The 144,179-nt window shown below is 42.7% G+C and overlaps 2 protein-coding genes across 3 annotated transcripts in view; both read left to right on the forward strand.

Moving 5' to 3' along the window:
- NKX3-2 (NK3 homeobox 2) overlaps positions 1 to 392 on the forward strand; it is a 5,822-nt gene extending 5,430 nt beyond the window's left edge. Inside the window, exon 2 of the mRNA XM_033160906.1 lies at positions 1 to 392. This exon is cut by the window's left edge and continues 186 nt beyond it. Coding sequence (XP_033016797.1) covers positions 1 to 365 — 365 coding nt within the window. The 3' untranslated portion in view covers positions 366 to 392.
- A 31,134-nt stretch (positions 393 to 31,526) lies between these two features.
- Positions 31,527 to 90,083, forward strand: RAB28 (RAB28, member RAS oncogene family). Of its 2 annotated transcripts, XM_033159690.1 has the most exons (8): positions 31,527 to 31,799; positions 41,608 to 41,704; positions 48,149 to 48,237; positions 52,279 to 52,408; positions 78,558 to 78,661; positions 84,820 to 84,897; positions 87,985 to 88,085; positions 89,587 to 90,083. In XM_033159690.1, exons 1-7 carry the CDS (start codon positions 31,725 to 31,727, stop codon positions 88,078 to 88,080), a joined length of 669 nt encoding a protein of 222 aa, XP_033015581.1. In that variant the 5' UTR covers positions 31,527 to 31,724; the 3' UTR covers positions 88,081 to 88,085; positions 89,587 to 90,083. The 2 variants fall into 2 exon arrangements, with proteins under 2 accessions (XP_033015581.1, XP_033015582.1); XM_033159691.1 differs by lacking the exon at positions 87,985 to 88,085 and having other exon boundaries at positions 31,552 to 31,799.
- The last annotated feature ends 54,096 nt before the right edge of the window (positions 90,084 to 144,179 follow it).

The raw sequence follows: 144,179 nt of genomic DNA on the forward strand, positions 1-144,179 counted from the left end.
CCCACGCGCAAGTCTTCGAGCTGGAGCGACGCTTCAACCACCAGCGCTACCTGTCCGGGCCGGAGCGCGCCGACCTGGCCGCGTCGCTCAAACTCACCGAGACGCAGGTGAAGATCTGGTTCCAGAACCGGCGCTACAAGACCAAGCGGCGCCAGCTGGCCGCGGATCTGCTGTCCTCGGCGCCGGCCGCCAAGAAAGTGGCTGTCAAGGTGCTAGTCCGCGATGACCAGAGGCAGTATCACCCGGGCGAGGTCCTCCGGCCGCCGCCCCTCCTCTCCCTCCAGCCATCCTACTATTACCCCTATTATTGCCTCCCGGGCTGGGCTCTCTCCGCCTGCGCCGCGGCCGCCGGGGCCACGCAGTGACCCACGCAGGGACAGGGACTCCCTGCCCTCGATCGAGGCTGGATTAAGAGCCGTGGCTTCGGACTAAGGCAAATGGACTAGACCGGGAGGGCGGGTGGGCAGGCAGGGAGCGGGGAGCAGGGGCAGAGGAGAACTGCACCCTGACCAGCTGTCTCTGAACCCCAAAGAACATCATTATTTCATCTGCCCCTCCCCCATGTTTTTTGGTCTTCCAGCGAAACTCCAGTGGAGCCTTCCCGACGGGGTTGGATGAATGTGCGGCAGCCTCCGCTCCACCCTTCTCTTTCTTCGCGGCGGCAAAAGGGTGAGGTTTTGCCCAACACGCACCCCAGGACAGCGCAAATAAATCCAAACCTATTTTAAGCCTCGGCGCAACCCCGCCGGAAGTTCTCCGGCGCGAACTGGCCCACTTGGGCAACGGAGGAGCCGCCGCCTGTGAGTCCCCGCTGCCCATTCACTTCCATGCGCCTTGCGCTGGGTAACTTCCCGCTGGATCGCGCCCGGTTTCTTCGCGGCGGTGATGGAGAGTTGATATTTTAGCACTTTGCGGTTGTATTAAATTGTTGTTATTATGATAATTATTTTTATATTCAATGTGAATATTTTAGTCGGGCCTGCGGGGGTGGGGTGGGAACCCTCTAAAGGGAGTTTCAATACTATTCAGTGCCTTCTCGTGTCTCTTCGCTGTTTCAGTTTCCCAGCAAACCTCTCTGTTATTCTCTCTGGTGGACGCCTGCATAATTGTGAATGTTTGTTTGTTAATCCGTTCCCCTGTACCTATTCTTTTTTTTAATTTATAAAGTTCAATTTAACTCCTGACTATTGTCTCCTTTTTCTACGGCTGGCCTTGATTCTCAGGCCCAGTCGGACTTACCACCGAGTAAAATTAGTTAGAGGACCCTTTTCTGGGTGAATTCTGCTCGGTGTGATTCCTGCAAACGAAATGTAACTTGACTTTATAGGTGTTTAGCCCTGCTATGAATATAGTGGAACCTGGTTCCGAGTAAAAATGATAGGTTACGGCTTCACTTTCCTTGGCTCGGAAGCAAACGTGTTCAGTTTTGGGTCGCTAAGGCAATGACAATGTGACCTTTAACACGGATCTGCTTGAAAATTAACTTGTAGGTGCTCAACGAAGTTTGGTTCGGGTCCATTAGGTGTAGAATTCTACCTAATGGTAGCGCCAATCTTTTTATACACGAGGTCTGTATTTTTACGGCCCACCCTACTTCTGTGACGGGCGGCACTGTGTGTGTGTGTGTGTGTTTTACCTGTTTTTAATTCTAAAAATTAAATCGTTGTAACCCGCCCTGGCATCTGCTGGTAAAGGGCGGGCAATAAATTTAATAATAGTCTTAATCCATTCCTTGCAAACCTTTGGGTAAGAGCGCCTATGAAAAGAGGATGGGCTGCCCAAGGCTCTGTGCATCCTTGCTTTTGAAACCAGGTGCCGCCGTCAAGGTTCCTTGCATGTAGAGATAGTGAGATTTTATATAGCCTACAGTATAGCTTTAGATTCCTAAGCTGCTTCCTCTTCCTCCCACTGTACACACGCACGCGCACGCACACACACACACACAGAGTGGGCTGCGTTTCTCCTGAGGTTAACTACCTGTGAAAGGTTTCTTTTCGCATCTCGTCTCACAATGGCTAAAGGAGTCCAGAGAAAACGGGCAGACTCCGATCGAGGACGCTACGCACGTCTACACAAATTGCTGGGTGTCGGAAATGTGTCCCATCCACACCTGAGATCACCTGAGCAACTGGGGTCAAAGGGCGGCTATTTGAGTTTTGCCTATTAGCTTCGGGGAAGCGCCGACGTGTCCCACACGTCGGCCCAACAGGGGATAACTCTGAGGAATTCATTGCCATTTAAACAGCGAGGCAATTGTACCGGGTTTCTTTCTCTCTTGGTGGTGAAAGTCCTTTGACAAGCATCCAAGCAAGCGCCTTGATTGCAGGAGGTATAATGGATGCTGCTTCTCTTAGCACAAGGGGATGTATTAATAAGCGCGGTCCATAACAAGTACCATCCTCTGTGGGTGCGTGTGGGCGTAGGTGTGCCATTCCCTTCCCCCCTCTCACTCTGTGTGTGTGTGTGTAGGCCTACACACCCAACCATCCTTGAAGAGTCACTTGGTGGGAAGCTTCCAACTTTTGAAAGTTCCTGCCCCTGCCCCATCAATGCTGAGATTCTCTCCTCCATAATTAAGCACCAGGGGAATGCATTTGCGGGGAGAGCGCGGCCAGTTGGCGGAGAGCGATTGTTGTGCCCGCAGCTGAGCCGGTGATTGGAGGGTTTACTTGCGTGCGAAGACGCCCATGACAGAGCCCTGGATGTCTCTCGCCATCCCTAGGGCGTCAGAGACGGGAGCTCGACTCGGAGAGAAAGGATTCCCATTGCCATTTATCCCAAGAGGTTTCATATCCACCAGATCTCCGCAAGAGCGGACTTTACCCCTTACCTCCTGGTTCAAAATCCTTAGGGCTGCAAGCTTTAAGTGGGGGAATAACCAGCTAGTGGCGCAGTCCTATGCGTGTTTCCTCGGAAGAAAGTCCTATTGACTTTACGGTTCGGATCCTAATTCCTGCGAACACTGAATGCGGATAAATCCCCTTGATCTCGGTGTGGATTACTTGGCCCAACATACACGAGGGATTAGGCCAGAAAGCTGTATCTGATTTATCGAGGAGATAGGTTTAATCGCAGAAGGGAATTTCAATCCTTGCTGCTGCCAGTTAAGGGCAGGAATGTTGGTTTTTCAAGCTATTTTTCGCCCAAAGTACTAGTGACTTATTAAAGAATGGGACGGGAAAAGAAAATAATATTTCAACCAATTAGAGGCAATTTTGTTGATCATATCCTCAGTTATCTTGCAATTCCTTTAATATATCAAAAAGGTACCTACTTTGAGCTTTTGGTAAGATAACTACCATATTAATCAGTGAAATTAATCAGGGGACTATACATGATGCGATAGGCTTTGGAATGCATTGATCTGCTGCGGCCGGGGCGCGTGAGTGTCTGCGGAGAACCGCAACTCAGGACAGGACCATTTTACCAGGCTGTGTTCTTATCAGAATACACCGCGCAGAGGTTCCAGAAAAAGCATTTGGCAAGATCCGCCTTGTGTTGGCCACAGAGCTGAACCGCAAAACCGTGAGAAGGCGGCAGTCTAAATCCGCCTGGGGCTAACGGCCTTTTGCACTAAAAAGAGAAAACAATGTTTCCATCTTTATCTGCGCTCTTTCTCCAGTCGCGTTGGGGAGGCAAAACCGCGAGGCTCCTAGCAGCGTTCTTGAGATGCAAAATAAATCATTAAGTGTAGTGAAATCGGCGCAATGAAGTCCTGTTACGCCTTCGGCCCCTGTTAAGGCCGTGATCCTGATAACCGCTCAAGATCATTCAGCCGAGGGGAACTTTCTTCCACATAAGCACGGGTGGTCAGGGCTGGACAGGGTGGTGGCCGGGGAAGCCTCGCCAGTCCAGATCTGTTATCTACGGACTGCTGGGAGCCGCCGACCTCCTGGAGCGGAAAGAGTTGGCTCTGGAGCACAGGGAAGGGGGATCGGGGTTCATAGCCAAGTAAATGGGGTTCACTTCACTAACTACTGAGCGGCTCCATACACCCCGCCTCCTTTGAGTTTGCCTTTTTTCTTCTTTTCTTAATGCTGCGTTTTCTTTCTCGGACTTCCACCAGGCTGGAAGGAGAGTCCAGGCGGGGCCTTCTTGGTGAGAGGGAGCGTTTGTCTTGGGGCTGGGGGCTCCGAGGAAGTGGGAGGATTCTCTTCCTGCCTCTGGATTTGCTTTCAGGCTGAATTTTGCCACTCCCCATCGGGGAAATGTTCAGAGGGACAACCCTGAGGTTTGTGGGCAAAGGTAGGGGAGATTTGTGTTTTGACTCCCCCAGGGCCACAGCTTGACTTCTCTCAGACAAATGTTCCTGAGAGAGACATTCAAAGCTCTGGCGGAAGGAAGAGCAGGCTTTGTAGGCCGTTGGGAGACAAGGGGGGGGGGCACACGATTGCCCTTGAACACCGTCCCCCCCGCCCCGCAAAAAAGCAGCCGGTCCCTGCGCGCCTTTCATTTGTTCTGAGGTGTTGCACAGGTTAAGAAGGGTCTGCTGCCATGGGCACGATCCGGCCGCAAAGAAGCACATTTAAATCCTCTCGGCTTCTTGTCCACGAGGAAGGCTGAAGACAGGGTTTTTCTTATTGAAGCCCGTGTGTGTGTAAGAAACCCTGTATTGAAAGGGTCATGTTTACTCCGTCTTTCAGCTGCTAATAATAGTTAACTCCCATCACAGTCACTAGTGACATTTACAACTCGACCCAGGTCCCCATTAAACTGCATAGTTCATTAAAAGCCTTATTTATTTATTTATTTATTTATTTACTTATTTATTACCGAGTCAAATGAATTATTTTCAATACGAACATTCATTCCGATTTAAAAACAACCGCCGCCACCAAAGCGATACCTCCGAGTCATCTTTAAAATAAAAAAAAGCAAATTCTTACTTTTCTGTTAAAAAACAACAACACCAACTCATATGCTTTATAATACTCTGAACTCAGGAAACAGAAGCAGCAACAACATCCTGTGGCATATTTTGATTTATTCCTCGCCAAGTACGATTAGGTCTCACGGAGCCGTTTTCTTGCAAATGAAAGGAATGTCTCCAGGCTCCCTTAATGAGGACGAGGCTGGCACCTTCCTCCGAGATGGGTGGCATTGCCCCGTGGATTTGAATGGCGTCTGGGTTGCATCATAAGACTTTAGGGTTCGACCCATTCGTTTGAGGATATATTTGTGCTTGGGCGGGCTAACACTTATTTGACAACGCCATAAAGGGTTAGAAAATTATGGTAAGGAGAAAGAGAGAAGGAGAGCAGATACTACGTATTTATTTTCCCCTCTTGAAGATTAGATCGTGGCTCTAAACCCCACCAGATATAACAAAGAAAGAGGTCATTGTGTTGTTTATTTGTCATCACGTTTCTATCCCACCTTTCCTCCAAGGGGCTCAAGCTGGCTTGCGCGATTCTCTCCGCTTTCCGCTTTATCCTCACAACGACCCTGTGAGGTAGGTTAGGCTGAGGGACAGGGGCGGGATGAAAGCCCTAGTCTTCCAGCTCCTAGTCCAGCACACGAGTCCCTCAGATTATTCTCTTCAGAGGCTGGGTAAAGAACCAAGGAAACCCTCCTGCGTTGCCTGCGCGCTCGCTGCTTGGGACTTTCCAGTGGCATCGATCTGCCCAGCCGCTGTGGGAGGCCGAATGCTGGGCTTGGTGAACCCTTGGTCTCATCCAGCAGGGAGGGCCTTCTCACGTTCTTAGGGGGGGGGGTCTCACACACATGTTTTTCCTTCCAGCGAAGCGTGCAGGAATCGCAGGTTTCACCTGTCTCGAGAACGCCGAGGCCTCTCTGGTTGTTTTCGCAGAAGCAGATCGCTTTCAAGGCAGGAAAAGAGGGCGAAGAAAGGGAGCCCAAGGGGCCCGTCCGCCCATCCGACGGCGGCTGCCCCTTCCACCCTGGTAGGCAGGCGCTTGCAAGAGAGCGCCAAGAGAACGGCAGGCGGCCTCCAGGCCAGTTGATTATTGAGGAATTTCTGGCGCAGCATCAGGCTCGCATAAAAATTCGCATATTGTTACGCATATTACGCATATACGCATATAAACACATTGGCATATGATGGTTTATATAAGCATATTGCGATTATGAAACAAAAAACCTGAAGCTGATATTTATTGTTCAATTAAACAGAAGGAGCCGACCTCCCAACCATGCCCTTTGATTCGTAGTTATTTCACTGGGGCTTCCGGATGAACCACCTGCTTATGATGGAGGCCCCAAATATTAGTATTTTCCTGCATATCTCTGGCTTTTCCTGCTTCGTGTAAGCCACACACGGCAATGCACCTGCTAATGCCCTGAATGCACAGGGCTGGATAAGCGCATTCCCTCGGAATGGATCGGACTCCTCCCCAAATAACCAGCACGGTCCACCCTGCAGTTCTCCCGTCCCCATTCTAGGAAGTGTCAGCTGAGTAAGATACAATTAGGATTCTCATTCATTTCCATGATGCGATGGCAGGAAGATCCGAGGTGGGGTGTGTGAATAGAATCAGGGTAGGTGTTTTTTATTTGCCTGCAAGTACAGGTGGGTCAAGAACACAGTAACCCTTTCCTGACTTTATTACTTGGTTTCATCGCTTTGAAGATAAATTACTCCTGAAGCGAAGGAGTAGCGTCTACGGAGCTCCACCATCTAAATCAGGGATGTGGAGGCTGTGGGGGCTTTGGGGTGGGGAAGCACAGCAGTGTATGGAAGGCTGATCGGAATTTAAATTGATTGATGGTGGTTAGCAAGGGATTAAATGGGCCACCTGTACTTCCGGGTCGGGAAGAAACTGTGGCAGGTAGTAGCGTTCCTTTCCGCTACGGTGCAAAATATGTACAATGCGTGCAACATGTTTACTTGGAAGCCCGTTCCACTGTATGTTACCTGCTGGTGTCATAATAGATAGATAGATGGATAGATAGATACATAGAAAACGAGAGATGAAGATATAGATAGGATGTAAATGTATCACTCCTAAGTCTTTTCTCATGTGGAAAAGTAGCGGGTCAAGAAAACGATTCACCCCCCAACTTCTCCATCATTTGCATGTTCCAAAGTGCAGGTCCTGCAGTCTGAAGTGCAGGACCACCGCGAGCTCTTGACGCTAAGGACTGCATCATGAGCTCTCCCGAATGAGTAACATGAAAAAGACAAACAAACCCAGCTGCTCTGGAGTCCCAGCCTGTGCATATTTACTCCGAAGTAGGTGCTGAATTGGCTGACGGAGTTAACACACACAGCTTGGAAGCTGGCTTGAAATACTTGCTGAACACTCTTCCTCCCTAAAAGCGATCAAAAAGGGTTCTTATTCCAGCTAAATTAGAGATCTGAAGGACAGGGAGACAGCTGAGGACGCGTGGAGGTCCCTCACTCTGTTTGCTTTCTCCCCAACACTTGCTTCTAAGTTCCGCGAATGCATTCAATGGGGCTTACTTCCAGTTAAATGTACATGGATTGTTGCCCTTGGAAATGCTCTTCCTCCTCCATTGATTTAACTAAACAGGTAAAAAAAAACAACCTCGGTCTTGCTTATTCTCCACAATACTACTAAGCAGGGACAGCGACTGTTTTCTTTTTAAAATTCTATATATAACTTTTACTTTCAAATAGAGAAATACCTCACTTGAATCCAGCTCCTCATAGATAGCAGGAGGATGCAGCTTCCCTACCTATCTATCCTGAATTGGCGCGTGCATATATGTGTAAGAGTGTTTAGGATTGAGGGAACAATTCTAAATAGCTCATCATCTAATCTGAAATATGCTTCCTTGGAAGTGAATAGATCACTGAATAGGGATTTCTTCTTTCTGACTGCATGAGATTCCCAGCCTTCGCATATTTGCTTTGCACGCCGATTTTACAGGTCGTCTGAAATCGTAGGGACGAAGGAATGGGTGAAATCCCCCACCCGGTTTAACTCCGGCCCAGCCTCGACTCGAGCGGTGGCATTAGGCAAGCCGTTCCCCTCAGCCTGGATAGTTCCCCTGCCCAGCAATCGCCTTCCTGCTTTATAGAGAAGGATAGCTGCAGCAATGTGGCTGAAGAGTTGGACCATCTATCTGGCAATCTGCCTTTATGCCGCCGCGTGCCTTAAACGGTGTTTGCTAGAAACGTCAGCAGGTCCCCTCTGAGGAGCCACTGATTTCTGAGGCGGGGAAATTGCCTCTGGACTGTCCCCATGAGACACCAGCTGGGGAGCCCATATGATTAAACCAGATGTCAGGCAAGCAGAACCCTAATTTGTCCCTGACCTGCTAGTTTTCTAAGTGCAGGGGTTGTTTCGTGTGGAGAGCATTATGTGAATCTCCCGCCTCACAGGTTTACCCCTCCGTCGCAGCTAAGCTACCTTGCCTTGCAAGGTCTAATTTATGTCCCAAACCCAGGGTTCTTGTGGGGTTGAAGATTTTCTCCGGGCCCCTGAGAAAGAGGGAGATACAGGAACACACAAGCGATTGGCTCCACTTCCTTCTCTCCCTTTCCTTTCCCCGCTGAAATATATCCAAATATTTTGACTTTGGATTGTGGATGAGGCTGTCAGCCCCATTGACGTCAGCGGGAGGGACGCCGGACACTCCGCTGTAAACGCATTTGCAGCTGGGTCTCTGGCGCGCTTCTTCGGAGCAAATCCCACGGAGTTCCACGAGATGCACTCTTTCATAGGTTTGCTCATGGTGGCAGCCTCACTTGACAGACACCACGCACACACACACACACTCGCCGATTTCAGTGACGCTTCCAAACAAACATGCTTGGGCGTCCGAATTAATTGATTTCCAACAACTCAGAGGCTTTCTTATTTCAGAGTTTGTTTGCTTCTTAGAAGATCCCGATCCCGCCTTTCGAAGAAGCGACCTTCGAGGCTGCTCACAACAGATTGCTGTCGCGCGTAGGAGCAAGCCGGCAGCCCGGGGGCTCTGAGTCCTTCGGCCGCTGGACCGGGCGCGGCTGGTCGCCTTCTCCCCGTTGTTTGTTGTTGTTTTTTGCTTGTGAGGGGGGGGGCTTTGGCTCTTCTCCTTTAGCGAGGTCTATGAAAGATAAACAAGGGGAAATATGCTGGCGGCGGTGGTAGCAGAGTCTTGGGGGAGAGGCGAGGAGCCAAAACCAGGGGGTCGGGGATGGAAATTTCCTCTTAACCAGATTGTCCCTTCTCTCAGGTTGGTAACGCACTCAAAACTAAGAGCGCCCAGCGCTCGCGCTCGCTCTCGTGCCAGGCTTTGGTCGGGAGGTGGGGACTGGCTGTGCTGAGCGAAGGTGATGGATGGCGCTTCCCTTCTTCGTACAAGGCGCGCATTTATAACCCTCGAGAGCAATCCCCAGAGAAACTCTGAGCAAAGGCCCTCGACTCGAGACAATGGCGAGAATGGAGGACCCACCCAGCCCCTGTTGCTCTCTAACTGAGATCCCGGAGCTGCGAGCTCGCTCGCTATCCCGCTCCGGCACCGCCTGCTCCAAAGCAAAACAGTTGCTTGCAAGGCAGAGAGAGAGCTGCAAGAAAAGGCGTGCGCGCGTGACTGCGCGCGTGGGGCGGATGAGGGTTTTCGGGGGAGTTTTGGTCAGACACCTAAATGGAGATCTGAGGCTCGACGACGCTGGAGACAAGTGAGGGGCGCGCGCGACACGATCCCTGCAGACCCTCGGCCCGACCAAAAGAGAACCAGCCTGGACGAATTCCTTCTCCACACCCACCTACCCAACCAACCAACCAACAATGTTCACTTTTTAGGCTGCAATTCAGCTCAGTTAAGCGTTCAAAGAGAAGCGGGTTTTGATTCCAGTTGCACCGGGATCGCCCACGTTCTGGCGAGACCAAAGCCTTGAGGTTTACTTTTGAGTAGATGCATATGGGCTTGCCCGGTGAGCCAGTAGCGATAGGCTTACTTCCAAATGAAGGCGCTTAGGAATGCCACCTCACCGCTCCCTGCGAGCAGGAAGATAAGGCGCCACATCTAGCCTCTGTGTGTGCTCCTCGGGGCGTACGATCTAACCGAGCAGCCTGCTTTACGTTTCAGGAAAGTGAACTATTCAGATTTCAAAAGAATCTCAGTTCACTCATTTGAACTAAATCAGAAAAAACATTTGGAAAGTTCTGTGAGCGGCTATGCTTTGTGTGCTGAACATGAATTGGTAGCTTGATTGTATTTGCTGAATGTCTGGGTTTCAGACATTTTATTTTATTTTATCTTATCTGACATCTTATGCAAGGCCAAATGGCGGCAGGCAAAGAAACATTTGCTGCGTCCGAAGGATTCGTTCCCTAAGTGACTTAAACCCCAGAGTCATGAACTATATAGATTGTGTGTGTGTGTGTGTACATATATACACTATGCATGATGATACCGATGCAATATTACACCATCTCATTGATATCTACATCTACGGGTGAGATCTATAATCTGTCCCATACCGTTTGTCTCTGTCTTTTCATTCAAGAAATCTGACAGTCTGCAGCCACGCCTAGCCTCGGTCAGGTTACTCAAATACGGACCCCAAATATATTTCCTCAAGGGGTTTTTGCAGAAATTAGTTCCACTGTGTTCCGGGAGAGTTTGCTTAGGGCTGCATCTTCCCTTCCTAAAAGTTGCGCTTGCAGTCTGGTGGGACGCCTCCTTGAGGGTTGGGACCCAGCACTCTTGAAGTCCTTGTGGGGGGAAGGTAAAGGTGAAGGGACCCCTGACTATTAGGTCCAGACAGTAATGGACGACTCTGAGGTTGCAGCGCTCATCTTGCTTTATTGGCCGAGGGAGCCGGCGAACAGCTTCCGGGCCATGTGGCCACTGGCCAGCATGACTAAGCCGCTTCTGGTGAACCAGAGCAGCGCTCGGAAACACAGTTTACCTTCCTGTCGGAGCGGTACCTATTTATCTTCTTGCACTTCATGCTTTCCAACTGCTAGGTTGGCAGGAGCAGGGACCGAACAACGGGAGTTCACCCCGTCGTGGGGATTCTAACAGCCGACCTTCCCATCCGCAAGCCTTAGGCTCTGTGGTTTAACCCACACCGCCACCCGTGTGGGGGAACTCACAGCTAAATCCGCTGCAAGAGATTTGGAATGGACGAAAAGGGAAGAAAGATGAAATCACTTATCCGTTGGAAGGTCCAATTGGACCGACCTCCGTGGCAGATACAGTACCTTCCGTTCATAGACTTTGGCTTCTTTAAACTGGTTGTGAATCCGATTGTTTGTTCTCTGAAAGCCCGCGGGAGGCTCCGGGCCAATTTCTCCGGATTTCACGGTTTGTGTATCGGGTCTCTGAAGGGAGGCAGGCGAAGAAACATCGGACACTCTCCAGAGTGACTTCTTAGCCGCCAAACCTCCCAGTCCCCACCCGCATTCCGTTACAGCCAGCTTGATTTCAACGGGGTTTGCTGATGCTTAGGACGCCCCATTCGGGAACGGTCGCTGTCACACATATAGGAAGAAGTGTCAGGTGGCGGTGCAGTTGAAAACGAACAAATGACGCCCGAGAATCTGTATTAGGGCAAGACCTGTTACTAGGAGAACCAACATGTCACAAAAATCGTGGGCAAACTTTCGCGTCCGCTAGAACTCTTCACCACGGTCAGGGGTGGGTTCCAACTTCAATAAAATATTGGGGGGGGGGATCAGGTAAGCCCCTCCTCGCATTATGGATCACAACGGCAATGCTTTTGAATGACAATGCCTATGAACTTGTGGGGGTGGCCCCCTCAAATATTTCATTAGCGAGGGGTGAAGGGCCCCTAGGATTTGGCTGCTATGATCACGGCAGATGGTTAAAAACAGCAATCCCGCTACCAGCCATTCTCTGGATATTTCATTTTCATGTCAATTTTAGTTTGTATACCGCCTTTTTATATTACTATACACAAGGCGGTTTTCAAGCTGAAGAAACAACAAAGATCACACACACCTTATAACAATCTGATCCAACTGCGCTCTTGGACTCAGATTCTGCTTGCGGGTTTCCAACAGGGATTGACTTGGGTGGGCACGATACTGGAACAGGAGGGCCGTGGGCCTGATCCAGCCGGCTCTTCTTATGTCCTTATGCAGGAAGTGGGGGACGGGAAGCTATTGTTCACGCCTTCTGTGAATATTAAAGTCTCAGTATGGAGTGTGCGAGGAGGTAGCAGACGTCTACATGCGACCCTTCCAGGGCTTTCGGAGGTTTCTGGTTCCTGCACCCTGGCCTCCTGGAAAGGAGAAGGCACCTAATGTTTAACTTTGCCCTCCCCTCTCCATCCCGGCAAATACAACAGCCGGTTCTGCCGGGAAATACAACAGCCGATGGTCCCGGGAAGCTCTCCTGCGCAAGCTCTATTGAAATGAAGGAAAGCTCCAAGAGAACCATTTATTCCAATGGGGCATATGCAAGAGAATTTCATCCTCCCCCGCCCAAGAAAACCGGTGGCGAAGGAGGGGGAATGCTTGGATGGTCAGAAGTGAGATCTGTTTGCAAGCGCCCTCCCTGGCGACGACACCCCGTCGGCATTTCGCGTCAACGCAGCTTTTGAAAAGGGTGTCCTCCTCCCGTTTCCTCCAGAGAGCACGCCTGAAGCTTCCACCCTAAGCCCTGGATCCTAAGAACCTTGCTTCAGAATCCTGTTCATCCAGATGGCGCTTGGTTCCACACTTCTGAGATTACAGTTGAGCGCAGGGCACAAGTACATTCCATGCCCGTGGGAGAGATGGTTTGGTGTCAGACGAAACCGACATGAAAATAAGGACCCCAAACATGGGCATAGCCAGAATTTAGGGGGGGGGTGTCAGGCTTTATGGGGGGGCAGAACCTAGCTATCTGCGATGCAATTGGTCAGTGAGTGAAGTACTTTTCTTTATTGACTTTATTTAAAGCAACTGCCCCCACCCCAGGCTTGGCTACGCCAATGACCCCAAAACAACTCGAAAGTGGTTGTCTCGGGCGGGCCCCTGCGGACAAGCGGCTGCGCAGCGACGGCAGACAGCGAGCAGAGAAATGGGATGCGCCCAAGTCTGCGATGCTAACTCCATTTTCCTGGGAGTGGGGGAAGAAGCTTCATTGATTTTAATAGGACTTACATCTGAGTAGACATGGTTAGAATTGCGCTGTTACTCTACTTTATTACAAGAAAGCTTCCGTTTGTTTGTTTGTTTAGCGGGAAATATCTCTGCAAGACCTTTGGAAACGATTGGCAGGCGTGGGTTTGGATCTGAATATTAAGAAAGTATCTACAGGTAAAGGAGAAAGCACGCACACTGTGACATTTGAGTTGCTTTTCTCAGACACAAAGGGGCAGCGACGTCGAGTATTATTAGAATTGTTCTCTCATTGTTATTTCGTAGCATAAAAGTTAAATTACTGAGCTATAAACTATGAGGTGCCGCGTTGCCTTCCTGCCTGCGCCATCAACTGGCCTCAGGTGCGCTAGTCTCCCCTTTTCCTCCGCGTAGCAATATAAAATGTGGAAACAATAATGCTGGCCTACACCGCAGGGATGTAACGAAAATGAAATGCTTGGAACATTCCAAAGCGCTATCTAAAAAACTGGTGACCGATCTTAGAGTTAAGTCGGATTGGCTGCTTTTTGCTACAACTTCTAGATATTCACTTGGTCACGCTATAATCAGGATTACAGCCACAAACAGCGTTGCCAAAGAGTAAATTTCACCCAAACCAACGACACTCCTGAGCAAATCAGCGTTGGTTCCTGCGGCTGGCCTCCAGGGCTATCGTTGATCGAGATCGCTTTCCCCCCACCGCAGCTTTTATCCCCGATTTAAATCAAACCCGAGGGCCACGTCGAGCTTCTTTACGACAGAAAAGCCTGCCGTTCTTTTTGTTAAATTGATTCTCAAACGAGAGAGCTGATCCCTGCCTCTCGCTTCTCTTTCGCGAGAAGGATGGGGGCACTCGCCTACACACTTCATCTCCAAGGATGCCGATTTTTGGGGGTGGGGTGGGGTGGGGTGGGGGTGGGACAGAACCAGCCAAAACAAAACACGATTTTTAGTCGCGTTGGTTGCGCGTCTGTAACTTTCCCAGCCAACGTGGAGGTGTTTTGCTTCGTTTCCTTTTTACGCAAAGCCTTTGCGCTTTTACGCCAAAGTAAATCCCCACTCTGTTCAGTGGAGCTTACTTCCCGGTTAAGTGGGCGTTAACAGCCGAATCCTGCTCAGGTCTACCTGGAAGTCACTCCTGCTGTAGTCCACGGGGGGCTTATTCTCAAGTCAGCATGGATAGCTCCGCCTTAATTTCCCAAAGGAGCCGCCATTCCTCATTTGTAGCACCTGCTTGGAACCACCACCCATTTCAAAGGAAAGGCGTTCAGCCCGAACGCAACCCTGTTCGGCGGAAGTCAAACAGATCTGCTAGTGAAACGCGCAGGCAAGTGGACGTCGTTGCTACTGTCGCTGGAGATGGTTTAGGATCGCAGCTGGTGTCTTTAGCACCGGTTGTTGTCCTGAGGAGAACGGAGAACAGGCGCAGAACGGTTTCCTTTTCCATTTTTTCCACCTTTTAAACCGTTGCGTATGGTCGTCATAATCTTATGTCAAGTCGCTTGGTGAGATCTGCCTGGAAAGGCGGTTTATAAATCCCTACATGGAATCCTACACACCTCTCTTCGGAACCCACTGGGTACCAGGTCAATGAAACCGAGCTCGCCTCGCAATCCTAACCATGGCCCTATCTGCCCTAACAGGTTTATGACAGTATCATACTGGCTTTCCCAAAGAGTCCTGGGAACTGTAGTTTGCTAGGGGTGCCAAGGGTTTGTTTATTTATTATCTTATTTATTAACTTTATATACCACACTTCATCCACAGATCACAGGGCGGTTTACAACATAGAAATACAAAATAAAAACACAAAATACACAACAAAAACAAACAAACAAACAAACAAACAGAAGAACCAGTAACCCACCTCTCACAAACACATTTTAAAGACAATTGATTGTTTAATCAGACAAAGATTGATTATAGAGGAAAGTCCCTCAGAGAGTTACCAATCTCGAGGTTGTAACAGTCAATCCCTCTTCCCAGGGAATTCTGGGAACTGTAGTTCTGTGAGCAGAATAGGGATCTCCTAACAACTCTTATCACCTTGCCGACAAAGGTCCGTATAGTTAAAGCTATGGTTTCCCCAGTAGTAATGTATGGAAGTGAGAGCTGGACCATAAAGAAGACTGATCGCCGAAGAATTGATGCTTTTGAATTATGGTGCTGGAGGAGACTCTTGAGAGTCCCATGGACTGCAAAAAGATCAAACTTCTCCATCCTTAACGAATTCAGCCCTGAGTGCTCACTGAAAGGACAGATCCTGAAGCTGAGGCTCCAGTACTTTGGCCACCTTATGAGAAGAGAAGACTCCCTAGAAAAGACCCTGTTGTTGGGAAAGATTGAGGGCACAAGGAGAAAGGGACGACAGAGGATGAGATGGTTGGACAGTGTTCTCGAAGCGACTAGCATGAGTTTGGCCAAGCTGCGGGAGGCAGTGGAAGATAGGCGTGCCTGGCGTGCTCTGGTCCATGGGGTCACGAAGAGTCGGACAAGACACACAACTGAACAACAACAACAACTCTTATGACCCTTAATAAACTATAGCTCCCATGATTCTTTAAAGTGGGGACAAACACTGTTCAGAGTGGTATGAAATTGCTTTAGATGTATATTGAGGATGGGGCTTGTGTTTCCTTAGCAGCAGTTCTATTGACAGGGTTTACTCCCAGGTGAGTGAGGTTAGGACTGCAGCATCAGATGTGTCAATCCTAGTACTCTTTTTAATAAACAAAAATTAAGGATGGGGAACTCAGAGCCCTTTAGATGTCGATGGGCCCCAGCCATGGACGTAGCCGCAGGGGGGGCAGCAGCCCCCCATAAAGTAAGTAAATAAAAAATACTTAACTAACTGACCAATCGAGTCACAGGTAGCTAGGTTCTTCCCTCCCCCCCCCAACAAAAATCCTGACTACGCCCATGGCCACAGTCCGATCAGCGCTGCCAATAGTCAGGGGTGACGGACGGGAGTCTACAAACCAGCCACCGCTGGATTGAATTGTCGTCCCCAAATGCAAGAGATTCAATCCAACTTGATTTAAATCAAAAGGATTTTTAAAAGTGCTGCACTTGGGCTGGGATGTGCTTTGGGTTTGTAATCCCAGCTGTGAGGAACAAAATACCGGATATTAATTCCCCCGCCTGTGCCCCCACAAGAGGCCTTGCACACATTTCACTTAAACAAATGCCAACGCTTTAGTTAAATTATATGTAAGTAATCGAAGATGTTGAAGGAGAGCAAGCAAGCAAGCTCGCATATGAGCCACCAATCTCCCCGCCCCCTGGATCCCCAGAGATCTCATACAGTAAGCCCGAGAGAGCCAGAACAACGCCAGAGCCAGACTGGTGCAGCGTTAATTAATCAATGAATGCCTGATACTTCTTTATCTGCCCTTCGCCTCAAGGTCCAAGGCAAGGAACGCAAAAACTTTAAGACCACCCATGTAACAAAACTGGAAGGGAAGATCATCAAATGTCCCTTAACTCAGTCAACGCGGTCATGTGGTCGCACGACGCAGCAGCCTCAATCTGCAAGGCGCTTCATCCCTTCCCAGGTGCCTGCGCTAAGAGCTCCAATGAAAGAAGACTGACGCGGCTCAGAGGGGAGGGCCTTCCATAGAGCTGGTGTCACGACCAAGAAGGCCCTCCACGCGGGGGCGGAGGGGGGGGACACGCGCACATATCAAATTGAGTCTCCTCTGCAGACAATAATGTAAGCCGGCCTGAGGAAGGGGCTGCTTGGAGGAAGGGGTGGGATTAAAAGAAGAAGTAAATTAACAAAACACCGCATAACAGCTACTAGTTAAGGCTAGGTGATTAAGATGATGATAACTCCCTGCCCCAAATCTTTAGATAAATCTGCAAGAGAGCCTCTTTTCACACTAACTGTATGGGGATAACGGTAGTGGTTGTAGGCTACTTGTTGAAGGGTATTCTGCACATGCACAGGGGCTCAGAGCTCTGGAACATATGAGACGACGGTGATAATATTAATGCAATAGTTCTGAGTCACTCATGCCTCCCAACGTAAACAGAGAAACCTCCGTGTCGGAGGATGGCTGCTCCGGGTGAAAACTTGGTTTGCCCATGTCCAGAATCCGCAGCAATTAATACTGGTGGCAGTTCAGACGTTCAAGGGCTGAGCGCCTCTGAGCCTTCGCAGAATGCTCTCCTCTCAGCAGGTCCAGCGACGTGTCTTCCAGGGGGCTTCGGCCGCCTATATCTCGGTGGAAACTCTTGGGAATCTCTTTTCCAGGCCAGTTTCTTTCCTCTGTCTCTCCCCCCGCCCGGCAGAGCGTACGTCTTTTTTTTGACGTCTGATTTCGCACGTCAAGGCTAATTTGCGCCTCCAGCATCACCGACTCGGCTTGACATCCATAATGAGCACTAATCATTCCGATTATTTTCGCCGGCCGCCCAGACATGTTCCAGTTGTTGTGACAGATCGCGTTTCAGGCCCTTAATGACGGACAATTACCAGCTCTAATTCGACGCCGCCGCCGCCCGTTGACACCTAAAGCCATATGTGCGCGCTTGGCCAAGGAAAGGACGCGGGCCAAGCGATTCCTCCAGCGGCTGCAGCGCACGCGGATGGGGCTTAATCCTGGCCCGGGCTCGGCGAGGCCAGCGTGCTGTTGTTTTCACTCACGGTGCTTCTGAGCGTCTGCAGAGTATCTTCCTCCAGTAGTAAATGGTTGGTTGTTTTTTTTTTTTTTTAAGTCATCCACTTCGCTCACACCAGCCACATCCATCAGCAGCTGGGGAGGAGAGACCTCCAGGTGCGGAAGAATTTGCCGTGTGTCCCCCGCCCCGCCCCTGGTGATGGCGAAGACCAACAGATTGGCTTGCCAACGCGGTGCCCTCCAGGCTCCAGGTACAGTTGGATTCCAGTTCCCAGCAGTCCCATCCAGCCTAGGCAATGGTAGGAGCTGCTGGGAGCTGGAGTCCCGCAGCGTCTGTGGGGCGCCGCGTTGACTACCTCTGGCTTAGATAAATCCTAGGCCGGGGAGGGGCCTGAGGGAGGTCACCTGGAATGCTGGACCAAATGGGCCTGAGTCTCATTCAGCACCCTGTCGGCCCAGCGTGTGGGTGGAGGTGTGTCCCCCCTCTTTGCCCTACTGGAGTCGCCCCGTCCGTTGGGTGACACTTCCTGCTCTGGTTCAGCTGCTCCCTCCGGAGCGCTTGGTGCTGTTTTATTTGGCTCAGATCCGAGCGATAAAGGAAGGGCAGCGACCTTAAAACGGTTCCGGGGCAAAGGGTGGGAACTGCTGGTTCTTTGAAGCCAGGATTCGCTTAACTGTAGGCTATGCGTCGCTTTGCAGAAAAAACGCAAACCGAGGAAAAGTCCTCGCCCCGCAAACCATGCAATCAAAATGTAGACTTTGCAGAGAGCGGGAGAGACCACCCGCCTCAATCCACGCTTTTTAACTGGTTTAGGGATCTGATTTGCTCTCGGACGCGAACTAGGCTGTGAGATTGCCTTCGATGAATGGGACTTGAGTTCCCTTCGGCCCCTTCACCTTCCGGGGTCCTGTAGGTTGGGCAAGGCGAGGTCGGTGGGTGGAAGGAAATCCTTCGTTTAGGGAAGCTGCCAGGATTGTGGAGTTTCCGCCTAGTGACATCTCCTCCTCTTCTCGTTTTATCCTGCTTTTCCCAGAGGGCCCCTTGTAGAGTATGTACAGGTTGTGATCCACATTCCCCTTGCCCGTTGCAGTTTTTAATCCTTGACTCGATGAGTACGAGGGGAAGAAAATGCGTAGGGAAGGGGTGGCAGACTCTGGATCTATCCTAACAACCCACTTCTGTTGACTCCGAATCAGGCTCGCGAGAAGATTTGGAAATAATTTGGAGGTCCCTTTTGAGAGAAGAGGAGAAAGGGGAACCCCAGACAGGCTCCTTCGCTTTCCAGTTACAACTATAGCCTTGCTGACTGTTTCCATTGCAAAAATCAGAAATTCAGCTGACCAACCTTTTTACCCCTCAGTTACTCTAATAACCTTACCGATAAGGTTTCTCTGCCTTTATTCTGCATCTGTAATTGGCGTTGATATGCCCTTCAAAGCTGTGCAAGAAAGGCAAATAGCTAACGATCTGGAATAATATTAATCCTGAGCTGCAACGGCATGACAGAATTCATGACAGAATTAGTACGATTTTAAGATAAATAAAAAACAAAACCGGGAAGAGCTTTAAAACTTCAGAAGGGCCTGTGTTTTTCGGTTTGCTTTCAAGGCCTTCGAGGTCTTCAGATGGAAGAAGCAAGCCAGACCTCGCCTCGCCAATCCAGCAAATTTCCGGTCGGCAGCCTAGGTTGCAAAGGGCGATGAAACCGCTGGAGGAAAATGGCAACAGCATCCGCAGGGCGCCCTCAGAACTCCAAAAGATTGCGATCCGCGAACCGCATGCTCCGGAGCAGACCCGTTAGGTTCCCGAGTGTGGGTTGCGCTGTGCTAGGGAGCCAAAGAATGCATCCTTACTCCCCGGTAAAGGTGGGCAGTCAGCCGCCTTCTGTAATCAGATCCGATTACATTTCCACCACAAGAAACGATGTCTAAATGGAGAAAGATTATGCTGATCTCTTTAATCTGTTTCCACACGGGATTCCAACACAATACACAGGAGAGAGACTTCCTGGGCATGGCAAATAAATTGCTTCTTGCACAGCAAGGAAGCCGGACCAGTTATGGTGCCACCACCCAACATTTTCAGGGGCACTTGGGCATTGAACTGCTTGAGCGCGCAAGCCCTTCGCGATCCGAAATCCATTTACTTGCGGGTAAACTTCACCTAAATAAGCGGCATTTCCCCTTCAAGTATATGTAATGTATTTACGAGCCAGATTCTGCCTAACCGATTTACTCTGGTGCAATCCTCCGTGTCTTTGAAAGGTCAACCCACCGAACGTCATAGACTTTCAGGATGACAGTAGGACTAGGACCCTAAATGTCCATTGTAAAGGACACCTGCCCCACCGATCTAGAGACAAGGGGCAAATAAATCAGCCCATGAATCAACGCAAGGGGGTGAGCTCCCGTTGCTCTGTCTCAGCTTCTGCCATCCCAGCTGTTTGAAAGCATACCAGTGCAAGTAGATAAATAGGTACCGCTGCAGCAGGAAGGTAAATGGTTTCCGTGCGCTCTGGTTTCGGTCAAGGTGTTTTGCTGCGCCAGAAGCGGTTTAGTCAAGCTGGCCACATGACCCGGAAAGCTGTCTGTGGACAAACGCCGACTCCCTTGGGCTGAAAGCAAGATGAGCTCCGCAACCCCACAGTCAAGTTTGTCTGGACTTAATCGTCCAGGGGTTCTTTACATTTTACCTTTACCTTAAATCATCCCATGAAACAGGGCTGATTCACACGCTTACGCTCTTTTCTTGAAGCTTGCTACATCAAGTGATAACTTGCACGTATGAACGGACCTTCTTCGCTAGTCAGAAACCACATCTAGAGCTTCCGCACCAGCTCAAACGCAGCTTTTTCTCTGTGGACCTGGTTTACACGTTCAGATGTGAGTCCCATCAGAATTCAAAGCGGAAGCGGTATTCATCACCTTCACACGAAGATAAGTCTCCATACAGCTCAGATCCCAGACGCATCATTTGTCTCGTTGCTCTCTCTGTGGGTTTGCACTCATACAGAGAAATCCGAGTGCAAAGTCCCCGGTGCCTCCTTCCATATCAGGTAGTCCGATCTTTGCATGTTTAATCGGAAACAAATCCCATTGTCTTCAATAGACGTCACCGCTGCTAAGGCTGCGCTCAAATAGAATGGGGGGGGGGGGCTGCACATGTGATTATTATTGCAGGCTTGTGGATGGGACTTGGTACATATTTAAGAATAAAAATATGGGTTCCGGATGCAATAAGGGCCCATGAGTTTTTTGGGGGGTGGTGGTATTGGTGCGTGTTAGGTGTTCAAGGCATGATGAATATCGCCTACTTTCCATGTAAATTTTTACATCTGCATTTTTAATGGGTCAGTTATAACGCTTTAAAACTATCTCATTTAATATTGCTGAAATTGCTTTAACCCAATTATATGTACACTTGGATTTTTTATTTTATTTTAAAGACATCTGAAAATCTGTAAGGAACTGATCCAAATTGATTCTTAATGAAGCTGCAAACCCGCTGGCTAATCTGGCGATGGTGGGGCGACTCTAACCCGCGTCCCCCTCTCTTTCCTAGACCCACCCCCCGTGCAATAATATTCCATTTAAATACGTTAGGATACACAAGCAGTTTTACGACGGACGCGGTAGAAACTGGTGGTCTTTGTTCCTGACACAAATGTGAACATCCATTGCGAAACCTGGAGATCCCGTCCCGAACCTGTTTTTGCTTTTTTTTTTTTTTTTTTTTTTTGCAAAAGGAAAATTAGCATCTAGAAAGAAATAATTTAAGATGAGACACAATGGCAGTTTATCATGCCTGCCTGCTGTGCACTAAGGCTCCTGTCCAAAATAGCTTACCAGGAACTGAACTCAAGGCAATTTCCGTCGGAGAGAACAGAGGCAGACTTGGTTGTCACGCCCTCGGAGACAGATGCAGGAAACTCGCGTGTTTATTTTCACAATGGTATACCGCCTTTTCTTTTTCAAAAGAGAAGCCAAGGCGGGTCACAATAAGCAGCCAAATCAAGAATAGGAAGGCCAGTTTAATACATACCCCGTAGTGCCAATAGTGTTTCTTATGGAGTCTATAGTTTTGTTTTTTAAAGTGTCATGTGTAAAACATGGTGATATTTACATTGCAAGTGGTTAACTGCAGTCACCGTGCCATATCAATAGAAATAACCTCGGAATGTTTCCGTCTGGACTCCGCGTGTTTCCAAGGTGCGCGCTGGCGCGCACGTCCCTTCCACACAGCCGCTGCGCGCAGTCACTGCGGCCAGGTCCACAACGTTCACCGTGCGGCGATTACCAAGGAGGGAGGGAAGGAAGGAGTGTATTGGAGTCTGACAGTGGGACGATTGTTTTCTCGCCTGGAGTTTGCAAGTGCTTCAAACCATCCCCGAGGCAGACTGTGCATATTTGAAGGAGGGAAGAGGCGCAAGCTTCCATAGTGCGCTTAGAGCGGAAGGCAGCCGTCGGGGAAACTGAGTCCCAAGTTCAACAGAGCGCCTTTCGAAAAGGGCTGCTTTCCGCAACCCTGTCCTCGCTGCAAACCCAGGCCCTCTTATCTGGCTAGTACGGCTTGCAATATAAAAACACAAACATACATAGCATGGTAGCAATACCCTCCCCGCAATTGCACACTGTTGAAACGTGGCTAAGGCAGGCTTGGGCGGATAACCGGAGTGGGGACTCCCCAAGGCCCTCCTGTTGCCGCCTCCTCTTCCTTTCTTGTTTTCCATGCCTTGCTATTGGGGGGAGGAAGAGAGGGATCTGCCGTGGTGTTTCATAGACGCCCCGGCGAGCACCACCGACTGAAGCAGGAGCCAAACAATAGGAGGGGTGCGGAGGGGGGAGGGGCCTGCATTTCCAGCAGGGGGCGCCTCTCCCAAGCTCCTCCTTGGGAGTTGGTGCTCGGCACCAGAACTGAGCTAGCAGCCCTTCCACGCGCACAAACCCACGCTAGCTTGCAAACGCCGCGCACAATGTTTCCTTCAGTTCAGTTCAGCAGCAGCCCTAGGTTTCTTCCCCTCTCTCTTTTGGTGCCCGTGTGCGCGCCTGGGGCTGCTGCTCTCAACGGGGAGTCAGAAACGTTTGCTGACGCAGAGTGGGAGGTAGAGAGCTCTGAAATAAATCCGCTCACAGGGCGATCCTATGCATGTCTTCTGTTGCAATAACGGGACTGACTCCCGAGCAAGGGCGTTTAGATGGAGGTCTTTTCGGAAGAGAGGTGGTGGCCGGGGCGGGGAAATCGAAGTGGCATAAAATGGAGCAGAGCCCCAGCAAGGCCGGACCACCCGTGAGACCAGATGAGGCAATTGCCTCGGGCTGCAGGATCCACCGGGGCAGCAGATCCCAAGGCCAAGTTTCCCCCCCCCCCTCTTTGTTCCTACTGCAGATATTCTCTCACTCCTCCTTCCCTGGCAGGGAGGGGATCTCATTTTGGGGTCTGCCTCAGGTCCCCAGGAAGCAGCGGCCCGTTTTCTTTGCAGCAGTTTTCTTTTCGATCAGGAGGACCGATGGGGGGAGGAGCGGCGAAAGAGAAGTGCCTTGTTCCCCCCTGCCCCCCCCCTCAAACAGCGACCGGCCGTCTCCCGGTAGCCCGGAGTGTGCCAGCTCTGACCTGCTGACAAACGGGATTTATCGTTTGTTTCTCCTACTCCTTCGCTGTGTTTTCACATTCTTTCCCGTCACGTGAGGCGCATTCCTGGCTTTAGAGGTGCCCAGGGTCTCGTAGAGGCTGCGCCAGCGAGGAAAGGTTTTCCAGCAGAATGGCCCGGCTGGGGATGCGGCTGAAGCAGAGGCGCAGCGCGATCCTAAGTGCATTTTTATTTTGCAAAAGGCCAGCAGCGCCAAGACCTACTTTGCTCAAGGGTGCTAACTCTTTCCTAGTATGTTTGCTTGCTTGGGATTGCAAAAACGAACAAAAAAATAAATAAATAGAAAAAGGCATTGTCTGGAGAGAGAGGGTGTGTGTTTAGATGGCTGATCTAACAGAAGTTAAGGCTTGCTTCTCATAAGCAGAATTCTTATTGCAGAGACAAGTAATCTAAGTTACTGCATTTGCTACATATTTTAATATAGTTCTCAAACATAAGCTCTCCCATTTTACTTGGGTAAAAGTCCTGTTGAACACAGTGGGTCTTATTCGTTAGGAATCATGCTGCTATGGCCTCAGTGGTGTAGGGATGCTTATAGATGCTAGGAGAGGATATATTTATTAGATAATATTATTCCTTCTTCATGTGTTTGAGCTCATCAGAGTGCTTCCCTTTGCAGCTTAAAAGGGAAACTTATATAGGCTAGTTTTAGCCTTTTAGTTTTAAGTAACCCAGGATGCTTTGAGGCAGACTGGATTCTCCTGGTATTTCCCCCTTTTCTCCTCCTTAAAACAATAATCACACAGACAATCTTGTAAAAGGTAAAAATAACACTTACTCACTCAGAATACTTGTTGAAGAGTAACAGATACAGCAGCTTTGTTCAGCCAGGCTTAAAATGGTAATCCAGTTACAAAGGCATATCTTAGTCTATTTTAAGATGGTTCTCACATTGTGGGAATGAGGTGAAAGAGCAAAGAGGAAGAGGAAGTTACCTGGCAGGTAAGGAGATTTTGTGTGATTGTCTCTGAGTCCTCTCTAGGAAACTTACAGGACTCTGAGCTTCAGCTCCTGTCATGTGCCTGTCTAGCAAACATGCATTGTTGGTTTGACTGCCTTGTAAATAACCCACAAGTGGAAGCTGGTGTTATTAGGGGACAGTCCCCCCCCCCCCCAGCAGAAAAGATTTATTTTGGTGAAGTCTATGAAAGCATTCCACTCTGGATATCACAAGAGACACATGGAAATGATCACACCTGCTGTTTCTCTGGCATATGTATTTTTATGAATGGTGTCCATGAGTTATGCACTCATGATTTCAGCCATCCTTGAAATGGGCTCTTAGAAGAGAGAATAGGAGAAGATGAGCACATGCTTCCATTGAAATCAACAAGACCTAAAACCACTGAACTTGCTGGCTGGGCCCATCCCATGCCCTGTTGAACTGCTTGAGGCCAGTGCTGTAAAGAAAAACATTCTCAATAGATATGCGGAGTCAATTCATATAACCAGATAATTGGAAGAGACTGGTGGTCATCTAGTCGAGAGGTTTTCAACCTTTTAGAGTCCACGGTTCCCTTGATGAACTACTTTCTTTCTGCAGCACCCCTGTGGGTCTCAGGAACCCAGTGATGGCACCCCTTGCCTGCAGAGCTGGCAGCCTCTCACCCCTTTTTGAACACCCTCCCTTGTGGACTGTTCTCTCAGCCTCCTCTCCTTTGCTCTCTCCCAGGGAGTCCTCTGGGCAGCTGCTGCCGCCCACCTTGGTCTCTTAGCTGCCTCCCCTGCCCCAAAGAGAGGTGCCTCTTCATGCCTTATGAGGAACGGCTTAGGGAGCTGGGTATGTTTAGCCTGGAGAAGAGAAGGTTAAGGGGTGATATGATAGCCATGTTCAAATATATCAAAGGATGTCATATAGAGGAGGGAGAAAGGTTGTTTTCTGCTGCTCCAGAGAAGCGGACACGGGGCAATGGATTCAAACTACAAGAAAGAAGATTCCACCTAAACATTAGGAAGAACTTCCTGACAGTGAGAGCTGTTGGACTGTGGAATTTGCTGCCAAGGAGTGTGGTGGAGTCTCCTTCTTTGGAGGTCTTTAAGTGGAGGCTTGACAGCCATCTGTCAGGAATGATTTGATGGTGTTTCCTGCTTGGCAGGGGGTTGGACTGGATGGCCCTTGTGGTCTCTTCCAACTCGTATGATTCTATGATTCTATAAGAGGATGTCCCCAGTCTTAGTGACCCAATGGAGATTGGCCAAAGGTGAACATGAGGCCAGCACCTTACCTTGGGAGGCAGCAGTGGCAGCAGAAGGTGCTGCTGGGTCTGCATGGCAGAAAGGCTCTCCTTCAGCACTGGGCATTCAGCTTCCAGGCAGGCCTTGCACACAGCAAGCACAAGAAAGGCCAGTGTGGCGTCTGCCTGCCCGGCCTCCCATTTGTGGCAGCCATGAAATAGCACCCACAAACTTTCTCTGCTGCCAATGCTGCTTTGGCAGTGGCAGAAGACAGTGTTCACCCACAGACACATTTCAGTGGTGGACAGGCAGCAGCACTTTTGGATGAAATCTAAGCTCACCTCTTCCTTCCTTCCATCAACTTCTGAGAGATGAACATTTAACTCTTAACAGAGTCAGACGTTCAAATGTGAGGAGAGTTGAACTCCTTCACTCTGTATATGGCTCATATGTGAAAGCAATCTGTCTCAGAAAAGCAAAACTCATGTCTTCTGGCAGCCTGGATGGTCTGTTGCATACTGTCACACCAATATCACTTTTGTTTCTGTAGGCCAGGGGTCAGCTGTGGGCCGATCCACTGTCCCTCAGACCTTGTGGGGGGTCGGATTATATTTTGAAAAATATATATGAATGAATTCCTATGCCCCACAAATAACCCAGAGATGCATTTTAAATAAAAGCACACATTCTACTCATGTAAAAACACGCTGATTCCCGGACCATCAGCGGGCTGGATTTAGAAGGTGATTGGGCCGGATCCGGCCCCCGGGCCTTAGTTTGCCTACCTATGCTCTAGGCCAGTGTTTTTCAACCTTTTTTGGGCAAAGGCACACTTGTTTCATGAAAAAAATCACGAGGCACACCACCATTAGAAAATGTTAAAAAAAATTAACTCTGTGCCTATATTGACTATATATAAAGTAATTTTTCAATTTTTCCCACGGCACACCAGGCAACATCTCGCGGCACACTAGTGTGCCACGGAACAGTGGTTGAAAAACACTGCTCTAGGCTATCCTTACCTGGATCTTTTCAATATTCAGATTCGCAGATTTCCATGCACGTGTAACATGTTCTTGATGTGGAATGCCACTGCCCCTCTTTTTCTGTTGGATCTATTCCTTTTGAATAAGGTCTAACTTTCAGTTGCTATATTCCAGTCATGAGGCTTCTACCACCAATTCTCAATGTGTATAACATCATTCTCCAACATTATAATCTCAGGTTCTTCCTGTTTATTTCCCATACTCTTGAGTTTTACTATGTAGATATCAGACACCATTGGGGGGGGGGGTTGCACCTTCTGGTTTCCCTGCTAAATTGCTCTGTGGTTTACTGGTCCCTGCTGCTCTCTGTGTGACCTGTTTCCTTTCCACTGCTCTAGTTATCAGGATGGGATGTTGCTTAAGGGTTGTTGCTGGGGTCAAGACTTCGATTGGGAGATGCATTACCTGTACTTCTGCTCTTACCTGGATTATGTTAGTCTGTGAGCTGTAGAGGTTTGGCAAGGTCTAAGAAGAGAAGGGAGGGGAGATGGGAGGGTGTTGTTTGGGTGAGCTCTGTGGGGAGAAGGTGGCTTTGCCAAGGAGTACTTGTGGGAGGGGTGGATTTGGTGAGGAGTAAGGGGTGCGGCAGGGCACTCCACTCACCTCCTCCGCTGGTGAGAAAAATCAGTGGTGGTGGCTTCCAGTGAGCTCTTGCCAGTGTGGTGTAGTGGTTAAGAGTGGTATGCTCGTAATCTGGGGAACCGGGTTCGCGTCTCCACTCCTCCACATGCAGCTGCTGGGTGACCTTGGGCTAGTCACACTTCTCTGAAGTCTCTCAGCCCCACTCACCTCACAGAGTGTTTGTTGTGGGGGAGGAAGGGAAAGGGGAATGTGAGCCGCTTTGAGACTCCTTCGGGTAGTGAAAAGCGGGATATCAAATCCAAACTCTTCTTCTTCTTCTTCTTCTTGCTGAAATTCTGTGAGATATCATACGCTCTGCGATATCTCATGAGATCCCACTGGAATTTGCTGACAGCCACTACCTCTTCTCGGGTGCCACTGCACAACCCAGGTAAGGGGTGGGGAGGCAAAACAGGTGGCAAAACAGGATGTGCTGTCCCTAGGGAGTGGGAAGGGGTGGTTTTGGTGAAAAGTGGGGGGAGGGGGAGGCTTTGGTGAGGGGATCGGTGTATGAAGTGAACAGGGGCACAGTGCCCAGATCAGTATATTTTCTTAAAAATGTCATGGGGTTTGTTTAACAACAAAGATTAGTTGCAACTTGCAAGCACCCCTTTAAAAAAAGAAATAAAGTCACTTTTTACTCAATAAAAACCAGAAAGTATAAGCGTGTGTGACAAAGATTTTGAACCAATGTGGATTGTACATCTCCTGCCTTGAGATATTCTAATCTTCAGGTTTCTTAAACACTGGTCTTTTGAAATTGCACAATGCACCCTAATTAAAACCTCCCTAACTTCCTAAAAGAGTAGGAAAGTCACACACATTCTTGTATCTGTTGAATCTCTATGAAATCAATGGGATTTTAAAAGTGGCTAACTTTCTGCCCATTTCACCCCTTATTAAGAAGCCCTCTCGAACAGTCTTTCTCATATTTCCTATTGAAACCATTAAATATAACCAACATGAACCAGTCAAAATTAAGGCTATTTTTTCCTCACTTTTTTCCCCAGTGGAAGAGTTTTAAATGTGCCCAATTTTTCTATTGAAATAAATGGAACTTAAATGTGTTAATAATCTGAGCTAGATGATGTTCCACATTTTTATTATTTAAAGTCAAATACTTGGTTTAACATTTTGCTTCAAAATAAACTGCAGATTCCGAAGGATATTGGCCATCTTGTAATTTTTAGGTGTGCCTTAATACCATGCAGATTTATTCCCGCCTAGAGAATTCCTAAAGTTACAATCTTTGATCTTTGTTCTCAAGAAATTGGTACCCAAGGTGCATATAAAACAGGCATTAAAGTGGCTTTCTACCTTGTGTTTCTTCATTAGCCATCTAGCTTACCACCCACCACTGCTGTGGATTTAAGGGACTCCACATAATTGAGTCTGTAAATTAACAAACAACCAGACAGCTGCAGAAACTGAGCCCTAGGTGGGACATTGGCCCTAATGTTCTCATATTAGCACATTAAACAAGCAGAAGGGGAGTTCTTAATTATGCCTTGTTTTATGGGAGCATGATAAATTCATTTTCCTGGCCTCTCTGCAGCGTCAATGGATGTGTTTGTGCCAGCGTTGAATTAACAGAGATAACAAAAAAACGGCTCCCTGGATTGGAGGATTATTCCATGTATCTGAAAAAACATCAGACGCAGGGTAGTAATGAACCTGGAGCACACCTCCGTCTGCTGTTCAGCATTCTAAGCTAGCAGTTATTCAGCATTACAAACTGACAGCTTGTAAATGTAAATTTTATTAAATGCACAGCAATAAAAATTTGTAGGTTTCTGTCACTTTGAATAAAAGGCTTGAACCTTTTAAATTATAGCTTGTACAAGCACAGGGCCAGAACCAGGCAGCATTCTTAAACTGTGGCTTTTAAAAGCCTCATTATTTACACTCACTCATGTAATATCCTTTGCAAGATCCAGATATCCATGTCTCATATCACACACAGGGATGACAGACAGCCTTGCATTTCATACCTCTTAAAAAAATATGGTAGGCCATACATAAAACTTGGCTCTCTTGGCCCCAGAGGGCCAGATAATGAAACAAAAATTTAAAGCAATCATATAACTAGTCTATTTTAGGACTGTTCTCCCTTAAACCACACATACTGGATGCTCATACATCCCTTTAGTGTGAAAAGTGGGTACAAGATTTAGGACAGGGGTGAGGAACCCGTGGCCTTTGTTCAATTTCATGTGGGTGGGAAGAACCCAGAGGGAGAGACATAGGGCCAGGGGGTGGGAGTGAGGCAGGAGGAAGTGGAATTGATGGAGCAATGGAAGGAAGGGGTAAAGTGCTCAGCAATAGAATCTCGAATTACTTTGGAGCAGTGGTTCCCAATTGGCAAAGTACTGTGCGCGCACACCCTTTTTCAAAAGCCATGCCATGAAAAATGGAAAAAATTGATACCTCTGTGGTAGTTTTTGTTATGTCCCTGGACCACCAATTGGGAACCATTCATTTAGAGAGTTAGCACACAGCTTGAAAGCTTGCTGGGAATTAAATACTTGCTGTATGAACTTGTGTGTGGAACTTTCCCTCATAATCTGTGATGTTCTCTCTGCCTCGGTAACAGGGTCAGCTAAAGTTCTATCCCAAAATCAAAACTCAGGGATCACCCTAGTGTTAGAACTTGAAAAAATAGGAAAATGTAAAGGGATGATTCCTATGAAAGTCCGGCTTCAGCTGTTGGAGCTGAATTATTTGGAAAATCTGTCTTCAGATATTAAACTGAGATGTGACGGTGGAGACTTTCTGTTCTTTTGATCTGCCTACAGATATAATTTCCTTTCCACACAGTAAATGCAATGCTCATAAAGCTTGAAGTTTTCCTCTTGGGAGCCAGAATTCTTAGCAAGAACGCAATGTGTTCTAAACCCCATTATCTCAATTTACTAAAATAACTTGTGTCACGATGAAAAATCAAGGTCATGGTCACTCATGTACCTGTCTTCCCTCTTTCTCCAGGCTCCTTTGTGTCTTATGAAATGTCCTTTCAGAAGCATGTGCAAAACACAGCAGTATCATATTTATATAGAGTGAACAGATGCGAAAGAGAAAAATAGTGATGTATGTTAATGAGTAGTGAAATAATGTGTTTGAGATGAAAGTTAAGCATTAGGCTGCAACGCTTAAGCACCCTTACTATGGAGCAACACCCTACTGAACACAATGGGACCTCTAAGTGAACAAACTTATGGTTTTACTGCATGTTGCATTGAACTTGTAGCAGTTGAATAAAACTGCTTAGGTTTGTGCTCACGTGTATATAAGAACAGCTAATCAATATTAAGCAATACTGAGAAATTCTGTTTTCAAATTAGTTTTTATTAAAGGTTTGGTTGTGTAACAAACAAACAAACAAACAAACAAACAAAGTACAAAGTAGTGTCTCTACTTTCAGTTCAGAGTCTTTTTTGCAGTTTGTTTACACTCTTGTCATATGCATTCTGAGATGGGGGGAGGATAATATTTCTTTCTATTGCTTAGTGTTTGTGCAGAGTTTTTGTGTCAGCTTCACGTGTGTCAATCCTTTATTTATATATTTATTTTTGTTGGTATTACAAGTGACTGGAGACTGGTTGGTTGCCGTGTGGTTTGTATGTGTGAGGGGAAGGGGGTTGTTGAGCCCATCTAGTCCAGCATCCTGTTCTCAGAGTGGTCAGCCAGAAGCTCCTCAAGGGAAACCAGGGAGCAGAACTTGAGCACAACAGCACTTTCCCGCGGTTCCCAGCATTTGGAAGCATTGCTGCCTCCCAACTGTGGTGGCAGGGCACAGACATCATGGCTTCAATCACCATCTCCTCCATGGATTTGTCCAACCCTCTTTTGAAGTCGTCCAGGTTGGCAGCCATTACTGATTCCTGTGGGAGTAAGTTCCACAGGCTAACCATGTACTGCCTTAAGTGCTTTCTTTTGCCTTGTCCTGAATCTTCCACCTTCCCTTCTCCGTGTCATGAGAGAGGGAGAAAATCTTTTCTCTGCCCACTTTCTCCATGTCATGCATAATTTTATAAGCAGGAGGGTGTCAAACCATGGTTTTCATAAGCGGATGTGTGTGTGTGTCAAACCATGGTTTTCCAATTTTGGAAATTGCAGGCGAAGCAACGCGCATGCTCCCCTGCTATTGGCGGACGCTCCCGACGCCCCGCCCACTCCGTCAGGTAATCGGGCTCCGCCTTCCTCTTCCCTCACGCCCTCCTGTCACCTTTCACCCTCCGCGGGCCCTTAGTTACCACGCCGGCCTTGTTACGAAGCCCAAGCCGCCGCGGCTGTCCATTCCAGGGCTCCGGATCGAACCATTCCTTTAAGGGGGGGGAGGCTCTCCAGTCCGTGCTCTCAGGCGGTGGCGGCGGTTCGCGGTTCCCGCTTCTCTGCGTCCCGCGGCGCCGCTTAACTCCCATTCCTGCGTCTTCTCCCGCGCGGCGGCCTCTCCGCGGCCGTTTCCGTCGCCTGCTCCCCCCCCTTCTCCTGCCAGGTGGTCTCGTCCAGCGTCGGCGTTAACGGAAAGCGCTGAGGGGGCCGAAGATGGCGGCGGCGGGGGCAGTGGCGGCGGCTTCGCCTCTCAGCGACTGAAGGCGCTCTATCATGTCGGACTCGGAGGAGGATTGCCCTGAGCGGCAGCTCAAGTTCGTGGTGCTGGGCGACGGCACCTCCGGCAAGGTCAGTCAGCCCGCCCGCCGAGGGAGCGAGACTCACCGTCGCCCTTCATTGCCCCCAAAGCGCCCCTTCAGACCACCCGGGAGGCCGGACCGGGCTGGTGGTTTGTGGGTGCATTTGTGTGTGTGTGTCTGTGGTCTCGCGAGGGATCCTTGCCAGCAGCTCTCCGGGCGGCCCTTCGCCCTCGCCCTTTAATAACGCCGGCCTACCTCGCAGGGTGGTTGTATAGAGATGATAGGGACCAAACGCACGAGGAGCGCTTTAAAAATAGAGGGGGGGCCGTCATGAAAGCATCAAGAGGTGTTTTCTTATTTATTTAGTTACATCGTCTGTGTTTGGGGGGTGGGGAGCGATGCTACCGGTCCCACGCCCCATGTAATTAAGAAAGCAAATAGTTTATTTTGTTTTAGCAAACATCCAATATGCACATTAAAATGATGGTAATTATAACAATAATAGTGATTTGCATTTTTCTACTCCTTCACCTTTTTAAAAAATACACAATTTCCCATAACTCCCTTAAGTTTTGTAGCAGGGATCTGTAGAGCCTTAACAAGGAATTGGGATGTTCTGAAATATATGTACTTCTCTGCATCAGACAGCAAAAACAAACAAACAAACAGGTCTTTGCAAGGGATGTCCTTCTGCGCTCTTAACAGCGGGTGAATATAATTGTTTCTAAGATCATTATAGAAAAGGCATTCCAGGAGCACATGAGTTGTACCAAGTTGCAACCGCAGACTCAATATCTTTCTTAGGAATTCTTTTATGTCGGCCCATCTTGCCTGTGTAAAGAATAAAGTAAGTAAATAAATAAGAACACCCCCCCCCCAATAAGGATCCTCTCCATGATAGGGACAGATCTGGTACCTGCCAGGGCTCCTTAAAGCAGGAGGGAGCTCAAGTGACTAAAGAAGCGCCTCCTTGCAAAAAAAAAAAATTCCCTGTAAGCAGTGCTGAATTTACGTATAAACTAAACAAGCTATAGCTTAGGGCCCTACTCTCTTGGGCCCCCAAAAAATTTAAAGGAAGAAAAACTGGAAGTACATTTCCAAAATATAAGATAAAAAACAAATAAAATAAAACCTACATACAGCAACAGTGTATCACTATTAATTTACTTATTCTTAATTGTATTTCAGTTCAACAATTACTTTGATAAAATACATATTTTGTTATGTGCAAATGGCTTCAGATGCCTATTAGGTCCATAAATTACCATATAGCATATATTCAACACAAAAAGCAGCGACAAATTGTTGTTGACAAAGGACAGCTGGACATATAAAGGGCCCCATTACCTTCAGTAGCTTAGGGCCTCATCAAACCTAAATCTGGCCCTCCCCATGAGAATATTTGCTTTTGTTATTTGCAGCTCAGGGCTCCTATATTTGGAAGAAGAACGCCCCACTGAACTCAGTGGGTATTATTATTATTATTATTATTGTTATTGTTATTACTATTTAAAAATAGGGTCATTTCAAAAATAGGATTGGGCTGGCACATGATGATTATGGGTTTTAGATTTTTAGAAAAAAAAGACATCAAAACTTTCTAGGCTTTCTATTTTAATTATTGATTACATTTATAGACCACCTTTATCTTCCAAGGAACTGAAGGAGGGGTACATAGTTTTCTTCCATTTCATCCTCACAAGAACTCTTTGAGGGAGGTTAGGCTAAGACAGTGGTTCTCAATTCTTTTTCTTGGGGGCCACACATGCAGAAAAAATTGTTTGTGCCACACCAAATTGTTTATAGATGAGAAAAACATTGGAAAATGGAAGAAACAGCAACTAGCACTGCTTGTACACAACTACTTTATAATATTATCATGGGACATCCAGAAATTATAAAGCAATACAGCTACATAAGAACATGAATCATTTCCATAATAGAATTATAAACAAGCCTCTTACCTATGTACCTTAAGTATGTATACAAACTCAACGAGATGTATGAGCTTGCTTTTGCAAGGTAATCTCAGTTATAGGATGAGAAAGTTCTCAGTATCACTTGATGCTGCTCTCATTTTTTAAAAATATATCCATTCCCCCCCCCCGTATTGTACTGAACTGTACTGTACTACATGAAAATGTTTAAACACTGGTCTTGAAAGATCTACATTGGCTCCCAGTACGTTTCTGAGCACAATTCAAAGTGTTGGTGCTGACCTTTAAAGCCCTAAATGGCCTCGGTCCAGTAGACCTGAAGGAGCGTCTCCACCCCCATCGTTCTGCCCGGACACTGAGGTCCAGTGCCGAGGGCCTTCTGGCAGTTCCCTCACTACGAGAAGCCAAATTACAGGGAACCAGACAGAGGGCTTTCTCGGTAGTGGCACCCGCCCTGTGGAACGCCCTCCCACCAGATGTCAAAGAGAAAAACAACTACCATACTTTGAGAAGACATCTGAAGGCAGCCCTGTTTAAGAGAGGCTTTTAATGTTTAATAGATTATTGCATTTTAATGTTCTGTTGGAAGCCACCCAGAGTGGCTGGGGAAACCCAGCCAGATGGGCGGGGTATAAATAAATTATTATTATTTATTAAAATGTTTATTTGAATTTTCCCGCCACACTTGCCATCCTCTCCTGCCATACCCTTTGAAAACTGCTGGACTAAGAGATGGTGACTGACCCAAGGTTATCCAGTGAGCTTCATGGCTGAGTGGGGATTCAAACCATGGTCTCCCAGGTCATAGTCCTAACTATTATGCCACACTGGCTCTGCAAATAACTCTGGTATTTCAGGATTCTGAAACAGGTGAGGAGGCATCCCTGCCCCCCACAAGCTGAAGAGCACAATTTGGGTGGTGGTGGTATTGGAGCTGGTGTGTTGGCGTCTCCTGCTCCCCTTGAGTGTTTTCAATAAAGCTTTATTATAGTAAAGCTGGGAAGGGGCCACAAAGTCAAATGCATTTGTATAGCAGTCTTTTTAAAGCTGTTAAATTCACAAAAGGTCCCAAAATGGAGATTAATATCTTTTTAAAGTCCCTAACTTGATTAAAAGTAAAAATGAGCCTAGGTAGCCTTCCAAGGGCACTAGAATGCATTTTGAACTGGACTTGAGTGGGAAATCATGGTGAGTAGTGTAGGGTAAAGGGATCCCCCGTACTACGCAAGAGCACCCAGCAATGCAGTTCTCCACACCTACCGTCTTAAGTGGAATAGCCCAGGCACAGTTTTCCATTTCATTGAGAACTAGGTGTATTACTAATATTGCATCCATTTACTTTTCAGTAGCATTCATTTAAGATGAGGAGGAGGAATAAAGTTCTGTTCTAATAAAAATGATATATCCTAGCATAAGGAGTGTGCTCCGTGTCCAGTGATGAATGATGAGGGGAAAGGGTTTAGTTGCTCTTTGGATAAGAGAGCAGTGGAGTCATATATGCAAGTAGAGCATCGTCAGGTCTGGCCCACCCATGAGGCAAGGTGAGGCAACTGCCTTAGGCGGCAGGATCCACAGGGGCAGCAGATCTGGCCTACAGCAGTGGCTAGACTTGCTCCTTGGAAACTGGATCTGCGGCCTGGAGCTGTCATCCCACCCCCAAGTTTTGCCTCCACAGTAGCCTCTTGGTGAAGAGGAGGTGCTGCTGGTCTCCTCCCACCCCTTGGGGGGGAAATGTTGGGGTCTCCTGGGCTCTGCAGCCACCCAGCATGTTTCAGAGTGAGCCCCCTTTCCTCACCACAACAGCCTTTGATTCCCACTTGAGCCATCAGGTAAGGTTTATTTGATTCCACCACCCTGTTTCATCCTGTTGTAGATCTTCATGCACCCGTCCTTCCCTGTTGTGGTGGTGCGGGCATTTTGTGGTTTGCCTCAGGTTTCAAAATGTCTTGGGCCAGCCCTGAGCATAGTGGAGGAATCAGACTCAATAGCAGAATGTAAATTTGCTGATACTGTGTCAGATTTACAGAGAGCAACTTCAATCAATCAATCAATCAATCACCTTTCTAAAGTTAAAACCATATAAATATTACAGAATATAATTTTACAAAATACAAAATTACATACAGTATTACAAACATAGCAAAAATAGTCATTAACAATAAACACCAAAAAGTACACAACCGAATTGAACAATTTCCATATAAATAACAATAAGGTATAAATAAAGATGCAAGAAATTAATATCAATATGGCAACAACCATATCCCCTCCACAAAATCCCCTCAACAATACCTCAACCCAAGAATCTGTTCAGCAGCCACAGCTTTTGCATCTGGAGTCAGTCCAGGCCCTGCCCTCGCAGGCCAGGTGGAAAAAGGCCAGCAAGGCAGGGATCAGTCTTCCCAGACTCACAGCCAAGATAGTCTCTTGCTGTATGTACCTTGCCCTAGTGCTGTGCTGCAGTTTCAGCTTACTCCAGTTATAAGCTGCCAGCTTGCCCTCTCTAACTTGTATTACAAGCCTGATTTAAAATTGTTTCTGGCCTCTTCATGTAGCTCTGAAGTATGTACCCTCCAAACCATCATAAAAAAATCATAGAGTAATTATAAGGATCGTTAAGATTGTTTTCGAAAAGTTTCTGGCTGCTCTTTCACATTTACAGATAGCCAAAATAGTTCAAAATGTGTGGCTGTAGTGCTAGAAATAGCAGGCCCTACTTGTATCATGCTTTAGTGTTCAAGTGTCTACATTTAGAAGCATGTACATTCAGGTCCAGCTTCATGACATAGCATCCTCAGGCCATGGCCCTGTGTCTTACCCCGAGTCTCTGATTAGTGCTAGGCAGTTTGGTCTGGGCACCTTCCATTTTAACTTCCCCACAGTGCTTCTGGTGCAGCATTATTCTGGGACATTATGGGAAGTTAAATAGCAACTGGGATGAACTGATATAGGTGGGGTGTGTGCCAAGACTCGCTTTGCCAAGGACACACCTCTCCTTCTTGGTCTTTATAATTGAACTGTTGTTGTTAGTGCCCCTCCTACGGTATATAATCTGTTTTAGTTTATATGTATTGTATGGTATTTTGGGGTGGATTTGTTTTCATTATATTGTATTATTTTTCTAGATGTAACCTGCCCTGGGATCTTAATGTGAAGGGTGGGTAATAAATATGATGATGATGATTATCTATGATGTTGATGATAAGAATTGCTTTGCTGGATCAGACTATCCACCTAGTCCAGTATTTTGTTTCCAACAGTGACTGGCTGAATGCTTCTTGAATCTAAAGAATGTATTTATTTTACATATTTAGTACCTCTCCCTTCAGTTCTGAAGATCTCCCAGGGTAACTTATAGTAGATCAAAAAACCCCAAACAAAAGCTTAATGGTAAATCAGCAGTAGGGAAAATCTATCACAACATTAAAACCAAAGCTGCAAAGTTTACAAAACTGGAGCTACCTGCAGACACTAAAAAGGTCTTCACGCTTGATACTGAGATTTCAAAAGTTGCTTAGGCAAGCTTATATAGGGAGAGTGTTTCAAAGGTGGGGTGCCACAACTGAAAAGACTAATCCTGGCCACTCCCTGCCTCATCCCTTAGTTATATTGTACAGAATTAGAGCAACTGCCTGTTTATCGCTGCTGATGGTAGTTCTCCACAGGCAGAGGCCTTTCTGTTTTCTGATACCTCATATCCTTTAACTAAAAATGCTGGGAACTGGATCTGGGACCATACACATATGAAGCAATGAACTATATCAGTGTGGGAAACCTGTTGCTTTCCAGATATGTACAGCCTCATGATGAGTGGCCAGGAATGATAGGACTTGTAGTCTAACATCATCTAGAGGGCCACATTTACCCCAGCCTTCAACTCTAGTGGAGAAGAGTCATGCCCTCTGTCCAGAAACAGGAGCGCTCAGCTTGATATCAATGCAGCAGTAACAAGCAGAAGATACAGCAGGCTGGGGGTTCATTACTTGTTTTTGGCAGCATTGAAGTGCATTTCTTGGATTGTGTGGCACAGTTGCTTGTAGAGTTTTTACAGTTTCTGACCATGTCTGTTCCCATTGTATTAAGAATTACCATATAATGGTTTTGAGTGTCTTACATGACATGATACACTTGACTATAATATTGTTCGCTGTATGCTTAGAATTATACTCTCCTAAACCTTTATCCCTAACTTACTTTTGAAGGAAGCCTTTATTATTTTACATTTTTTTTAGCAATTTAGTGTGTAAATTACTTTACAGCTTCCCCCCCCCCCATCCTGATGATATCCCTATATGCAAAGTGACCATACCCTATCTTTTAAGAAATGTAGGTGGCATTAGTAACTCCCAAGGTGATAAGGGCTTTGAAATTGATTGTTTCAGATTCACACCCAACACTCTTTCTGCAATTCTTACAAGAATTAAAACAATAATAATAAAAAATCCTTCCAGTAGCACCTTAGAGACCAACTAAGTTTGTTCTTGGTATGAGCTTTCGTGTGCATGCACACTTCTTCAGATATATTTATTTTGTTTTGACTATGGCAGACCAACACAGCTACCTACCTGTAACTGGTACTTATAAGAGTTGTGATTCATGTGTATGTGTCAATGTGGCCTGGTTCAAATGTAACTGGACTTCTTACCAAACTTTGGTTTGAAGAAACTTGAGTGCTTCCCTTTCTTCTTGTGTGACCGGCTGCAATTTTTTTTTTTTAGACCAGAGTTTCCCTGATGTCTGAAATTGTAGTTTTAAGGACCTTCTACAATTTGGGATTGCAAACCACGGTGGTAGTGGAATGCTTAAGTGCGTGTCCACTCAAATCATGTCTAGCTGAGTGACTCTATTGTGTCTGAACTGGACCTCTTTCTCAATTCAGGCTAGGCTATGGTTAATGAAGGTTACTAAATTTGGTTTACATGCATGATAATCAGAATGCTTGTTCAAATCATGATTTCCAATTCTGATTTGCTGTAATGACAAACAATAGTTTGAAAAAAATGGCACTAAAGTGGCAAACTGGGGAAAGAAGCAGCTATGCTTGGCAGGGGGTTGGACTGGATGGCCCTTGTGGTCTCTTCCAACTCTATGATTCTATGCACCACCAGCAAATAGTGCACAAAGGAATAAGTTATTTTGCAGAAATGTTTTTGTGAGAAACTTTCTTTCTGTAAATTCTCCTTTTCGTCTGAAAAATTAGAGGGCAAAAATTCAGTGCAGCCTTAATTGAAAACATTTGACCAGTGAACCCACTCTAGCAGGAAGGGAAATGGAATATAGGGTGCTAGTAGATTTGTCAGCCAGACTAGGCTTGTGGAGACGAGAAGGAAGTGCTGCTGTGGAATGCAAAGAAAACCACAAGGAAAAGACTAAAGAAAAGTATTTACTGGAAGTTAAGTTTGGAGAGTATAAATACATGATATGGCAAAAGAGTGGTTAGTTAGAGGATGATTAATCACCCCCTTTAATAACAGCTAATGGAATGAACAGGCTGTAGGATTAAGACAGATGTACCTGAAGTTCACATGGAAGGAATTTTAACAGTTGTACAGTATGTTGCTCTCTCTCTTTCTTCTCTTCTTCTGAGACTTAGAATCCTCAGTTTCAGCAAATCAACTAGGAATGCTGAGGGCTACTTTGGGAATCTTAAACTGTAAAAGGTCCCCATGTTTGACAACTGCGCTGAAGACCCAATAACTTGGCTGTTTCTGCTGAATACAGATTACTAGCAGCACTTCACGCCAGAGCTCTTATAGCTCTTCGCTTTCTGGGTACTATTCTGGGTGTTTGACATATAAGCATTGTTTCTTAGTCACCTGAGCCTAGAATGGGGCCTTGTTGTTGTTGTTTAGTCGTTTAGTCGTGTCCGACTCTTCATGACCCCATGGACCAGAGCACGCCAGGCACTCCTGTCTTCCACTGCCTCCCACAGTTTGGTTATTATTTTGGCTCCTGAGGCCAAGAAGAGATTTATTTATTTGTTTATGAGTACTTCTTGAGGCTTTATTTGTAATACTTAGATTCCAGTGAAAGCAAATCACCAAAGATAGTAAATCAGATATAATGGATTCATTTTTAATTCCTCATTGTTTTGTTTTGTTTTAAACTTGGCTATGTTACATATTGGTCTCTCTCTCCCCACAACCACCTGAGCTGTTGGTGTAGGGCACTTTACATTTATCAATTGCAAAGTAATAAGGCACCCATCTCCTGATTTTTCTGCTCTAAATTATTTTGCATTAGGTGGCGATCATGAAAGTTGTCCTAGAAAACTTCGCTGAGTTGTTGAAAACTTCTTGCACTTATTGGCAGATGTAAACCCAATGAGTGTGTTCATTAATGCCTCTAGAAACCTTTTAGGGAATATTGAGTTTCACACAGTGATAAAGTCAATATTTACAGTATCTCATAAATCAAGGATGGAGGATACTGTATATAACCTTTCTGAATTGGAAAAAATAAATATCCTATACAATTTCTTATTAAAATACAGGAATATTTTAAGGTAGGAATCTATTTGCAAAATGAGGGTAGTTTTGGTGATTGCTTCCTTTTTTATTCTGTCTGACATTCTCATTTTTGTAGTTTTCTCTGATGTCATACAATTTATATACTTCCTGTAAAGTTTTAAAATGCAATTTTGAAATACTGAAGTATTTTAATGTTGTTTGGAAGACATTATTCAAATCAAAACGTCAAAATAAATTTATTGTGAATATCATTTTTAATTAATAAATATATAAACATTGAAATGAATTATGATACCACTGTAAGATAGGTTATTGTTCTCAGTCAGTATGCAGCTTACAGTCTAAAATCCTTTCCCTCCCCACTTTTTTTCTAGAAAATGTATTGGGCTTAAGTTAGCAGCAACACAGTTATCAGTAAGCATATCTTTTAGGAAATGGATTCTATTCCACTGAACTTGCATTGTTTTTCTGCTAGTAATATCAATTGGAGGCCCACATATTAATAGGAAAATTGCTTCTTGTTTTCAAGGCATATCCTCTAAACTCTTGCATTTATTCATAACTTGAATATCTCCATAGCCTCTCATACATTAACATCTGCAGAAGTAGATTAGTGCTCAGAAAGTGAGAGGCAAAGTAGTCCAGTGGATAGAATTTCAAACTTGCTTTTAGGAATTCTAGATACACATCCCAGTTCTTTCATGGACTCGTTCTGTGGTCTTAGTCAAGTTGCCTTCTCTTTGCCTTGGTTCTCTTCTTGGGCTTGAACTGTATACCTTTTGGCCATGTGACAAGCTGTTTTTGCAACTCCTATCAACATCAAAAGTCATCCATGTAGGGAAGGAAACACAGGTCCAAAGCCCCCTTGGGCACATGAACTATTTGTGTGGTCTTTGAATCCTGGACAGTGTTGTTGTGAAGACAAACAACTTTCTGGAGTGCTTTGCTTGTTACAGTGCTAAGTAACTGAGGCAGGATCTGGAGTGTGGCAGAGCATATGCTTTACTTTTAGAAGATCTCTGGTTCAACTCTGCATCTACAGGAAGGGCTGGGAACAATCCCTATTTGAAACCTTGGAGAGCTACTGCCAGTCGTTGTAGATAATACTGAGCTTGATGGAGAAATTGTGTGATTTGATATAAGGCAGCATCCTATGATGTAAAGATAAATTCTTGTGCTCTCTGCTAGAGCAGCCCAGACTTCGTGTGTGTAGAAAAGGATGTACACTTTTATTCTATTGTGCTCTTTCACTTTAGACATCAGTTTTGTGTTAGAAATTCTCTAATATAGTTTTAGAACTGGTATCCTATCTGTTAACAGGAACCCCCCCCCCAAAAAAAAACAGTTGGGAAGCTCTGATTTAAAACTTGCCTAGTTTTCATTTTATTATGTTTTACTTTAGTTGTGTCTTATGAGATATCAAGTGAACTTAATATGATTCTGTTTTTAGACATCCTTAGCCACACGTTTTGCTCAAGAAGCTTTTGGGAAGCAGTACAAACAAACCATAGGACTTGACTTCTTTTTGAAAAGAATAACACTCCCAGGTAAGAGGAGATTAACATGCATAATACGAAAAAGTGTGAACAACAGTAAAGTGTTGAGAAAAGGACTGTACTCTTAAGTACATAAAAAGTTCGGAAGTTCTAAAAGTATGAACCGGCTTCAGTTACTAATACAGGATACTTACCGATGAAGGATTGTCTTTTTATATTTACATCATGTTTTGTTGTGCGTGAAATATTAGATTCTGAAGAATGTGTTTGTATGAATATGATTTTTAGATAAAATGTCCACTACTTTTACTTAGGCTGAGGGGATACATATATACTGTAACTATGGAATTGCTAGGCTGTGATATGTGAATGCTGTCTTATGCAAGGCAGCATGAAATTGCTGGCATTTAATAGACCACTAAAATTCATGGTCCCCAGGCACTCATAAAAATACAGTTTGAGCATTCAAGATGTTTCACTTCGTGATGCAAAGAAACTATTTAGATGCCAGTTGTAGTACACTGCATGGAAAACGTAAAGAAGTAATTAAAAAAGAATGACAGAATCTTAAAGTTTGTTTCTAAACAATTGGGGGGTCTAAAATGAGTTGATCATTTTAATGTAATTCAATTTGCAAGCATAAAAATATTCCATTAAATACATTTTCCCCTGGTGTGCTTAACAAACCAAAGCTGGAGAGAGCATTTTCACCATGAAACTGCAGGGAGAATTGATAATGTTGCTGCAAGATTGAACTTTTATTATTTGTGGGATGTTTCAGGAAAAGACATATGAAGCATAGTTGAATTGAACAGTGTGCAGGATTTTTGTGTGCTAAACCTCAGATGAACTTTTCTGAAAAATTATGTTAAATAAGTGCAAATCTTAGAGCTCCTGAAAAATAACTCAGAATCTGGCCTTCAGCAGAAATTTGGGAAAGTTTTCAGGACTTTTCTAGATTTACTAACATTCAAACTACATAGATTTGTTGGATGTGATATTGAATCTCAAATATGGGTGCATATTTTTTAGGAATGTAGAGAATAGTCCTGTGTTGCCCACTTGGTTCTCTAGATGTACATACAATATGTATTATATTTTCAATAGCAGAATGTGGGCCAGAAATACATTTCTTCTTATCTGCCCTTCACCACCTCCAATAATAGCTGCTAAGCTTGTGTAACATATTAAATCATTATTGAATTCTAAAAGGGGGTTGAATGCTTGGGAAAGTATTTCTTTTCCTACAATTATTTTTCTCACCAATTCTAATAAAATATTACCCACTTTCTGTATAATATCTGCATATTTCTTGTATTTGTGTTTATAAGAACACTTCAGTTGCTTTTCACAAGCTCCTCTTTGTACATGATAGCATAACTTTTTAGTTATGGATGGTAATGTTTGTCGGAGAGCCATAAGTCTTCTTGCACTCAAAATGTTTATGCCATAGAAATCCATTTTTAAAGATGAACGGAATTGTTATTTTTAAACTGCAATAACTAGAATAGCAATTTCAAAAAGAAACAATAACTGTGATTGAACTCATTAGGGGTCAGGTAACAAAACTGCAGTTTCTTGAGAGCTGTGGGATATTTTGGGTTAATATTTTTGAAGATGACCCTTTAAAGTGAAAGTATTTTAAAAGCAAACACTTATTCTGCTTCCTTTTTCATGAACCTTTGGTAATTGTTCAAGACTGAATATTGATTTCAGCTCGTATTTGGTACCTTTATTCTTGTTAGATTTGACAGGCATTTATTTTGGGTTTGGAGGGAAGAAGGTCTGATTCCAGGGACCTCTTTCCCCTCCCAATTCCAGTGCTACCACAGTTGATGGTGTCAGCCAACTGTTTTGTATGGAAGGTCCTTCTCGTACTCAGTCTATAGCTGTACGCAAAGGTCTCTGCATTGGGATAAATGTTTTTGGATTTGTGGTACATATCTTCCAGCACAAATATTGTTGAATAGTTTCACTGTAAAATGATATATTTTTAAAATTAAAACTGATTCAATTCTCTTTAAGGGAATTATGTTCCAAATAGTGGCCTGGTTCATTATATTTTATGATCCAGTTTAGTGTGTCATTTAGATGTAACCACTGTGCAGATTTCAATGCTTAAAATAGTGCATCTGTTAGTCAGAAGTTTTGCAGATAGAGCTCCTTAAGAGTCACAGTCAAAATACTTTCAGGAAGGTTGTGGGTATAAGCCAGTAAACAGGGTTTCACTGTGAAAAGGCTTTTAAAAGGCCTCAGTAAAAAAAGGGAGGACAGACGTGTTTTCAGTTCCATCTTTACTGTGTAGAACTTTAAGTAAGGTTAACCAGTGCCCCAAGTATACTTTTAGAAGGCTGTTGAATCCTGCTAGTGGCATCAATTCAGACCAAATGAGTTTGGCTATCTGCCCTGTGTTCCTAATAAACTCAGCTTCCCTTTCAATTGAACATTATTTCCTGTAAAGTACAAAAAAATTCAAGTTACAACAAAATTTCTTCAGAATTTTAAATATTCAATGCTATAGGATCAAAAACACACATCATGCAATTGTGTAAAACCTATTTGTGTATAGTTACTTGAAATATTTACCACTGTTTAACACCTACATGGATAGTCTGTATTCTCTCCAGTTTTAAATATACATGGAAATTGAACCTAACTGAATAATTCTGGCCTCATTTGAAAAATACATATTTCAGTCTCATTTATTTGAGTACAAAGTTCTGCCAAATAAATGGGCTTAAGACCAGGATTCTAGGAAAATATAGCTATCAGTATATTTTGAAAAGGAAAGAACCCTGTGTTTTTGAACGTTGTAATCATAATAAGATATTTTTCAACGTAATATGTTGCTCATTGATGCACATTAGTCTTAAGTCTCAACAACCCTGCTAATTGGGTGCCTTCAGGTGCAATCCATGGGAAATTCTCCTGTGCAAGGTTCATTAGAATGGATGAGAGCTTCCATTCATTTGAGAGTAGCTTGACACGTCAAATGCCCTTCAGGAATATATTTACACAGAAAAGTTGTTAAAACCATTATTCACACTAGCTTTATTATATAGAAAGAAGGTTCCAGGTCTTAATATAGTTTCTACATGTATCTCTTTAACACAGGCAAAACACTATCAAAATTGGCTAACTTTCTCAAGTTTGCATGCTGTTTTTCTGATCTTTTATTTATCTGACTGCAGCAATGTTATGGGAAGAATTTTAAAAGGTGTTCAGACAGGAAACTTTATATTTATGTTAGTTGTATATTGTAAAAGATCAATACTTTTTATGTTAAATGCAGTGGGACTAAGACTACAATCTTGTATATGCTTACCTAGTTGTAAGTCTTAGTGATTTTGTTGTGGAGCTTAGTTCTGAATAGACACTTTTATAAACCAATTTGAAGTTTTATTACATTCAAGCAGTATATAGGTGTTGTGAAATAAAAAAAATAGACATGCAAGTTTGCACTCTAAATATACATGAATGGGTGCATGATTGAAACCATAGTACTGTAAATCATTTACATTGATTTAATTAGTAGTAATCAACATAAGGTTCATCAAGTTTATCTTTAATAATATTGAGTAAGTAAAATTAAATCTTTTTGTTTTATAGAATTACTTTTGTTTTAAAGAAGTGGATATTTTTATAACTGGTATGAAGGACTTTAATAACTGTTACTTGGGCGTATTAAACTTTTATCTGCACTATAACATACAAAATTCAAACGGGTGTCCTTTCTTTCTTCATCACACATACACACGCATATACCTTCCATTTCCTCAGGTTGACATCTGTAACATGGGAATCTAGGAATACTGGTATATATTGCTCTTGAATATGTGCACTGTTTTGGATTTTGCCACCTTCTTGTCTTGACCAACTGCTTTGCTAAGAGCCATGTGTCAGAGAAAATGCAGTTTTGAGGGAAAAAATGCACCTATTGAATTTTCACTAGTCTGCTCATTGTTACGATGGCACAGAGCTTCTGTCCATAAAAAGTAACATACTATGATGCTGGAATTGTGACCTAAAGCATCCCTTTGAGATTTTTGTTCAGCTGAAAAAATGCATTGGCTGCTTAGATTTTGAGCACAAAATCACTACAGTGGTACCTCAGGTTACAAATGCTTCAGGTTACATACTCTGCTAACCCAGAAATAACGCTTCAGGTTAAGAACTTTGCTTCAGGATAAGAACAGAAATCGTGCTCTGGCGGTGCAGCGGCAGAAGGAGGCCCCATTAGCTAAAGTGGTGCTTCAGGTTAAGAACAGTTTCAGGTTAAGAACGGACCTCCAGAACGAATTAAGTTCTTAACCCGAGGTACCACTGTATTTTGTATTACGCAAGCTGTGCTGTTCGAACATTTCATGGAACTATATTCTAAAATGTAATGTATGTAGGCAGTATATTTTGCCGTGATAATGTTAACACTGGTTATAAAAGGTGGCATAGGGAATAATTTATGTGAGTTGTTTCTATACATACACATTTCTTTTAAATGGAAGAGGCCTGATTGCAATTTGTTACACTCTTGTGTTCAGTATTTTGTTAGATGTAAGTACTTTTAAAGTGTGTGCAAAAGTGGACATACTACTTATCTGACATGAACTGATTCCAGCAGGAGCTGGTTCTTAACTGTTAACATCTTTCTTTCTTTATCATTACATTTTTGGGGGGTGTGATGCAAACAAATGAATTCCTGTTGGTGAGATTTAACCTTTTATTTAGTGAGATCAGTGAGACTGGGAAATGTTTCAAATTGGCTGGATCATGCCTATATTATACAAAGTATTATAAAGGCTTGGTATTAGAATAATTTGGATTTCTGCTAGAGAAAAATTAAAAACCACTGCTCAATTCATGAGATATTTGAAGTCACGTTGAAGGTGTTTTGCTTTTGGAATATTTATTAATTGAATATGGTGCTGGTTTAGCATTCACAATATATTGAGTATACTGACTAGTCCAAGTACATATACACTGTGAAGAGCTAAGCACTATTGGAATAACTAGACACAATAGTTAAAATCAAGTCCAGTTACTATTGCCGAAAAGTGCAACCTTTTAGTATTTTGAGTCTGTATTTCTAGCTCTGCTATCAATGAGATAACCAGGATCCATTGTGAGCAAGGTCAGCCAAAGCTTTACTTTCAATTTCTCTGCAGTTGTTTGCTCTTCCAAACAGAAGAGCTGCTCTGCAATTTTTAAAATGACATGGCTGTTACTGTGGGAAGTGCAACAGAGAAAAGTGAAAATAGAATATAGCTTTGCACACCATTCATGTCTTCTCAGCTGAATTAGGGGGGAAATTGCCCACAACAAAATTTGTGTCAGATTATTAGTACAAATAAGTGGAAAATGGCTGCTACTGAGCACTCACAAATAATGAATGATGTGATGTTACCAGGTACAAACTGTTTGGAAAATAATGTGCACAAAATTTTGTTGTGCTCAGCTTGTAGCCAGGACCGTCAAGCATAAGTGCTTACCAAGAAGGCAGAGGGCCTTCTTGGTGGTGGCACCCTCCCTGTGGATCACCCTCCCTTCAGATGTCAAGGAGATAAAGAAATACATAACCTTTAGAAGACATCTGAAGGCAGCCCTGCATTGGGAAGTTTTTAATGTTGGGTGTTTTATTATGTTTTGATATATGCTGTAAGCTGCCAAGAGTGGCTGGGGAAACACAGCCAGCTGGGCGAGGTATAAATGATAAAAATAATTATTATTACCTAGTTTTATGCACCAAAGTGAGGTTTTAATTTTGCATTCCTTGAACATCAGCCCCTCCTGGTAACATAGCAAGTAAATTGAGGGGCGGAGCTGTTTGCAATGGAGGGGTGGTGGTGAGATAGAGTTGCTGTCAGAAATCCCCAGTGGGTTTGTGCAAGCAATTTGACATTATTTAATAGCTCTTGGATCCTAACTATGCTGCATGCTTATCATGGACACACCCACCCACCCACCCACCCACATGCTGTCTGGGTCCCGTGTGACCCGTGTCTTTTTTGTGTGCACAGCAGACCATGTCTTATCATATTGCTATTTTAACAGACTTACATTAGATAAAATGATGTAAATAAGCAAATCAATAAGGTTTTCAAAAAGCATCCAGAAAAATATTATTAAGGAAAAAAATCAAGAGAAGAATCAACATTTGACATGACTGTTCTGTTTGTTTGTTTGTTTTTTAAAAACTATTTGCCAATGTGATATGGGTGGTGGTGGTGTAGTTTGGGAAAACATGATTAAAGCTCCTTTATATGTTGCATTGCTGTCTGGATCCTGGTCAAATGCAGGGCATGGTTTGCTGTAGGCAGTGGCAAACCCTACTGTTCATCGCGTTTATACAAGATAAATACATCAGCAACAGCACATCTGACATAGGTGGAACACATGGTGTTGCTGCTTCAATATTCTGTTGTAAAGATTATTTATATCTGATTTTTGTAAACCAACTATGTCAAATACATACATCAGTTATTTTTCCCCTTCTTGCAGGAAATGTAAATGTTACTCTTCAAGTATGGGATATAGGAGGCCAAACAATAGGAGGCAAGATGTTGGATAAATATGTCTATGGCGCACAGGTATGGTTAAAAAAATTATAAATTACTGTGGTTACTTATTGTTGGCTTCTCTAGGACCTTACTGTAAAAATGATAGTTTGCAGTAGAATTTTAAGAGGCTAGTAAAATGTAAACATCTGCTTAAGTGAAACTGTTTTGAACGTTGGTTTTGTAGACTGAATTTTTTTAGCACAGGATTGCTTGAACAGTATTTCCTTTTATGAACGAAAGGTGCTAGTTTGTATATCCCTAACAGCTTTCCGAAACAGATGTTCATGGCCCTGCATTGTGGCTTAAGTTGAAAATAGCAGTTTTCGTCAAGGTTATTTAGATATCCCCATGGATATCTAAATAGGCATAGTGGCTGTTTTGAGTGCAGATGCTTCCTGGGGAGCAAAGGTAGAAGGAGGAAATTAAGAGCAATCCTATGCTATTAAATTCATTCAGCCAGCTGAGGTTCTAGGAGGGCAAACAAAAGAAAGCAACTAGGTAGCTAAATGTTTTTGCAGAGCAGTGAAAATGAACTGTGCTTTACAAGTAGGCAAATTTTTAAATTATCAGTAATGCTACACACATTCTTTTCTGTTTAGAATAAGAAGCATTTGAAACAGTGCACCCTCTGTTGTTAGTAAACTACAAAAGAACACTTGATTTTTTATAGTACTGCTTTTTGGACAGCTTGATTTATAAATATGTACAATAAACACTTCCTCACTCAAACCCACAGCCCATTTTTATTTGTGATGAACCTATTTTTGTTTTCTCCCTGAATAAAGAGGAAAATAGGTGGTTGAGGCCCAGATGAAACTGGGGGTGTGGCAATGTGTAAATATAGAGTAGGGATTGTTAATTGAAGAGACTGGAAATTGCACATTAGTAGAAGAAAAATGGGCGAACTTGTTAAATTTTAAAGCTAGTCGTTTTCAGAAATGAAGTTAACAGATGTTTATTGCAGCTTACCCAAACCTGAGTCAACCTTGCTGCATCTCTTGAGCCACATCATGTTTTCCTACATAAGACGAGGAAGCACTATAAAATGAGATTAAATTTTAACTCTCAATAATATGGTAACTTCAATATATGGAAGCAAATTATATACCGGTACACAAAATTAAAAGCAGTTGGGAATGTGAAATACTTGAAAATATGTTTCCCATGCAGCCAGCCCATGGAAATAGTGCCCATCTGTTCTTGAGGCATTTCTTCCCCAAAATGTATATAGTTAGCTTTGATATATGAAGTACCGTATTTTGAGTGTTCAAACCACCTAATATAAATTATTTTAGTATCCCTTAGAGCAGTCTGGCCAGGTAGGTCATTATTTAGTATCTCCCTATTGCAGATGAGAGACTGAGGCTAAAAAGCAATAGCTTGCATGGGACCATCTACTGAATTAACTATAATAGGCACAATTTGAACCCTAGACATCCTTATTCATATTTAGCCACTACACTAATTCTATTACCATTTTAACTTATCAGATAACCTCTTTTCCTCAATTTCCTTTGATTTCAGATTTGCTTCATTAAATTTCAATGCTGTTTTGTGCTCTACAGCAGAAGTTGCACTTGAATTACAAAAATATAGCTGTGGATATAAATTTGATACCCAGAGTGCTGGTAACTTTGTGGACATCCATATTTATTTAGACTTTACTTTTTATACTTTAGCCCAGAAATGTTTTATCATATCCCTTTTACATCTTCCATATATCTGTTTTATTGGGCATGACTGATTCAGTCTGTTGCTAGAATAAATAAACCATTGTCTGAACAATATTGTCAATTTCACTCTATTATAATTTCAAGGTTAGAGATTCATAATTAAGACTCTGCAAACTTGAGGGTGATGGGAACTAGGCGCTGTCCTGCCGATGACAGTGAAGAAGAAGAAGAACTTATATGCTCAGCAGCAAGTAATGAGTCACAGCAGCCACTACACTCAGGCTAAATGAACGGAAAGATGAGGCTACATGGGCTGGGAGTAGCAATCCAATTTAAGAAGTCCAAGATCAGGGCAAGGAATTCAGAACTGCACAGAAGCAACAGAGTTGCCCTCGCAGGTTGGCAAGCTCATCTGCCAAGCTTCTAAATATAGGGCAAGGCATGCTTACTCATGAGACTCATGAGGCTGCCAAATGTGCAGATGCTCATTGCATCAAGGAGGATGCGCCTGTTCCCAGTGTTGGGAGCACTGCCAGGCCCTGGGCAAACAGGCTGTGTCAAGGGGAGGCCCTTCTGACCCTGGTTTTTAAACATCTACTGGTGGGCTAACACCCTCACTGGATTCCATTGCTGCACTCCTTTCCTGGTGGGGGTGGGGGTGGCAGGACTGCTTCCTCAGCCCAAGACAGTCACATCCTGGGAGGGGGAACGAATCTGTCTGCTTCAGCCTCTGTTCCTTAGTCTTAGCCCTGCCTCCCAATGTCACCCTCCTGTTCTCCATCCTCCTTTCCTCCATCTCAGCCTGCCACTGCACCTGGTGCACCTCAGGACTTGTTACATCATCTCCCCTCCAGTGATGCCCCCCCTTCTTGGTCTTTGGATCTGGCTTCATGGGGTAGTGCCTGTGAAAGTGGTGTACCAGCTCAGAGGTGTGTACATCTATGACACCCTTCCAGGAGTGTTCATCTAGTCCATAGCCCTATCAGACACTGCAGCAGACTAACATGGTGACGAGAGTCTAAAATCTGAGTCATTTCATATTCCTCTTCTTCTTCCACCATTACCAGCACAGGTGGCATCTCCAAGATGCCACCCAAGGATGCTTGGATGCAGAGGGGTGTAAGGAGTGAATGCTGGGGCATCCGCATAGAAGACAGGAAGTGGTCCTGAAATGCCATGGTGTTGATCTGTGCTTCAATTTGGAAAGGTCCTAGGTGATGAGCATCCATTTTGAGGGAAGATGATGAGTGAATAGTGCACTTTGAGTTTGGTGCCCTCTGGGCAATGTTTACTTGCAATTTCTTTGGATGCAGTTTTAGCCCAGCCCAGGTGCTCTTGAAGGAGTTGATGCATAGTTGGAAGGTCTTGGACAAAGTATTTTGTGGTGGGGATCAGAGGGGGCTTGTGGGTGGTTTCCATAGTTGATGGGGGGGGGGAACAGACTGCTGGGTGGCAGGGTGGGCGAAACTTTTTAAGGGGAAGCATTGTGATCCAGTCGTCTTGTTGATAATTTACACAACAGTGTAGTTATTTCAGTATGGCGTTGGGTCTATTCTGTCTGACCATCGTCTGTGGATGATGGGAGGAAGACCACTTGAGATTGATACCCAAAAGTTGCAAAAGGGCTTGCTATAAATGGGCTGTGAATTAAGATTTCCTCTCCAATATATTCCCTACATGGAGCCCATAGAGGCATAATATGTGTTGCATAAGCAGCTGGGCAGCCTCCTTGGCTGCTGGAAGCCCTGGATGTGGCAAAAAGTGAGCCATCTTGCTGAAGAGGTCCATATTACTAAAGTGGTAGTGTGATGCTTACAGAGTGGCAAATCTACACTGAAATCCATAGACAAAAATTTCCAAGACCCTGTGGGTATGGGCAGAGGTTGTGACAACCTTGTAGGCTAGCCTGGCATGTTTATTCCACAGGATTTGACATACCGTTCTACAACATGGGGTGCTTTGAAGCACTAGAACTCCCTAGCCGTGGAGTGATGAGCCATGCATTGTCCAAAGTGGCTGGCTATGAATTTCAGAAACCACCAGAGTAGACTTGCCTCCCAAATGAGAATCTCAGTGTTGACACCTCAGCTATTCTTCTCCGTTTGTCAATTACTTTGCTTCAGTGCAGTTTTAGCTAATATGATTAGGAGTGCAACATAACCCTTAAAATAAAGGAAACTCTTATTTTTTCAAGGGCTGTCCCTCTTCTAGAATATTGCATTTTAGAACATTTTCTGTGTATGTGTCATTTTAATGCTGGTGGTGGGGAGCTTGTATGAATTAACATTGAGTAAGTGTTCAGTTTGTCTCATTTCTAAGTTGACATAAAGATAGATTTTTTAATATAAATTTAGACATCTCAACATACTGTGCTTTACATATATATTTTGCTTCTCAGGCTGTCCTCCTGGTGTATGATATCACCAACCAACAGAGCTTTGAAAATGTAGAAGATTGGTATAATGTTGTAAAGAAGGTCAACGAAGAGTCAGAAACTCAGCCACATGTGGCTCTGGTAGGCAATAAAAGTAAGTTGTTGAACTGTTGTTTAGCTGGAATGTTTTGGTGATTGAGCTAAGATGCAGGTCAGCAGTGTATTCCATATGCACAGATCTGCAGTACAACTATGTGAGCTCAACGTTGTAGACATTGGTACATGTGTGGTCCCTTCTATTTTACTGGCACCATTGTTCATTGATTTTGGCAGGCTCTGGCCCGTAGAATGTAATATTTCATGCATTAGACCAAATGGGGGTGCTATGTTGTGACAGCAATCACAATGTTTAGTCTGCTGGGGGTTATCACTTCATGGAAATAGCCTGCTTCAGTGATTTGCAGCATGACATTACCCATAAAACTTGGAAAATGTTGCCAGTATGTTTTCCTTATTTTTCTTATACAAAATGGTTGCATTGTTATTCATCTTCCTTTTTCTTAAACTGTGCTCAATAAACAAAACATAGCCTTAATTCCTAATAATAATCTTTTGAGAGATAGCACATAAATATAAGGAAAACAAAAACAAACAAACAAACAAATAAACCAACAAGCCATTACCATGAGGAGCTTAACATCATAGAGGCAATTTAGTGTCATGGGGCAAGGATAGAATGATGGGGCAAGAGCTATGTGTTAAGTCACAAGAATACTGACAGGAGCCTAATTTCCCCACAATCATTTTAGCAAATCCTAAGGTTTGGTGTTGCCCTAATCAAACAAGGTTTGGTCAATTGACTAGTCAACTGTTGGTCATAAATTTTAAAGTAACAATTTTATGAGAACAACAGAAAAACGCTCTTTTTTACTCTACAGATACGACAATTGGCTCATTGCAGAAACAAAGTAATTTCATGTGTCACAATATACAGTAGTACCTTGGTTGTCAAATGGCTTGGCTCCTGAACAAATCATCTCCCGAATGCCGCGAACCCGGAAGTGAGTGTTCTGGTTTGTGAAGGTTTTTTGGAAGCCGAACGTCCAACGTGTCTTCCACGTCTTCTGATTGAGTGCAGGAAGCTCCTGCAGCCAATTGGAAGCCGCGCCTTGGTTTTCAAATGGTTCCGGGTGTCGAACGGACTTCTGGAATGAATTAAGTTCGAAAACCAAGGTACCATGGTATATTGTAAAACTTTCTATGTCACTGTTAATTACAGTAGATTCTAGGGTACTGCTCAACAGAGTAGAAAAAATATTCAGTAACTGGCCACCTGCAGCATAATAATTTAGCAGATTGAAGAGCAGCCAAGTAAAGAGCACAATAAGCGTTATGTAACTTACTATAACGGCATAACAAATGTGAATCATTCATGGGGGGAAATCTGTTTGGTTTTTATCCTGAAACTCTAGGCTCAATATATGCAAATGCATTATACATAAATAAATTGTGGATAATGAAATTAAAGCAGAAGGCAACAGTTATTTCAGTGGCTGTTTTTTAGATTGCAGTCCAGCCCTTCACAAGAGCCTTACAGACCAGATGGTTACTTCATGTACAAGAAGGAATTCTGAACCATGACCTTTGCCATTGACCACTTGTATTCCTGTACCTCTTTGGAGATTCCTGCAGTTATAGCAGGTAGCCAGTAAGAGAAGTTTTGCTTTGCTGTTAGGTTTCCCTCTTGACAGCCTCAGTGCTGAGGGGCAAGCAGCCCTCCATCGTTCCTGCCCTTGACATCCTAGCATAATACAAAAGTAAGCTGTCATGGACACAGTGATATTCTTGCTTTCATAGAATACTTGGCAATGTTTGATTATAGTCAAATAATAAGTGGTCAATTTTATAGTATTTCATCTGTAAGTTGACTGAAATGCCAACGCTAACAACTCGTTCAAGTGACGTCTCTTACATTTACAGACTGGAAGATGCGCACTGTCTGCATTTATCAGTGGAAACTTTTTAGAAAGTAATGTTTGTTTAGGTTTTCTTTCCCCTCCAAATTCCACAAACGATTGGAGTGAGGCTACAGAAAAGGCAGAATGCCCAGCCATCACAGTCCCTCCTAACTGCAGCATGGTGCAAATGTATAAAGGCAGCTTTTGATTTTCCTAACTTAGTTATTTGAAATATGTGAATATTATTAATATGTTTATACAGTAGTTCTGTTCCCTGTGTGAAGTCTTGTTCAAGGGCTTTCAAATGCTATACTTCATGCCTTTTGTTTCCTACTTGTTATCAAAGCACTTGAAAAAGCTTCATACAAATTTGCATGAATGTGATTTCCACTATGCAGAGTTTGTTCTGTTAATTTTACACATCACTCAATGGTAACATTTTTCCTTGCGGTGTGTAGAGTGGTGACTGTGTGTTTTCTTTAATTAGAATCTGTTTCTTCTTTTCTTAGTACCATAAACCAAGTAGTCCACTGTCCTGGAAATAAGAACTAACATAGCTCTGGGTGCCATGATGTCCTGTCATGATTTTAAATGTTTAAGGTGGATGGAAAGTATTTACACCAATCTTGTTGTGGACTTTCAGTTCTTGCAACTTCTGTGGATAGCTGTGATTCTGACATAATTGAACTGTAAAAATGGGAATACACCTAAAACCCCACCAGGGTATTATTTCAATTTCTGACCTTAGGATATAGAGTAGCTGTAGAAGGGATGTAAATCACTACTTGGCAATATTAAATTTGCTTAACATTATCGCCATCAAACTTTATTAAGGTCACAGACCAGCATAAGATACAATCATGCAAATAAAATAAAACACATAAGACTTAAAGAGGAGAGGGATAAAAGCTAATAGTTAAAAGTGGTTATAACTCACATGAACTTAAAGCAGATAGAGACAAAAGACAAAGTGGTTGAAAGTGACTATAAGGGACGAAACATGAAGCAGCACAGGCGTTGCATTAAGTAATGATTTAACATTATGAAGTTCAAGCTGTATGAACCTAGGCTTCTCCTGCTCTGTACTACCTGTAGACCTAGTACTCCGTGCTCATCTGGTACTACTGCAAAGAGGAGTTGGGAAGGTCTTGCTTCCATTTTTCACTAACTATAGCTTAAAGGTACACTTGAAAATAGGCAAATGCTGGTTAGTCTTAATAATTGTTTCCTAAACCATGGTTTATGAAGCTGGCTTGCTTTAGGTTTGGGATATAATGCTAAACTGTGTTTAATCAAAACAAAGTGGAATTTTCTGAACACCTTGCAGCTGTGCCAGGAGAATGGAAGGAGATAATGTAAAAGCTTGAGGCTCAGGTTTGATATGACATTTAGTCATGTTGATACGTTTAGCCTTGATGAGACTGGGAGGAGATATGAGAGCCGTCTTCAAATATCTAAAGGGCTATCACATGGAAGATGGAGCAAGCTTGTTTTTTCCTGCTGGAGGGTTAGACTAGAAGGGTTAGACTAGAACCAATGGATTCAAGTTACAAGAAAGAATGATAGAAGAAGAAGAAGAAGAAGAAGAAGAAGAAGAAGAAGAAGAAGAAGAAGAAGAAGAAGAAGAAGAAGAAGAGTTTGGATTTGATATCCCGCTTTTCACTACCCGAAGGAGTCTCAAAGCGGCTAACATTCTCCTTTCCCTTCCTCCCCCACAACAAACACTCTGTGAGGTGAGTGGGGCTGAGAGACTTCAGAGAAGTGTGACTAGCCCAAGGTCACCCAGCAGCTGCATGTGGAGGAGCGGGGACGCGAACCCGGTTCCCCAGATTACGAGTCTACCGCTCTTAACCACTACACCACACTGGCTCTCTCTGATAGCTTTTAACTCCAATAAACCTGCTAATCATTAAGATGCAAGGAATCAAAATTCTGGCAGAGCAACATGCTGGAGTCGGTAATCTTGGAATCAGCTGTCCAGATCTGGGCTGTGAATACAGCAACCTTTGATATACATGGTGACCATTTCGCGTGGGGTTCCGTTCCAAGCTCCTGCATGTGTTGGCGGAGCACGTATAAGTGCGCACCACCCCATTCTGCCCTGGCCCCATTCTGCCTTCTTTTGGGTTCAAAAGGACCCCTGCCTCAGTGATCGCATGTCAATTGGACACACCTAAAACAGTTGCCACCTGTATTACACTAGCAATTTATTGGATTTAATTAAGCAATGTATGGGGCTTTCCTGCCCTCCCACTCCACTTACCTTGAACTGAGTTACATGGAGTGCTGGAAATGGATGTTTAATTTTTGCCTTACTTTGATTTGTTTGGCCTGTGTGCAATGGGAAAAAATAAAATGACTTAAGTGTAAAAATTAATAACCTGATCCTATGTGTGTTTCTTTGGAAGGAGGTTCCACTGGTTTCACTTGTGATTGTTCCCAAGAAAGTGTGTGTGAGTAATATACCCATACCTGAGCAAGTCCCATTGAACTAAGTTAGGCTTACCTCTAAACAGACACACATAGATTTCACTGTAAATTGCACGGTAAGTTTCCCAAATTACCTGCTAAAGACCCCTCCCCATGTCCTCTGGTATGTGATTATTTTATACCTCAGTCTTGAAATAAATTACTAGGGTGGCATACAGTACTAAATAAAAATGCAACAACAGTATTAAAAACATGAGAAGGACAGTACTTATATTTTTTACATGTCACTGGGATTTTGTTCCCATCTCCTTTTGTGTACTTCCAAAAGGCATGCTAATAGCATTCACTACTACTAGCTGCATTCATTCCCTTTGCAAAAAGTGTACTTCCTCAAAAGTTGCTGTTTCCTTACTATGCTGTCAGATAGAAAATTGATTTGACTGGACAACTGAGCTTCCGTTATGCTCTGAAGGTTTTCTTTTCACTATCCACTTGTTGGAGGTCAACTGCTTGATATGAAGTGGTGAGCCATTATTGCAGGAAAAATGGTGCTTAGAAATGCTGCAGAAAGTTGTTCTAATGAATCAATCCCATAAATATTTTAATTGCATGGCAGTCAATCATTATGTTGCCATGGCACTTAGAAGATGATGTAGCGGCTTACTAATTTCAGCTTGAAATCTAGTTCTATTTAATACCATTGACTACTATGGCAAAATATTTTTTCTTACATAAGGTTTTCCCCTATTTGTTCCTTGATCCTGACAAGCTCAATCAGTGTTTCGTCCGTTTATCACATCTATAAGCAAAACATGCAAGTGTCAAGTCAACATTCCTGCTGGATAAATTGTGACCTAAAATTAACCCAGACTGCATAGGAGCTGCTGTTACTTGATTTACAGCTGGCTGGTTAGCCTGAGGGCAGTTGTTATCAGCAACTTGTAGAAGGGGTAGGAATTATCGGTCAGCATTGTAGGGTGGATGGAAGAATGATACCTTTTCTCACAGATATTATCCAGATCCTTTCCTAAGCAGAGTCCAATAAGTCAGGTTTTTAAACAGCCATTGTGATGGATGGGCCTGAAAAGAGAGTGCATCAGTGCTAATTAAAAATGTTGATGGTATATTCGACTGAGTGATGATTAATTGATGCTGGAGTGCTTTCTCTGAGCAGGAAATGTTGTACTGCTGTAGTGTGAAGTTTAAAGGTTACATTTTAATGTAACTCATAAGGTTAATGCATTGAGCTGCCTGTTCTATTGGGATAATTGCTCTTAAAACTTAGTTATTTCTAGGTACTCAGTATAAATTTACTAATTTCTGCACAAATAAGCTTAGGAGTTTTCAAGTAAACCAGCTTGTAAATGCTATTTTTTTGTTTGTACTGAGTAATGAATTCTTACACTGTGGGATAAGACAGCACTACACTGAATTTCGATGGGTTGGGATATCCTCAAATACAGCTTAGACTCCCTTGTTTTATAAAAGAAGAAAACTATAACACTTCTGTGTAAATGTATCATACAATAATGTTTTGGATATCTGCAAATGAGTTCTTTAAAATTGATATCTGATTTGATTTTCTGCTCCATTCCACAAATTAAAGTCCTAGTGCAAATTCCCAGATTGCAACTTAATGTAAGTATACAGGCCGGAATCTGGGTCACGGATTGGCTTTGGTGGGAACCTGTTGAGATCTGAATTCCACCTAGCCCTGCTGCTCATATACTTACTGTTGCAGAGAGCACCTTCCATCTAGTGAGAGGGGGAAGGAGTAGGAGCAGTAAGCTGCACATACCTTGTCTTCCCCCTCTGGGGAGGTAGTGCCATTTGGGCCCAAGCGGAGAGGTAAGTGAATGATAAATGACAATAGTAGCAAGAGTGTACCCTGAGACAATCCAATAGACCCCCCAACCCCCCCCCATGGAATTCTCTCAGTCAGTAAACTAGGTACAGGGGCTCATTTATGATGTTCTAAAACAGTGTGACTTATTTTAGTTCTGCAATAGTACCCTGGCTCACATGCATGCATTCAGCAAAAACCTTCGCTTATACCTGGGAGTTAAACTGTACTGTGTGTGGACATAAATGGGGGTTGGGTGGGAAGAAGTTGCTTCCGCCTCACAGTGGAGGCGTGTTGCGCTCTGGCCTCCCGGGCAAACTTCCTCCCACCTCGGTGTGGGCGGGACAATGTCCCTGGTCACAGTGAGGTGTCCCGGCCACATCACGGCACCGAGCACCCAATCAGGAGGCTCGGGGGTGTGGCTGGGATGATTTAAACTCTGGTGTGATGCCATTTTGTTCCCTTTTGCCTTGCGCCATGGTCCTCCCACCCTCCCACCCCTTTTTTCAGGTTTTGCTATTGGCCTTGCTTTGGACTTTGTTCAGTTGCCTGTTTTGAAATAGGGGCCAGGTAGGATTTTTTTTCCATTTGGCAGATTGGCATTGGCCACTTGGTATTTGCCTACCTCTCAGCAATCGTCACAACTCTGTAAGGTTTGGCGGTTAGGCATTGGAATAGCAGTGTGTGGGGAAGGGGAGGTGCGGCCATCACCTGCCCCTCCATGCTCTAGGGTATTCCACGAAAGGAATCCGGGGGTTTGGATCTTGTCCGAAGCCCGTGGAGGGGCTAGGGCCATGCTACGACCCCAGGGAACCCAAAGGATGCTCGGATCGGTTCACGTTGGCAGGGCTCATCCTTTTGGGTTTACCCTTACCAGACTTCCTGCAAAGCGGGCCGGAAGTCAGATATAGTCTTGTTTGCCAATGCCTAAGCCAATACCTCTCACATTCTGTAATCAAAGTTGTGGCCTAAATTATGCCCACTAACATTAACCTTAATTACTGTGTCATCTTGTCTTTATTCTGGGGAGTGGATTTGGGGGGGCGGGGCCTTGAGGCGCAATAAGCGAAATTCATGACAAGGTCAAATGGTAAATGTAGATTAAAACTTTATTTCATGTTTTCTGCATGTGAATTAATTGTAATTAGTAGTGGACGATGATTACTTAAAAACAGGATGAGGGATTGCTTCTTTTTGGAAAACCAGGATTTTCCATATAGTTTTTACGCTCTGTAGAAATGCTGATAAAATATTTCTTTGAATGATAATATGAAACATGATGATATTCATAGAATGATCGGATTCATATAGTGGTGTTGGTATGTTTATGAAGGACATAATCCAACCGAAAGTTCTCCTTTGCAAGCTCCATTGAATATCTCTTGTACAGTTCCCATTCACTTTAATGAGGCTTGTATAGGAAAATTACTCAGTAGATTGGACTGTTTCCAATATGAGCCTTTCTCAGACTAGACCCATGGCTAACTTAGGTCCGCTTATTTCAGTGGGTCTATTGAGTATAAATTAGTTGGAGGCAACCCACTGTGCTTTTAACAGCAACAAAAAATCTAAGAAACAAATTTGCTTCAGAGTTTGGGATGATCTTCCCAGTCCTGTGCAACACCCTAACAATTGAGATTCAGCTGGTGCCTTCTCTGCCAGTTTTTAAATGCCTGTTGAAAACTTTCTTATTTCACCAGGCCTATACAGGCAAGTAAGAGTACATCCTCCACAATGGTCTACTGATGTTTGTTTTTTTATTCTTTTGCTTTTAACTTGTCTTTATTTTTTATGATTTTACTGTATGGCTTTATGTTCTTATATTGTAAACCGCTGTGACATAGTTTTGATAATGTTTTTCATAAATAAAATAAATAGGTAATTCTACCTTTGTGTTTAAGTAGAAATGTTTTCTGGCAGCATTGTTCATATTTGGTAGTGTTACAACAAATGAAGAGCTTGTACCATGGAAAGCTGTTAATCTACTGTGGACAGAAGTGGAATATAGAAAAGGAAATAAATCAGAAAACACGTGAATGTCTCATTCGGTAGTCAACTGTGAATAATATTGCGTTGCCTAACTGCACCAACTACTTTAAGGAAAAAAAAGTTAGTTTCTCCAGTAGCTAGGTTAATGATTCTTGGCTTTAAAACAGAATGGTTCATTGTTATCCATCAATTAAAAGAAAATATTCTATAGTCCTTTTTATAAAGTTGTTGCCTATAACAAGGGCATAAATAAGAGTTATAATTATTATCAGCTGAGCTTGGACATAAAATTACATTTTTGCAAAACACATTTAGCACGGTTTTGGATAATTGGCATTAACCCTGCACAGTGATTTGGCTTTATGGATTCAAGCATTATATGTGGTTGCACTGCTGCAGCAAAAGGTTAAGTATTAATGGAAAATGTTCACAGCTCTTTTACTCAAAGAAAACATGTTACTTGTAAGTTTTCTTTTGATTTTTACTTTTACAGTTACATTGAATGTCTTCATTCATTTAGCCATCCATAAAGCAAATATTGTTGCACATGCAGTGGATAATAAGTCTTTTTAGGACTACTTGTGTGGCATGTCACAGATCATTAACTGCAAGTAACCACCTGACTTGAGGGAAGTCTGGAAGCATCATTACAGTGAAATGAGCTTTTATTTCTGTATCACTGCAGCACATTGATTTGTAGGAATGTCTCCATTAGCTACTGTGGAAATATATCCTCACCAAAGGAAGCTGATGATAGAGGGTAACTAATGTTCGATTGTAAGGGAGATATTAATAAGGGGCATTTTGCACAGGGTTTGAAAAAGGGAATACAAACGTCTTTAAGAATTTCTGCAAAACTTCTATATGCCATAAAGTTTTTTTTTGTTTTTGTTTTTACAATTGTTATTTTCATTAAAAGGGAGTCAAATTTGGAACTGTAATAAAACTTTGCAGCCAATGTACAGTGTTGTTGCTTATGGTGCAAATTCATCTGATCTGTACACTCACTAAATATAATGTTTGTTTACTGATCTGGTGGTATGGCCATGTGTGTGTTGGGTGGGGAGCAAGGCAGAGGAGGGTGATGACCATCTACTCAAGCGAGTCTACTAAATAACACTTCCCAGTGTAGTTACTTTGGACAAAAAAAATGCATACCAAAAAGCAAATCTTCCCGAAAGGATAATGCTCCTTTTACAATTGTTTATGTTCTAGCTTAACTATTAGATACGTTATTCACAATGCTTACAAGCAGAATGCACCTTTAACAGTAATGTTAACGTAGAGGTTACTGACAAAACAGCATGTGGGGAAGAATTAATTCAGAGTGGAGGGTGTGTATGAAAGAACTTTCCTACATACTGCTTTTTCTCTTGATTCATCCGCCACCTCTGCTCCCGTCTTTTCTCTCAGCCAAGATTTTGAAATGTGCTTGCATGTCGATATCCCGACCCCTCCCGTGAATAAATAAGACACAAGACACTGTATATAAGGTTAAATGGAGAATAAAAGGCCACAACTTTATTGGTTCCGGATGTTGAGCGGTATTGGCTTTAGGCATTGGATCTAACTAGACTATATCCGACTCCAGTCCGACGTGCTGGCAGTCCAGGAAGGGATAACCACTGTTGGGTGAGCCCTTGCTGCTGCACATCAGCTAAGGACTCACCCTGTGATCACCGATCTGGGGCGTGCCTTAGGCCCTGACCACCCACGGCTCCGGACACGGACACGCCCCCCGGACTCCTTTACGAAGTACCCTTCAGCACTTGGGGGGAGGTGTTGGCCCGTCCTCCCCCCCCACCTCCTAACCTTCCTGACCTTATCCAATGCCTAACCGCCAAACCAAAGTTGTGACGAGTTGCTACGAGGTAGGCGAAAACCACAAGGCGGAGCCAATTTGCCAGGTGGAAAAATTCCTACCAGGCCCCTCAACGGCGACCAACCGTGGTCCATAGCAAGGTCAAGGAAAACCTAACCTAAAGGGAGGGTGGGAAGGGAAAGCAGGAAGGAACGGGAGCCCAGGAAAAGAGGGCGAGCCCTGGCTGCGAGCCCACTTAAGTGCAGTGGGCACGCCCTAGCCGGCTGCACCGGTTGGTCAGCCAGCTGGGCACCGCACCCAGAGCACACCCAATAGCGCCAGGGGATGCAAGCATCCCCTGTGCACGTGGAGGGCTCGTGCTAACTGCAACCCCCCCTCCTTTCTAAGGGCGGAAGGGGCTTTGCATGTCGATATCCCGACCCCTCCCGTGAATAAATAAGACACAAGACACTGTATATAAGGTTAAATGGAGAATAAAAGGCCACAACTTTATTGGTTCCGGATGTTGAGCGGTATTGGCTTTAGGCATTGGATCTAACTAGACTATATCCGACTCCAGTCCGACGTGCTGGCAGTCCAGGAAGGGATAACCACTGTTGGGTGAGCCCTTGCTGCTGCACATCAGCTAAGGACTCACCCTGTGATCACCGATCTGGGGCGTGCCTTAGGCCCTGACCACCCACGGCTCCGGACACGGACACGCCCCCCGGACTCCTTTACGAAGTACCCTTCAGCACTTGGGGGGAGGTGTTGGCCCGTCCTCCCCCCCCACCTCCTAACCTTCCTGACCTTATCCAATGCCTAACCGCCAATCGAGCCAAAACATTTGGCTCGCCGCCAATACCCTCACACCCGTAACCAATATCTAATACCTAGTATGATATCTGCTAACCACGCATCATTTCCCACATCTGATAAGTGTACGCCATCATTCCTGTACATAGCCGTCTCATTGAATTTTATAGCGGGGTGATTGATGACCTAACCCCCCAGCGCCACCACGCGGCGGGCCACCGCCTTCTCAAGCAGCTTTCTGGCTCTGTTCACCGCAACCGGGCAACTGCCATCACGCCAAACACTCTGCTCCAGCAGCGAAGACCAGAAAATGGTCATAGCCAACAGTTCATCCAAGTCCATGAAAAATTTCCACTGTAAGTGCTGCAGCCCTGGCTTTTACCGTAGGGAGGAACTCATCCCAAGCAATAGGGCAAGGTAGTCCTGCTGATGCACGTCAGCTATGATGCCCATCTCGCCACACACGCCTCTCCAGCAGCGATGACCAGAAAAGGGTCAGGATAGGGAAAGAGGCAATAGGTTCATCCAAGTCCTTAAAGATTTCCCGCATCAAGTCCACGCCCTTCCGATAGGCCTAGTCAATTTCTCCCAGCTGGATAATAAAACATCCGAGGGGCCTTGCAAGGTGGCCCTGGCTTTCACTGCCACCAGGCATTCATCCCAGCACATTCTTTCACCTCTGGTGGGAGCTCATCCCAGTGCAATTCCCTTCTAGAGATCCAGGAAACAATGACTTTGCGGCAGGCCAAGTCTGCACCCCAGACCATGATCAATGGCCCGTTCTCGGGCCCAGTGGACTATGCTGTGGCTGTATAACCGAATGTGCACCAAATGGTTATCTGAAAGCAAGAAGGGAATGACAACACAAGGTGAGGAAGATCGAAGTAGCTTACAATGAACTGCGAACATACCCCTTGAAGGCGTTAGACTTCCACCCTTAAGCCTTCTATCCTTTCGGCTGATAACCCAAGATGTACAGCAGTAGCAGCAGCTCCAACTTGGAAAAAGTGGGCGGCAGATTCAGCTGGGGGAAACCCCTGGTGGCAATCGCCCTGCGCATAATACGTGTGAACTGGTGGCGTGTAAGGCGGGAGCCGCCCTGGTGAATCAGGAATGGGCCTGATCTGGCTGGCCTCAATACAGAAATCACCTAGTGTCCTTTACCGGAAAAGGCCCATGGTGCCCCGTTGCTTGATGTCGGATAATGGCCCCTTTTTATTTTGATCAGTTGCTGATCAGATTTGGGGTGTAAGACATGAACAAACAAATCTGATCTGGACAAGGTTAAGCCTTTCGATAATATTCCTCTGGGAGCGGAAACCAAGGCCATAGAAACGCGATGGTAAAGAAGCGAGATTCCTATTCCTGTTGACCCGCAATTACTCTTTATTTATATCTATCTATAAATTATTATTATTTTTGGCTGCGAGCCCACTTAAGTGCAGTGGGCACGCCCTAGCCGGCTGCACCGGTTGGTCAGCCAGCTGGGCACCGCACCCAGAGCACACCCAATAGCGCCAGGGGATGCAAGCATCCCCTGTGCACGTGGAGGGCTCGTGCTAACTGCAACCCCCCCTCCTTTCTAAGGGCGGAAGGGGCTTTGCCACTCAAGTGGGTCAAATGACTGGCGAGTGGTCACAGAGGAACAGTGACGGCTGAGAAAATTGTTAAGCACTGCCTCCTGTCCACCATTTCCTCCTGCAAAATGCTCACTGCCAACACTTTATGTAAAAAGGGCAAATACAGAGTTTGGAATCCCTGTGTACGTTGCTGAACATGTAGTTCTGGACTTAGCTGTTCCATCAATGAATTCATATACTTATATCATTTAAATGTCCCTCTCTTCCATTTCTAATAAGCTAATGGTTACAAACAGAAGACAGTATTGGACATGTGATAAACATTACTTCTCTTGAATGACAAGCTGATATAGGTTCAAAAAGAGGCAACAGAACTCTGGGAAATGTGTTTAAGGATCTGGTGACTTGAACATAATTTGTCCTGGCCCCTGTTAAATAATTTGATAAATTAATTTTTCTATAGAAGTGTGCTTGTTTCTAGCTAGCATTAGTTCTTTTTCTACATGGTGTTTAAGGGAGCACCTCATAGTTTGATAAGTTAATATGTGGAAAACTGATTTTGGTTAGTACTTTCTTCTGTACATACTGAGTTTATGTAATTAATTATCATTCATTAATTTCATATTACAGTGTCCCCCATACCTTGCCAGTTTTCTTCTCAATTGACTCATCCTTGTAAAACATAGGTTGACCAGTTACTGAGTTAAATAAAGAGGAATATAATTAAGCACCAACTAATATTTTGTTCATCATTTGGTCATATTAAAATTTACACACAGAGCAGGGAAACATATTACAGTTCATCAGTAATAAGTAAAATTTGTTGCGTAATACTTTCAGAGCATTAGCTTAAACAGAATCTGTTGGGGTTTTAGGAATATGATTTTCATGGAGGACTCTTCATTTCTTGTTTCTAGCATGCGGAGTAGTACTGCCTTTCTGGTAGCCCATTTCTTGAATTCTGATACTAACTAACCCCTCACAAATTAGCTGCAAGTTTGTTAGTCTTTGTGACAACTAGAAGTGCTTGAGTAATCTTTGCCAACTCTGATACAAACTGACGTGCAGTCTCGGGAGAAAGGAAATAAGGAACATGAAGGGAGGCAGTGGGCTACCATGAGCTGTGGAAGTGAGATGAGAAAACAACCATTATAAGCTAAAGAACACAACCTACATTTGTGTCTAGCACACTAAGAGGTGGAGTTAAAATGCACCAAGAAGTTCACACACCAGAGGAATAAAGAACTGGATTATTTATGGTTTTGTATACGTTCCTATTAGCCCTGTTTAAGCATTAAAGACTGAGTTGAGTTGCTTTGGCATTTGTCTGTCTCGTGAGACAACGGAGTGTGCCTCTAGGGGTGAAGTGAAATTGCTGGAGAATCACAGTGCCTGCTGTGTCTGCAGTAAGAGAGGTCCCTGCCATAGATTTGAAGGCTTAAATTCAGACAGAAAGAAGATGGCAGCAGAAGGGAAAGGGGGAGTATTAATATTTTTGCTGTGAAACAATACAGTGGTTTTTAACCAGGGTGCCATAGCACCCTGGGGTGCCTTGAATGATGGTCAGGAATGCTGCAGACAACACTGGACTCCATCCCTCTGTTTCAGACATGATTTTCAGCCATGTTGGTGTAATTTTCAAAGCCACACTGAGAGTTTGTATGCTTGTGTGAAGAAAACATTTTTGTCCCCATTAGTAGTTTGCTGATAAAAGTTTGGTGGATTTGTGAGTGATGTGTAGATTTTGTTATGGTTCTGTGCTCAATAGATTAGCACACCCTGTTTTCCATGGTGTGTATGTCTGTGTATGTATGTAAATGTCTTAATATTTGTTTGGTTTTCTCCCATATAACTTCTCTTTAGGCGTAAAACCTAAAATTGCACAAGGGCAAAGTAAATATGAAATTATTAGGGAAATGTTCCATCATTGAACTTACGAGAAGTCAGTGGTGATTTGTTTTTGAATAAACAACCTGGCTATTTACTTATTTCCCCTCTTCCTTCAAAAGCTGACAACAGGGATGGCAAAGGACAACGTTCAGCGTCTTTTCTATGCTCTTGCAGAGTTAGAGCACAAGCCCTTCCCTTTGTCTACATGTATATATTGCAATTCCTTTAGGAATTTTGAAACCTGGGTATGATACCAAAAGGAGTATCAGTTTGTGGGCCTGGCAACTGTTGGAAATAGCATCCTGTGTAGAAATCTAAAGAGATTTTATTTTATTTTAAGGAATCAGATGTGATTAAAAATATATATTTGATGTAAACGGAAATTTTAAATGACCAGGTAGTTTTCTCATTAGAAAACTAATAATTTTCTTAAGCCGTCTTCCTGATAGAAAGCATAACTGCAGACTCAGTGGACTTCCTTTGGTGTTTATAACTTAACTTCCAGCATAAGAACAAAGCCAAGCCAAAGATTTTCAGAGAGTTTGAGTAGCTGCATGCTTCAGGAAGTTGATCACTTGGGCAATAATACAGGTTTCTGAGCACAGCCAGTACTTTTTCCAGCTGCTTTATGGTGATATCTTGAAGCTTAAAATGTAATCTGTATGGGTAAGCCACAAAAGCCACTTTATATTAAAGCAGGCCTGGACAGTAAATCACAACTGACCAGCTGGCACCACTACTAAGGTAATAAATGTATTTATTAAAAAATCTAATCAGAAGAATTATATTAAAAAGTAAGGTGTAATTTCTACACACCAGCAGATATAATTTAAAAGTAAAACCGGGAAGTGTTCTAGATTAAGTCCAAAATTTATGAACATCTGTTCTGGCAGTTCCAGTGCAAAACTCATGCTCTTCACAATAAAAGTGTGAAACATGTTTCTCTCCTTTTGCCCTCTTGCATTAATTGTGCTTTTCTGCAGTTCATAAACCTCTTGTTTGACCTTACATGAGTGGCTTTCCATCGTCTTTACACACTTGTTAAAATAATTACTCTGTTATTTGCCAAAAAGCAAGTGCTGTCACAGCATCAGAGCCTTGGAGCAGTGCAAAGCGGGTGGCATGTTTCCATTTATTTATTTCAAAAATACGATATGCTGAGTAGTGCACAAGCTTTGAATATTTTTTTGTTGTGCATTCAGAATTATACCAGTGCTAAAATAACAGTAGAGATTGAACATTGATAGAGCTGTATATGTTGCTGCATTTTCATAGAAGCGCTTACAAGCTGAATAATTCTGCCTTCATAGGAATATACGCTTTCCTTAAAAATAAATAAAAATAAACGCAGTGTATGGACCTGAAGGTAGGCTTGACCCTATATAGACAATGCTATCTGAAATCTCTGAAGCTAGGGGGATTGCTAAATCTAGGGCCAAGGCTTCAGTGTCATATTTTCTTGTTACTTATTCTTATAGTGGTAAATCAATGTAGGATACAGGCTCAGATTTAGAAATGTCTAAAGAGAACATTGCTTTTGAAATAGGAATATTTACACAAGGTTAACTTTCCATTAATTAAACTAAAACAGCTGTTTAAGGCACCCACTTAATTTTTGTGGAACTATTTTATGTGTTTTTACCTCACTTCTTTCTCTGGATTTCTCTCCACTGGCATCAGCACAGCTGCATCGCTCATTCCATTCCCCCTTTAACCTCTATTTTTAATTAAGAAACTTTAAATCAAATTCCTTTTTTAAAGCTTCTAGCTTAGATTTGGGAAAATAAAAACTTCACATCTAGCCCAGAGGTAGCTGAACAGCTGTTTAAGAGCAATAAGCAAAAGTTGCTTGTAAAAAGAAAAGAAAAAGTTTTTAAAAGTAAAATTTCCACTTAGATTTCACCTATCCAAACTTCTTTAGTTTGAGTTAGCTGCGTAACTTCCACCCGCACCAATTTTTTATGCAAGAAGAAACAAGCATTCATGCAATAGGAATATCAAGACTCTTGCTGCTGCTGTTACTGGCTTTGTGACTAAGGATGCAATCCTAACACAATTTACCTGCCTGAGAGTAAGCCCCATTGAATTTGTTAGTTTTAATTAGGAATCTCTTTTCATGAAAACATCTTGAAGTGGTGAACAATAAAGAACCAACCTGGGTAATCAAGCCTGTTGTTCAACCTGCACTCTACCTGAGAAGCTTAGCATGCAAAGAGGTTTCAGCTGGTTGCTCCAGTTCAGACACTCTTGAATTCTTATACCAATAATTTAGGGTCTTTCACCACTTTGTAACTAAGCCAACCTTTACTGCCTGTGCAACTTTTTCTGGAAAAGCACACAAAACCATTTAAAACTTGTCAAACGTGTGGTCTTTTTCTATACCAGGGAAAGAGGGAAATTCTGAAACTCTCTTTAAAGGACATATTTTAAAGGCCTAACAGCCTATATTTGCTTTGCTGCATATTTTGTGATTTTAAATCTCTGCTGAGTACTTGCCTCAAACTTGGATCTTGACATCCAGGGAATTCTTATCTATTTTACCTTGAACCAACAGTTTCAACTTCAATACAGGCCACCCCCCACAGGGCTTGTGTTCCTGGCCTCTGCTCGCCTTGGCAGAGCGTGTGTAAGCTTGCTGCACCCAGCTATGCCCCATCCACTTTTCCAGGTCAGCATGCACTGAACAAGCATAAAATGGTCATTGCCTGTACAGACACTGAGTGAGATGAAAGCCTCCATCTTAAAACGTTTGTTGAAAAAGGAAGGTCTTCAGTAAGTGCTGAAAAGGCAATAGATATGATGCATGCCTTATATGTAAGGGGAGGGAGTTCAGTGGGACTTACTTCTGAGTTAACGTGTTTAAGATTGCATGGTAATACAATAAGAGTAGTCCCAGTAGAGACAGGGCAGTAGCACTCACTTGACCTCACGTCAGCTGCTTTGTTGCTGCTTACGAGGAGGCAGAGGGGAAGGGGAGGGGCAGCAACCAGGTTGATGCAGTGCAAATGCACCAGAGCTGGAGCACCAGATCGGCTAGGCCAGTGCATTGGCATTGCACCAACATGGTCAATGCCTCCCCCCTTTATCCACTATCACCACTGCTATTGAGTAGGCACCCAGTTGACACAGAAGAAGGAGGAATTTCAAGTTCTTAACCATTTTCTATGTTGGAAAAGGTAAGACCAGCTCTCTAAAACTGTTGTGCAGTAGGCACTTGGCTGTATATTATATACTAGACACTTGAATGATAAAAGAACAGTCCATATGCTTAATAATTTATTATACCCTGCCCTTTCCTTGAAGAATTTTGAAATGTATTCATCTGTTCAAACTTGTATTGAATTTACTTTTTCTTTTTTTCTGGTCCTTTTTATGATAGTTCTGTCCAGTGCCTCTCTCTCTAAGCTGCATTTTATATTCCACCAAAGTACATTGCTGAAGCAGATAGATGTTTACGGGGCTGCATTGTACTCTTATAGAATAGCCCAATCCTAAGCGGGTAACACAAGTATTCATATTATGTTGTTGATAATCTTACTATTTTAAAGGCATCTTATTCTTTTAAACTACACTTCCAGTCAGCTGCTAGATGAGGATGGATTTCTCCAACAGTTTGGCAGCTGGTCAAAATACTCAAAGTACCGTACTGACAAATTTATCAGTAAAACAAAGCGTTTTTTGATTTGCATTTGAAATTCAGCTTAGAATTTAAGAAGTGCTGCAATTATTCTGAATATTGCCAGTACATTTTTCTACACTTGTTTGGTCTCAGGTTTTTTAAAATTCCCAGACACTGTTTTTTAAAATAATTGCTGTTCAATATTTAAAAAATAAGCGCTTAGTATGTTATTGGTACTTTAAACAGCTGCTTGTTCACTTACTATAGGGAAAAGGGTACTTTATCTTGGGACCAATTTATACTTGACATTAAGTCTCTGCATCTACCATGTTCCATTCATATTTTTCTTTCCTCCTTTTTCTCCTGTAGCCTCTACAGCCCCCTATAGCCAGGCTAAACTTGCACATTTTACTCTTTGCTCTCTTCCACACACCCTTTTTCTGCTTGATCTAGCTGTTAGGAGAGAGAGACTGCCACAGATGAGTGCCAAATTACAGTGCTGAGTCATAAAAGTAGAATTGGATAGCTATGATACAGAAAAGCAGCCGTAAATTGCATAGTAACATTGAGTAATGGCTTGTGCTCCTGCGCCAGTCTTGCTTGTATGCTATGAAAGGTTTGGAATAAGAATGCAGATTATGTTTGAAATGACTTAATGCTAGACATTTATAATGGCAATAATACTAGTTTGGCCTGAAATTTGTAAAATGTTGTTATGTCTTAGGAGAGTAATTTGTTTGGTGCAGAGGTACAGAGGAGGAAAAATCTAAGCTATCCAAATCTTTATTACCTCTGCTGGAGATGGTGAATGAATAAGCTTGGAATGTCTGTGGAACCAAGTTGTGTTGGCACTCTTGGAAGTACATAATTGAGAGCAGTTGAAAAAAAGCTCCGTAGGTCAGAACAGACTTTTTATGGATCTATTGAAAGGCAGTTCTGCACAGGGATACCTGTAGAAACTATTGAGAAACTGAAAAAAGCTTTAATTCAGCTGCATTTCTCCAGTACAGACCTTTCAAAACAACAATAGTGCTATGCAGCTTACCTTTTTGTTTTTCTTGCAGGAGTCCTACATTGGGGCCCATGGCCAAGGCAGGTGTTGAACAGAGAATATCGAACCATTAGTCCTGCCCTGTTCTATTCCACTTGGGTATTGATCTTTATAGCTTACTGTTCTTTATGGTTTTTTCATTTAGTGTATGAAAAGCTTAAGTTTGGAATTATCCCAGCATCAGTGTACAGTGGTACCTTGGGTTAAGAACTTAATTCATTCCGGAGGTCTGTTCTTAACCTGAAACCGTTCTTAACCTGAGGTACCACTTTAGCTAATGGGGCCTCCCGCTGCCGCATTGACGTGATTTCTGTTCTCATCCTGAAGCAAAGTTCTTAACCTGAAGTACTATTTCTGGGTTAGCAGAGTCTGTAACCTGAAGTGTCTGTAACCTGAAGCGTCTGTAACTCGAGGTACCACTGTATAGGGCAGTGCAAACAGTGCGTGAGAGAAACCTAAAGCATGCTTGCAATCAAATTAATCCCCCCCATCACCTAATAATCTGAGTGGGGCATGAACTGTTTATTATGTATTTGAAATAACTTTCTGGAGGTTGTTAATATGACACATAGTTTGGCTGGCAAGAGCATAAGCAGAGTGCTTTAGATGCTTTCCTGATAACCTGAATTATTGCATAAATCTATCCCAGAACTTTGTTTATTTCAGATTTTTAGCTCATTACATCAAACTAGTAACATGTTTGTTTTTCAGTAGGGGATCGCTGAAAGCATGGGATTTCAGTAAGCAAAGAGGTTTGCAAATACAGTACAAAAGACATTCTATTATTTGCACTTTTTCTTATTTGAGAGAGAATATACTATAATTATTTGAAATTGCAAATGTAGTAAAAGAGTGCTAGCAAAGGCAATTCTGTGCCTTTGTCAAATCTGCCCCTTGCCTAGGTGCTGGGGTGTGAGGAGCAAGTTAAATGTTTTAGGGAGGGATGGCTATGGTCCTCTGATGTTGATCGCCTACAGCTCACTACTATTCAGGCTGCTGGTGATTAGCATCCAGCAACATTTGGAGGGCCACAGGTTAGCACCCACCCCAGTTTAAGACCAAGGTGAGCCAGAAGTTAAAATGTTAAATCAGTATGAATATGGATACTTAAAAAAACCTGAAGGTTCAAGACAATAAATAGACAAAATAGCAACCTCTTCATAAAGACGTCTTGCAGATGAGGACTCTGTTGTAATCTATCTGTCTTGGGAGACATTGGTGGAGGGTGCCTTTGAGTCACCTGTTGGAAGGTTGCAGCACCTGCTGTGGCTGTAGAGACTGATATGAGAGAGACATCTTTTGTTGCAGCTGGTGCAGATGAAGACATCTAGTTGTGCTGATGCAGATGCACCATGGCATTTCTTCTCTCTCTGCTCCTCTCAATGGTCATTCCTTCTCTGGTCACTGCTATGGGTACATGACCTGACAGTTTATCTCCAGGCACTGTGGTTGTCTGCAAGGGGTTCCCACACAACAAGGTTGATGTTGCCAGCCTTCATGGCACATTCACAGACATCTTTGGAGCACAGAGTTGGTCTGCCAATGAGTCTGGTGCCTGAAGCCAATTCCCTGTAGAGCATGTCCTTGGGGATCCTGCCATTTTCTATTCTGTGGGCATGACCAAGCCAACCTAGACATCACTTAGTGTGAACATGCTGGGAGTGTGGGTTTGGGAGAGCACATCTTTGTTTGGAATTCTGTGCTGCCATGTGATACTCCACATCCTCCTGATGTAGCACATGTGGAAGGCATTGAGGTGTTGCTCCTGATGGTTGTAAGTTGTCCATGACTCACTTCCATGAAGCAGCATGCTCAACACACAAGCCTGGTAGACCGTTCAGTCTTGGCATTGAATGTTAGCATAACCTTTTGGAGAGGCGAGCCATTGTCAATACACCTGTCCAGCTCAGCTCAATAGAGAGATTGCTGGTTATGGAGGAACCCAGGTAGACAAAATTGTCTACCACCTCAAGCATGTGATCACCAATTATGATGCGTGGAGTGCTAGCAATGTCCTGACCCAAGATGTTGGTCTTTGTCAAGCTGATCGCAACTCATTGCAGGCTTCAGCAAAACAGAGGAGGACACCATGGTAGATTCATGCCATAATGGATGCCTGTAAAGTATGTGATCCTGAACACTCAACTTTGAAATAAACTCTAATCTTTATTAATAAAGCCATGGATTGTTCTAGCAAGATAATGTTCTGGTTATTTAGAGGCAATAATTATTTTTTATTCTTTTTCACCATGGCTGGGTAAGAGGAGAGGTATTTGATCCTGTTGGAGTTAATTTTTCCTCAGGCATCGGTCACCGCTGAAGCATATCGCTTCTGTTTACCTGTATTTCTTTGTTAAGCAAAATAAAAATAAAAGTTTGCTATGCTTTTCTTGTCAAATAACCAGTTGTTTCCTCATAAAAATCATACTTGTGTGTGCTTTGATTTTGCTAGTTTCTGAAATGGTTTTCCTTAGCACAAGCACAAGCTGTGGCCTATGAAGATGAATGCAACTGTTTGGATGCATATTGTGGTCTGCCAAGTGCTTGGCCCTTCCTTCTCATTTTTGTAGTTTAGGCAGGCAGCATAAACAGGATGATTGTGCATCTGGTGGGGGGGGCATGCTTGGCTAGTTGGTTATGTTCAGCTTCGTGGGTCACATTTGGCAAACTGGTTGCACTAAAGCTTCCTTTAATGCCATAGTAGACCAACAGGTTAAAAGAAACATTGTTATATGCTTTTATTATGGCCTGAGTGTATTTTTAGAACACTAATATGTGTATAATATGTATATAATTAAGCACATGTAAATTAATAAATCACAAGAAGGTTTTACTTGTCAGATTGGTGTGGCCTAATCGCAATAGCTCATTATTTAAGCATTATGTAACTTTATAACTTGTATGAACAGCTGCAAATGCTTTGCAGATAGATTATTTTTAGTTTTTCACAGTGTTTTAGAAATTCATCTACTTTGTGCTATATAGATTATCCAAGTATGCAAACAATACACATGACTGGATTTAAATATGAAACTTCTCACCAGCGTTTGAAAACTGAAATGTTCGGCTTCCGAGAAGCTCAAAAACCGAGGTACCACTGTATTGCACTCCTCCTTTGCAACCAAAGCTCAGGAGCTTCTTTGAACTGTGCTTGATACTAGTAGCTTAGAAACTACATATAGCCCAGGAGACTTTTAAAAACAGCCTTTGGAAGCTTTTTTCGTAGCTCTGTCAGCAGTAGATATTGCCCCCATGCCCAAAAGAAGACTAATGAGGCAGCATTGGAATAAGGTTTTATTTATTAAAATATGACAGGATGGAGGAGCTGCAAACCAACATTGACCCCATTAAGCAAATTAAAAGAAGTGAGGATTGAACTTATTCTGGTAGGGACCCTGGGTATGTGATGCAGCCACAGGCTGTGGCTCCCCAGCTAAAGATGGGGAGGAAATAACTGCCACCTTGCTAGGAAAACCTTGAATATGAAGTCAGCATGCTCTCCTAGGCCCAACTGTTGAATGTTCACCTAAAACTTCACACTTCCTTTTTGCCATACTCAATGCCTACCAAGGGCTTCCAAACCACACCACTCCCAAAGTGCCAATCAAATTAGTCCCAGCAGTGTTGAGTAGGCAAAAAGCAGGGAGACCCTAAGACCAATCAAGGAATCCCCCCTTCAAAAATTCCTGCTCAGCCCTTTCAACAGACAACTGGCCAAGCCCGACATATGTCAGATGTCAAAGAAATAAACAACTATCAGACGTTTAGAAGACATCTGAAGGCAGGCCTGTTTAGGAAAGCTTTTAATATTTGATCAATCATTGTATTTTAATATTCTGCTGGAAGCCGCCCAGAGTGGCTGGGGAAACCCAGTCAGATGGGTGGGATATAAATATTAAGTTCTTGTTGTTGTTGTTGTTGTTGTTGTTGTTGTTGTTGTTGTTGTTGTTGTTGTTATGCAAGAGGTATTACCTGATTAGAGAAAGTTGATGTAATATCTGCTAGCTCAGTCAGTCAAGCATGAGACTCTTCATCTCAGGGTCATGGGTGAAGACCCCGTGGGGCAAAAGAATCCTGCATTGCAGGAGTTTGGACTAGATGACCCTCATGGCCCCTTCCAACTCTACAGTTCTATGATTCTATGCATATGTGACGGAAATAATATGCTACATTTGTTTTTTGATGGTGCCTGTGTTGCAACAGGTACTGTCTTAAAGGTATTTCCTCCTAGTTGAACAAAAATAGAGAATGCATCTTCTGAGATGGTCCTTGCTATCTGCAACTTGAAAGAGAAAGTGTATGTGCATGTGTGTAATCTGCCTGATAATCCGGACATATTCATAGTTAATTAAAATAAACATTGATTCTGTAGAGAAGTGTAACTGGGGGGTGGGAGCTGGAGGAAGAGGTGAGGGGGGCAAGTATTCCTCTCCCCCACCCCCAGCCACTGCACTTACCTTCCCAGGGGCCGCCGCCGCTACTTCTCATGGGTAGGCAGAGGGAGCTCGTCTGCTGCGCTCTCTGGCCCACAGGAGCACCAGGGCGGCAGTGGCGGCGGAGGGAAGATGAGCAGCGCAAAAGGGCTGGCTTAAAATGTCGATCAGCCAGCCCCCTTCCTCCTCTAGGCAGGGTGGGGAGAAGCCAGGAGGAGGGAGGGAGGAGGCGCCGCCACAGTGTGTGTGAGGGAGGGGGAATGGAATGGCGCAGCCGAACGGACAGAATCCCCACGCCGATCCACGCGACAATCTGCGGGCCAGATCCTGAAGGCAATTGGGCCTGATCCGGCCCCCGGGCCTTAGTTTGCCCCGGGCCTTAGTTTGCCTTAGTTTGCCGACCCCTGCTGTAGAGGATGTCCGCTTCACACTCTGCTAAGGTTCTCCTCATGAGCCAACAGAGTTTTGCTGAGGCTGCTTAGGTCTCTCCCCCCACTTCCAGTCCCCCTGAGAGGTCCCAGAACTCCATTCCAGAGCGTTCCAGAGCTGAAAAAAACACCCTGCTCCTACCTTGGGCCTAGCAGTTCTGTGAAGAGTGGCCCAGAAAGAGAGCAATTCAAGAAGCCCCCGCCATCCCTCATCCTCTCAAGTTCCCAGCTATAAGAATATTGGTGAATTAAAAATCCTTCCAAAGCGTACCTTTATGCTATCAACCTCTGAAATGGTTAGGGGAATGTTTTTAGCCACCATTTTGAAGCAGAGGTGCCATGATTTCATTTCCCCATGTTATGGGATCAATAAAACATGAATCAGACAAGAATAGCTCTGGTATAATTTTTGCACATTGCTTCTATGCCTACCCCTGTTATTAAGACAAAACTGGCTAACACAACCCCCCCCCCCCAAGTAACCAAGGTCTGCCATATAAATGAACTGTAGGAATCCTGTTAGGCCAAAACCTCTCTCTGACTAACTTTCCAGAGTGTGCAAATTAAAGACCTCCAGTATCATTTCTAAATAAAACATTTTATGTTGCATTTTTTCCCAGTTGATAATCAAATGACCCTATTATTCAGACTTACTAGATTTACAAATTTACAAGTTTTCACAAGTCAGCTGGGTCCCTTCCTCAGGAAATCACTTGAAGGTTTCCCCCCCTGTGTTGACATAAAGAACTTAGTTGTCCTTAAATCCTTGTGAATGTACTTGCCTTATAATTTGACAGCATTGAATCAACACCCTTATGGGGACTTTGGTGCAATAAAAAGAGAAGCTGTGCAATATAGCTTCCAGTTACATTAGGATTAGATTTGAAGAGACTGGAATATGTACAATAAAATCCATGCAGGATTTGAGTTCAATTTTATGTGAATTGGGGTGGCATTTGAAAACTTTTCTATACCCACAGTGGGCCTATAATTGTACAAAATTTAAAAAATGTGAATGCATGAAATCTCATAAAATCAAAATATGTGGTATTGCATTTGTAATGGTGATAGCTGAAAGTTTTAATGAATTGTCAATTTCAAGTAAGTTGGTTTCACAGGTAATATGCTTTCTCTGCAAGGATAATTTACATCTTTGGCAGGGACAGACTTCCAAGGCATTGTTTTTAGGATGCCAGCGCTCTCTCTCTCTCTCTCTCTCTCTCTCTCTCTCTCTCTCTCTCTCATACTTATTAAAACCACAAGTATTGCATTGTTTTCAATTCCCCCCAAACTGGGTGTTTTGCTTTGTTTTTTTGGTGGGGAGAGCTCTCCCCCCCCCCCCGGTTTCAAAATTCCTGGAGATTTTGTTTCTACTCCTTTCATATATTTGTACCAAACACAACTTATCTAATTATATGGATAACCGAGACAACATTCTATATAATATTTTTAATATTAGTGTGATATGCAGCACGATCCTATAAATGTTTATTCAGAAAAAAGTTCCACTTTGTCCAATGGGATTTACTCTCATGTAAGTATTTGTAGGATTGCAGACTAAAACTTTTAACTGGCCAAAGGAAGCAATTCATCCTAGGATAGATCCCATTTTGACAAAAGGTTACAAACATTTATTTATTTTTGTATTTTTGTCAAGAGGTGTGCCAGATGTCATTTTTCTTCAGAAAAAGAATAAAACAGACAGTCCACCAGAATGATGTATACTATACAAAGGCTAGTGGAACTACTTGTGTCACCTTTGGATCCTGTTCATCCTGATTATTATGCATTAATAGTATAACCGCCAGCTTTCTCACACCTAGGATTCAACTTCTATAAAGGTGCAACACACCATATATGCATGCCTTTTTGCTTCTCCGTCTAGGGGAGAAGGTGAAACAGGACAGTGTTCTTGTGCCTTTAATGGTGGTATGAAGAGTGAATGTTGGCACGGTCAGCTTGTAAGGTGAAAAAAGCAAGGCCTGCTGAAACTTCCGTTTCTGTACCATTATGAAAGGTTCGAGTCATTTTCAGATTGCACAGGGTTCTTGAATGTGGGGAGGCTTCTAAGCATGTTGAGTTGAATATGCTTTGAGTCTCACCTTCAGATCTTCCCACTCAATAGGAAGCCTCAGAAGTGAACGTCGGGGACAAGGCTGGCTTGTGCAGCCCAGCTCCCACTTTGGGTTCTGAATTTCATAATGCTTACAGCAATATTGCTTTCTTCTGCACCTGACCACCCTCTTTGTGAGTCTGTTTTCCTCTTGCTTTCCCCCCTACTTTCCCCTCTCCCTTTTCTTTTTTTCCAAAGAGAAGAGAAAAGGGTGGTGATGCCTCTGATGTGACTTACCTTAGGTCTAAGTGTGTTTCACCTTTAAAGGCACAATGGTAAAAGATAAAGAGTTTTAGAATGTATTTAAATATGCGCTATTACATTAATACCACACTTTCCTTTCCTTATATAGTTGATCTGGAGCATCTGCGGACAGTAAAAGTTGATAAGCATCTTCGATTTTGCCAGGAAAATCATTCTAGCAGTCATTTTGTGTCAGCCAAGACAGGTGATTCCGTAAGTAATACGATGAATATTGTTAAGTACTTACTACAGGTACATTACTCAAATGTGTTTTTTCCATTCTCCATAACTTTTGTGAACTGAGTGATTTAAGAATGTTTTTTAAAGGAGAAGCATTAAAAATATAATTCAGGTTTTTATTTTGAAACTCTTCCTTTGTTCCATATTTTGTATTTTTTGCTTTGATCAGATTTCTTCTACTAAGGATACATTAGTTTCCAAAAACATGCACAGCATATTAAAGTTTGCATGTTTCTGTGGTTGTTAATAATGAATATACATTTTAAATTGCTGATTACATTTTAAGTAAGCATTTCTTCTTATGCAGTTTCAGAATCATATAGCCATTATGTAATTTCTAAAATTTAATACATTATCTTTTCTGAAAGACATTTGTTTCGTCTTCCCCCATATTCTAATATTATCTCCCCCCCCCAAAAAAACCCCTAGCTACATCCCAAATTCTCTAACCAAGTTTTAATCTAAGGAACTACTGGATATTTTTCAGCAATACAAGGCTTTAGTGAACAGATTATGCATTAGATGAGTTGTCTGAATACAGCAAAAAAATCAGTAATTCTAGGACATTAATCTGCATCCTGTCATGAAATAAAACACCCTCAGAATATCAGCCCAACAAGGTCTTACTCATGGAAACCTCCAGCACTTTGGAACATGTTTGGAGTAAATGTAGTCTTCAAAAGCAGCCTCTCTTTCATACCCAACCATGCTATTAACCAACTGTAGTCTGTGAGCTGTTATTTCTCCATTTTTTTCAGCAATCAAATCCAGAGGTTGAAGAATCCATTTTTTTTAAAAAAAAAAAAACAACAACAACCAAATTCTGAGGTGTAACTTTTTAAATTGTTGCTTTTATTTTTCTGTTTGCCACTGTATTTTTATCTGCTGGCTTGCATTCTTTTGTTAGATGCGTGCTAAGTCCATACTGTATTCATTGTATACATATGATTGCGTTTCATCTGACCCATCTATTGCAATTATTAAGTTTGCTGATGACACCACCATAATGGGTTTAATTACAGGTGGAGACGAATCTGCGTACAGGGGGGAAGTTCAAAAGGTATCCACATGGTGCTCAGAGAACAATTTGGACCTAAACATTGGCAAGACAAAGGAGATGGTGTTGGACTTTTGGAGGAAGAGAGGGGAGCTAGCCCTGTTGTATATCGGGGGGGGGGGAGTTGGGGTTGTGTGGAGAGAGTCTTTTCCTGTAAATTCCTGGGAGTCCATCTTAGTGAAGACCTTACTTAGAAGGTCAGTACAGCCCAGGTGGTCAGGAAGGCCCAACAGAGACTTCATTTCCTTAGGGTCTTGCGAAAGAACAATGTTAGACAACAACTGATGATTTCCTCCTATCAGTCCACGATAGAAAATGTTCTCTCATACTGTATTACGGTGTGGAACACTGGTTTGACAGCCATGGACAGAAAGTCCCTACAGAGGGTGGTGAAGACAGCAGGGCTGTCCCCTGAGTCCGCTAGACGTCATCTCAGGAGACTGTTGCCTCAGAAGAGCGAGGAACATTCTCAGGGATGACTCACACCCTGGCCAGCACCTTTTAAATCTCCTGATATAGAAGCATGATAAGCCCCACCAACAGGTTAAAGAACAGTTTCTACCTGTGGGCCGTGAGGCTGCTGAATTGAAGACAGCAACACTGCAGCTGGTGGTTGTACGACAGCACATAGAGTGTAACAAGGTCTGAGAGATTGTGGGGGAGAGGGGGGCTCATTTAATCTCACTGTAAACGTGGTACAGTGACAATAAAGTATTTCTATTTCCTATTTCTATTGTTGTTAATTATGTGTGTCATTGAAGGGAAGGGTATCGATTAATTGTTTTTTTTATTTCCAGCAGTCTTTTCCATCTGAACCTGAATTGTAGCCCTAGATTTAAGCCTCATTTTCTTGTTTCCTGTTCGTTTTTGAGATATTATTTTATTTATTTTATGCATTTACATAGCCATCCTTTAACAATAGTAGCCCAGAAAGACACCCCGGACTAGAAACCAATAACCTCCAAATGTTAGAACCCCCCCCCCTCCCAAGCACCTTAGAAACCATATGATGATCAGAAAACTATCCAGCCAGGCTCTTCCCACCAGAAAAAACAAAGCAGTTTACATCTCTCTTGCCAGGTTCCTTCCCTTCTAGTAAGCCACCACTCCCTATTCACCCGGAGAGTCTTCGCAATTTGCTTTTGAAGCTAAATTTAGATGTAACGAAGCAGGACTTGTACAAGCTTCCTAAGGCGAGATTTGAATGAAAATCACCTAGAACAACAAATGGTGCATAGGAGCAGGTTGGACTAGGGCCATGAATGGAAAGGGTCTGTGGGCGAGCTGCAGCCTCTGAGCTGGAAGTGCCTCACCCCGTCTTAGCTGGTGAAGCTCTGACCATTGTGTGAACTATCAAATGCAAATGTAGTTGGTGTTCTTTTGGTCAACTTTACAACAATCTGTTTTTAAGAAACCTAAAAGGTATGGCTCACTTAAACTCAAATAACTAATACATTTTCTCTTCTTTGAGCTAAGAAAAATTAGGATTTAGCTTTGCCAACATTCAGGTCTCCTGCCCTTTTACAAATTTTGTTCCATCAAAAAATTACAGCGTTATTTCATCTTCCACTTGGGCATTCAGTCATTTAAGTATGAAGCTTGGTTTATTCCAACATTGTGCGAAGAGCCGGAATCATGAATTATGGCTGGACCTAGTGGCAAAGCCATTATTTCTGCCAGCCAGTGCCTTTGAATGTTCTGCAAAAGCAAGAACAACCAATCTAATATGGCAGATGACACTGCTCCCCATAAGCCAGAGTCTCTGCATGTGTATTTCTGGAAATTAAGCATTGCTGCGCTTCCCTGGGATAATCACTGTACATAAAAACTCCACTCGTAGGTCCCCCCCCCCAGCTCCCGTATATCAGTTACACACAGCTAAAATCCTCCCATATCTTCAACTCTCTATGTCCCTTGCCTTAGGCAAGTTCTCTGTTTTTGACACTCATCCTAACAAAAATCTTCATTTGTTCCAGACCATAGTCCAGCAAGCATCTGTTTTTTAACGCCAGGGCTAACTAGGCAAGTACATATGATCTTTCCCTCCACGACAGAACCCTGCGATAGATTTTTTCTTCCTTCCCTGCAGAAGCACCGTCCTTCACAAACCAGTTTTTTTTAGTAAGTCTCCAGAAGATAAAAGAAGGGAGATGATGATTTGTGGCTCTAGCCACAAATGCATTCTGCTACAGTTAGGCACTTGCCAAGAAGAATTCAGTGGCAAATGAATGGTAAAGGCCCCTGCAGAGATGGAAACACAGGTGAAAGCAGATGAAATGATTCATAGAAGCAGTAAAGACAACAGAAAAACTCAACCAGGCTTGCTTCTCGGTAGATACGAAGTAAAGAGGACGTTTTAAAATGCCACTGCCTGTTCCTGCTTAGTCAGTCAGATAAAGAAACGGGCCAGGATTAAACACCCCTCAATTTTCTGCTTCTTTTTTCATTTCAGATCTACTAACTACTTCAAGCATTTTCTTCAGTTCATTTCACGCTTTAGCTTTTGGTTTTTGCATACTCCACATCTTTTCCAATTTGCTTCCCTTTCAGCTATTAATGTTACAAATTTTTCTAAAGTATAATGTTTCTCTTCATTTAATTTCAAAATTTCCATCATTTTATTCTGCTTTCCAATCTGTTATCTTGTGCATCTAGTTTACAGTACTTTTTTCTTTCCTGCCATTTCTTCAAATCCCACCTGCCCAACGTTTAACCCTCAGAGCATTCTAATATTTTTCTTTAACGGCAGTCCTCTGCATATTTACTTAGGATGATGTCCCATTGATTTTAATTTAGCCAAGCATAGGATTGCATTGTAAGTTTCCTAAATCTTCCAAAGCTTTAAATTCTAACTGTTTCGGTATGAACTATATAAAATAGTTTAAGAAGGTAAGAAGAGCTTGCTGGATTGGGCCAATGGACCATTTGGTCCAGCATCCTTTTCTCACAGTGACCAACCAGATGCCTGTGGGAAGCCTGCAAGCAGGATCTGAGCCCAAGAGCCCTCTCCTTCTTTGCTTTTCAGCAACTAATATTCAGAAGCATTAATGCCTCTGACCATGGAGGCAGGGCATATCCACCCTGGCTGGTAGTGATTGATCTCCACAAACTGGTCTAATTACTCTTTTAAAGGCATCTAGGTTGGTGGCCATCTCTGCCTCCTGTGGAAGTGAGTTCCATAGTTTAGCTATGCACTGTCTTTTATCTGTACTGAATCTTCCGTTTCATTGGATATCCATGGGTTCTCATGAGGGAGGAGAACTTTTCTCTATCCATGCTCTCCATGCCACGCACAATTTTATAAACATCTATAATGTCACCTCTTACATGACTTTTCTCTAAACTAAAATGTCTTCAGCCCCTTAATCATTTTGGTTGCCCTTTTCTAAACCTTTCCCAGCTCTGCACTATCCTTTTTGAGGTGAGGGGACCCAAACTGTACACAGTATTCCAAATGCGGTCACACCATGGATTTGTATAATGGCATTATGATATCAGTTTTGTTTATTAGGTTGATTAGCGTCTAATTCAGGTTTGGGGAACCTTTGGCTCTCTGGATGTTACTGAACTACAACTTCCACCTTCCTCTGCCATTGGCCATGCAATGGGGGGGGGGGGAGTTCCCAATACCTGATCTAAATAATTCATAATTATTCAATTTTTATTTTTTCCAGTTCTGCTAATACAGTTAATTAATTCCATTAATTTAGCTGTTGCTCTCCAATACAGTGGACCCTCGGGTTACGTTACCTTCCGGGTTTCACCGTGTGCTCAGAAGTGCTTTATCGTGCCGCATGTGTGCACAGAAGCACTCTATCATGCCACACACGTGTGCAGAAGCAGCAACTCTTCTTACGAAATTTTCAGGGTGCGCAGGGACCCCCGGAACGAATTAAATTTGTATCCAGCGGGTCCACTGCAACAGCAAATTCCCAAATAGAAAGCTACCAGTAATTCATTAGTTCATACATAATACATAGAAACAATTCACCATCTGTTTCTTTTGCTTCATTTTAAAAAATAGATGAATAATTGAAATCTAAAGTGTATATGTGTGTGTGTGTGTGTGTGTGTGTGTGTATCTCAAATATATATTAAGCAAATTATTCTACAGGGTTAAACACAAATAAACACAAAAACACACATTATCACATGCAACAAAATATTAAAGCCCGAATAGAAAGAAGGAAAAAGTGGTCTGCAACTCATACACAAAAATAAGCCTTATGTCAGAACATGTGAACTATTTTCTTACCTTCACAGAATGTACAATTCAAAACGAGATAAAAAACATAGTCCCAGTCAATGGAGCCACTTTGCAGAGATCGGCATATTTTTCCAATATTCTTAACAATGAGTGGTATCCAAGGTGCCTATTGTATCCAGTTCAAAGCCCAAAACTCTTGCAAAGGACGCTTTTGTGCCTTCTGCTTCTGGCATGCCTCCCCACTTCTCTGCAGAGAAGCTGCCTGATAGACTTCATAGTCCCATTCTTTATGGGGAGCAACAACACTAAAGACATGTTCTTTGCATGATTTTTTTGGTGAAGCTCCCTGGTCACAAATTATTTTCTTTCTACATTAATTCAAATAGAAGAGCAGATGGTTTCAACTGCCAGCAGGATTTAAATTATAGTAAAGTGGTCCATCACCAGTGCTTTAGGGAGTGATCTGCTGGTGTTCTAAACCTGATAGGCATTGTGCTGAAACCTGACTCTGTTGGATGTTTGGTAAAAACATATTTTTTTTAAGTATTGTTAATGCATTTGTCAGATTAGTCCAGGCATCATTTAAGACTAGACATTCTGTGGAAGAGCTTATTTTTGACCAACTGAAGGAACTGTCAGCGAAGAAAAATCAGCCTAGTGTTTGTTCTAAAACAAATGAAACTAGTTTGTTTGAAAATATTGCTGCAGTTGCTGGCATGAAATTTACAAAATGAAAGCTCTTGAGATATCTTGCACAGGTTGTATTTTTTTATATTTCATTGTTTATAGTTCAGGATTTTTTTGCCATATTTGTAGTAACTCTAGGAAGTCTGTTTCTAATCACTTACGCCTTTCCTTTTTAAATAGGTCTTCCTGTGTTTTCAAAGAATTGCTGCTGACCTCCTTGACGTCAAATTAAACAAAGCGGAAATAGAGCTATCACAGGTGATATTTTTGAGCATATTGCTTTGACTAGCTGATGTGTATTTTCTGTTAAATGTGTGAATTAATAATATATCTTAGTTTTTGTAAGGCTTCCTCATGTACTGGGGAGCAGGATGAAGTCAGAAGGAGAGTGTTGAGCCCAAACGTTTGCATTTCCTTAGTAGAATAGTATCCTGGCCCTGTTTAAAAATTGTAAACCAATAAGTTGATGATGTGACATTAAGATTTGTGCAGCATAAGAGATGTCCTTCCTCCCCCATGGCATCCCTTGACATTTGGATAGATTTAGCACTCAGTTCTGCACTTTATTTATTTAGTAATTCTTAAATCATTTATATATCATCGTTCATCCAGTTTGTATTTCAGAGCAGTATATGACATAAAACAATGATGAAACCATGGAGGTATTATGTTTTCTGTTTTTGCTAGTTAATGTATATTGTTGTTAACATGCAGTTAAATAAAATAATGAATCTTCTAGACTAACAACATTTGGTATACAGTGAAATAAGACTTGTCTACCAAATCTGCCAATCCGAGAATCTGATAAGTTACAGAACCTGGACCTTTGGAAGACATATTAGTTCAGATCTGGAGATGGGTATACACAGTGTACCAAAAGGGTAATGTTATTTCTTTGCTAATTGAGCTGCAATTCTTTTAAAAGTCCAAATTGTTTTAATCTAATGCCATGTAGTAGCTTAAACATAGGTCACTAGCCTAGATATTGTAAACAGCATAGGATTTAACCCAGCTTTTTGAGTAACAATTGATTGCTCAGTGAGTCTTAGAATTCTCTCTCAACTTCAGCAGGAAGCTTGCTGCATAGAAATTAAGTCCTGTGAGGTCAGATAACACTGTTTAAGTGCAGATAACATTGCTCTTCTGTTAACATCTTCATGAAATTGAATTCTTCTCATAATACTGTGAGTCCTGGAGTCCAGTGAATCATAACTCTTGTCTACCTGATTAGATAATATGATGATGATCAGTCAGAAGTCAGGCAGAGCACATAACTAGATCATAAATTCAGAACCTTTGCCAACTGTATCTGTTACCATTTCTTATTTAGAGAGAAGTTATCTTAAAAAAGAAATATTTATGCAATTAGTCAAAACAAAATAAAAAATAAAAAATCCTTCCAGTAGCACCTTAGAGACCAACTAAGTTTGTTCTTGGTATGAGCTTTTGTGTGCATGCACACTTCTTCAGATAACTGAAGAATACTTCTTCAGATATACTTCAGATACTTCTTCAGATATCTGAAGAAGTGTGCATGCACACGAAAGCTCATATCAAGAACAAACTTAGTTGGTCTCTAAGGTGCTACTGGGAGGAATTTTTATTTTATTTTATTTTGTTTTAACTATGGCAGACCAACACAGCTACCTACCTGTAACTGGAATTATGCAATTAGGTAATCTATACTTTTAAAATATGTAAAAATATGCTTGGGCTGCAGTCCTAAATATAGTTATTCTTAACGGTCTTATTGAAATTTCTGGAACAACTGTGAAAAAAGCCAGCTTATGAAAAAGTTAAGAAAACAAGTAACTCAGGGGAACTTTGTGACTTCTCTGAGAAAAGAGAAATTATTTTATTTATTTAGACATATTTTTTAACCAACTGTTCATCACAAAACAATCCTAGGCCTCGGGTGCAGTAAAACAAATGATTTAAGCCACATAAGCAACAGCCACAAAACATTGAATATAAAACCAAATCAATACAACATAAGCCAGCATAACAACTGACTCAGAACCAAAAGAGCTCAGAAGCCTTGGTGCTGGGATGGGAGGAAGACATTCATTCCACAGGAAAAGCACCACTACAGAGAAGGTCCCATTGAAGAGAAAATTGTGTGATTCTGAAAAGGTTACTCTAGAAGAAATCTATTTTATGTTTCCTTTTTGAATATTGTTTTGTTATTAAATACAGTAAGCCCACAATTTATGCAGGGGTCACATTCCGGGGATTGCACCTAAAGCCAACATTGTGTATAGTCAAAACACATTGGGTTCAATGGCAGGTGGGATTGCCAAAGTCTTTCCCCCCCAAATGCCCACCTGTTTCCACCCCACCCCCTTTTTGCTAGGCTTGTAAAGCTGAATGCACTCAAATTAAATGCATGCAAATTGCAGGCTTACTATACTTACAAGATCTTTAGAAATTATGTTATACTAAATACTATTGAAATCTGTTATCTGCAGCAAGGAATATACAATGTATCTCACTTCTGAAATTTAAAACAATTTTCAAGTATCGCTTGGACACAAAACAGTTCTTTGTGACCTATGGGAGGAATTCACAGCCATGCTATTACAATCATTTTTCAGTTGCAAGCATTTTTTGCATTCTCCAGACCTGCTAGAGACAATGTGCAGGCGGGGAGGGGGCTTAGGGGAGCAGGGGAATCTCCACTGCACTAGTGGTGCTCATTGCTCTGTCTCCCACTTGCACACCATTCAGTTGAATCTGGCCCCATGTACACAAAGGGCTGCAGGTAGAAATGGGGCGGGGGGCGGGAGGAGAAGCTAATTCTCACATTTCCCCTCCTCTTAATTTTCTGATCCCTCTCCACTCGAGAAACTTTTCTTACCTCTGCTGAGATTAACCTTCATTGATTGCTTTGATGGGCTTGGGCTTTGTGAGTCAAGCTTTTCCTTTAGACAGATCTGCATGAAGACTTTGCAGTGCATGTTTTGCAGCCCAAATGCACGTTCATGCACTCATGCATGGACACTCAAAAGTGCAAGTGTTGTGATGATTCCAGGCATTCCTGGTGCTCCATGTTGGAGTATGGGGATCAGCTGAGCAATGTCGTTGGTGAGGTCTTCCCAATAAACTTTTTGCTCTGAAAGGAGTGAGCAGGGAGAGACTCTTCCCACGTTTCCCAGCAATAACAGCACACAAAGCTGGCAAGTGGGCCCACTGACCATGCTGCATGGTGTCTGGAATGCGATGGCTTTTGTTTGTTGCCGCTGTTCATTTGTGTCGGTCATGTCTTCCTTTCTAATAGTTGATCTGTGTCTCTCTGTTTTTTCACTCGCCTCCTTGTTCTGTCTACTGCTTGACATATGGCTGCAGCATGTTGTCAGGGCAGAACTAGTGAAGTATCCTGAAGAAGATAATCAACAGCAGAGCACTGCCAGCTGTCAGAGTAAAGTCTGTTCAGTGCAATAGTTCAGGTAGTGTCGTAAAAAGACAGTGTTTTAACAAATGTTACTATTTCATTTGCTTTAAATACTAACCTTGATGCTGTGTTTTCCTTCTGATTTGTGTATTTGCAATAGCTAATATTTTGGCTCCCAAACAAGAGAATATTAGGTGCACTAAGCCCCAAGGAATTCACCTTCTGATTTCAATTGGATTTGGGTGGGACAGACTTTGGGACCAACAGTTGCGACCTCCTATAGCATTTCTGTGCTAGATTGGAAACTGCTTTTTGCCCTAGTTTCAGGGACGACTTTACAGGTGACATAGGGGACCACTTTTGGAAGGAGAAGCTCAAAAGGGGAAATGCACAAATGGGACTAAAGCGGTCACAGATACTGTTGTCCACTACCAAGTCTTAGGAAAAAAGAAAAATTATAATAATGGTGGAATAGTGTATTCTCCTTTTTTTTTAAAAAAAAAAAAAGGAGAAGAAGGCAGATGTTCTCCTAACACATGCAGTTAATATTTTTGCCCTGTACAAAACTTGTCACCCCCACCCACCTGCTTTCATACTCCTTATTAAAAATATCTGGAATTACTTGCAAGAAGGCAAATGCAATGGAGAAAAGGGAGTGTGTGTGAGACAACTGAGTCACCACTCCCCAATTCAATCATGCATTTTTGACTAGCTGGGTGGTGAGTGTGGCTGAGGATGTGCACCTGAAAGCATATATGCATATAGAGCTAGCTTGGGATGAAAGTTTTGCCATGTGGCACTGATTGCTGATGAAGGTGCCAGACTAAGTGACATCATTCTCTCCTAATTTTACAGGGTTTTTGTTTACAGTTTTTTTTTTTACTATTTTTAATTATCTTGTGTTTAAATTGTCTTGAGATGGTGTTTTAGAATGTGATTAATGAATCAATAATAATAATAGCAGTAATAGTGATAAAAGTAGGCTTGGTTTATTGCAGCTTCAAAACAGAACTCTGAAGAGTGTGTTTGTGTGTGTGTGTGTCTGTCTGTCTGTCTGTCTGTCTGTGTGTAAATCACAAAAGATCACTAAACAGAGGGAACTTGAGGGGATCCCACACAGCTGTAAAAAAAACAACAACCCTTTTTCGGTGTCTAAATTCAAACTTTACAAAAATTCAGGTCAGGACTAGTAAATATATCGCTGCAGAGTAAGTGACAGAACAAAGTTACAAGCTGGAGCCCATTTCCCCCTCATTTGGAACAAAGGAACCAGTATTTAGAATTGGAATCGGTACTTGCTTATCATAACCCTTTAATATTTATAAAAATACTTACCGGTAAATATGCACTACGTGTTATACCAAAATATGAATGATTTCTGAGAACAGCAGACCACAGCATACCTTTTCTCTTTCTCGTTCTTTTTAAATGTTCCATATTTCATAGTCCAGTCATTAACATGTGAAATGTTTTACTAGCACTTTGGAACAGTGTTTCCTTCGGATTCGCTTGCTATAACCTCTTCTGTTTTTCTTTTCTCTCTCTCCTCCCCACAGAGTGTAGTGAAGGCGGATATTGTAAACTATAGCCAGGAGCCCGTGACAAGAACAGTTAACTCTCCTAGAAGCTCAATGTGTACAATTCAGTGAACTTTTTTTGTATTGATCTCCTTTGGCAGCCATACTACCTTTGCAAAGACGTTGCCCGGAATGTTGTTTTAACAGTGAACATTTCTGTAGAGCGTTTAGAAGTTTCAAGAACTTACTACCCTTTTGTGTGCTGAAAAGCAGCAGGCAGTGTTTTTGGCTAGTCAGGATTCAAATGTTGGGACCACACACTTTGAAAAATTATGAGATATATATCTATATATATATCTATAATCTTGTGAATTATATTTCAATAAAGGAATACAACAATGTATACAGATGCCCTTTACATAATATTGTCACTTTGTGGGACAGGGAAATTAAAAATGTATAAATGATCCAGGATAATCAGTGATGCTTGAAATACAGCTGTGCAGTTGAGAATAAATCTCTGCTTACAGACATGATTGTTTCTCATTTTGTCCTTTCTTTTGTTAGAAACAGAACGGGAGAGATCCCTCATTTTACCATTGTGAGCAACACATTGCCATGCCATTTAGAATAATCTATAGTCAAAACAAAACAAAATAAAAAATTCCTTCCAGTAGCACCTTAGAGGTCTCTAAGGATTTTTTTAAATTTTATTTTGTTTTGATTATGGCAGACCAACATGGCTGCGTACCTGTAACTAGAATAATCTATATTCATTGCTACATCCCAAGGTGTTTTAGGTCTTCCTCAAACCAGACGAGGCCCTTGTGCTTTTGTTAGTACAACAGATGGTCAAAATGAACTTCTTCTGCGGACTGAATCAGATTTTTAAGATTTAAGATTAACAATTTTTGTGATTGTACCATTATTGACCCAGGGGATGAGAACATTTCTTTATGAAACAAATCTGGATCCCAGCTTAACATGCCACTTGGATATATAAGTAGTTTTTTCCCATACCAATACTTAAACCATTAAAAGCATTTTGTATAATCTGCTTCCCAGATATTTACAAATTGGGATTTTCCTTAAATAGGAGATAGTAAAAGTGGAGTTTCCATTGCCTATCTTCTGCTTTTAGCTCCCCTTTTCAGCCCATGTGGGTTTCCTACCCCACTTCAACTTCAAATCAGTTTGACAATGATTGGATTTTAAAATGGGTGTTTCCAGCTGGCCAGTTGGTTTTGTTTGTCTTGTACATGCATTTTCTAGGGGTGGAAAGTGTTGTGAGAAGTGGTGAAACAACCTGTTGACTCAAAACTTTTTGGTTTCAACAACTTGTCGGAGCCCAAAATCCAGGAGTTACCAACTCAGGTTTCTTTTGTTTTTAGTTACTGGTTTGAATTCTACATCTTAGTTGGCATGCCTCTGAAATGGGTGAAGACTAACCACATTCAAAGTTCTGGATTCTTAATTGGCTTTGGGTTTATTTTTGGCATGGAATCCTGGTATTGTCTTAAGAGAGGCTAAAGTTAGCATGCCTACTAGCAAAGAGAAACATCATTCATTTTTGTTCTTGTAGAGTTAGGCTTTTAAAAATCATTGGAAGCCTTTGTTCTTGGATCTAACAATGGGTATAAGCTAAGTTGTGTCGAGAGTGGAATACCAGATGAAGTAAAACGTATGTAAGTCTTCCTTTGTATTGTCTGGATCAGATCCCTGACACGGAGTATAAACATGAGCTCTGTCATCTCCGTGGGATTTTGAGAGGTATTTGATCTCCATGTAGGAAAAAAAGAAGTGAGATTTCTGGATATATTCTTGTGTTTGTCAAAGATGAGGCAATGTTTTAAGATACTTAATGGAAACATTCAAGGGAAATGTTGATAGCCCCCAAGTCAACCCATCTGCTTTTCTCTCTGTCTTTCTCCCTTTCAGTCTCTCTATTGGCTTGAGGAAAAAGAGCAGAGTGTAAACCAACATTAGCAAAATGGGTTACAGTTGTCACTTAGCAGTGATTTCCATCGTAGGTGACAATGGGGCAGATAACATTTCTTGCTAGATTCACAAACGTTAATTTCAGCAACAAAATAAAAAAAATTCTTTCCAGTAGCACCTTAGAGACCAAGTTTGTTCTTGGTATGAGCTTTCGTGTGCATGCACACTTCTTCAGATACACTTCTTTCAGCTTCATTTACGAGCACTGTGGCTGGTATTCAACTAACTACTTGCGCAGGGGGAGTCCTCCTCTGCTTCCCCCATGTGTGCCAAAAACTGTCCCCAAATCTGCTCAAGGAAGGAGAGGAGGGAAATGTTCTGTTGCACAAGGAGAAATCCTTTTGCTGACAGAATGTTCACCATAGTGTTACGTTAAAGATAACCCTGTGCCTTTAATGTATGAAAACAGATTTGCCTGCATATCTTGTTTGTAAAATTTATGGGGAAGCCTTTTAATCAACGGCAGAACTCATATTTTTGCACATAGAAGGTCCAAAGCTCAATCTCTGGCATCTCCTGTTAAAGGGATTTGGGGTACTGCAGCTGGGAAAGTCCTATGCCTGAAACTTTGGTGTCTAGTTAGAATAGACAGGACTGGCCTATATAGCTGTGTGGTCTGTCTCAGCGTATGGTAACTTTATCTGTACAGGAGCTGGGCTAGTGTTTCCACACCGTACATGAGATTTAAAAAAACAAAGACAGCAACCAGATAAAGCCTGTGGTGCTGTGGGTGGGCTGCACAGCATGTTGCCCGCCAGTAAAGCCAAACAGAGTGGGAAGAAGCTCATCAGCCTCAAATCTTGCAATAACTGGGGAAACCTGGCCACTGGGAGACTTCCTCCATATTACACAACGTCTAGGAAGCCTTCCAAAAATTTCCCAGATAACTAGACCTGATTGACTTGGCAGTCTGCTTTCATCTTGAAGGGAGGTGGAGGTAGAGAGATGGTGCTGCCCCTCCCTGGCACACCAACGATGCCCTAACCTGGCAGGCCTTTTATTGTTGCCCCAAAATAGGTTAAGCATGTGCCACGCCAGCTAATTGAACGAGCTTTTTAGTGGTGGAACTGTATACGCAGCACCTGTTTGTGTGCAGGGCTCCTGCAACAAGGGATGCGTGCCGTAGCCCAATAGTTTGCTTGCAGTAGATAGGACCTGCACGCAGCCATTATTCTACCAAGGAGTCGTCTTGGGAAGTAGAATTCCATTCTTGCACAGAGATAGAGTAGCCCAGCAGAAACTTTGCCTAACTGTCTGGGACCAATAAGATAATGGACAAGGTCTGTATGACATCAGGAAATGGTTCCAGTACCAAGTTTCCAAAACCAAGTAATTTAAGTGGGATCCAGCTAGGTTCCATGATACTTAGTTACCCATGCTATCAAGTCAGGTTATGAAAACTTATCTCCCAGTATGATTGATTAGTTGCATCACTGGAGGAAGGGAATGGTGACCCTCCTTTTGTTGGTTTTGTAATCAAAATCACAAATGCATGATTGCCACACAGGCTTATGAGGGGCTGACAGTCATATGGAATTCCTGAATCAACATGAGATCACTTCCTAGATGCTTTGGTGAGAATTTCTAACAAAGGAGATAATCTTATGTACTTACTTCCTGCCTGAGTGCTCTCTTTTTCTTTCAAGCCCAGCACTGTGACCAGATCAATATGCCTGGGCTCTACTCAGAGCCCAGACTCTATTCATAGCTGTCAACTTTTCCCTTTTCTTGTGATGAATCCAGTTCGGAAGAAGGGAATTTCCCTTAAAAAAAGGGAAAAGTTGACAGCTATGACTATATTTTTGGAAACTAATTTTGTGTTTTGTAACTAAGAAGTATTTTTCACCTGCATATTACTTTGATGCACTTGCTGCCTGCACTGAAATGGAAGTAAACCTTTTATTTTTACTAAAACATATGGAAAATAAAAAAATTCCTTCCAGTAGCACCTTAGAGACCAACTAAGTTTGTTCTTGGTATGAGCTTTTGTTTGCATGCACACTTCTTCAGATACACAAAAGCTCATACTTTTTTTTATTTTGCTTTGACTATGGCAGACCAACACAGCTACCTACCTGTAACTAAAACACATGGTTCATTCTTAGCAACGGAGACAAAGAGGGGAAAGGTCAGCATATCATAAATAAACAGGAATAAAATGTGTAATTCCCTGATTCCTAGCTTCTAATAACACGGCCTGTTTACATTCATATTTCTCCCACACATGTGGGACAGGAGGTTTAAATTTACAGATTTCATCCTCAATCCATCTCCATCACTTTTTACTTAGGTTATAACCAGGGTTTTTTTCTTTCAGCAAGAACTTGTCAGAACTGAGTTCCGGCACCTCTTGGGTGGGTGAACACTGCCAACAAGGGAGGTGTTCATGGTGAGTTCCTGCACCTCATTTTCTGGAAAAATATCACTGGCTGTAACTTTACATGTTAGACTAGCAAGCTTTTGCATTCATGTTCATCTTAATGCTTTTGTTTCAGCCATATGATGTTCAGGGGTCTTGAACACCTCCAGATTAATCACACAACCTCTTCACTAGATTAAAAAGAAAATACTGCACTGGCTGCATTGATGATACATACATCTTTGTGAATTGCTGTCAGATTAATGTTATTCATGTAATAATTCATTACACGAATGGTGTGGGTTTTAAACAACCAACTCTCCTTTGGTACCCATATTGATAAATTTCTTGATGCTGAAATATCAAAGACTGTAGATGTACAGTAAGACAGAAGAAGATGAAGCTATTAGTCTGATCAATATTTGGTTCTGGTTCTGGAGAAAACCACAGCTATGCCATCTAAGTTTGCCTTTGCCAGCAGGGGATGTTGAATGGCAAAGAAATCAAATAGGAAAGAAGAAAACATTTATTGCCATATAACGCATGTGCTGAATCTGCATTTTGCAGGTCGTATTCTGTATTTATGCTTTGAAATTGTTTACAATGGTAAAGGCTCCCATTTTCAGAGCTGAAGCAAAGCCTCAGTAAAATGAAAGGGTTACCACCAAGACTTTGCTCGTTAACTGAAATGGAGCAGATCATTATTTTGCTTCCATGTTGAGATGACTCTGGCCTTACAGCTAGTTAGTTAATTCATCTTTGGGGAAGCACAATTTAAGTTACAAAAACATGTCTATTTAGACAGCTCACAAAACATACAATGCTTGGCAAAGCATTGGAAAGTAATTCTCAAAACAAGCAGATTTCCCAGCACCACCCAGCATAATATTCATAACTCTTAATACATTTCTTCACTGGCATTAGAAAAGAAGCAGCAGAAGAAATGGCTGTAGTGTTTAAGATTTGTAATGTTTAAGGTTCAAAGTTGGTATCTACACTGCACACTTCCATTATTTAAGTGCATATACTAGTAGTGACCTCAGGGGCTGATGCACGCTGTCTGTGTGGCCAAATGAGGGTATGAGAAAAAACGAGGGAGGTATCAGCAGGACACCCCAAGTTTGGGAGAAGGAGGGGGCTCTTTAGAAGAAAATTTAATGGGGCCAATAAATCCGAAGCACTCCATGTCTGTTGAAGGAGGCAAGGGAAAAATAAGGAGGAGGGAAAATGAAACAGAATATCCCGAAATGGCTGGCTGGGATAGAAATGTTTTAAATAAAATACATATGAGCCTTAAAAAGGTAAAGAGACCCCTGACCATTAGGTCCAGTCATGTCTGACTCTGGGGTTGCGGCGCTCATCTCGCGTTACTGGCCGAGGGAGCCGGCGTACAGCTTCCGGGTCAGCTTCAGACTTTTCATGCTGCTCTCGCCATGTGAAAAAATTCTGATTCAGTGTATAATAGTTTACACTGAGATTAGCAGGAAATGGACGGATGATCCATTAAGGGTCAGTGCCACTTATGTAGTACTCTTCTGGCTGTCCTATCTCAAAATGGATTCTGCAGAACTGGCACAGTTTCTGAAAGCTTTGAAAACATAATTAGCTGACTTGAACTAAAAAATATATTTGCATTTGCTTCTCTCCTACTGTAATCTTTGCAAAGGAAAATGCTCAGGTCTGTTGCCAATTGTATAATTTAAGATAGGTTGCCCAGTGAAGATGCTTCTGCCATTAGTTCCAACCAGCACATCAAATGATGGGAATCTACTATGTAGAAAATGGCCTAGATATGTGTGTGTGCGTGCGCGCTTTAAGAATGTGTCCCATTTTCATTTTCATACAATAGCAGTGCTAGTTGCTGTTCAATATTGTGTGTCCAGTGTCCAGTTTTATTGTTTAACTTTGGCTTCTAGGCCCGGCAATAATTCTTTTCCTCTGCAAGGTAGTTGACTGCTAAGCATGCAGATAGACCTGAGATGAGGGCTGGAATTGGAATAACAATTGTTGATCCACAAAAGAACATCCCCCTGTGGATTTCCAGGTGGAAGGACCCTCCAGTTGTATTACTTTCCAATTTGTGTCAGTTTTCTGGTGGTACCTCACCACCAAAAGGAATTCAGGAGAAGGAGATGGACAGCCAGAGTTGAAACAATACAGAAGGTGAGCAGAACTGATAAAATCTGAAAGACAAGAAATGAAATGCCATTTAGGAGAGTCGGTTAAAAGGCCCATAAAGAGACAGTGATTGTCAAAGCAGCGGTGGTGCATAAGTTCATGCCACCTGGGGCAGGTGTGCAGAGCACGCCCCCGAGAGGGAAGGGGCATGGAGGGAGGGGAGCCCACTGCAGCTCACCTTGAAAAGGACACCCGGGGCGTGTGCATCGCAGGATTGACCCGGGAATGGAGTTGTGGATGGTAGCATTGGGCACAAGGAAGCTGCCCGTCTCTGCAGCTGCCTCATGCGCCAGAGCCAGGCTCCAATGAGGGAGCCTGTTGTGTGGGCACCTGGTTGCACCCTCTTAGAAAAATGCGCCCAGGATCACGGCCTCCCTCAGCCCCCCCCCATGCCCCTGGCTCAAAGCTATTTTGGGCTGCTAATTTTAACAAATTCTGAGTTTTAATGGCTTGCAGGGTTTTTTTATACCGGTCAGATAATCAGTGTGTTTCATTTTTCCAGGATCTTTCCCCCCACAAGTACAATGAAAAACAAGCAGGGTTGCGGGGGGGGGGGGGAGGAACATGGCTATTTGGCATGAGTTCATCTCCAGCTGATTTATTGGGCCCCTAACTCATACTGGAGCTGAAACTGCTCAGGTTTTTTTGGTGAACATTTTAGCAATGGGTGCGCGTGGGTGACGGAGAAAACGTCCGCTCACTGTCAACTGAGTTGGATGGGCAGGATAGAATTGTCAGCAGCATCATAGCGGAGGCAGGAGTTGACCAAGAATTGTGCTTGGGGCAGGGAGTCACAGCTGATAGATGAAACCAAGGTTCTGCCAAATAACTCTGGAACATATCGGAGCCAGGAAGACTCTTGTCGCTCAGGCAGAGCCTCATAAGTGACGTAGATGAAACCGGTGTCATTTGTAAACACACTATCATAAAATATCCAATATGACTATTTCTGCAAAGGCCTGAATGCAATTTAGTTTGGAAATTTCACTTTGTATTGTCATGTACATTTCCAATTAAATCACATAGGAAGGAATACAGGCTATATGTAAAAACAAATGGCACTAATTTATAAAAGAAGGGATCTTAAACTAAAGATTTATCTCAGAATATTATATGTGATTAAACAGATTTGTAAAACTGTTCTACAAACTCTATGATTTAGGCATTCTATGGTATTTTTTCTATATGCATGCTTTTTAAATTGTTGTCAAGCTTTTTTATGGATTTTTCAAGTCACTTTGAGATATTTTCTTGTGGAAAGCAACAAATAATTGTAAATAAGAATAAAAATAAACTAATAATGTCAAAATCTTGCTGATGTACAAGTTAAAAAAATCAGTGATTACAACATGAACCAGCCACATCATTTCTTGATGAAAATTAATGTTTGAACTAGAGAATGTATTTTGAACTTAGTATAGTAAAGGTTTGATCCTTATTTTAAAACAAGATAACTTCATTCAGTTTAGCAAAAAAGAACGGCTGTGACTTTATTACTATGATAATTCACAGCTGCTGAACTAAATCACATATTTCTAAACTGAAAATAGATTTTAAATCTTCAGCCTTCTGAAAATATTGCACTCGCCCCATAATTTTTGAACTCCTTTTGCTTTTATCTCCTGCGCCTGTTTTCATTCTATCAGTTTTTAGCTTCTTATTTTATTTTATTAGTTCATTTGTGATTAAGCCACCCTGATGCTACAGAGAAGAGTGCAATACAAACAAACAAACAAACAAACAAATGCAAATTAAAGCTTCATATTTAAACAATGACACATGTAAATGTATCTCAACATTATACTGTCTGATTTGAAATCAGTCTTATGTAAGATAGTCAGATTTGGTATTAAATGATAAACCCAAAACTCAAGCACAGGGCCTCTATATATTATCAAAGGGGACAAGGCCCCGTACTTTCTCTCATCCTATCTCTAAACAGCGCTTCTAGGACTGGAATGAAATTATGGGAATAAAGATTTAAAAAGAAATGTACAAACTAAGAGAATTTGCTGATGATTTGATTTTTTTTTAACCGAATTATTATTTTAATTTTATTAGGTTTTTTCCCCCCTGATGATTTGATGTTAACTTTAGAAAACCCATTGCAGGGAGTAGGAACTTTTATGAACAAACTAAAATTTTAGAGTTTGGTACGTTTAGCAGGTTTTAAGATTAACCATCAGAAAATGAAAACACTGTACTAACAAAGAATATGACAGCATAAGACCAGAAGGTTTTGATGGAGAAAACAGGGTATCAAATGGGAAAAAAGTTAAATATCTGGGTATTACCATGATAAATATGAACTGTACATTGTTTCAGAATAATTACGTTAAAACATGGGCTGAAGTTTAAAAAGATACATTAAGATGGGAGAAGTTGAAACTGTCAGAATTTCAGTGATAAAAATATTTTGCCTAGAATGATGTCTTTATTTCAAACAATACCTATTGTGAATAATGACTTACTGTTTAAAGAATGGCAAAAACATTTATCTAAGTTTTTATGGCAAGGTAAAAAAATCACAGGTTAACTTAAAATGAAAATACTGCAAAATGAGAAGGAGAGGAGAGGAATGGGACTGCCTGATTTGAAAAGGTACCTTGAAGCCTGTTGCCTAGCTTGGATGAAGGAGTGGGTGACCTTGAGAAATAAGGGAATTTTGGATTTAGGAGGTCACAATTTAAGGTTTGGGTGGCATGGATATCTGTGGTATGACAAGATCAAAGTTAATGTGGAGTTTAAAAAACATTTTGTTAGATGTACTATATTGAGAGCCTGGAATAGATATACACCTAGGTTATATACGAAGATACCCCTATGGATTTCAATGCAAAAAAGTGTTTCATAGAAAAGAGGCGACAGGTAAAGAGAAATGGTTAACCTACCAATAATTATTAGAGTGGAGTAAAGGGGACTGTAAAATTCAAACAAGGGAATAACTAACAAGAGAAGGCTACAGTCTCCAATGGTTTGCACATCTATAACAAGCTGATAGATTTAAGTGGGATAAAAAGACATTTGGTATAGAACAAAAAAGACAAATTTTGAAATGCAGATGTGTACAGATGATGAATGTGTTATTGCAAAAATGTATAAATTATTGTTGAAATTGGAAATGCAAGAAGAACAAGTTAAAGAATGCATGATTAAATGGGTGAGAAATTTTGGATACAATATACAGATGGAAAAGTGGGAACATATGCGAACTAAAGGGTGAAAATATAAGATGTGTTATGACCTAAATGAATTTTTAAATAAAATGATGTACCGCCGGTACTTAACTCTTGAGAAATTATTTAGAACGTACAAAACAATTCTGAATACCTGTTGGAAATGTAAAGAACACGAAGGGATGTTTTTATTGTGCTTGGTGGACTTGTAAAAAAGCCCAGAAATATTGGATACAAATATATACACTGAAACTGAGAATTTTGAAAGTTAACTTTCAATTGAAACCAGAACTCTTCCTGCTGGAACTTACAGACATACAGTTACAAAAAACAACAACACCAAAACTAAGGAACTTTGACACAATATATGATTACGACGGCAAGACTTTTATAAGCACAAAGCCAGAAAGACTCATCATCACCAGCAATGGAGGAACGGTTGTTAAAATTAACAGACTTAGCCGAGATGGTGGAACTGACCTGATTAGTCAGAGAAAAGTCGTTGTTAAAGATTGGAAACCTCCGATAGACTTTTTGTGTGAAAAAGAAAAAGAAATAATGACATTTGGATTTGAGGATTGAAGATAATGTTTGTTTAGAGAAAGTGGTTTTGTTGAGTTATATTGGAGTGGACGAAGAGATTCTTGTTTTTATATAGCGGACAGAGGAAGAATTGGAAGTTCTATAATCTCTGAACGTTATCTTTCCTATTTCCTCATGAAAGCTCTTTTCTATCTATTTCCCCCCCCCCTTATTTTTATACCTCTCTTTTCTTTCTTTTTTGCCATGTTCTTATCTTACTTTGATTAACATTGGACAAAAAGACATTTGAGATTAGGTTTTGCATTTCTCTTTATCAACTCTAATACACACACACACACAATCAAATCACATTCAAGTGAGCAGAAGATAATAGGACAAACAGATCTGACCTCTGCCATTATTCACCTTACAGTGGAGAGAAGGACAGTGAGACTTGTTGAGGCCACCGACTCAAGCAAAGCTAATGGCGATTTGCAGGCGCTGCTGCACAACACAGTGAATGACGGCCAGGGAGTGGGGCAGCGTGGGGTGGTGGCACATTCCTGTTTTGCCTCAAGCGGCTAACTGGGATGCAATGCCCCTGATCACAGAATCATAGAGTTGGAAGGGATCCCCAAGGGTCATCTAGTCCAACCCCCTGAAATGCAGGAATCTCAGCTAAAGCATCCATGACAGATGGCCATCCAACCTCTGCTTAAAAACTTCCAAGGAAGGAGAGTCCACCACATCCCAAGGGAGTCTGCTTCACTGCTGAAGAGCTCTTGCTGTCAGAAAGTTTTTCTGTATGTTTAGTCGGAATCTACTTTCTCGTAACGTGAAGCCATTGGTTCGAGTCCTACCCTCCAGAGTAGGAGAAAAGCTTGCTCCATCTTCCACAAGACAGCCGCTAAGATACAGTATTTGAAGATAGCTATAATATCTCCTCTCCCCTCTTTTCCAGGCTAAACATGCCCAATTCCCTCAACGATTCCAGGCTTGGTTTCCAGACCCTTGGTCATCTTGGTCACCCTCCTGTGCACACATGCCAGCATGTCAACATCCTCCTTAAATTGTGGCACCCAGAACTGGACACAGGAGTCCAGGTGGGGTCTGACCAAGGCAGAATAGAGCGGTACTGTTACTTCCCTTGACCTGGACACTATACTTCTGTTGATGCAACCTGTTGATGCTATAGGAAGGTGATATCTACAAACAGGCACTAGTTTCATTAGTGTTCTTTATGAGCTGCCCCATCAGTTGCTCATAAGATGCAGGCAGTTTGGGTGATTTCAGAACTTATACAACAGCCAAGCCTTCCTTTACTTATGAGATCAAGATATTTGCTTAGGCTCTTGGACCATGTGGGTTCCTGCAGGTGTTCCCACTTTCAGGTACTTGCTGTGGAGCTTAACTATGGACTGAAAGCAGCTCTGATTGTCCAGGAGTGGGGGGGAGTGCACGGTTTGTGGCATGTTGTTTTACTCCTTCAATTGTAGCCAAGGAGTTAAAATCCTTAGTTATTCTGGAAAAAAACCACAACGTAGGCAGACAAGGCCATACACAGCTTGAATGACCAAGGAGGACGTGTGATCACTTTTTTTCTCTCTCTCTCCTGTCCAAAACAAAATCTGACTTTATCTTTTTACTGTGCTGTTGACAACAAAATAACTGGTTTTGGTTTAGTTCACATCTAAGCACAGAAAATCCCAAGAGCTTTGCAGAACATTTATTCAGCTGGCTGGGGTAAAAATAATAATCTGTGCTAAATTTATTGTAGAAGTTTTTTTATGTGTAAAAGTCACACAGAATTCACAAACTGTGATGTTAATAACTTTGCTTATGCAAAAGGCAACCAATTAATTTGGAACATCTCTCTTTCTGTGAGTGAGTGAGTGAGTGAGTGTGTGTGTGTGTGTGTGTGTGTATGTGTATATGTATATATATATATATATATATATATATATATATATATATATATATATATATATATATATATATATATATATATATATATATATATATATACAGTATATCCATTCCACAACTAAACTAACCAGCAGTTTTTACTTAGGATTTTGATCCCTTGGATTTTGATCCCTAGTCAACATCCCAATCTTAACCTGTCCCACTGTCCTGCAATAGATTCTTTATGTAATTTTAATTCTAATCACAAAACAGGACTGTGAACATGCTGATAGCCTCCCCCCACCCACCAAGTGACTGTTAATGTTTGAGGACATTCCATAATAGCACCTCAGCTGCCATGTGGCTACTTGCACACAGTGGTAAGGCTTCATCAGTTTTTAATGGCTCTTAAATCCATCACCTTTTAAATAAAGGATAATACTTTTGGGATAATACATGTGCATGGCTAGTATTCTTAACTTAAATCTCAGCACAATCACAGTTCTGAGTTTATCATTCTTTTGGATGACTTGTAAAAAAATGGTATTAATGCCTCTGGCTACTGCTTGAAAGAAAACAATGTCAAAAGCTGATTTATGCCTTTGGTCAATGCTTGCTTTGAGTTTCATCCATCTGTTAGAATACACAAATTTACAGAAAGATTAATTGGTCCATAGAAGTTACATCTTGTTAAAGGGCCTTTCCTTGTCTAACTGCCTGTCTAGCTGTCAAACAGATCATTGCCCTGATTAAAGCTGTTCAAGGAAAGGAATACTAACCAGATGAATGATTAATAAATGTATGACCATACAAATTAGAAATATCACTTTGGGCTTCTGGCGGCTGACGCCATTATGGGTGGTCGTGGGTTGCTTCGGCTGCGAAGCACCCAGTTCATCCCGGGGGTCAGGAGCCCTGCAGCCGCATAGCGGGGCTCCGGTTGGGGTGCGGGAAGAGCGTCCCGCACCCTGGGCTCCCCGGCTGTGCCCGTTGTGGCTCCGAACCCTTCCCCCGCGCCCCCTGTAAAGGGGGAGTGGGGGTGAAGGGACGACGGAGCCGGGCTATAGGGGACATGCCCCAACCGGGATGGAAATGCGGCGGCAAAGCCTGTGATGAGCGTCTAAGTTCTACCTGTCATTAAGGAGCTGATAAGAACCCAGAGGCTGTGAGTAATTGTTTGACTCTTTGTATTCCTGGAATGCTCTGGGGGAAAGAAGAAAGGCAGCCCGCCTCCCTCCCTTCGAGCGGGGAAAGAGATTAACCCTTTAAGTGACTGCTGCTACAACAATCAATAGAAAGTACTTGGAATTTGAAAACTGAGTCTGTTGAGATCTCCCTTCGGGGGTTAACTGGGGAAAAAATATCTCCGTTTGAAGTTTTGGTCTTTATACTCCGGCTTCGGAGAAATGGCGGCGACTTGGTTTGTCGTGGGAAAAAACTGAAACAAAGGAAGGAAGAGACAGGAACTGAAATCTGATACTCACCCTCTCTCTTAAAATGCTGGACTTTGCGATTGCACTGGCATCGAACTCTGATTTAAGCGATGAGGAAATGCTCACTATTTTGCAGATGGAATTGCTTAATCGGAAACTACAGATCTTGAGTGGAATTATTCATAAAAAGGATGTACTTTCCACAGAGGAGGCTTTTCAAAAGTTCTACACAATGGAATCAAGCTTTGGCAAAGAGCTGGGAGGGGCGCTTGGAGGATGGTCTGAAATGGCTGGGCGAACCCGGGAAAAGGAACTTGAAACAGGAAAATTTACAATATCCAGGCCCCGAGGTGGCAGCTCGGGGGTAAGGGACATGGAATTAAGATTTTTACAAGAAGAAGGAGGAAAAGAATCGGAGGAGCCCAGAATGGAGATGAGGAACGCCCTGAGGCTCGATGCTGGGTTTGTTGTGGATGCTGCCTGGATCTGTGGACACTTAGAGGAAGACAATGAGAGATTTGGCTGTGGAGAAAGACAGAAAAAGACAATGGATAGAGGGGGAGTGGGTTGAAGTATTAAATGTATAATCTAAATGGTCTGCCATGGTATCCGAAATCGGAGTGTGAAGTCTGTTAATTACAAGTTTATTTTAAATAAGCAAAGAGATATTGAATTTTAAGTTAAAAGCAGCATGATAAACGACAGAAGAAATAAGTTTAGCTATAAGAATATTTGGTTATGATTTAGGTTATAAGGCAAAGATTGAGATAAGAATGTTTCTTTTTTTAGTAAAGTTAAATTTTTTTATAGAGAAAAGTTGTTAAGGAAATAGTATATTGAATTAAAATCGAAGGTGAAAAGGCGGGGGAAGTCAAACGTCAAGATTCAGAACTAGAATTTTTTTTTGTGCAAGGTATATAAACAAGAAGAAGAATCCTGACTTTATGTGTATTTGAATTTGTTTTTGTATTTGTAGGTGTGGGGTTGGGTTTGTGTTATATTATGAAAATGCTAATAAAATTTTGTTAAAAAAAAAAGAAATATCACTTTGGATGATGTCACATTTTGACGACATGGCAAATTAATGATCTGTGATAAGGATATTTTCACTTGGCGTCCAGATCATTTTTCTCAGGCATTTTTAAAGATTTCATTTATCCTTAGGTAAAGTGCAGCAACAGTTGTTTAGGAATGTTTCTGGCTTACTATAAACACCTGAGATTTTGGAGTGTTGTTGTTGTTGTTGTTGTTGTTGTTGTTGTTGTTGTTGTTGTTGTTAATTGAATTTATATACCACCCTATACCTGGAGGTCTCAGGGCAGTTCACAGAATAAAATCAAAATAAAAAACCACAAAATACTTAATCAAAATAAAAGCAACAACCCAATAACACCCACCCCCCAAAAAACACATTTTAAAAGGGCATAGGATCCTCACAACATTTAAAGCAAGACAATTAACAAACCTGAACAAGAGCCACTCGTTGGAAAGACCATAATCTCAGAAATGTTTGAAATAAGAGTGGGAAGGGGAAAGTTCCCCAGAGTTGTTGAGCGATAATAATTATAGTAATTTCTAAAGTGTCTCTTGTGGCAGAGATGGGACTCCTTTCCTCCGGCTGTCCTAAAAAGACAAAGTTACAGAAGGGAATACGTAGAGGTCGGACATCCTATCGACAGCACCAGAAGTAGTGAGTTGTGCAAGGATTCAAATCTTGTTGGGGCCAGGCTGATCTTCCCCTGCTGGGGTTATTGCTAAGATGGAAGTAGTACAACTACCCCCCCTTTAAATATACGTGTTACTACTGGATTATGCAGGTGTGACCTAGCCACTCAGCAACAGAGACAGAAAAAGACTAGGATGGTCACTCGTGGTTTAAATCTGAGCTCCTTCCCCATTCCCCATTCCCTGCTCTGTGGTTGGTGCGGAGAAAATAATCTGGTCCTTAATATCACTAAGACCAAGGAACTGGTAGTGGACTACAGGGGGGGAAAGGCGGACATTCAGCCCTTGTACTATATTGGTGGGAACCGGGTGGAGAGGGTGGCTGTATTCAAGTTTCTGGGTGTTACTATCGAGCAGGGTATGACCTCGAGCGCTAATACCATTGCTCTGGTAAAGAAGGCCCAGCAGAGACTTTATTTCCTCAGACTTTTAAAGAAGAACAATCCGAGTGAGAGACTGCTGGTGTCCTTTTATCGAGGCAGCATAGAGAGCATTCTTACATACTGTGTCTGTGCTTGGTTTGCCTGTTGCACAGTCACCGACAGGAAAATGCTCCATAAGGTCATAACCACAGCCCAAAAGATTATCAGTCATCCTCTCCCATCTTTGGATGAACTGTATAGCTCCCGTTGTCTCAAAAAAGCAAACAACATTTTACAGGATTCATCTCATTCTGGATATAGTCTGTTTGCACGGTTGCCTTTGGGCAAGAGATACAGAACAACTAACTAAGAACGAATAGACTAAAAAATAGTTTTTATCCAAGAGCTATAACTATCTTAAATGCTGTAACCAAATGATATGATCTTTGAGGAGTCGTGATGGATGCTATGTATGTGTATGTGTATGTGTGGCTGTAAATGTATAAATGCGTATATGTGGCTGTAAATGGGGGATGGCATTCAATTTCGTTGTACTACGTACAATGACAATAAAGTATCTATATCTATCTATCTATCTATCTATCTATCTATCTATCTATCTATCTATCTATCATCTATCATCTATCTATCTATCTATCTATCTATCTATCTATCTATCTATCTATCTATCATCTATCATCTATTCTAACTTCCAATGCAATAAGTATATGGGTATTACTAAAGAAATGACAAACATTAGAGTGATAGCACCCTAGACAGTTATGACCAACGGCTTTCCAGCTTTTACCAAAAACAGTTCAAGGCTGTGTGTAGGTTCAGAGTTTTCCTATCTCTATTGCCACAGACCTGACTTCCCTCGTTCTCTGGCACAGTCATCTGGCAACAGTCACTCAAATCTTAGTAACATGCTACGAGCCGGTTTCCCCTATTAAATAAAATAAAGTCATTATCAGTTACTATCTCTGGGTTAGGTTTCCAAAAGTACTGGGAGGGAGATATTTGCCTTAACACTAACAAGTAATTCAACATGCACGAGGCTACATCAGTATATTCCCAGGAACTATTTTGTGAGCCAAGTGCAGGTGCCATCCACTCAACACCGTAAACATGCTAAATGCAACCTGGCTATTTCAGAATTATGACATGAATTAGGCACTTGCTCCCTCATCATATTGTATTTATGTGCAAATATTTCTATATTCAAGAACAAAGTTCATGGTGGTGAACAACATAAAATCAACAATAAAATTGCATTCATAAAACAAAGAAAAAATACATCATAGATTGCTCAACTGGGTTATTATATCAACTAGCTGGATTACCTCCAGGCCAGGGAAAGCCTGGGTCAACAGATGTGTTTTAAGAAGGCACCTAAATGCCAAAACTATATAGGTGACTTCCTGATGTTAACAGGAAGTTCTTTCCAAATGGCATGTGCTGCCACTCTAACCTTGGGAGCACCCATCACTCTGAAGACGGTCTCTCCTGAGGATTGAAGTGACTGCACAGGAGTATACAAGATAAGGCAGGGGTTGCTAAACCAGCACCGATGGGTGCCATAGCATCCATGAAGGCTGCCTTTGGTACACCCACGGTGAACCGCCACCCCCAGATTCCCAGCTGTCATTTTAAAAAAGCAGCTTTTGGGCACTTCTAGGCAACATGTATAGACACAATTCTTCTCATTTTTTTGTGAGAAATTAGCCTGTTTAATCCTGTCAGTGATTTACTTTACCGTACGTGCCAGGTTGCCCCCAAGATTGAGGGGGCCTGGCACACATCACGTGTGTGTGACATTACACATGTGATGTGCATTGCACACATGTGACGTTAGGCACATTGTGCATGTTGTTGCGTTGTCTAAAGAAGTGAGTGCTCTGCACCATGCACTGCACGCTGGGGCCCCTCGATATTGAGGGGGGCCTGGCCCCATTCCAACAAATATTCAGGGGGGCAAAGACACCTTTCTGCAACAGTGCAGGCCCCTAAGAAGGCCCCCTTCCCACTCCCAAAATGATTTATAAGAAACAGTCAGAATGTGAGAGATCAGGCAGTTACTAAAGTTTGTTCTAACTCCGATTCATAAAACCTGAACCTTGATTCCTAATTCCTCTAGTTCCATACTAATGTGTGTAACTGGCAGCTCCAAAGGATTCGCAGCAACTTCTAGAAGATGAAAAAGAGACTCTCTTTCAGTAACGCTGACTATGTACACAACAGCTTGGAAGTAAAGCTGCCTGGACTGCAGATTTGATGATGCTATGCTCCGAAGCAGCCAGAAGGTGTCTAGGTCTCTCTTGTGCGTAGATGCAGGAGCATTTAAAACAGTGAACGCAGGACCTGCAGCAATACATTTTGTGGTGAGCAGAAAGTATGTTGGAGGAGGAGGGGAATCCCAGATGAAAAGTCAGGTTCTAAACACAGATATCCTGATATGTTTAAAATGATGTTCTTATGCTGCATTTTAACATCATATATATATGTTACCATATCTATATATCTATATCTATATCTATATATCTATCATCTATCTATCTATCTATCTATCTATCTATCTATCTATCTATCTATCTATCTATCATGTTCCTATTGCGTGCGCGGCCGACACCACCTTGCTCCGTAACCACTGGACCAAATCACATCAAATTTAGGATAAAGCGTAACATGACCATGGGGGAAGGATATTGCATAATAAAAATTCAAAAAAACCCACACCTATCATGCCTAAAATATAGAATAAAGGCCAAAAAATGGCACACACATTACATGTCACCAGCAACAGAACTGAAGACTCCAACAGCATCCAATAGAAAGGCGGATTGCCTGTTGACGTCATCAGACCTGCGCCAAAAAGAAAACCCCGTCCACCATTTTATAACTGCCATCTGTAAGTACCCAAGGACTTTCTGACACAAACTGCTTAGTGGAAATGTGGAAAAAAGACGGAGCAGGAGGCAGGACAGTTGCGGAAGAGAGGGGGGAGGAAAAAAATGCGGGAGCAAAATAAGCTGAAGGCTGCCTGAGAGGTTGCAGTGAGTAAGACCGGCTCTGAGGGGATTTTGTCGCTGGGGTGCATAATTTTGGGACTGGGGTGGGGGAGAATGCTCTTTTTAATGGCGTAGAGCATGGGGCCAGTTAATTGTGAGGAGGGGGGTCTTTGTGTGTGTGAGGGGGTGCGCTTTTACAGTAAAAAAAACCAGAGCAAGGCCCGCAGTAGGCCTCCATAAAGTGGCCAGTGCCCTCACTTAAAATGGCTGCTGCAACTTTGCATGATGAACACACACAGTCCCAAGTGATCAATACCACCGGCCCGGCCCCTTGCTGACCCCTACTCTACAGGGACAGGGAAGAACGAAAACAGGAGCGGACTGTACCATTATCAGGTTTCCGGGGAGGGAGGAGATAGTAAAAGTTCAACAGGAGAAGCTGTGGGGAGGAAGGCGAAAATGGGGGAAAGACAAGCAGGAGGCAGGCGGAAGTTCAACGGGATAAGCTGTGGGGAGGAAGGCGAAAGCGGGGGGGGAGGGAGACAGAGAGGTGCCAGGCAAGAGTTCAACGGGAGAAGCTGTGGGGAGGAAGGCAAAAACAGGAAATACGGAGAGGAGGCAGGCGGAAGTTCAATGGGAGAAGCTGTGGGGAGGGAGGCAAAAACGGGGAAAATATGGAGAGGAGGCAGGCAAGAGTTCAATGGGAGAAGCTGTGGGAAGGAAGGCAGAAACGGGGGAAAGACAAACGGGGCAGGCGGAAGTTCAATGGGAGAAGCTGTGGGGAGGAAAACGAAAGTGGGGGGGGGGGAGACAGAGAGGTGCCAGGCAAGAGTTTGACGGGAGAAGCTGTGGGGAGGAAGGCAGAAACGGGGGAAAGACAAACAGGAGGCAGGCGGAAGTTCAACGGGAGAAGCTGTGGGAAGGAAGGTGAAAGTGGTGGGGGGAGGGAGACAGGGAGGTGCCAGGCAAGAGTTCAATGGGAGAAGCTGTGGGGAGGAAGGCAAAAACAGGAAATATGGAGAGGAGGCAGGTGGAAGTTCAACAGGAGAAGCTGTGGGGAGGAAGGCAAAAACGAAATACGGAGAGGAGGCAGGCGGAAGTTCAATGGGAGAAGCTGTGGGGAGGAAGGCGAAAACGGGGGGAAGACAAACAGGAGGCAGGCGGAAGTTCAACGGGAGAAGCTGTGGAGAGGAAGGCGAAAGCGGGGGGAGGGAGACGGAGAGGTGAAGCTGTGGGGAGGAAGGCAGAAACGGGGAAAAGACAAACAGGAGGCAGGCGGAAGTTTAACGGGAGAAGCTGTGTGGAGGAAGGCGAAAGCGGGGGAAAGACAAACAAGAGGCAGGCAGAAGTTCAACGGGAGAAGCTGTGGGGAGGCAGGCAAAAACGGGAAAGACAAACAGGAGGCAGGCAGAAGTTCAACGGGAGTGTGTGTGTGTGTGTGTGTGTGTGTATATATATATATATATATATATATATATATATATCCATCCTACTGCAATGGTTCTCAAACTTTTTCTCTGGGCCACACTTTCAGAATAAAAATTTCCTCATGCCACAACCAATTTTTGTGTGTGATAAGAAACACATTGGAAAACAAGAAGAAACCACTCCTAGCACAGAACACAACTACTTTATAATATGATCATGGGACATCCAGAAAGTATAAAACATAATAACACGAATCATTCCCAAAATGTAAGTATAAATGAGCCTCTTGCATATGTATGAATAAAAACTCAATGAGGGGTGTGAGCTTGCTTTTGCCGGATAATCTCATATTAGGTCTAATTTGACACAAACAAACTTTCATCTCCTCATCTACATAAACAAGCTTTTCTCTTTTCTGATCTTTCATATTTGTCAGAGTTGAAAATTCCTGTTCAGAGCGATATATTGCAGATAATTTTAGAAGAATAGCCAATGCTCTTGAAGAGAGGTGTGGACACAGTTTCTGGTTGTATATCCCATTCTTTTTGTATATACTAATACTATACTATAACCCATTGAAATATTTAAATGCTTTGTTGATTCTCCTTGACCTCTCCTGATGCACTTGCTGTCCTCTCCTGCCACACCCTTGCAGAACCATGGCCCAATGCTTGACCGTGAATCCCAATACATTTGTACTCATGAGCCAGAACATTGTATGGCATGAACACAATTTCATCTTACTGAGCAAATGGGTAGTTAATGGACAGAGACTTATTATGGTCCCAAGTAGATACCCTTTATTTTACCTTTTACCTCATGGGAAGCTTGTTTAAATTCTGACTTTGTCATACCCTGAAATATCTCCGGTCCACTCTTACTCCTTCTATCTGCCAGCTAAATCAGCTTAGGAGGAGCTGTTATTTACACCCATTGGCTGCTCCTGTCAAAGGGGAGAAGAAGCAGTAGCTGCTGTGCTTGCTTCAAATAGCACTTCTGCAAAGTCCCTTAAGAGGATCCCCACAGGCTCAGAGAGGAGTACAGGGACTTTCTTTAAGCGCTTTGCAGAAACACTGTTTGAAGCAACCTCCTCCCAATCTTTAAACAATTGATTGAGAAATGTTCAAAGGAGGAGGGAAGGCTGCTTCAAACTCAGTTTTGCAAAGTGGTTCAAGCAGCCTTCCCCCCTCCTTTAAACATTGTTTGACTGATATTGAAATGGAGGGTGGCACTACTCCAAAGAGGCTTCAGAGGCTCACATGGGAGGGCGTGGGCTGTCCAAAAGCCCTTTGCAAAGACCAAAAGGACTTTGAAGCCATTGCAGGTTCCCAAGAGTCTGAGAGGTGGGCAGGACAATCTCCATGTCAATCATGTGGTGTCATGACAACCAATTCTCTTTGTTTAGGGAATTATTTTGTCAAGAACAGAACCCTCCTACAGACTGAAGTGGTACGGCCCCGACAAAGTGAGAACTAGGCCAGTCACTGCCATTTTGTTACAATAGGGTTGCCCTGCTCTGCTTCCTTGAGAGCTGCCTCCAGGCTGAAGTCTTAGGAAAACATGGGAAAATGTTCATTTGCACAGAGGAAACAGTGAGAAATTTAAACATTTGCAAGCATGGAAACTCATGGAGGTGCTGAAAAGAAAGGTCACACACCAGATGAGATCACTGTTTGACAGAGTCACTCTAGAAGGATGTTTCAGGAGGACTCGGTTGCAAAGGCTACACATGACAGAACTCTGGGGGTTTCCTTTTCAACGTGATCAAAAGGAGGAGACCTTCCAGATACTCGATACTATGGAAGAATGTCTGGGCAAAGAGCTGAAGGAGTTGTTTGAAAAATTGAGTGAGTTGGCACGGCGATCCCCAGAAAAAGGAGCGTTTCTCGGTGGTGGCAGCTCGAGAACGGCTAGGAATGTTATATCCAGCCCCCGAGGTGTGAGCTCGGGAGCGATGGTCAAGAAACTAAGATATTTACAAATAGAAGAATGCAGCATTGAATGGGAGAAGCCGAGAGATGAACAGTGTATCCTGATGCTCGATGCAAGGATGGTTGGGGACGGTGTCTGGCTGGTCTGGTCCTGTGGACGTATAAGAAAAGAGGACAATCTGAGGAGCGGTTCCGGTGAAAGACGGAGAAGGACATTGGACAGAGGGGGGATAGGGTGAACTATATTAAGTATAAAATATAAATGCTTTGTTATGGTAATCTGAAATCGGAGGGTTAAGACAGTAAGCTTTATTTTAATTTTTAATAAGAAAAGGGATATTTTGAAATTTCTTGATATTAGCAGCAGTTTAAGGGAAGAAGAATAGTTTAGATTTTATATAAGAGTAATTTGTTAAGATCCAAAGAATTGTTATTAAGATTGTGGTTTAAGGTTCGAATTTTATTAAGTGAATAAAATTTTTAGAGAAAGGATGTTATTAAAGTAGAATATGGATATAAAACCGAAGGAGAGAGGGTGGGGGAAGTCAATTGTTAAGATTTGGAATTAGAAGATTTTCTTAAGTGAGTAAACAAGAAGAATTGTATTTGTGTTTGTATTTGATTTATATATGTGGGTGTGGGTGTGGGTTTATGTTTTGTTATGAAAATGCCAATAAATTCTTATTAAAAAAATAAAAAATAAAATTCTCCTGACCCCGAAGTATTCTGGAAGCTCCTGTTTTCATTCTTCCCTGTCCCTTTAGAGCAGGGGTCAGCAAACTTTTTCAGCCTTGGGCCGGTCCACTGTCCCTCAGACCATGTGGTGGGCCGGACTTTTTTTTTGGGGGGGGGGAAATGAACTAATTCCTATGCCCCACAAATAACCCAGAGATGCATTTTACATAAAAGAACACATTCTACTCATGTAAAAACACACCAATTCCCATTACATAAAAGAACACATTCTACTCATGTAAAAACACCGGGCATGCGAAGCTGCAGCGGCCATTTTATGTGAGGGCACTGGCGACCTTAAAGAGCATTCTCCCCCACCCCAGTCCCAAAATTACCCAGTCCCAAAATCACGCATCCCAGCGAAACAATCTCCTCAGAGCTGGTCTTACTCAGTGCAACCTCTCAGGCATGCCTCCTGCTCCGTGTTTTTTTTTTTCTCGGAGCATGCGAAGCTGCGGCGGCCATTTTAGGTGAGGGCACAGGCATTGTTGCTCTGGCCAGGTCTGATGATGTCGACAGGCCATCTGCCTTTCTATTGGATGCTGTTAGAGTCTTCATTCCTTTTGCTGGTGAGGCCTTTATTCTATATTTTAGGCATGACAGGTGTGGTTTTTTAAATTTTTATTATGCCAGATCCTTCCTCGATGGTCCTGTTATGCTTTGTACTAATTTGATGCGCTTTGGTCCAGCGGTTACGGAGAACATTGGTGTCCGCCGCGCACACAATGGGAACATTTATATATATATAGATGGGAAGAACTAAAAGGGATTCACTTTTGGGGTAAATTCATTCCCTCTAATTAAAAGTTTGATCTTTTAGTCACAACAGAACTCCTCCATTCTCTTCCCAGTCTAGTGTTCACTGTCTCCCATCTTAGTGTTATTCCATGTGGTTTATGAGGTAAGCTTAAAGCCATTACTTTCAGAAGGTGCATAGCATTTTTGGGAAGTCTGGGTCACCGAGATGCTGCCCCAAGGCACTTTAGGGCTGCCTCATGCAGAACCTGCTTGGCTTTTGACAAGTCAACAATATTTCCCACGGACCCCACTTCAGCTCAGGATTCAGAATTCATCCAAATCCTATGAACATCCCCAGAAATCTTACCACAAATAGGGTTTGCTCACTTTGTATGTAGTGAGGCCAGGGTTGCAAGCGGGATTGGTCTCATTGCTCATTTAACTCAAAACATTATTTCCTTCTCCAACACTGTAAACCTTCCATTGGCTGGTAGAAGAAGCAGAAGTCTATATTCTGTTAAAAGATTTCCCCTCTGCTTTCCCTTCTTTTTCACTGTTCCATCATAAAACCATTAGTACTTTGCAAACTCTTCTAATTATCATGCAGCTCATGATGCCCCCTGTCTTCTAATAACCTGTCCCTGGAGTCCTCCAAACCTATGACTGGTTCTTTCACAGCAGCTTAGCTAGCTATAAGTACTGCATGAACAATTTTGAAATTCAGGCTGGCTTCACTGACCGCCGTCTGAGGAGAACTGGTCCTGAGAGAATTATCTCTTCAAAATAGACCCCATAGATTGACTTCTGTTTATTTGCAGACAGATGGAACAGAGGAGCCCAGTGAGCCATTGCCAGCAGAGCTCTGTGAAACCCAGGCTGTGCCAAACTAAGTCGATCGTATAGTAACAGACAGGAGAGGAGAGGCCAGTGTGAAAATATAAGGATAATCTTGTTGACCCTTTCTTTGACTTTTTGAGTTAGGCCTTGGCCATTAATGTGGTGCAGGAAATGAGGTGAGATTAGAGGAGTAATTTCTAAACATTGTGCTATGAAAGAACTGCAAAATGAAACAATTAAAGGCTGCATGGGCCCAAAGGATCTATCTCTCCACATGATCCATTTTTAATCGCCTCCTTTCAGCTGCCTTTTACTGGAGTAGAATAAGTCCCCTTTATCCCTGAGTCAGGTGTGTTTAGATCATTCATGCTACAATTCTGTACCCATTTATCCAGGAGTTAAACCACAGGTTAAACCACAGAGCCTAGAGCTTACCGATCAGAAGGTGGGCGGTTCGAATCCCCGCGACGGGGTGAGCTTGGTCAGGCTGTTCCAAAGAAGTAAGTCCTGTGCTTACCTTGAAGGATACCTACAGAGGGGTTTCAAAAGTAACCACCTCTGTTTTGGGTCTGGGGCATCCCTTAAGCTGTGGAATTCCCTCCCCACAGAGGTGCAACTAGCACACACATTGTATAGTTTTTGTCCTATGTTGAATATGCACCCCTTTACCCTTGCCCATGGCATCAGAGAGATGTATATTTTAGAACCCACCCTATTGTTCTGATTGTAAATTGTTTAAACTGATTTTAACATTGCATTTTTACATTCTTGTAACCGGCCCTGGGACCTTATGGTGAAGGATAGGGAATAGTACCGTGTTTCTCCTAAAATAAGACACCGTCTTATTTTTTTTTTTTTGCTCAACAAAACACAGTATGGCTTATTTTCAGGGGATGTCTTATTTTAACCGTGTCGCATCGGTACGCTGCATAGCCACGCCTCTCCAGGCTGTTTTAATGGGAGGTACCACGTCACTATGGCTTATTTTCGGGGTATGGCTTATTTTTGGGGAACGGCTTATATTTCGCAAATGCATAGAAATCCTGCTATGGCTTATTTTATGTCTATGTCTTATTTTAGGAGAAACAGGGTAGTAGTAGTAGTAGTAGTAATAATAATAATAATAATAATAATAGGGACGCAGGTGGCGCTGTGGGTTAAACCACAGAGCCTAGGGCTTGCTGATCAGAAGGTCGGCAATTCGAATCCCTGTGATGGGGTGAGCTCCCGTTGCTCAGTCCCAGCTCCTGCCCACCTAGCAGTTTGAAAGCCCTTCAAAGTACAAGTAGATAAATAGGGACCACTCCGGCGGGAAGGTAAACGGTGTTTCCGTGCACTGCTCTGGTTCGCCAGAAGCAGCTTAGTCATGCTGGCCACATGACCCGGAAGCTGTACGCCGGCTCCCTCGGCCAATAAAGCGAGATGAGCGCCACAACCCCAGAGTCGTCCGTGACTAGACTTAATGATTAGGAATGATTAGAACAATGATTAGAATGATTAGGAATGCATATTAAGGGCTTCTCCAGACTGGAGTTTTAGTGTGACTGTATTCTGCAACATGTTCTGGACACAGCAATAGTGCATTAGTGATGGATTTAGGTGCAGATGAGGCTTGTCAACCCGGAAAGGGAGCCCATACAGGAAATAAAAGACTCTGGTCCTAAACCTACGTTGCCTTGCAGGATATCTTTGGGAGAAGAAAAGGCTCAGGAGTAAACCCTACGCAAATCCAGAGTGGAGTCCCTAAAATCGTTGGATGGCATCTTGTATGCTTCCTTCTAACAACTCCAGAAGCCTGCTTTCTTTTGGACCACAAATCGAGGCTGAGAGAGAGGTGTTGTTGCCTGGGCAGTCCAGGACCTCCACAGACACTGGCCAGGCCTGTGCCTTGGAGAGGTTACTTTAGTGATGCCAATGAAGTGAATGGACATCACCCCTGGACAGTGGCAGACCTACATTTCTGATTCCTGAAGCTTGAACTGTCATGGGGGCCCCTTCACAGCCAGCAAAGAGGTCCGGGTAACCACTGTTATGATCTTCAATGGGAATGTTCTACAACAGATTGCCACACTTTTATGATGTCTGTGCCACTGATTCTCAAACTTTGGGATTGTTGAAATATATGCAACAAAAAATATCAATCAAGGTGACTCAGATTAGGTCTACTAGACACAAAATTCCATAGGTAATAAACAATAACTTTGCTTATTACCCTGCTCTTATTTGCTCTCAGAAAATATTCATAATTTCCTAAGCTTTGGTGAACTGAAATTAATTATCTTATTTCTGCTAGTAGTATTTGTTTGTTGCATAATTCTGAGTCACTAGGGAAACCCAGCCTGATGTGTGGGAGTATAAATAATAAGTGGTTGTTGTTGTTGTTGTTTTACAAAAAAATTAAATTTAGTGTATATTAAGTCACACATTTGTGACTCTCCAATAGTAGAAGTCTTGGAAATTTAGATATATTTAGATCATCTAACTAGCTTGGATTATTTTCAAACACACAAGTTTTCCATGAAGTGAACACCCACCAAGAGACTAATTGCCACCATCCCATATGTTTTCTGAATGCTTGTGCTAATTGACGGGCAGACTTAAAAGCTGAATATTTCTTCTACTGGATAGGACAAAATGTAGGCTCTTTCCAGCCCACCACACAAAAGACCTTTCATTTGGTAGCATCAGAAGCAAAATGCATTTCCTATTTAAAGAAGATAAATTTCCCCTGATTCCATTTGGTCTGTTTAGTTTCCACATCTACTCTTGTTTTAAGCATGAAGGAGGCTGAATAGAAACTGAAAACTGCTGAATGGGACCTATTGCTGAGCAGATATGGTTATGAATGGATTTGTGGCTACCCCAATAACGTACATAAATGATATTAGTTTTATTAACAGCAAAAGCATTCTAGCAATAGCATATTGTACCGCACGGTGAGCTGTGTCTGTGTTTGTCTGTATGTATGACTTTTGCAAAAGAAAGAGAGAATGCTGACCAATGGGACAGGGTACAATTTGTATTCATAAATCCATACATTGTACCATGTGTGCATGTTTGTGTGTGTGTGAGGGAGAGAGCGAGTGAATGAGAAACACACACACACACACACACACACACACGGGGATTTGGGTACATGGGTGGATGTTTGAAAGATTGAATGGTGTGTGTGTTTGTACTGCTGCTCAACTCTTCACCAGCTCTGCACCTTTCCCAGGAATCAAGGAAGCTGCCTTATACTGAATTAGACCCTTAGTCCACTTAGGTTTACACTCTACATTGACTGGCTGCAGCTCTCCATCTTTCAAGGTAAGAGATACCTGGATTCATTTATTTCGCTGATGTATTTGGTACAGAAGATTACACTACACTGACTGCTCGCTATGTGTTCTCCACACACCTGTCCTAATCAAAATACCAACTACTGCCAGTGATTTTTAAGAACAGTTGAAAATGCCAACTGTCAGTCACTCCCCAAAACACATAAGAGAGAACTGAAAACCATTAAACTGCAATTAAAGTAAGCATTTCCAGAAACATATGATATAGTAACTTTTGAGCTTTATGAAGAATTCCGTTTTCTCTTTAAACAAGTCTATTTGCACAAACCCCTTCATGGATCACTGCCTTGTCGTGGCGAAGGGGCTTGAATTACTCAGGGAAGCTATGAGCTATGCCGTGCAGGGCCACCCAAGATGGACAGGTCATAGTGGAGAGTTTGGACCAAACGTGATCCACCTGGAGGAGGAACTGGCAACCCACTCCAGTATCCCTGCCAAGAAAACTCCATGGACAAAGACAACAGGCATATAAAAGATATGACGCTGGAAGATGAGCCCCTCAGGTCGGAAGGCGTCCAACATGCTACTGGGGAAGAGCGGAGGACAAGTACAAGTAGATCCAAAGCTGATGAAGCGGCTGGGCCAAAGCCGAAAGGACACTCAGTTGCGGATATGCCTGGAAGCGAAAGGAAAGTCCAATGCTGTAAAGAAAAGTATTGCATAGGAACCTGGAATGTAAGAACCATGAACCTTGGTAAGCTGGATGTGGTCAAAAATGAGATGGCAAGAATAAACATTGACATCCTAGGCATCAGTGAACTAAAATGGACGGGAATGGGCGAATTCAGTTCAGATGACTATCATATCTACTACTGCGGGCAGGAATCCCGTAAAAGAAATGGAGTGGCCCTCATAGTCAACAAAAGAGTGGCGAAAGCTGTACTGGGATGCAATTTCAAAAATGATAGATTGATCTCGATACGAATCCAAGGCAGTCCTTTTAACATCACAGTAATCCAAGTTTATGCACCAACTTCCAGTGCTGAAGAAACTGAAATTGACCAATTCTATGAAGACTTACAACACCTTATAGAAATGACACCAAAGAAGGATGTTCTTCTCATTATAGGGGATTGGAATGCTAAAGTAGGGAGTCAAGAGATAAAAGGAACAACTGGCAAGTTTGGCCTTGGAGTTCAAAATGAAGCAGGGCAAAGGCTAATAGAGTTCTGTCAGGAGAACAAGCTGGTCATCACAAACACTCTTTTCCAACAACACAAGAGACGACTCTACACATGGACATCACCAGATGGGCGACATCGAAATCAGATTGATTATATTCTCTGCAGCCAAAGATGGAGAAGCTCTATACACTCAGCAAAAACAAGACCTGGAGCTGACTGTGGCTCTGATCATCAGCTTCTTATAGCAAAATTCCAGCTTAAACTGAAGAAAGTAGGAAAAACCACTGGGCCAGTAAGATACAATCTAAATCAAATTCCTTATGAATACACAGTTGAAGTGAAAAACAGGTTTAAGGACTTAGATTTGGTGGATAGAGTGCCTGAAGAACTGTGGATGGAGGCTCGTAACATTATACAGGAGGCAGCAACGAAACCATCCCAATGAAAAAGAAATGCAAGAAAGCAAAGTGGCGTCCAATGAGGCCTTAAAAATAGCGGGGGAGAGAAGGCAAGCAAAATGCGAGGGAGATAGTGAAAGATACAGGAAATTGAATGCAGATTTCCAAAGAATAGCAAGGAGAGACAAGAGGGCCTTTCTAAACGAACAATGCAAAGAAATAGAGGAAAATAACAGAATGGGAAAAACCAGAGATCTGTTCAAGAAAATTGGAGATATGAAAGGAACATTTCGTACAAAGATTACCACAATTAAGGACAAAAGTGGAAAGGACCTAACAGAAGCAGAAGACATCAAGAAGAGGTGGCAAGAATACACAGAGGAACTATACCAGAAAGATATAGAGGTCTCATACACCCCAGGTAGTCTGGTTGCTGACCTTGAGCCAGACATCCTGGAGAGTGAAGTCAAATGGGCCTTAGAAAGCCTTGCTAACAACAAGGCCAGTGGAAGTGATGATATTCCAGCTGAACTATTTAAAATCCTAAAAGATGATGCTGTTAAGGTGCTACACTCAATATGCCAACAAGTTTGGAAAACTCAGCAGTGGCCAGAGGATTGGAGAAGATCAGTTTACATCCCAATCCCAAAGAAGGGCAGTGCCAAAGAATGCTCTAACTACCGCACAATTGCACTCATTTCACACGCTAGCAAGGTTATGCTTAAAATTCTACAAGGCAGGCTTAAGCAGTACGTGGACCGAGAACTCCCAGAAGTGCAAGCTGGATTTCGAAGGGGCAGAGGAACCAGAGACCAAATTGCAAACATGCGCTGGATTATGGAGAAAGCTAGAGAGTTCCAGAAAACATCTACTTCTGCTTCATTGACTACGCAAAAGCATTTGACTGTGTCGACCACAGCAAACTATGGAAAGTTCTTAAAGAAATGGGAGTGCCGGATCACCTCATCTGTCTCCTGAGAAATCTCTATTTGGGACAAGAAGCTACAGTTAGAACTGGATATGGAATAACTGATTGGTTCAAAATTGGGAAAGGAGTACGACAAGGCTGTATATTGTCTCCCTGCTTATTTAACTTATATGCAGAATTCATCATGCGAAAGGCTGGGCTGGATGAATCCCAAACTGGAATTAAGATTGCCGGAAAAAATATCAACAACCTCAGATATGCTGATGATACAACCTTGATGGCAGAAAGTGAGGAGGAATTGAAGAACCTTTTAATGAGGGTGAAAGAGGAAAGCGCAAAATATGGTCTGAAGCTCAACATCAAAAAACTAAGATCATGGCCACTGGTCCCATCACCTCCTGGCAAATAGAAGGGGAAGAAATGGAGGCAGTGAGAGATTTCACTTTCTTGGGTTCCATGATCACTGCAGATGGTGACAGCAGTCACGAAATTAGAAGACGCCTGCTTCTTGGGAGAAAAGCAATGACAAACCTAGACAGCATCTTAAAAAGCAAAGACATCACCTTGCCAACAAAGGTCCGTATAGTTAAAGCTATGGTTTTCCCAGTAGTAATGTATGGAAGTGAGAGCTGGACCATCAAGAAGGCTGATCGCCGAAGAATTGATGCTTTTGAATTATGGTGCTGGAGGAGACTCTTGAGAGTCCCATGGACTGCAAGAAGATCAAACCTATCCATTCTCAAGGAAATCGGCCCTGAGTGCTCACTAGAAGGACAGATCCTGAAGTTGAGGCTCCAGTACTTTGGCCACCTCATGAGAAGAGAAGACTCCCTGGAAAAGACCCTGATGTTGGGAAAGATGGAGGGCACAAGGAGAAGGGGACGACAAAGGATGAGATGGTTGGACAGTATTCTCGAAGCTACTAACATGAGTTTGGCCAAACTGCGGGAGGCAGTGAATGATAGGCGTGCCTGGCGTGCTCTGGTCCATGGGGTCACGAAGAGTCGGACACGACTGAACGACTGAACAACAACAAATTTGCACAAAAGAAACCGCAAAAATATATTCTGTAACGTATGATTTACATTTTAAGTAAAGATATAAATTGTGTCTCTCCTTAGAATGTCCAGCTTCTGCTTGATGGAGAAATTCGTGTCTGCATTGCTCCTTCCTATGGATGAAAAATAAGTGAAGAACATGATATTCATGTCTGATGAATTGTACATGAGAGACAAGATGACTAATTAATAGTGATCACTGGAAGGATAACAATGGCTCCTGCCAGCACCTCAGTTAAGCAGAGTTCAAGGGAATATACATTTCAGCAATGCAACATTGAAATGGGCTGCACTATCATAACGGTCTGGTTCCATAAGCTGCTAACTTTGCATGAAGCCTTGCAAAGCAAATGAACAAGGCCCAGCTCTGGTGCAAGCTCAATTATTGTGAAAATTGTTGCCACCCTAACTAAAGATCATTAAGTCCAGCGTCTCAAACTACTTGCTTTCTTACGCTTTCCATTCCATCTCTTTCCCCCAATGTAACTGCAGGTCTATGCAAAATTTTCTCAGCATGCCAGCTGCACGGTCGCTTAGTGTTGGGCTATACATTATACAAGAAAGACAAACACTTACCACTTACCCCATCACCTACTCATCTCGCTTATCGTCCATCATTTCCCCTTATCGCTCTCGCAGTCATTACTCCATGCCATACTGGCTAGGGAGCAGCGACCTGTTCTTGAGTTTTCTGCAAAGTGTAAACATAAACACAGATTCATATAATCCAAGGTCAGAAGGGGCTATCAAGTTGTGCTGTGAGATTCCCTCCTGGAATACTTTATAAAGAAGAACTCCCAAATATAACAGCAGGGCCTCGAAAAGGCTAATTGGAACAGATTAAAAAAGAGTAAAGGTTAAAAGCCATCGCAGTTTACTATCTCTATGGTACAAATACAAAGATTTTAAAGAATTCAGGGCACAAAATCCTCACAGAAAACCTGGACCCACTGGCATTGCATCCTCCCCCAGCCCCCCCAAAAGCCTGCTGCGCCCCAAGGCATTTTGCACTCATCTGAACACTTGCAGGGAAAGGGGCGGGGCACAATGGGAAGGGGCGGGGCAACTGGGCTGCTTAAACCACACCCCTTTTCCAAAGGAAGCGTCATGGGGGGGGGTGAGTATCCAGCATCCTTTTCTCTGCTTCTCTCTAGGAGAAACTTGAACTCTTTGACTTTAACCCCGAAGGCAACGAGGCACGCATCAGGGGAGCCAAGTTTGCAGGAAGCGTTTCTCTCCATTTGTAAGGGCGGTTTTGCATCGTTGTGATGTTACTGTTTTATCTTTTCGTAAACCACATTTGGGGGTTCTCCCCTCCAATATAGCGGTGTATGGCCTTCACGAAACAAATACTGTAAATGAAAACCGTTCTACATGCTTTGCGTCCAAGGAAAAAGGTCCCAGGCTCTGCCCCCGGCATCTGGGAGAGACCCCCGGTCCGAAGTCCTGGCTTGCTGCTGCCAGTCAGTGAAGACAAACGTGGGCTCCATGGACCAAGGATCTGACAGCACTAGAAGGCATCTTCCTGTGCATTTGGGCTGCTGTTCTGTGCTTTTCAGAAAAAGGTTGGACTAGCAAAAGGTATGAATCGCAAGTCAAGGTGGGGCAAGGGCTCCTGCGTTGGATTTGGGAGACCTGGGTTCAGATCCAGTCACGGGGAGACCTTGGGCCAATCACTGCGTCTCAGCCTAGCCTACCTCACAGGTTGGTTGTCAGGATAAAAAGCTGGGTTGGAGAACCATACAGGCCACCTCATTCTTTCCTTCAAAGTATCCTGAGAAGTGTAGTTTACCCACCACAGAGCTACAATTCCCAGCACCCTTCCCAAACTACAGTTGTCAGGATTCAAATCCTCTTTTGCTTTTTAAAGAATGCAAGGGGGGGGGGGGGACCAGATTGCAACAAATTCCCCTTTACTTTTTAATTACACAAGGAAACAGATTGCAACAATCCTTTTATTCTTTAGTTATGCAAAGGGGGGGAGGGACCAAGGTGGCAACAAAATTCTGTTTTATTTTTTAGCTATGCTAGAAAGACCAAAGAGGTTGCAACGGATTTCATTTTACGTATTTTTTAAGCAACAGCAACACTCTCTCTCTCTCTGCAGCAGGTGGAGAGATAAACCTAACATACAATAAGTAATATAAAACCTGTCAATAAATAATACGCACAGAGAAATGAGCGAACAGGCTTTAGTCTAAGGGGTTAGGATGCAGCTTTTTAAGGGCAATGTCCCTTCTCCCCTCCAAAGGTGGTTTAGAAAAGACTGGATTCCTGTAGGTCAGAGATGGATTATTTAGCTTTCTGGGCCTTGCAGAGCCTGGGAGCTGCTTCCCGTCTGTCTCTTGGCCTCTGCGATGTTTACTCCTTTGAGCTCTTCAAATGCCTGTGCAGACCACTTTCTCGGGCAGGTTTGTCAGCAGCACTGTGTTTCTACCAGCACCTCCTTAATTTTGCTAGCCAAAAGAGACCCAGCAAAGAGGCTTGTGGCAGCTGTACCCAACTTGGTGCCTTCCAGATGTTGTTGGCCCAACTCCCATCATCCCTGACCGTTGGCTATGCCGATGCCAATGGGAGTTGGATTCCAACAACATCTGCATTGATATCCTGTGGAAACTAACCTGTTTGCCTGGGATTTTTGGGTGGGCAGGAAGGTGATGGGAATTTTGTTGCTACTGCTGCAGATGAGAGTCCAGGTGGTTCATGGGAGTGTGCGATGCTTTTATCTGTTTTGTATAAGCAGTGTTGGATCGGTTTTATGCTCCCCTGGAATCCTTGGAAGAAAGGCAGGTTAGAAATTCTCTCATAAATAAAAATTGCAGCAGGAGACTTGAAAAGCATTAGTTAGCAACCTGGGAGCAGACTGAAGAGGCACGTTGTCTGCCCAAGGAAGTTGCTTGTTTGTGTGAAGGAGTCCTTCGTAGTTGACCTCTCCCACCCACACTGTGTCATCGGAGGTCATCCTGATGGGGCCACAGTATCTTGGGCAAAAAACATGGATGCAGGTGATTTAGAATATGTGCCCCTACCAGTGACAACTTCCCCATTGCACATGACTCTCTCCTGTTCCTTCCCTTCCATATCCTAATCCCTTCATTTAAGGATGTCAGGTTACCCACTTTGGGGTCTGGCAAATCCCCCTTCGGTCCAAATATGCAGTGACGACTTATTCTGGTTTTCAACTTTGGCTTTTGATCTTGAAACAGTCTGCTGTTTATCACAGCTGATTCCTCTGTTTGTCTTTATTGGAATCGGAGAGACCGGCACAGGCCTGTACACCATGCGCCTTGCTCTTCGCAATCCTGATGTCTGGGAAGTGCCCCCCCTCAGGGCAGGGATCAGCCCTTGGCATGGTGCTGACAATTGCCATCCCCGCAAAACCACGTCTGGGTGTCGCTTTTGAATGGGACCTAAGCTTGACTCCCTCCCATGGCAGCTGCCCACCACTTTACGCAACTCAAAATTAACCACAGGGATCCATGGCCTAAGTGGATGGGAGTGAGCTTGGCTTCTTTTCAGAAGTGACACTGCCACTAAAGAGCATCTGGGGACCCAGTGGCAGGGATTGGTGGCTTGGCTAGGCAAGCTCCTTGGGGGCAGACCTTTTGCCACTTCTTTAAGTGTAGCCATCTTAAAGCACCACCTGAGTAAAATATGGCCTGCTGTGCTGCAGAGGTAGAGTAATAATAATAATAATAATAATAATAATAATAATAATAATAATAAGCCTCCCATCTGACTAGATTGCCCCAGCCACTCTGGGCAGCTTCCAACAAATTATAAAACCACAGTAAAACATTAGCGTCAGCTTCTTAGAGTAAGAAAACCAACCATATAAGCATTGCCATTCCTCAACTGAGTTGTATCCCAGGCATTGCAATGAGTGGTACAGCATAGCTAAAAGGGTATTTTGGTAGACAGTAAAGCCAATTAACTTGCATTTATGTAACTGGCTTTAAAGGGCTTTTACAAATACTTGTGGTACGGTGGACTTTTTTTACATCCCACATTATAAAAGAAGTGTGCTCTTCTGGTGGCATTGAGGAGGTCAGGATCATTAAATTTGGTGAGAACCTCGTGCCAGCTGTTGGCTAGAGCGTTACTCTTTATGCTGTATGTTTTTCTTCTTACAAAGACGTACTCCTTGCTGTCCGCCTCTTGTCACGTTTCTCTGCCTGGCTGGGACAAAAAGAGCAACCCAGAGCCTTGGAACAAGCTGGGACCCAATGACCAGTACAAGGTATGGTACGAAAGACTTAACTAGGGTTATCCTATAGGCCAGGGATGGGGAGCCTGGTGTCCAACAGATATTGTTGGGACTTCAACTCCCATCAGCCCCATCCCTGAGATCTATGGATGACAGGCTAATAATAATAATAATAATAATAATAATAGCCATTTGGTGCGAGGAATAATAAGCTTCAGCTTTGGAAGGCCTGAGGAGTGTGATCACAGCATTTTGGGGTTGGACTAGATGACCCTTGGGTCCCTTCTATGATTCTTCACTCTCCTCTCCAGTTCCATCTTCTAAACTCTGACTGAATAAGCATGATAGATCCCTGAGTTTCTGCCACTGACTTGTGATTCTTCCTGCAAAATTGCTTTTAAGCCCATTAAAGTTGAATGATTAGAGATTATTTCCTCCCACCTAAGCAAAGGGGTATAATTTCAGAGTATGCGAGGCAGAAGAATTGTAATATTAGCTGCCTGTTTAGGGCTCCTTGGCACTTAGCAAGTTTCTTGCAGTTCAGCTCTGAAAATACTTCCTTGTGTCTTGCTCTCAACCCCCAGCAGCTGATTTTCAGGGGGGAGCCTGGTGCAGTTAAGTAAGGATAAACAATGAAAACGAGGTGTCTGGTCTGGCATAATGTCAGCGTTTGGGTAGAACTTGAGCAGTTAAAAGGTTTAAGGGCTTGTTCTGGGAGTTCAAAAGCTTTCAGTGCAATCAAGAGAAGAATTAAGCCTTGCTTGAGTCCACTGAAATAAAAACCTAAAATGGAGCACTTCAGATGGGTGGGAAATTAATAATAATAATAATAATAATAATAATAATAATAATAATAATAATAATAATAATAATAATTATTATTATTATTCTAGGCTTTCACAAAATGTTCTTTCACCATTTTGTGATCTATAGCTCTCAAACAACTGAGACCTACAGGAAAACAAAAGCCAATTACACTGGAGCCCTTCTGTGCTGGTAATTGAGGATAATATGGCAGTAATTATCCTCCCAATCCCCTCAGGGTCGGGGGGGGCACTCCACCCGCAGATTGTCCAATATCTGCTGCCCACCCAAAAGGAAGAGGCGGTAGGGGATGCTGGTTGTAAGCTGCATGATTGTGGTAACTCTCCAAAGCCAGCGCCATGAGCAAAGGACACCTGTTTTTTAAGATAAAAATTCGGACTTAATTAACAGGCATGCTCTGAACCAGCGGAGATAAAATAACTTGCTGATTTCATCAGCCACTGAGAAGGATTTGATCAGGGGAAAGACTTTTGTCGGGACCAAAACACAACGGCTTGAAATATGTAAGTGGACGCTATCTTAATTACGAAACGGACTGCGTGAAATTTTGACTATGATTCTGGCAATGATCATTAAGGGAAAGATGAAAGGAATTCCTGATGGAGCTATCGTTTCAGTGTGGAGGCATCATCTCATTAACAGCTGGAAGGAGGCCAAGACAGAGTTTTGGATATCTGCCCAGGATTAATGTGGACTGTGACACAGTTAAAATATCTCCATGTGTAGAAAATGAAACTAAAGGTCACCGAGGAGCAGAAACAACAGTACAAAGGGCTGACCCACCCCTTGAATTAATTGATGGATTAATTGTATAGCCTCAGGGGGAGGTGATCCTTTTTTATTCTCTTTTGATATATATATGTACCTGGTAAACCTCCCCTGAAAGGCAATGGTTTGAAATACGCAAGTGGATTTGAAAGAACACTGCTGCTATCTGTGGAAGGAAGGAAAAAATTCTGGACTGGAGCTTCTGTTTTTGCAGAGGTACCAGCATGTTGGGAGATGGTGCAAGACTACAGAGGGGAATTCTGGATGGCTGCCTGGAGCTAATGGTGTATTTTTGTCTGGGACTGTGGTGTATTATGGCTCCTGTTGGCAGAAATCGAAAATGGAATTGCTGGAATGTGGACAACAGGGGAAAATATTTCACACAGAACTATGAAGATGAAAGTTTGAACAGACCAGTGGTTGTAAACATAAATGAAAATTAAGTGAAGGATTAACATAGGAATGGTTTATTGAATAATTAAGAAATGCAATTTGATATTAGATGATTAGCACTCCGTGAAATTCAGAGCATGGGAAGCCACCCAAAGATATATAATTGGGCATTTATATTTGGCTTTTATTGATTGTATTGTAATTTGGAATGTTTTAATGTGGTTCTTATTGGATAATTAAAATGGAAAACTTAATAAATATTATACACAAAAATAAATAAATAAAATAAATACTCAATGACCTGCCTTTCAAATAAGTGGAAATGAAGCAGCTGGTTGCCATGGTGAAATTATGATGACACTGTCACTCCCTGTAGTGGCAGTGCTGAAGTCATAAGTCAGATTCAAGGGGGAATTTCCCCCCAAGGCCCTGCCTACCAGTTAACAGTGACCTAACGTTTTCCAGTAAAACATGAAATGGTGCACATGCTGTATCTTGTTCGTTCGCTTAGTTCATAACTTTTCTCTTAGTTAAATAAACAATAACAATATTTTTTTTACTTATCCCCAGCTACTATGGGCAGATTCCAGCAAAATATAAAAAATAATGTCAAACATTAAAAACTTCCTGATACAGGGCTGCCTTCAGATGTCTTCTAAAAGTTTTGTAGTTCTTTATCTCCTTGACATCTGACGGGGGGGGGGCATTTCACAGGGAGGGAGCCAACACTGAGGAGGAGTCAGACTCTTAAGTCAGGGACACTGAGAACCTGGAATGTTTTTGTTCCTTCCTTAGAAAGGGAGAAATGGTTACCAAATAAAAATAAATTGGAAAAAAAAGATACTTGAAGAAACAGCCAGTACATAGTTCAGAGAAGAGATGCAGAGAAAAAGTAAAATGCCACAGTGCTGGAATGGTTTCAAAATTTCTGTTTTTGGAGTGCATTACAGTCATACCTTGGGCTGCGTTCGCTGCAGATTATGCGTTTTCGGGTTGCACTCCGCGCCGAACCCAGAAGTACCAGAACGGGTTACTTCCGGCTTTCAGCACGCGTGCATGTGCAGAATCACTAAATCGTGACCCGTGTGCAGACGTGGTGCTGCGGGTTGTGAACGCTGCGGGTTGTGAACGCTGCGGGTTGCGAACGTGCCTCCCGCACGGATCACATTCGCAACCTGAGTGTCCACTGTATCTGACTTTCTGAAACTTGCTGCACTTCTTGGGAGTGGTACGTTAATAGATATTCTCTTGGAAGTCTTCCTTTGTAAAAATAGATCACATTTATGTTGGAGGTGCGATAAAGAATGTGGGTCATATATGCACATGTGGTGGAATTGTCAAGAGGTTAGTATATTCTGGAATAATGTTTATGAAGAATTGAAAAAATTACTGAAATGTACGTTTAAGAAAAAACCGGAATTATTTTTACTAAGTATAGTGCCAGTTGAGATAAAAAAACCAAAAAGAACATTAATACTATATGGAATAACAGCGGCCAGAATATTAGTAGCCAGGAATTGGAAGAATAAGACTTTACCAAATATGACAGATTGGCAAAACTTGATGTTAGAGTACTTTGAGTTAGCGATGAACACTGGAAGGGTAAGAGAGCAGACTAAACAAAAAGTCCATATTGAATGGAAGCTATTTGAGGAATACCTGGAGAATAATGGTATTAGGAGCTCCTTTATAGCAGAAATAGACTGAACCAGATGATAAATCAAGTAAGAGGTAATAAGGAGACAAAAAGGAATAAAAAGAAAAATTTACAACTGTGCGATAAATATAGACAATGAACAGCAGAAACAGCGAGTTTAGTTGGAAGTCTTTTTATTTAACATCGAAATGTTTTAATTTGTGGAAATTATGTTACAATTTTTTTTTGTTTTTGATGTTTGTATTGGATCATTATGTTTGGTAAGAATGTAAATAATTACATCTTTTCTTTTACTATTTTCTTTTCTTCTCTACCCTTATCCTTCCCCTTTTCCTTCTCTTCTTTTTCTTTTCTTCGTCCAAGTGGTGTTTTGTTGTATATTATCTATGTTATGTTTTGTTGTATGTTGTGATATTTGTAATATGTATGAGTGTTTTTTAAAAGAATAAAGTTTATTAAAAAAAAAAAAAAAAGGAAGTCTTCCTTTGTAACATAAGAAAGCCACCTGGATCAGGCCAGTGGCCCAGGTTCAGCATCTTGTTCTCACAGATGCCTGTGTAAAAACTGCAAGCAGAATCTGACCACAACAGCCCCCGTGATTCTCAGGCACTGATATACAGAAATATGCCGCCTTTGAACCTGGAGGTGGTATGTAGCCATCACTTGACACATTGCTGAGCTCACATGGCACCCACCTGGCTTCTTCCCCCAAAGAATCAGGGAGCTATAGTTTGGGTCATTGGGTTTGGTGCTTTTGTAACTGTATTTGTAATGGCTTTTAGTCAAATACAATAGATGATTGATTGATTGATTGGTGAAAAAGTGCTTTTTTCCTGAGATGCTAACTTTCTCTCTGCATGTCATCCCTTGAACAGTTTCCTGTGCAAAGAGAAGGCTTGCTTTCTTTGCTCTGTTCATTTGTGCATTTGACTAGTGTTGTGTGGATGGAAATGCAGTCCCTGGGCTGAAAAATGTCCCCCTCCTGGATTTCCGGTGTGGCCTTCAGAGATATTGGCACAACTTGGGGTGTGTGTTTTGGCTGCTGAGCTGAGCCCCCTCCCCCATTGTGAGGGCTGAGAGGGTGATGGTGATGCCTCCCCAGCTGCTGCCATTGTCTGTGGGTTGACTGTGATGCCACAAAAACATTTGGCAGCTGAGTGGGCATAAATGTGGGGCAAGGCACAAGCCTCGGCAGTTGCCCTCCCCAGAGAGACATGGGCAGCTCGGTGGCACTCAGCCCTGGTGGTCTCCTGCCCAGTGGCAGCAAGCTGGCAAGTGGAAGGAGGCAATCGCCCGGTGCTGGGATGCTGTGGAGCAAGGAGAAGGCAAGTACAAAGTTTACTTGCTGGTGGGATGGATACTTGAAGGCAGATGATATTCAGCTCTGAAAATGGTTGATGCCTGGCAATGGACCTGGTGAGGCTGCAACTGGTGGCTGGTTGTCGGAAGAGTTTGCATTCAGGCTAGTTGATGCCACGAGGCTACGCTGGCTGAGATGGATGCAAACTGGTTTGGAAGCCTTGTTTGTTAACAGGCAGCCAAACAGAGGGGGAGTCTGGGGGGGATGCTGTTGGATGGGGACCATCCCACTCACCTGTTTGCCTTTGCCTTACAGGGATGTCTGGAGCCGGTGAGGTTTTCCCCAAGTCCAGCCTTCAAAGTCACGAAGAGAACCGCAGGACGTCCCTATTTACATCAGAGAAATGAACGCGAAATACTGGCAGTGACAATGGATAAGGCCATGGCCGTACCTGAGAGAAGGAGCTTTGAAGGGAGACTGCAGGCGGACACCTGCTGCATTACAAGTGATGGGGCAGTGGGGAGAGAGAAGAAGAAAAAGAGGGAGGAAACATTAGGCCACATTAGGTGTCCATTGGAAGTGCTATGAAGATGCTTTGAACAGCAATGGCTTCCCCTCAGGGATTCTGGGAACTGTAGGTGGTTAAGGGGACGGAGAGTTATTAGGTGGGTTAGGTTTAGGGTTAGGGTAGGGTTAGGTTTAGGTTTAGGTTTAGGTTTAGGTTTAGGGTTAGGGTAGGGTTAGGGGTAGGGTTGGGGTAGGGTTAGGGTTAGGTTTAGGGTTAGGGTTAGGGTTAGGGTTAGGGTAGGGGTAGGGGTAGGGTTCCCTACTTGGCAGGGAACTCTGGGAATTGTAGCTCTGGTTAAGGGTTAGCGTTAGGGTTAGCATCAGGGTTAGGGTTAGGGTTCCCTTCTTGCCAGGGAACTATGGGAATTTTAGCTCTGGTTACGGGTTACGGGTTAAAGGTTAGTGTTAGGGTTAGAGTTAGGGTTAGCGTCAGGGGTAGGGTTAGGGTTAGGGTTCCCTTCTTGCCAGGGAACTCTGGGAATTGTAGCTCTGGGAGGAGAACAGGGGGTCTCCTAACAACTCTCAGCACCCTTTTCAAACTATAGCTCCCAGATTCTTTGGGGGAAGAAGCCATGAGTGTTTAAAGTGGCTTCATAGCGCTTTATATGGTGTGGATGTGGCCCTGGCCTCCCTCACCCCACTGCCCCTTATTATTGAGGAATTGAAAGGATTTCCCTATTCAAATCTCTCGGAAACAAGGAACAGGAAGAAGAAAGACTTTGTATCTCATGCCATTTCGAAATGTCTTAACTTGAAATGCCAATAAAGGTATTTGTATTGTATTGTATGGTATTGTATAATGATTAACATGGGAAGTGGGATGGTAAAATGTTAATGAGGCGGACGCAATACTTCTGTAAACTGGCACGCCCCTTCTTGTGGGCATGGAAGGAGGAAGAAGGGACTTTATAAGCTGTGTTTTTCCTGATGAAGATGTGCCTGATCTTGGGTTCCCCCACTTGCAAGTGTGTATAGTAAAAAGGTTTCCTAATTCACCCATTTTGTCCAGATGACTTTATTTAAAAGGATCCAGAGACCCAGTTTATTTTTCTCTCACAAAGGACAAAATAAATAAATAATACCAATCTCAACTGCCAAAACAAACGGTCTTGCAGCACTGTAAAAACTAAACAGATTTTGGGAAAACTTTTTTTAAATGGGGGGTGGGGTGTCAGGGGGTGCTAAGGAGGGTTTCTGAGGGTGCCGTGGAGTCCACATGCCACATGTGTCACAAGGGGGGGGCTCCTCAGTCATCATTTCTTTATTAATAAATGCCCCCCTTGAGTCCTAGTTTCCTCAGCCCTGTCTATGTATGGTCTCCTGTGATGTCACAAACAGAGATAGCAGCTGAGGGGAAAGAGGCAGTTTCTTATTTTAGAATTTCAAACACAAGAGGGCAGGAGGGGGACGTTTTTCAGCCCAGGGGCTGCATTTCCCTCCAAAATTTGAAAATGCAGCTTCCAACTGCAGTGGCAAAAGCATTAATTGAAATGAAGAGACATTGCTGGCCACCAGTGGCAGGCTCCCTCCAAGACTCTTTAAATTATTTGCTGTCCCTGAAAAACCACAGAAAGCTTCCCATCATTTCCCACCTTCAAATGGGGCAGCAAATTTAAGAGGCAGTTTTTGCTTAGTGCTTGTTGAGATTTAAAGCAGTGTGCAAGCTTGTTTGAACTAGCCCTAAGAGGCAACACTTGTGAAATTAACATTTTAGTTCAGCCACATCTAGTTTTCATGGGAATCAAATGATGTGAAATGTGGTTGGTCTATCACGTGTGCTACAATAACTGAGGACCAAACAACGCATAAGGTTAGTCACGTGTAGAAACAAGAATGGTCAAATTTGATTGTATCTTATGTCAAAAAAATTCAATAATAATTAAAAAAGTTTGGTTAACCCGGATCAGCATTAGGGCTTCATTTGTATCAGCTGAGGAAGATTCCCTAGAAAGCTCTGGGAACATTGGTCATTATCAGCGCTGATTATCAAGTGATCAAGATGGCTGACTCTCCACTTGGTACTTTCCATTAGAATACTTTACAGCTTACGCAAAAAAAAAAAAAGACAAGATGCTGGCAACCTCGGGTTTGACAATGGGAGGGGGGAAGACTAGAAGGAGAAGAGAAACTGTAGTGAAAGATAATAAAGTAGGAATGTGAGTGGGTGCAGTTATATATACTTACAGACAATGCAAACCTATACATGCTTAATCTGAAACAAGCACCTTGGAGTTCAAAGTGGCTTGTTCTCCCAAGTAAGCCGATAAACAGAGTTGCAGCCTTAGTTGGGAATGAAGACCGGTGTGCATGTGTTTGTGAAAAAGCAAAAGTTTCATGGAAAAGTTGGTGGGTTGTTTTTTTTTTCTTTTAAGATTCCGTATTCTAAAAAAACAAATCACATCCCACCCATTTGAGGTACAAAGGTGACAATCCTGCCGAGAGGCACGGCTGTGTCATCCCTTTGTCAAAACGTGGCTTGAGTTGGTTGTGGTCAAACTTTGTTCTCCTTTGCAATGAGATCCCAGACTGAGAGTAAAAAAGCAAGCCGAGGGGCTCCTTGGAATAATTTATTGTCGTCATTATTTTTAAAACTCTGTGGCTTTTATAGAGAGTCTCTCTTTTTTTTTACTGGCAAATGCCCAATAAGATAGGAATGACTCTCACTGAGCTGGTACAGTAGCAGTCCCTATGAAGGGCTCCCCTGAGACAAGAAATTTAGCAATTACCTCTGAGTGTCGGCTCAACTGCCGAGGGAGGAGGCATAAATGGTGATCCAAGTTAGATTTATGTTGATGAATGAGGTGAAGGCAGGGGCCTCTCTTTTTTTGCTTTAGAAGTTGCTGGAAGGTTGTGGTATTTTACCAAGTGAGGTTTATGCATTTGAAAACGTACCTCCAAATGGGAACGCTTCCAAAGTCTAATAAAGCGGGGCTATACTCATACGCTGACGTTGGCAAGCTGGCTGATAAGTTCCACGACTTCTACCACCTTATAAACACTAAGATGGGTTGTATCAGGAAAGACCATGGAAGCTCTGTTTAGAGACATAGAGTAGCAAGTAGGCAGAAAAACTTCAAAACCACCAATTTAATTTATTGAGAAGCTAAAACAAGAATATGTAGGAAAGAATTTTGCCTCCTACTCCAACTATCCCCCAAGTACACCAAGCCAGACTGAAGTGCCCAGAAGTTCAGGATTTAAGAACAGCAAAATATAATAATTAACAAAACAATTCATGCTGCAATTATTCAGTAAATAATTGTGACTTGTTTTTTCCCCCTGGAGATGCAAACCACTTACAGAAATGTTTGTTCTAATAATATCTTAGAGTGTTCAAAGCATTATCCCTGTAATCTCTGTAACAACCCTAGAAGGTAGGTCACTTTTATTAGAGTTACAGATTCCGGCCTGAGGCTGAGAGATAGTGATTTGCCTAAGCCCCCCTAGTGATCAGGAGACAGAGGCAAAACTGGTTCACAGATCAGTCTCATCTGCTAGGAGAGAAATGCTGCCAGTATTTTATCGCCACTAGTTGCAAAAAGCAGAGTCACACCCAGGTGTGCCTCTGAAAAATATGCATTTTTTTGGACCACAATTGTGAGACTAGCCAGACTAGTTTGCGAAAACTTGGTGTTCTTGTTCATAGAGACCTGATGTGATCTGTAGCTGTAGAATCCCCTCATGCTGAGCAGGGCCATTCTGAAAAGGAGGCAACATGGAAACCATTTTAATCTCCCACCTACACTTCCTATAACATCAGCTGCGTTGGTTGGAATTTGTAACCTCTCTGAGATTAGAAAAACAGCCGTCTATGCTGGTTGAGTGTGTGACCTTGTTGAACCACATCACTCTGGTCATTACTGCTTAGACTTCCTCCAGTGCAGCCATATGTTTGCTGAGCTCTTCACACTCTGCCAGACTTTGGCATAATGTCTCAACTCTACTGTGAACTGGTGGAGTTTGGATGTATTCAAAATTTCACTATGAATAATTTCAGGAGTGCCAACTGAGGCTTCCAATTCTTGACATGCTAGTTGGAATTTCACTTCCAGACATTTCTGAGATATTACAGGATAATTGAAAACTTCTGAACACACACACACACACACACACACACACAGAGAGAGAGGGCTTCTGGCCATACCCTAATATCACCAAGAAACAGAGATTTAATGTGCTCCTATTACATGGGGTATGTAAAAAGCCATTGCTCCCTTCTGGGATTCATCACACCTGTAGAAGAAAATAGATTGTATAATTTATTATTATTATTATTATTATTATTATTATTATTATTATTATTATTCATTCTAACATCCCAGGGCATGTTACAACCATTTAAAACAAGGGCAAGCTCTTTCCTACTCCCAGCCCATCATAATGGGGAGTGGGTAGGAGGTAGGGTAGCCAATAAATCCCCTCCCACAGTAGTGGCAGCTTGGAAGACAGGCAAAAGGTGTATTTTGCCCCATATTTCACCACCCAAAGAGGTGCAATTGGTGGGGTACACAAGTTGGACCTTCTCTGCTGAAACTCCCAGACTGTGGTGCTCTGCAGCTTAGGAGGCTTGCTTAGCCTGCTTCCTTTTCACATCCAACACCTCTTCATGTGTTCCTCATGTGCAGAAGGCAAATGTGTTGAAACCAGAGGTTTTGGGGCTGTGTCTTTAGCTCTGCCTCCCTCCTCCAACTGATGTCATGTTGACAATGGCGTTTGCAGCAGGGAGCCTTCTTGACACATGTAGGTGATCAGGGTTCTAAATTGTGTGTGGACATAGAGAAGACTTCCTGTTGTAGACATGCCTTTGGCATAAAGATCAACTGAAATCTTGTCTTCTTTCTCTTAAGTTCGGGGAGAGCTCAGTTTGCAGATCCTGCGATCCTTAATCTCAGGGCTGTGGGTTCAAGTAAAAGATTGGGCAAAAGATTCCTGCATTGCAGGAACCAGATGATTCTAGTAGTCCCTTCCAGCTCTACAATTCTATGATCCTAAGATGCCTTTGTTTTTGTTCTGTTTCTGCTGCTATTATTATTTAATTTACAGTGGTATAACTGTGACATTTCTTCCCTATTATTCTTTTAGGCATGGGGGAGAAATTCGATACAGTTCACGTTTAAAGGCAAATCTGCCCAATCTGCACTTTCCAAAGATGCACAAGAACAAGAACCAAACTGTAGCTAGCCTTTGAAATTCACATTACTCTGTGAATTTTAAGATTCAATCACCCTTACCGTAGTCTCCCCCTCCTCCTGGAATCCCCCTATATCTAAATGAAAAGTTTATATTTTGAAGGGATCTCATCTGTTTTAATATTATTGTGTAAAATGCCATGTACATTGATGATGGTATGTTATCAAATAAGGTTTGTCAAAGTCTGGATATATTTCGGGAGTGGGAAATTGTTTTAATTTCAAATATTATTATTGCTCTTAATATTACCCACAATTTTCCACTAAGGTGTCTCAAAGTATTTACACAATAAATATGCAAATAAGAAAGCCGTTAAGACAAGTTATATAAAAAAGCAATAAACTAAAACTAAAATACTCATTTTATTTCAGGGAAAAATCCTACCTATCCCACTTAAAGCATGAGAACAGAAAAGGCCACTTACATAGCTAACTACCCTCCCAATTAAAAAGCAGTCTTTGGCATTGAGCAACCAGGATTAAGCTACTCTTAATTTAATTTATATAACAGTTAAGCCTTTTATATGTGGTTTAAAATTTTAATCACATACTGTTAACCTGTCTAGAGGCATTGGAACAAACAGTGATGATAAATTAAGGCTGCAATCCTAAACCTGCTTACTTGAAAGAAGCTCAGTTGATCCCATGGAGGAACACTTCAGAATAAACATGCATAGAATTGCTACTACTTTAGCCCAGCTGAAGGTTTGGTTTATCCTTTCTAGGCTTGGCACATGGCTTTATTGCCCATGGATAACATCTTTAATATTTCCTTAATGTTTATAGCGTTTCTTTAAAAAAAAAAAGGAATTCCCACATGAGGACTTAAATCCTTCATCATGTCAAATGACTGAGATGTAATCGTATCTTCTTAGAGGCTGCAAATTTGTTACTCTGCAGACTTGGGCTCTCCACCAGCTGTGATGCTGCACAGGTCGAATGCTTCAAGGTGGAGAAATTATTTGAACCAGATGTGAAAGAAAAGCCATCTTTCACTGCCACAAGTGCATCATTAATCTTCAGCACATATCCATGCAACGAGTAAGTAACTCTTACCTGTTGAGGAGATGGGACTGTGTGCATGTTCCATTTATTAAATCTATACCCAGCTTCCCAGATGAAGGGTTGCATCCAAAACAATGCCAGTGGAGATCATCTGGTACACCAGCACTTTTGTTTCCTCTCCTCCCCCTGCACCGACCGTGCCCCCCAAAATCTTCTCAAGAGGGTCCCTCAACCCTACGGAACTGATTTTGGGTTTGTGTGGTGGGTTGCAGGGGAGAAACATTTCATCCCACTTGCGCTAGAATTCTTGAAGCAGATAAAAACAGTGAAGTTCAATAAAGAAAGTAGAATTGCACTCCTTAATCAATTAAAAAGTCCATAGAATCATAGTGTTGGAAGGGATCCCAAGGGTAATCTAATCCACACACTCAGGCAATGCAGGAATCTCAGCTAAAGCATCCATGACAGATGGCCATCCAACCTCTGCTTTAAAACCTCCAAGGAAGGAGAGGGAGTCTGTTCCACTGTCAAACAGTTCTTACTATCAGAAAGAAGGTGTTTAGTCGGAATCTCATTTCTTGTAACTTGAAACAATTAGTATGAATCCTAGTCCCTGGAGCAGGAGGAAACAAGCTTTCTCCATCTTCCATGTAACAGCCCTTTAGATATTTGAAGATGGCTGTCATGTCTCCTCCCAGTCTCCTCTTTTCAAGGCTAAACATACTCAGCTCCATCAACCGTTCCCCATGAGGCTTGGTTTCCAGACCCTTGATCATCCTGGTTGCCCTCCTCTGCACATGTTCCAGCTTGTCATATATTTCTTAAATCGTGGTGCCCAGAACTGGACGCAATATTCCGGGTACTGTTTGACCAAGGCAGAATAGAGTGATACTATTACTTCTCTTTATCTGGACACCATACTTCTGTTGATGCAGCCTAGAATATTATTACTTATTTTTTTTCTGCTGCCTCACACTGTTGACTCATGTTCATCTTGTGGTCTGCTATGACCCCTAGATCCTTTTCACATGTATTGCTAGAACAATAGAATTGTAGAGTTGGAAGGGACTCCAAGAGTCATAGTGAATCCTCATTCTCTCTTCCATGGCATTAGCTACCACTCCTAGTTTGGTGTCGAAGTCTTTGCAAAGTCTTTAATGAATCAGGCACATTTTAAAGACGTTTTCCTCTTTGCTCCTTCCTTTTCTAGACTGGCACTTGTCATTTCTCTCTTGGGTCTCTTGGATCTGCTTGGGTAACAAGATGGCAAGAAGGAGTTTAAGAGATACGGTAGGCACTGAAGCTTGGATCTCTCTCTCTCTCTCTCTCTCTCTCTCTCTCTCTCTCTCTCTCTCACACACACACACACACACACACGCAGTCCCCAGCATCTTGAGGTGAGATTTGGGTGTTCTGTGTATGAAACCTTGGAAGAAGTGTTTGGATTTGATATCCCGCTTTTCACTACCCGAAGGAGTCTCAAAGCGGCTAACATTCTCCTTTCCCTTCCTCCCTGACAACAAACACTCTGTGAGGTGAGTGGGGCTGAGAGACTTCAGAGAAGTGTGACTAGCCCAAGGTCAGCCAGCAGCTGCATGTGGAGGAGTGGAGACACGAACCCGGTTCCCCAGATTACGAGTCTACCGCTCTTAACCACTACACCACACTGGCTTGGAGAATTCCTTCCACGGCCATAGTGAAAATCAATACTGATCTAGATGACTTAATGGCTCAGCATAAGGCAGCTTCCTATGTCCCTCTGTTCTCAACTTCTCTCTTGGAGAAATGTGTCTTGCTAACTACAAAAGAAAACACACCAGGCCTTTCCAAGCAGGCTGCATGTCCAACTATTTATTTATTTATTTATTTATTTATTTATTTATTTGGCTTCCATTCAAATCACAATATTTTCTCGTGGCTGCTTGCAACTTTTAAAGCAAATTTAAACCATATAAAATGTAAAGACCATAATCGCAACCATGGTCATAGCAGTGAACAATTTCAAATATTTCTTTACCTGTAACCCTTTTTCTGCATTGGAAAGGGGCTGGAGTAGATGAAACTCGGGTCCCTTACGACTCTACAATTCTTTGAATATATCACAGACAACCATGCTGCTATTATTATTATTATTATTATTATTATTATTATTATTATTATTACTACTACTACTACTATTCCCTATCCTTCACCATAAGGTCCCAGGGCCGGTTACAAGAATGTAAAAATGCAATGTTAAAATCAGTTTAAACAATTTACAATCGGAACAATAGGGTGGGTCCTGAAATATACATCTCTCCGATGCCATGGGCAAGGGTAAAGGGGTGCATATTCAACATAGGACAAAAACTATGCAATGTGTGTGCTAGTTGCACCTCTGTGGGGAGGGAATTCCACAGCTTAAGGGATGCCCCAGACCCAAGACAGAGGTGGTTACTTTTGAAACCCCTCTGTAGGTATCCTTCAAGGTAAGCACAGGACATACTTCTTTGGAACAGGCTGGCCTAGAAAACCAGTTCTTTTTCTTCAGAGCTATTGACTTTGATGCCTGTGCACTTTCATGCAAGTTTTATGGACGATAATGCCTGGCATTAGTAACTGACTGGAAGGGATGTTCATATCACAAAGGAGCGTTAAGAAATCCCCCTTATACCTGAACGAAGCAGGCAGTTCTGCCTGAACCTCTGTGATTTCAAGGAAGATTGAGAAGAAAAGCAAACTTTGGTTTAGGTCCTGCCGCCACACAAGAACTGTCTGCCATGTTAAACTTAATGCAAAACACGGAGAAATTCTACATTGGTTCAACAATAACTTTCCGAGATTTATAGCCTCAGTCCTTATGACCTTCCCTCTCCCCGCTGTATGTTTCTCAGCAGGCAGCTGAATCTTTCCCCAGCTTCACGATATTCTTGCCCTTTTAAAGGATTACTTGTGCAGCAAACTGACAAAGTGTTGAGTGTTCAAAATGAATGTGCACATAAAAAACGATTCTCCATCAAAGAAACCTGCACATGCAAAAAAGAAAAAAAAAGTCATCTAGGAAACCTTTATATCTTCAATGAGTTTTCCCTGTTTTGTATTCATTCTTCACTGTGCATGCTGAAGTGCATGTATGGACCCAATCTGAGCATCTGAATATTCACAAGGCCATCCTAACTGCTGGGCTGTGTGCAGCTTCATTTGTATGTTCCAGGCATCACTGCAGCTGTTAATTCTTCTCTCTTCCCATTTGCAAATTGTTTTCATTTCCCACAATATTCTAGTTTTGTGAGTACTGGGGTGGGAGGAAACCCCCTCCCCAATCTGGAAATCTTATTCGACCATCTCTCTGGCACCTAAGATTTTAGAATGTATTTGCCGCACACACTTTCATGGCATTTCTGCAGCCATAAAGGCTAGAAACTTTTTTTTTCTAATAAAATGAAAACTGAGATTCTCAAGATGTTGAATTTTGCATTTTCTGTTTCCTGATGTACTTTTTTGTGCCTTCGTGGAAGAAATATACCACCCCTCTGCTTAGCTTCTCCAAGGCACCCGTGGTAAGCAGTGCTCCCTTTATCCGAAGATATAACCTACATCTGCTAACTTATCTTAGCTACTACTCTGAAGCAGCGTGGCTAAATGGTGGTCAGTTTTAGTCCTGACTGCCAATTATCTCTAAAATGATCCCTTGTCTGAGTCCTATGAATTAAACTGGCAATGTGAAGAAAAACATTCCTATGCCCTTATAAATGGAGCGATGTTAATGATGAGCTCATACACACAGCAGATTTATAATGCAATGCGATGTTTAGAGTGATATTTATTTAGAACGCTGTGTAATCAGTAAATAGAAGTTAAGCAGCTAGCCTAAAATGTTGCAGTTGAATGCTGCTTATTAATCTTCTAACTGGAAAAAGGCACACATCTATCTTATCCTTTTGATGAATCAAACCACAGGAAATTACCATAGGAAATTACATTAGGCTCCATGTTCTGGTGGTTTATAACACAGAGGGTGGTAAATTTTTACAACTATTACAGTGTATACTGTAATAGACATTAACAGTCAGGGGTGGAAAATTCACCATGGCAAATATTGCTCACTGTGTTTCAATAACAAAATCTAAAAACCAGCCATGATTCCCCTTTAGGAGTTGTTATTGATAGCAGAAGCAGGCTAGCATACTTATAGGACTGGCTGCAATTAATACCCTATATGAGCCGTAAAAGCTTTCTGCAGGGAGCATAATGTTGCTAAAGGGAAGGAATAAAAATCAATACTCTGCCTTCAATTATACTCTGCATATTTTTTTTTAATCATTGCTTCTAATTGCAAAGGTGGTGCAATCCTATACATATCTACTCAGAAGTAAGCTACATTGAGTTCCAGGGGATTTATGGCAAAGTAAATGGCTATAAGATTACAGTCCATAATTTTATACCCCCATGTAAAATTATGTAAATGTTCATTGTTCAATATGGTACTAATTTTTATACCAGAGAAATAACTGTTTATGCTAAACACAGATGCATTTCATGCAGAAAAGAAGGCAAAAGAGAATGCTGTGTTTTGCTAGGGAAACTCAGAATTTTAAGTTTATTCTGGTTTTACATAATTTTATTTAGATTTGCATGGCTTAGATTTTATTTATTTTTAGCCAAGAGTAATAATCCCCCCCTTTTTTTTGGCAAGGAATGGTTTGCCAAGAAAATTCAGCATTCTATGTTTGATCACTGTAGTTGTGTCCAATGATTCAATGACTAGAAACAAGGAAACTCAATCTGAATCTAATGTGAATGACATTCTGGACACTGCAGGTTTTGCATTCTCATGATTTACGCAAGCATAAAAAGGTAAAGGGTAAAGGTACCCCTGACTGTTAGGTCCAGTCGCGGACTACTCTGGGGTTGCGGCTCTCATCTTGCTCTGTAGGCCAAGGGAGTCGGCGTTTGTCCGCAGACAGCTTCCGGGTCATGTGGCCAGCATGACTAAGCCGCTTCTGGTGAACCACAGCAGCACACGGAAACGCCGTTTACCTTCCCGACAGAGCGGTCCCTATTTATCTACTTGCACTTTGTCGTGCTTTCAAACTGCTAGGTTGGCAGGAGCAGGGACCGAGCAACGGGAGCTCACCCCATCACGGGGATTCGAACCGCCGACCTTCTGATTGCCAAACCCTAGGCTCAGTGGTTTAACCCACAGTGCCACCCGCGTCCCATTTACCCAAGCATATCAAGAGCCAAATGAAATATCATGAAAGTTTGCATTCATTCAATGCTGCTTGCTTAGTGGATATAGCCATGATTTCTTTTTTAGACGTTTCTAAATAGTGGCTTAATTTGCAAACAGTTCATTAAAAGGGTTTTTGTTTTCACTTATAGGGTAAAAGAGGTAAAGGACCTCTGGATGGTTAAGTCCAGTCAAATTTGACTATGGGGTGTGGTGCTCATCTCGCTTTCAAGCCAAGGGAGCCGACATTTGTCCACAGACAGTTTTCTGGGTCATGTGGCCAGCATGACTAAGCCGCTTCTGGCGCAACAGAACACTGTGATGGATACCAGAGTGCACGGAAACGCCATTTACCTTCCCACCCCAGTGGTACCTATTTATCTACTACACTGGCATGCTTTCGAACTGCTAGGTTGGCAAGCGCTGGGGCAGAGCAGCAGGAGCTTACTCTGTTGTGCAGATTCGAAGGTTTAGACCTTATCACTTGTCACTGATAGGATTTGCCCCAGAAAGGGTAAATCTGGATTAAATGGAAGTTGAGGAAGGGAACGAACACTACAAAACATTTGCAGGCATGAAGAGCACCAATTCCACAATGAACACACTTCTGAAATCACCCTTTGAAACTTAAAAAAAAGCTGGAAATCTTTAAGCTTTGGCACAGGAGGATTTTTATTTTCATTGTTTCTCTTTAAACCCATTTGATCTTCCTTTTCTGGTAGAGAATACGGCAGATGAACCAGTGTAAGATTATCCTCCTTCATTTTCCAAACTGTTTGTTTGTCATAGCTTTTCCATAGCTTTGATGCCCAAGATCTCCTCACGAATCTAGGTGAATATCTGGTGTGCTTGAAGGGAAACAATAGTTCTGCCTCTTCAAAGGAAAGGGCACAGTGAAAACACAGGGTTATTTCTGTACACCAGCAAATCCAATGCGTGCTGTAACAATTGCCGAAGCAGATGCTTTTGAAGAAAGTAAGAATAAAGCATTCACAAAAGTAACGCGATAACAGTAAAACAATTGCTGAAATGTGTATTTTTAAAAGTAGTGTCTTGAGTCCCTTTATCTTTTATCTTTTGGCTTGACTACTTAGTGCATGATCTGTAAAACTAATTGCCAAGAAAACCTTATTCTTCTTATTTTAGGACAGACCTATTGTAAGAAATTATTTCAAAGCTGAAACTGCTATCTGTAGTAATTTATTTGGTTCCTAGAATGTGGCAAGTCCTGCAGAAAGCGTAGGAGTCACGCTTTGCATACCCTGAGTTCTTGCAGCCTGCCTGCTCAGTCACACTACATTTTGATAATTTTGTCTATTCTCCCTTCAAAAAACATATGAGCTACCATAGAATCCTAGAATCCTAGAGTTGGAAGAGATGCCAAGGGCCATCCAGTCCAACCCCCTGCCAAGCAGGAAACACCATCAAAGCATTCCTGACAGATGGCTGTCAAGCCTCTGCTTAAAGACCTCCAAAGAAGGAGACTCCACCACACTCCTTGGCAGCAAATTCCACTGTTGAACAGCTCTTACTGTCAGGAAGTTCTTCCTAATGTTTAGGTGGAATCTTCTTTCTTGTAGTTTGAATCCATTGCTCTGTGTCTGCTTCTCTGGAGCAGCAGAAAACAACCTTTCACCCTCCTCTATATGACATCCTTTGATATATTTGAACATGGCTATCATATCACCCCTTAACTTCTTTTCTCCAGTCTAAACATACCCAGCTCCCTAAGCGGTTCCTCATAAGGCATCGTTTCCAGGCCTTTGACCATTTTGGTTGCCCTCCTCTGGACACGTTCCAGCTTGTCAGTATCCTTCTTGAACTGTGGTGCCCAGAACTGGACACAGTATTCCAGGTGAGGTCTGACCAGAGCAGAATATAGTGGTACTATTACTTCCCTTGATCTAGATGTTATACTCCTATTGATGCAGCCCAGAATTGCATTGGCTTTTTTAGCTGCTGCATCACACTGCATCAGCAGATATTCAGGTTCCACAGTTTGTCAACATTTCTTCTATTTACATTTAAGTGCTTTCCACCCTGAGCTTCAGCAATAATATGGGAAAAAAACAGCACACACAGAGCTCATCTCCCATCAGTATTCTGTTTTAGCAAATATTCCTTCATTATTCATTGCTTCCCCCTCCCCTTTATTTGCAATCCATTCCGACATTGGCTGGCAAGTGAATTGAGCTTTTTGACTTTTGACAGTTGCCCCTTTAGAAACTATCAAACCTTCCGCAATGCACGCTCTGGGAAAACTTGAAATGTGAGCCAAGGATTAGACATCACAGCTGAAGTATTGCAATTTCATTATTTACTTAG

This window comes from Lacerta agilis, chromosome 9, assembly GCF_009819535.1.
Source record: "Lacerta agilis isolate rLacAgi1 chromosome 9, rLacAgi1.pri, whole genome shotgun sequence".
In the NCBI taxonomy this organism is placed as follows: Eukaryota; Metazoa; Chordata; class Lepidosauria; order Squamata; family Lacertidae; genus Lacerta; species Lacerta agilis.

Coding starts and splice junctions, on each gene's coding strand:
- RAB28 (XM_033159690.1), top strand. CDS start 31,725: ATGTCGGACTCGGAGGAGGATTGCCCTGAGCGGCAGCTCAAGTTCGTG. Junction 41,705..48,148: donor GAAAAGAATAACACTCCCAG/GTAAGAGGAGAT, acceptor CCCTTCTTGCAG/GAAATGTAAATGTTACTCTT. Junction 78,662..84,819: donor CAGCCAAGACAGGTGATTCC/GTAAGTAATACG, acceptor CTTTTTAAATAG/GTCTTCCTGTGTTTTCAAAG.